Source organism: Alexandromys fortis, unplaced genomic scaffold, assembly GCF_014885135.2.
Source record: "Alexandromys fortis isolate MF-2015 unplaced genomic scaffold, M_Fortis_MF-2015_v1.1 scaffold_243, whole genome shotgun sequence".
NCBI lineage: Eukaryota > Metazoa > Chordata > Mammalia > Rodentia > Cricetidae > Alexandromys > Alexandromys fortis.
The window spans coordinates 252,151-386,298 of record NW_026068121.1 but is presented as its reverse complement, the minus strand read 5'-3'; the positions used below and the strand labels follow the sequence as shown (position 1 = coordinate 386,298).

The following is a 134,148-nucleotide window of genomic DNA, read 5'->3' as shown; positions in this document are numbered from 1 at the left end:
GTCACTGCTCTTCTCAGAGCCAGAGTCGCTCTCCATCCTGTCACTGGTGGCTGTGGTGGTCACAGCTGTCACGGTCATGACTCCCCGGGCCTCTTCATCCTTGTCGCCGTCGCTGCCACCACCCAGATCAGCTTCGGGGGCTTCACTGTCAGAGGAGCTCATGGGCTGTGATTGGGGTGACAGACATTCATCAAGGGGCCAGGTAGACTTCCTAGCCCCCTGGTAACTAGGTAGACAGCATCTAATGTAGGGAATCCAGGTTCAGGGTATGGCCACCTCACTCATGAGTTGGGGAACTGAGGCAGGAGAGCCAAGATGGAGACATCTATGGTGGACATGACAATCAGGTGGTAGGATGCAGTGTAAGTGCTTTAGCTCTGTGCCTCAGTTTCCATCTGAGAAAGGGAGATCACAGCTTTGACCCCATAAGGCTGTTGAAGGTAACACAGAGCCATCACATAAAGTCAGGGTAGTGCGTAAACCACAGCAAGAGATCATACAAATTGTAGGTTTTTGTGTGTGTGTGTGTGTGTGTGTGTGTGTGCCGCTGGGGACACAACACAGGTCTTCATGCATGCTAGGCACTATCCCATTGAGCTACAACCCTGGCACTTTTTACTTTCCATGTTTGACAGGGGACTAAGAAGCCCAGGCTGTGTCCTGGGACATACTCTGTTCATCCTGGGCTGGCCCTGACGTTACGCTGGGATGAGAGACCTGCCCAAACAGGCTTGGTTTGGCTCTCTTTCAAGCTACCCTAGTACCGTGAGAAGAAAGCCAGCCTCGGGGGCACTACTGAACTTGTCACCCTCACAATGCCTGCTCAGGCAGCAGCCACAGGCCAACTACACCACAGGCTCTGTATAGAACAATGATTGCAGCTTGGTCTCCTGTCCCACCAAGGAGCCGAGGACCTAGGGACAAGCAGACCACACAAGGCTCCTAAACAGTGACTAGGAAGACAGAAACATTGTGTAGCTGTGAGTACCAAGAAGTGAAGGATTTGCACTGGGCGCTCAGTGATATCAAGAGATAGAGCAGGATGGGCAAGATGCAGTTCACAGTGGCATGATGGAGTGAGGGTCCTCTTAGCAAAAGGAAGAGGCTGTGATGTCAGGGTACAGACAGAAGGCACCGATGGCAAAGAGATTGAGGATGAGGCTGTGGTCAGCTCGTGCATGGATTTACTGAGGTTCTGAAACCATTGGTCAGGAGGCACAAGAAGTCTCAGGGTACAGGGAGAATGTGTGAGCCCCAGTTGTGTTTAGCCCACACTCATTCATCCAATATACACTTGGGGCACTTACTATGTGCCAGAAGTCAGACTTGGTCTGGACCTCAGGGAGTTCAATCTAAGAGGAGACAACAGGTAAAAGTAGTAACAGTACTGGACCTCCCCTGGCATAGCCACTTGAGCCCATCACTGTCATTTTGTATAACTGCTGCCTAAGGGTAGGGGTGGGGGCAGTTGTTCATTTTTCTAGAACCATGTCTAGAAAAAACTCAAATTTGCATCAAGTAAGGAATGAGAAAGATGTGGTACAGCCAGAGATAGTGAGTATGGCCAGCAAGCCACTGGTGTACATCGCAGGCCTAAAATCCCAATTACATTGTAGTTCCAGGTCAGCCTGGGCTACCCAGGATGACTGTGTTGCAGTGTGGGTCTCTGTCTACAGTGGGTGAATCTGGGTGGAAAAACAAAGTGCCAAGGGCAGGGTAAGTGCCACAGCGCTGCAGAGTGGAGGGTACTGCAGTCACATGGTGGTGAAAGCCTGTTAAAGAGGAAGTTTACTTGATGCTTTAGGGGTGGCTAAATGGTGTGCCCTTGCTACCCTCGGGCGAGATTGCAGACCTGGACCTCATGGACAACCCTGACCATCCTTTTTTTTTTTTTTTTTTTTTTTTTTTTTTGAGACAGGGTTTCACTATGTAGCCTGGCTGTCTTGGAATTCACTATCTATACCAGGCTGGCCTTGAACTCTGAGAGATCCACCTGCCTTTGCTTCCAGAGTGCTTATACATCCAAGAATCTAGGGTTTAGGGTTAGGGAGAAACTCAGCTGGTAAAGGCACTTGCTATGACCTGGGTTTGAGCCTCAGGATGCATATGGTGGAAGGAGAGAACCTATTCCAAAAGTTGTCTGTCACCTGACCTTCATAAGTGTTGTAGCACTGCAGTGGGCCTGAGGAACAGGGGATGGCAGATGGAGTCTTGCAGAGGCTGAGAGAAAACGCTATGGAGAAGACTCCAGGAGCCATGATGGGCACACACAGATGAGAGCAGAAATGAGCTGCAGCTGGAGACAGGTGACCAGAATGGGAGATAAAGTAGTTCAGGTCTCCCAGGTGCTTTAGCATGAGCTCAGATGTGGAAACTCACACCATAGCATGGAAACACAGGTCAGACTCATCACTTAGTACGTGGGAGGCAAAGAAAGGCAGATCAACAGCCTAAAGTCACCTTCAGCCACAAAAGGAGTTAAAGCAAAGGAAGGAGGGAGAGGCGGTGAGGGTGGGGGGTTGCAATGGCTCTCCAGCCGTCTTCCCCAGCTGAGAGCAGAGGTTGAGTTCTCAGCACAGACCTAGCCCAGGCTAATGAGCCCAGCAAAGGAAAGCCAGGTGCTGGCCTGATCGAGCTGTTCCATGCAAAGAGCATTTACCTTCCCAGGGCCAAAGAGCTTCACATGTAGCCAAAGTGCTGTGACACAGCCCTGCCTGAACCATTTTGAACTGTGTGATGCTCAAGTAGGGTGAACCCTAACCCAAACACATGGAGAGGGAAAATGAGGGCCTGTGTGGATTGCGAGACACATCTTCCCCATGGAGGGCATGGGACTGACTCTATCTTCTCCCTTCCTCTCATTCCCAAAAATGACAATGCTGAGTGACTCTCATGGAAGGATAGGGCAGTATCATACCATGGAGAGCCTGTGGTTCATGGATGACAAGGAGTGTAGGGTGTCCTGATCTTGCAAGACAAGGGCATAGAGAGGCTGTGCATCAGTTGTACAACTCAAGGTGAGTATGAGACCTGCGGCCCAGGCCCACTGTGGCCTTGAAACCTGGGCAATGGATAGGTGCCATGGGTGGGGGAGAAAAGCGTTTCCTGTACAAGCGTGAGGACTGGAGTTCAAACCCCCAGAGCACACATGAAAGCTGGATGTGGTGTGCAGCTGTAATCAAGGCCTTCCTACTGTGATGAAGACAGGAGAATCCCTGGGAGCTGGCAGACAGCCTGGTCACTGCAGAAGAACCCCTACCTCAAGTAAGGCAGAGAGGACTGACACAGAGGCTGTCTTCTCACCTCACACTTGCACAATGGCTGCAGGTGTCACAAGACCCTGTCTCCAAAACAACAGGACACCAAAACATTGCACCTCAAAGCTGAGCATCACGGCACATAACTGTCTTCCTGGTACTCAAGAGACTGGCAGCAGAATCATGAGTTCCAGGCCAGCTTGGCCTACATAAGACCTTGTTTCAAAATTTCAAAAATAAAAATAGACGGTGTTCAGTGTTTGCCTGGATGAATTAAGAAGTGACCACAGCAGGGCAGTCCATGCCCTGGAGGATGGTGTGATAGCTAGTTTATTTTGCTTTGGTATTTTGAGACAGGATTTCTCTGTGTAACAGATCTAGCTGTTCTGGAACTCACTCTGTAGACCAGGCTGCCCTCAAAGTCACAGAGATCCACCTGCCTCCAGGTTCCTGATCTGTTTGGGTTTCTGTTTTGACTTCTTTCAAGAGGAGCAGTGATGTAAGTGTAAGCCAAATAAACCCTTCTGTCTCTAAGTTGCTTTTGGTCATGGTATCTCATCACAGCAAAAGAAACCCTAAGACAGTAGCTATGCCCAGTGTTCACTGAGTGCTGCCCTCACTGCCTGGGGGTCAGGTAGGACAGAGAGGCAAACAGCATGTAGGTGTGGTACAGAGACCCAGGGCTTGAGTGCCTCTGGAGTGGGGCTCTACATCAACTGCTCCCTTTTCAGCAGCCTGTGGGCACAGGTGCCGGTTGACAGGGAAGGAATATGCCTAGCATCAGGAGCCCGCACTGTGCACCCAGCCCACTGAGTTGCTAACTAGCTCGAGAGCCCTGGACAAGCCAGGTCTGGGGCTTCTACTCCTCATCCCATCATCGAGAGAGGCTGAGCAGAAGTCCTGATTGAATTCAGCCTGGGTTACATGGCAAAACAAAACAAAACAAAACAAAACAAAACAAAACAAAACAAAAATATTACAGGGCTGGTGATAGGGCTCAGTGTGTAAAGCTGCCTGCCACCAAGTCTAATGCTCTGAAGTTGATCGTCAGGACCCACATGGTAGAAAGAGAGAACCAACCACTACAAGTTGTCCTTTGACCTCAATGTGTGTGCGTGTTTACATAAATCATAGCCAAAACATAAACAAGAACGATGAAAAATAGGTGTGCCTAGAATGGGCCAAGCTTGTCTGTTGCTACGTAGGAGCTGGCTGCTTTGCTTTCTGAGGCAAGGTTGTGTGCGCTGGGCTGGAACTTACTGAGGTGGTGAGGTCAGCTGGTGGGAGCTCAAAGCCCCCACTGCTTGTCTCCCCAGTGCTGAGACCAAACAAGCCCTACACCTGCCTGGGAGTCAGGTCCTCTTGATTCACGACAACTACTTTACCAAATGAGCTGTCTCTCCAACTCAGTGGGACCCCTTTAAGGTAAATGGCTCACAGCCATGAATGACAATGAGTCCCATACCTGTAATCTTGTACTTGCAAGGTTGATGTAGGACAGGCACAAACTCAGGCCAGGGTGCTGCTTGGGCCTTTCTGATATACAAAGTCTACTCTACCAGAGAGTCATCTGCCCCACCTGAAAAACTGTGTCAGGGCCAGTCAAAGGGCTCAGTGGATAAAGGTGCTTGCTGCCAAGCCTGGCAACCCGAGTTTGATCACCAGAACCCTTACGTGGAAGGAGAACATAAACTATCACAAGTTGTTTCTGACCTTCAAAAGTGCCACGAGGCATACATGAGCATAACTAAAAACTAAAAGGAAGCCAGGCAGTGGTGGTGCAGGCCTTTAACCCCAACACTATGCAGATCTCTGTGAGTTCAAGGCCAGCTTAGTCTACAAGAGCTAGTTCCAGGACAGGCACCAAAGCTACTGAGAAACCTTGTCTCGGAAAAAAACAAAACCAACCAACCAACCAAACAAAAACAACAAAAAAATTCTAAAAGGAAAAGATGCGCTGTGGTTGAATAGTTTTGTTTAAGTCTGAGTGGCCTCAGAACCCAGCTGGACCCCTCTTGGTGCCCAAGCAAACTGTCTGGGTATCAAGCATAAAACAAAGGTCTCCCCACTTGAGGACCACAGCAGGGCTGAACGGCATTGTGGTCCTAAGTGTGCTGCTACCATCTGGCACCCTGGCCAGAAGAGGGGAGAGACCAAGATTAATGTTGAGGGTAAGATGGTGACACACGCCTGTCATTTCAGCCCTTAGGAGGTGGAGGCAGGAGAATCAGGAGTTCAAGGCCATCCTCTTTAGTGAGTTTGAAGTAAGGCTGGGCTACATGGTAAGATCTTATCTCAACAACAACCCCCCCCCCAAAAAAAAACCAACAAAAAACCCAAGATGGTTTGAAACAGAGGGCTCTATGGATAAAAGGTTTTCCTTTAGTAACCATGAGGACCTGTGTCCGCATAAGAAGCCACAGCTGTGAGGGTCTGTGGCTGAGACAGGTGTCTCCCAGCTCACCAAGCAGCCAACCCAGTCGAGACTGTCAGCCTCCAGTGTAGAAAGCCTCTGTCTCAGAGCAATATAGCAGAGAGTCACATAGAATGATTCCCCACCTTCTTGCCCTGGCTTCCATACGTGCATATATCACACAAACAACTACCCCAAAAGTTGGAGGCTGGGGAGATGGCTCAGAGGTTAAGAGCACTGGCTGTTCTTCCAAAGGTCCTGAGTTCAATTTCCAGCAACCACATGGTGGCTCACAACCATCTATAATAAGATCTGGTGCCATCTTCTGGCATGCAGGCATACATGGAGGCAGAATGTTGTATACATAATGAATAAATCTTAAAAAAAGAAAGAAAGCAATCTGGGGCTTAAGAAATGGTTATGAGCACTGGCTCTTGCAGAAGGCCTGGGTTCAGTCCCCAGCATCTGACCCAGTACTGTTGCCAGGGGATGGGCCACTTCCATTCTGTGCTTTCACTGGATTTGGATGGGCACTTGAGACCTCAACATACAGAACAATGCTAGTGAGTTCGTAGACCTGTACATTCCAAGGAAACGCTCCTCAAGCAAACACATCATCGGTGCCAAGGACCACACATGTATCCAGATGAATGTGGTCGAGACTGACAAGGTAACTGGAAGCTTTAACAGCCAGTTTAAAACCTATGCTATCTGCGGGGCTAATCACAGCGACGGCTGAGTCAGGTCTGTCTACTCTCTGACTGACTAAGCTGGTGGAATGTTCTCAAAGAACTTTGACCAGAAGAAATTGGGGAATATGTGTCAAAGAAAAGTGAGGGAAAAAGAAAAAAAAAAGAAAGGAAAAAAAAGAAACCTCTAGCACCCATAAGCTGTCTGTTCACTCCAGTGCCAGGGATCTGGCAGCCTTTTTTCGCCTCAAGGACCAGGCACACAGTGCACTTGTATACTTGTAGGCAAACACCCATACACATAAAATAAAAATAAAGACATCTTAAGAAGAGAAAAGAAAGCTTTGTATGATTTTCTGTGAAGTAAGAAGGCACTGCGGCAGGGCTATCTGGGAAAAAAAAAACAACACAAAGTAACCGGAGGTGAGGAGGCAGAACAGCTCCTCAGAGAACAGTGTTCTTTTTGAATGTCAAGTTTGAATTCCTGTCTAATTTAGGGAAAAGAGACAGATCAGTTTCCCATAAAATCATGCCGGGTGATGGTAGCACACACCTTTAATTCCAGCACTTGGGAGGCAGAGACAGGCAGATCTCTGTGAGTTTGAGGCCAGCCTGGTCTACAGAGCTAGTTCCAGGGCAGCTAGGGCTACACAGAGAAAGTCTGTTCAAAAACAAAACAAAACAAAAACAAAATCACGCTTCTGTTTGAAGGCTTGTATACACACTGTCATGCCAAAAGTATCTCAACAATGTCTGGAAGGGCCACTCCAAGAGTGGCTCAAGAACTCTTCCTTTCTTTTCTTTTTGTTTAATTCAAGGTATCACTGTGTATAGCCCAGGCTAACCCTGTACTCACCCTGTAACTCAAACGAACCTTAAGCTTTTGATTCTTCTGCCTCAGCATCTCTGAATGCTGGGATGACAGGCCTATAGGCACCTACATTCCACACTCATGTCCTCCTTGTGGGCACACCTGGGACACGGAACCACAGGGCAGCCAGGGGTTCTCAGAGTTCCAACTACTCTGCTTCGGGGGCATGTGAAAAACTGGACGGTCCTAGCACTTCATGTTCAAGTTTCGTTTCCTCGAGGACTGGCATCTGTCTGCACGGTGACCGCAAGTCATGGGTGTCCAATAAATATTAAATACGGTGATGATTCACCAGCAGGCAACGGGCTCAGTATGTGTAACTAGAGCACGCTCTAACCAGCGCCAGGAGAGATCATGACAGGATCGACTTCAAGATCCCCTGCCTAAGTACAGCCCAGGAGGGACACACAAAGAGCGACTCCACTCTCCATACACAAGAGAAAATGTCCCCAGCCCCTCGACAAAGCTGGTCAAGGCAGAAGTTCTTAGGAGACACCTGCAGTGGGAATCCCACAATTTTGACTACGCACTCCTTGAAGCCAGGACTCGGTCCAACTTAGTGTGTGATCCTGGTCTTGCCAGGTATCAACACAACCACGTCCAGTACTCCTTGGGGAGAATCCCTCCAGCATGAGCCAGTTAGAGAAGGAGGGGCACCCGAGCACCTCAAGATCTCAAGGTCCAACCACAACAGACTCTATGGGTTTCTACCAACAAATGCAAGGCTGGGATTGACCCTTATCAAGTCCTGCTTTGCACGCTATCAGCAAACCCAGGTGGTCCTTCTTCACCAACAAGGAGTTTTGGCTTGAGTGATCACTCCCTTTGGCCACCTCCCAAGTAGACAACCAGCCTCCTCAAGCTGACGCTACCCAGCTACTTCTCATGGAAACCTCCAGAGCAGGGGCTGAGGCAATGGCTCAGTCAGCAAAGCACCTACTGTACAAGCAAAAGCATTGGAATTCAGGTTCTCGGTATCCCCAGAGATGTTAGGCAGCCCAATTGTATGCCCAGGTGCATAGGACACAATCAGGGGATCCCTGGAACTTATTCAGCCAACTGAGTGAGCTAGGCACTCATGAGAAGCTGTGGCTCAATATGTAAGGTGGAGAGTGATCAGGAAGACACTGATGTCAACCTCTGGCCTCAGATATGCACACACGTGCATAGAAACAACATCAACAACCCAAAGCAGCAGTAACAGACAGCAGTGTGACAGACCCCAGGCAGCGCAACACCCTCTCCCCTCATCTTACTCTAGAATGCCCACATGGGCCCCCCCGCTCCAGTCTTCCACAGGGGCTTTCTATTGGTTTTAACTTCTAAGTTTCAATTTTAGAGAAATTGTATTTGTTTAGGAGGCCAGAGGGTAACAAGCAGGAACCAGCCCCCCTCCCCGCTTTGTGGGGATGGAACTCAGTCATCAGGTTGGCAGTGAGCAGCTGCTGAGTCCTGCTCTCCAGACAGACTGCCCGGAGATGCTGTCTCTGTGACTCTTGGCGCTACCTCTCCTCCCTGACCAGGAGCTCTCACATTCACAAACTACGGCTTACCTTACTCAATCCACAAAGGGAGTCCGGGGACAGAGGAGAGTGCTAGCCAAAGGAAGCACTCCACATCAGAGAAGTGTCTATTAGACCTGTAACACTCTGCTCTGAATTCCAGGCTCATCCCAAGATGGTGGTCTCCACCAAGCATGAGTCTGCACCCAGGGAACACTGGGTAGTATTTAGACACACCTGTGGTAATGACCTGGGAGCTCCTGAAGTAGAGGAAGCAGAGACCCAGGATGCTGATCCACACCCTGGAGAGCCGAGAACACCCACCCCAAAGAAAGACCCGATCCACAGCACCCACAGTGCTGCAGGGTATGAGAAAGCAGCCCGGAAGCTTCTGAGGAAGCCCACCTCCAGGAGCCCTCAAATACTCCACTGCCCACTGGCATCAGGCACTCACCGGTGGTGCGCTGTAGCTGGCGTGGGGGTTGTTCTGGATCTCCCAGAGTCCCTCATTAAAACCTTTCCTCTTGTTGGGCTTCCCGTACTTGTCCTTGCACTTGTCATAGGGGAATAGGTCCTTGGGTCCCAGGAAGGCCCTGGAGGAAGGAACCACAGGCCAGTTCCAGGTGAGCCAGGGCACTCTGGGAAAGAAGCCAGTCTGTGCAATAGACACTTACGTTTCGTGTGTTCCAAAGAAAAAGATGGGGTACTTGTTGGGTGGGGGCTTCACAGCACCGTCAGCGATGTCATCGATCTGTAGTGAGAGGCGGGTGGTTAGGGGGCTCCAGGTGAGGGCTAGTTACTTTAGGGAAAAGCACACTCTGGAGATATATAGCACCTTCCAAACGCAAGTCTGGAGGGCCCAAATCAAGTCCACTAAGCCTGCTCCTTAGCCCCTTAATTTGGCTTTTTTTTTTTTTTTTTTGAGACAGTCTCACTACGTAGCCCTTGCTGTCCTGGTACTATGGAGACCAAGCTGGCCTCGGACTTGTCTCTGCCTCCCAAGTAGAGGGCACTGGAATTAAAGGTGCATACCCACTGCTAGCCTCTCTTTCTACACCAAGATGAAAGCTGAGATCCCATACAGGTACTTAACCTGAGCCAGGCCCAGTATGGCCACTTGGAACCCCTACGGGGTGCGAATAGGCTCAGCTTCTTCCACACCCCCACGACCGACACGCCTGCACAAAGGTCAGGTTTGCTCTCGCCCCAGATGTGGAGCTGGCAGCTCCAGGGATGCTGAAGATGGGGGGGGGGGGGGGGGGGGCTGCAGCAGCCAGATCCAGAGCATCCCGGAAGTCCCACCCTCTTCATGCAAGCCATGGGCTCCGGCAGCTGCCAGTCACTTTCCCACAGGAGGCTAGCAGCCCCTTCCCTTCCAATCAGGTGCTTGGAAATGTTCTCTCTGTGCGGGAGAAGGCTGGGAAGGGGGAGGGCACAAGAGCTTCGCAAAGAGCTAAGCTAGAGAGGGCAGTGGCCACTGCAAAGTTTTGCCCCCTCCCCCAGTCTCCCCACACAGTGGGATTCCCAGGGCTGGGTGATGCTTTACCCACCCACCCATCTAACTAACACCTGGGGGACTGCTGGGTCCTCCCTCCCTGGCCAGCATCCTGTATCATCTCTCACTTCTCTGGTCCTACTAGTTCATTTTCTGGTCCCTGGTGGCTAGATGCAAGATACCGTATGCACAAGCATCCAGGCTGGCTAGGGTGCCTATCCCACTGGTCCCACACCTCAGAAAGTCAACAACAGCCCTCTGATTAGGGGGCCACCTACTGAGCTGGTTCCATTCAGCTTGATCTTGGGGCATCCCCATGGCAACTCCGATGTCCAGCCTTTCACCGCCATGAAGTCCCACCCCATGCAGACACAGCCAACACTGGCTTCTGCACTAAAAACTGAAGGCAACAAAACTCTGTCTTTACGCAACTGGACTTGTGCATCAGGGCCTGGAACACCAGCCGACATTTACACAACTCAAAATTCTTTCAGTCCTGCCACATGGACGCCAACTGCAGCCTTGGAGTGGTCCCTGCCCTAAGTTCTGGGGGCAACAGAAGCCGCTGGGTCCCTGTGTATGTGCCCTCCCTTGCCAGGGACAGAATTCTATCACCCGTGAACCCCAAACAACCTACACTCCAGGGCCCCAGCTTCCTCTAATAGGAAACCCTAAAGCCCCTGTCCCCAGCCTAAAGCTGTCTGTTCCCAGGTGAGCCATTCCACCAAATCCCTTGAAGGGCCTGGCTCCAGGTCCCCAGAGAAGACTTCTAACCTCTGCCCCCATTCCCCTCACCATGACCTAAATGGAGATGAAGTCCCCTCCTCTGGGGCTGCACCTTGCTCCCCAACCACCACACGGAGCCTCTTCAACTCCTGGGAGACAGGCTCTTCCCATCATTTGACCCTTCCATTCCAATCCCATGCACCCCCTGGACTTCGCTACACCTTCAGGCCCCACGAAGCCCGACTACACCCCGCAGGCTCCACGATCTTGGGATCCCTAAAAGCACTTTTACACCCTTGTATATTGGTCTCTCAGGTCTTGGACCCCAGACTAGGGAAACAGGTTCCTGAGGTCAAAGATAGCGGCCACAGCCGAAACGTTGCCTGCGGGACCGTGCGTCTCTGAGGCGCAGGTCACTCAGACCAAACACTGCCATACCCCAGCCCTGAGGGACCGCCCCGAAGACCCTCCAGAAAGCAGGCGCTGTGGCTCCTGACCAAGGCGGTCCTCAGCTCCCAGAGAGCCACAGTGCATCCGCCTCAACCCGCAGTCCCAACCCCTCCTCAGCCTCCCCTCCGCCTCCATTCCAGCCTCCCCGCGCGCGCCCGCCGCCCCTCTTCTCGGGGCGGCCAACTCCGTCGGGCCCGTCCACGCGCGGCCTCACCCGGGCCGGCCAGTGCGGGTAGCCCTTCATCTTGGCGAACACCAAGTCCCCGGGCTTGAAGGCGTGCGGCATGCTGACTGCGGAGGCCCAGGCCGCGGGAAGCAGCAACGGCACGGCGGCTGGAAGACGAAACCGGAGGCGGGAGTCGGACGCCTGAGGGGCGGAGGCGTCCGCACGGGTCGCCGGCCGGCGCTTACTTATTGGGTTCAGTGTGGCCGGAAGTCCCACCCTTCCTCCGCCACGGGCCGCCGATGCTGTCCCTCATTCCCACAGAGAAGCGCGGGGACCAATAAAGGGAGGGGTTGGAACAGAGTTAGCTAACGGGATTGGATAACGGAGCAGGAGCTAAGGGCGTGGCCTAAGGACCAGTGGGCGGGGTGGAGGCTGTCGGACCAGAGGCCTAAGGGGCTACAGGGCGGAGCCTAGCGAGGAATGATGAGGCGGGGCTTAGGGTGGGACGCGTTCAGCGTGTGGGGCGGGGCTTAGGGGATAATATGAATTAGGCGGAGGCGGGCGGGGCTTCGATGGGAGCGGGGGCGGGGCCTCCGGGTCACTGGGCGGGCTGGAGGTTGAAGGAAGACGGAAACCAGTATCCAGAAGCGATGGGGCGGGGCCTAGGAGGGCGGGACGTGCACAGCCGTACTGGACAGGCCATTGGAGGCCACTAGATGAAATGTATGCAGTCAGCGTAGAAGATGGATTATTGTCCTTCCAGAGTGAAGTCCATTGGCTACAGCTTGACCAATGGCTGACAAGAGAACAGGTTCAAAGGTGCGCAGCAAACTCCCGCCGATAGTTGGTGGGATAAGGGGCGGAGCGCGAGAGGGCGGGGCTGACAAAAGGGCGGGCAGATGCTAGCTTTATTTTTAAATTGTATGTTTATTTTTTGTTTATAATACGCAACATATTTCTATTTTATATTTATAGAACCTTTATACTTGGAACCTTTGTAACTTTTTTTTTTTGGGACAGAATTTCTCTGTGTAACAGCCCTTGTTCTGGAACTCACTTTGTAAACCAGGCTGGTTTCGAACTCACAGAGATCCACCTGCCTCTGCTTCCCAAGTGCTGGGATTAAAACCGTGTACCACCACTGCCCAGTTTATTTTTATTTCTTAGATTAAAAAAAACCTGTGATATGTGTGGGCAAGCAAACACATGCCGCAAAACATGTGTAGAAGTCCAAAGATAGCTGTGAGGAGCCAGCAGCCTGTCCTGGAACTCGCTATATAGACCAGGCTGACCTCAAACTCATAGGGATCCACCTGCCCTTGCCTCCTGAGTGCTGGGATTAAAGGCCTGGGCCAACACCGCCTGGTTTCTATTTTCTTTTATACTGTACCTTTTTTAAAAAAAAATTTCTTATGGTTTATTTATTTTATGTGCATTAGTATGAAGGTGTCAGATCCCCTGGAACTGGATCTTCAGACAGTTGTGAGCTACCATGTGGGTGCTGGGAATTGAACCCGGGTCCTCTGGAAGAGCAGTCAGTGCTCTTAACCGCTGAGCCATCTCTCCACCCACCTTTTTTAAATTAAAAAAAAAATCCTTTTATGTGTATGGATGTTCTGCTTGAATGTATGCACCTACATGTCTGGTGCCTGAGGAGGCCAGAAGAGGGAGCTGGATCCCCTGGAATTGGAGTCACAGACAGTTGTGAGGTGCCGTGTGCGTGGTGGGAATTGAACTCAGGTCCTCTGGAAGAGCAGCTCTTAAGCACTGTGCCATCTCTCCAGTTCTTCATACTGTATTTTAGTTTTATTCATTGTCTATTTATTTCTTTATTAAGATTTATTTATTATGTGTACAGTGTTCTTCTTGCATGTATGCTTACAGGTCAGAAGAGGGCTCCAGATCTCATTATTGATGGTTGTGAACCATCATGTGATTGCTGGTAATTGAATTCAGGACTTCTGGAAGAACAGCCAGTGTCCTTAACCTTTGAGTCATTTCTCCAGCTCTCCATTGATTTTATTTTTTGATCGGATCTTATTTAGACCAGGCTAGTTTCTGAATAGCTATCTAGCTAAGGCTGACCTTGAACTGACTCTTCTGACTCTATTCCAAGTGCTTTTGCGGTGCTGGGGATGGAACCCAGGTGTCCTGCATGTTTGGTGAGTGCTCCACCCGTTGAACCCCATCCCAGGGCTTATTTCATTTACAACGCAGTAATTGAGCACCTACTATATGTCATGCCACGAACTATGCAATACCATAATGAACAAAAACCACATTGTGCTGAGTGTCTCAGTCTCTCCAGCTGTAAAAGAGGGTCTGCAATGTAACATGTCCCTGTTAGGAATATTTCCTAATGCGAGCTCTCTGCTGTCGCAAAAATCCCATGGAGTTTGAGTGTTAGTGACTTCCCTATCCTGAACTGTTTGATCCTTGGGATTTCTGGAACTCCACGACAGAATCCTCACATCATAAAGAACTGTTTCTGTCATACAGTGGTGGCACACGCCTTTAATTCCAGTACTTGGGAGGCAGAGAGAGGCAGATCTGTATGAGTTCAACGCCAGCCTGGTCTACAAGTTAGTTCCAGGACAGCTGGAGTTGTTACACAGAGAAACCCTATCTCGGAAAACAAAAAATAAAACAAAAAAGCTGTTTCTGTTTTTGTTTATTTAGGTTCTTGTGAGGGTCGGCCATGATAATCTACGTCTGGGCAGAAAGGGAGTTTCTCCAACCATTATCTCCTGGGACTCTGGTCACCAATGAATTTAAATGGAGTCTAGAGTCTCAATCATTTACCCTGAGACAATGCCTGGCAGGCCGAGATTACCCGACCTCCTTGATTAAAATAAAGGCTCTTTGCTTTTACATATGGGACTCAGTCTCCTTTGTTGGCTTTTGTGGGGACCCACGGATTTGGGCATAACAGTTCTATGTACAATCTCAAAGGAAAACAGCCTAATAGCTGTGGGCTGTCTATGCTGCATGGACCTCTCAGGACCTAAAAAGTTGACAGAGAGCTGGGTCAGTTCTGCCTGACATCCCAGTGCTCAGGATTGCCCAGATTGTGTGAGACAGCGACCAGAGGATGGCTGTGGCTTTTTGCCAGCCAAGCGCCAGGTTCAGTGAGAGACCCTGTCTCCCAGGAATAAGCTGAAGGAAGGGTGAGGTCGCCCATCGTCCTCCTCTGGTCTCTGTACAGATAACATACATGCACACCCTCACATACCACATGTGTGCATACACTGCACACATACACACACACTTTTATCCTGTCAAGGTGACACAAAACCGTCACCTCAACCCTTGGGAGGCAGAGGCAGGAGGATCAGAGTTTCAAGGCCAGCCTAGGCTACATGAGATCCTCTGCTGGAAGCAAAGACCTGTATTTTGAGACCTATATTTTGTTTATGCCATCTTAAGTTCACAAGTTAAGTAAAATATTCACCTCTATTACCTCTGCAGGGCAAGTTCTGGAGCTAGGAAATTAACCTAGTGAGACCTGCAGGCCCCAGGCTTTAGAAGCAATTAGCATTTCCTTTGTTAAGAATCACAGACCGTCAGTATGCCCAGAGCATCCATCTTTTTTGTTCAGTGTACCCACCACTGAATACTGGAAATGTTGCAGATTAAACTCAGGCTTTTACATATGCTGGGCAAGTGCTGAGGTACCTACCTCCCCAGCAGAGTAGTCCAGGGCCAGCTCTGACCTTCCTTGTACCAATCCCTCTGTCAACTCCTTTTTTTCTGTCTTGTTCCTCCCAAAAGAGATTCCGTGCTCCCATCAGGCTTGTTTTCTCTTCAGTCCAGGCTGGCCTTGAAATCATCACTTGCAGCCTAGTTTTCACAGGGGCACTTGGAGGCCGCGCGGTGGCTGCGATGTTCTCTAGCGCTCTCTGGCAGTACGCCGGGGTCCTGAGGGAGGCGGGTCCGTCGCCCTGGCAACGGCGTCGGCAGACAGGTAGGCGGCGCCTTGCGCTAGGTGCGTGCAAGGCGATTGTCACGTGCGCGGGCGGGACTTCCGGCGCCGTGATATTTTCTTTCCGGTGCTTGGCCGCCTGCTCCTCCCTACCCGGGCCCTGCGCCCCCGCCCCGCGGCCCTCGCTGCCGGGCCGCCGCCGCCATGAAGAAGTTCTTCCAGGAGATCAAGGCTGACATCAAATTCAAGAGCGCGGGGCCCGGCCAGAAGCTCACGGATTCCGCAGGGTGCGTGACGTCGGCTGGGCGGCGGGAACAACTTAGGCAAGGGACCGTGGGGAGCCGGCGGGGTGCCCGAGACCCCTCCAAGCGGTGCACAGGGGAGCCTATGGGAGGGCGAGGTTCGGAGATGGGCGTGGCCTAGGAGCGCCGGGGCGTGGGCGTGGCCTGAGAGGGGCGGGGCGTGGTGTAGTGGGGGTGCGCCGGGCTGGTGGGCCAAGGGAGGTGGTCTGGGCCTGGAGACTCCTGGTCCTGGCTTGTGGGGAGGAGCGGTGCGACGTCAGGGGTTTGGTGGAAGGATTCCCCCATGGGGGCGGGGCTTAGGCGGGACCGAAGGGAGGTGACTGTGAGATATTGCCTCCTTTGTAGGGGGTGTGCAGTGTGGGAGGGCTTTAGTGTGCTACTCTGGGTGCTTTTGGGGAGGGAGAGGTTATTGGAGGGTCTTGGAGGAGTGTGGAGGTCAGAGAACTCCAGACTGTTGATAAGTAAGGTTGGGGTGCATGCACCTAGAAGGCCCTGGGAGGAAGGGGCGGGATGTCTTTGGGGATCCTGGCAGCTGGGGTACTCGCAGGAGCATTGGAGGTCCTGGAGAGCTGTGCGTGTTGAAGAGGGAGGTGAGGCATGGGTGCATGGCAAGTGGGCTGCTGGAGCTGCCCAGAAGGGGTGGGGTTGAGGCTGGAGACAGCTCTAGGCTACCAGAAAGAAGTCTGTAGGGCTGTGCAGGGTGGTAAAGAAGGCGGACCTTTGACAACCAGGGGCTAGTGGTCGGGAGGAGGAGGGGCCTGTAGGCCAGGGCTAGAAGGGAGGTCCAGCTACAAATAGTGGGGCAGCTCGCATGATGGAGGTTGATGATAGGGGAGGGGATGGTGACTGGAGGTCCAGTGTCTGTGATTTATGCACCTCTTTGCAAGGTGGGAGTCCCAGTACGCTCTTCGGGTCCCCATGTCTGTCCAGAGAGAAGAATCCCAAAGAAAAGTCACCACAGCTGGGCCTCCAGCAGCCCCGCCAGGGCCCCACTGATGAGGCGCAGATGGCAGCCGCTGCTGCCCTGGCCCGGCTGGAACAGAAGCAGCCTCGGGCCCGCGGGCCCACATCTCAGGACTCCATCCGGAACCAGGGTGAGAATTACAGGGGTGAGAGTGCGTTAACGGGAAGAGGTTCACAAAGGCAGCAGTGGGTTCCTCGGAGACAGGCGATACAGTGGACTTGAGGAAGACTGAGGAGACTAGGGACTAGATTTGCACTCCTTTAGCCTTGGCAGAGAGGGCTGCTAGCTCTGAGACCAGAGGGTGATGGGTATGGCTCAGCCTCTGGGTTCAGGTTGGGGTTCTCACATTTGTCCCATTACAACTCCCACTCCCTCCAACTCCCAGTGAGAAAGGAACTTCAGGCCGAAGCCACCTCCAGCAACAGCCCAGGGGCTCCCGGGACCAATGTGGTATGTCATCTGTTGGGGATTATCTGGGGCAGTGTGGAGGCAGGTACTGCCTGGGGAGGGAGAGCCTCTTGTAGAGCCTGGCATGAGCAGCCCTTGTGGCAGCGGGGCGAAGGACCCTTGGAAGGAGGTGACTGCCGTGGGTCTATATAGTCAGCTGCGAGAGCCCCCTATCCTGTCTGTCTTCAGGTACCTGAACCCAAAGAGGAAATCTCTCCCCACCTGGCAGTGCCTGGTGTGTATTTCATCTGCCCACTCACAGGCGTCACCTTAAAGAGGGACCAGCGAGATGCGCATATCAAGGAGGCTATCCTGTCGGTGAGTGGCCTGAACCCCTGGACACATGGTACCACATGGTACCCATCAAGCCTGGTGTCTTAAGAGACACAGTGGCCAAGGCCACTTTTAAAAAGGAAAGCATTTAACTGGGGCTGGCTTACAGTTCCAGAGGCTCAGTCTGTTCACAGTATGGCAGGGAGCATGGCGGCAGGCATAGTGCTTGAGAAGTAGCTGAGCACTGCACGTCCTGATATGCAAGAAGAGACAGAGACAGGGCCTGCCGTGAGCTATTTTTGTTGTTGTTTTCCAGAGTTTATCTGTGTATTCTTGGAACTCACTCTGTAGACCAGGCTGGACTCCAACTCAGAGATCTACCTGCCTCTGCCTCCTGAGTGCTGGGATTGAAGGTGTGCACCACCAGCTCTGTAAAGGGCTTTTTATGCCTCCACACTCACCCCCAGTGACATACCTCTGCATCCTTCTAATCCTTTCAGATAGCACTGCTCCCTGGTGACTAAGCCTTCAAATATACGTGCCTGTGGTGGCTGTTCTTATTCTAAGTACTGCACCTGGAGAGTGCTGTGAGGGCCAATGATCTGACCCCATGTTTTTGCCTCCACACATGAGGCATAGAGTATAGAAGACTCAGAAAATAGAGGGAAGTCAGATGTGGTGATACATTCCTGTTGTCCTATGACTCAGGAGGCTGAGGCAGGAGGATTGTGAATTTTGGGTCGCCCTGTGCAACACACACACACACACATAAACACACACGCACAATAAGTAAATAAAAAAAAAAACCTGGGAATAAGGGGACATCCACATACCTGCAACCAGCTTTGACAGTATCTGGTAGCTTCAGTGTGCATTTGTGTCCTGAACTGTTGTGTCAGGAGTCCAGCAGACTTGGCTGGGGTAAACCCAGGTTGGGAAGGCTCCAGATTTGCCTTCCCCAGCAACTAGAGGTTTCTCATCCTTAGCTTGTGGCTTTCTCTTCCTGGCAGCTGTCTGACTTCCCTCATTTCTGGGTCTTCATGATTAGCAACCCCAATACTGCCTTACCCCACAGCCCACCACAGTGTATACCTGGGTTCCACCATCATACCGGCCTCTTGGATTTGCTGGTGTTAATGGCAGGCTCGTGTCCCTCTCTGCTACCTGACATCCACTGTAGCCACCATGGTCCTGGCTTCTCAGAGTTACAGGTCCGGCATCTGGGAGTTACATGATTGGCAGCTATGGGAACTTCTACTAGGTACCATTATGGTTCACAAGACACAGCTGTATGGCCACAAGGGACATGTTGTCTCTCCTCTTCCTGCTTGGCTTTTTCATCATTGTAAAAGGCACAGTGGCCTCCACTGAAGGCATGCTCCTTGCCGTCTATCAAGCACTCACAGCTGGCCTCAGTTTACACTGCAGTGACCTGAGAACCAATGAACTGCAGTTGCTGCCCCTCTGCCCATTCCCCTGCAGTGTTGTGGGGCTCTCAGCATGTCCTCCCCTCCCCCAGCACTTCTCCACAGACCCTGTGGCTGCCTCTATCATGAAGATACATACATTTAACAGAGACCGGGACCGGGTGAAGCTGGGAGTGGATACCATTGCCAAGTGAGTCTCAGTTTTACCCACGGGGTCTGAGCATTGGGGGTGGTCCTCCCTGTGTTGTGGGTACCAGGCTCACTCAGTGTGAGGCCCAGGGGTAGAAGGAGCGTGAGGTATGACTTGTGTATACCTCTGCCCCTCACAGGTACCTGGACAACATCCATTTGCATCCAGAGGAGAAAAGGTACCAGAAAATCAAACTGCAGAACAAGGTGTTCCAGGTGCGCTATAGCCACAGGCTGTCCCAGGGTCACTGGGCTTGGGGTAGGCATCTTAGAGTTGGCAGTGTTGCTCGGTTTTGTCTGTGGTCATTTTACTTTTGTTGATTATCAGATGTCAGTATGCAGTCCAACCTAACCTACTAGGGGAAATGTTCCTGCCTCAGCTTCTAAAGTGTTAGGATACAGGCATGCAGTACACCACCATTTTTCTTCTCATACATGTATTTAATTTACGTATGGGTACATGAGTCATAGCACGAGTGTGGAGCAAAAAGAACTGCGGGAGCTGGCTCTCTCCTTCCACCACATGTGTCCTGGGATGTAGGTTCTATGATCGAGAGTCCCTGGGGTTGGGGACCTGTCTCCCTGGAGCAGCCTCTCTCAACTGAATACTTGTCCTACAAATGCACATGTGAGGCTTATAGGTGCAGCCATCCCAGCCAGTGCCCATAGCAGTGTCTTAAATGCAGCCATAAAGCCAAGAGCTACCCACCCTTCACCAGCTATGGGTGCCAATGGGAGCTGCTTGGTATCAATTACAGCGGTTCAGGGGGTCCCGGCCCTGCGGCCAGGTTGACATAAGTGCCTTGTCCCCAGGAGCGCATCAACTGCTTGGAGGGCACCCATGAGTTCTTTGAAGCCATTGGCTTCAGGAAGGTGACACTGCCGGTTCCAGATCAGGGTGAGTGGGCAGCCAGGCAGGCGGGAGGGGACAAGGGTGGTGCTCAGAACACGGGGACAGCTGTGACCCTCTGCAGAGGGCTCCGAAGAGTTCTATGTGCTGGGTGAGGCCGCACGGGCGCAGCCGGAGAGCCTGGAGCAGCATAAGCGGCAGCTGCTGAATGCGGAGCCAGTGCGTGCTACGCTGGACCGGCAGCGCCGCGTCTTCCGTCCCTCGGCCCTGGCCTCACACTTCGAGCTCCCTGCCGACTTCTTTAGCCTCACTGCCGAGGAGGTAAAGCGCGAACAGAGGCTCAGGTAGGCCCATGTCAGGAGGGGAAAAAGGGGTGCAATTCCCGAGGTGGCAGCCTGACCATGCTTGACTCCACACAGAACCGAGGCCGTGGAGCGGCTGAGCTCGCTGAGGACCAAGGCCATGCGGGAGAAAGAGGAGCAGCGGGAGCTGCGCAAATACACCTATGCTCTACTGCGCGTGCGCCTGCCGGATGGCTTCCTGCTGCAGGGTGTGTGGCCTGGGGCTGGCTCAGGGCAGGCGGCATGTTGGCAGTACTATTTAGCTCATGCTCTGTACCCTACAGGGACCTTCTACGCCAGGGAGCGGCTGCCTGTGCTCTTCCAGTTCGTGCGCGAGGCACTGCAGAACGACTGGTTGCCTTTTGAGCTGCGGGCCTCAGGAGGACACAGGCTGGTGGAAGACCAAGCCCTGGCCCTGAATGAATGTGGGCTGGTGAGCTGGGGTGTACTTCACAGGTTTTAGCATTTTGGATCACTTTCCTACTGCCAGGGCCTCTCAGTGCGGGGGAGGGTACCTCTAAAGAGCGGACTGCAGGGATCCTATGGAGAAAGTGGTGTGGGGATGGATGGGTGACATTTTGCCTGTGTGCAGGTACCGTCTGCCCTGCTGACCTTCTCCTGGGATGCTTCTGTGTTGGAGGACATGAGGGCTGCAGGAGCGGAACCCCCCACATCTGTCTTGAGGCCTGAGCTGCTCGCAGCCATGGAGCAGCTCTCCTGAATAAAAGCAGACTTGACCCAGTGTGGCTGTCTCATGCCCATGTTCCCAAACCCATTCCTTTCTGAGCCCCTGGCAATAGGAGACACTAGTGACAGTAGAGTTGGGAACAGGGTCCCACCTCAAGAGTTGAATCCCCTGGGCTGCAGGGACAGGCTTACATCTGCCTGAGGAGTGTGGAGCCCCTGGGAGCCCACCTGCTCCATACCTGGGCTGGAGACAACGGTAGGGGGCAGGTGCCTGGAGTTGTAATTCCTAAGTAATGAGCCTGAATAAACATACTATTTAAACCCAGCCTCCCTGTGTTTCATCAAAGCCACACAAGGCAATACCGTGGCAGTGGAAAACCCTGTAGCCACCCAGGTCCAGGCTAAGCAGCCTCTCAAGGCACTGGTGGAACAGGTCAGCAATAGCACTTCCCTTGGAGATGACACTGGGGCAGTCTGGGCCTAGGGGCTCCTTTTTGAGGGAGACATCCACCTTTGCAGGTGACAGGTAGGACACACACCAGTGCACATGGTAGTTGTGACAGAAGACAGACAGGCTCAGGTAGAGTGCGTTTATACATGTCCATGTTTGCTCAGGGCCTGCAGAGCAGCTTCAGCATCCCTGGCACAATTCATTAGCAAGTATTTGACCACATTAGGCACCTGTCAATCAGCTGTCAATAATGCTTAACTAAGAAGGGTAGATCAGCACACAGCCCTGGGGGCTTTACAGTTTAGAATAACTGCTCTGGCCTCCTCTAGACTCCACACCCTGGGGTGTGGGACAAAGTGCTCTTTACATGGGAGTCGGCAGGAAGCTCAAGTCCGGTGGCAGCTGCTCAGGTGCCCATCCCCATTTCCTTCAGCAGCTCTACAAGGCTGAGGGAAGTGCGGCCACCACTGCCCAGGTCATGGCTTACACTCCACTCCCTGCAGCACAGGTTGCTTTTATCCAGGAGTCCCTGGGTCTTTGAACTTGACACCCATCATTTGCAAAGCGTGGGCGCAGGCACAGGAGCCTCTGACACGTCACCCACAACACCTGGCACATCCACGATCATACAGTCTGTGTCGTCCTCCTCATCCTCTTCTGTGTCTGCCTGGAAGCCATCCATGTCCCCAGAGCCAACCTGCACAGAATAAAGCCTGTCAGCGTCTTGACCCACGCACTCCTAACACACATAGTCCTGGACAATTCTCAGTGACAGTGTCCACACGGGTCAATGGCTACAATCCCTGTGCTAAGATGAGCTACACGCCCATCTAAAAACTGCAACAGCAGCACCCCACTACAACCTGAGTGGCTTCTTTTGCTTCTTTTCAAGACAGGGCTTTTCTGTGTATCTTTGGTTATCCTGGAACTCACTGTGTAGACCAAGTCTGGCCTGCTTCTGCCTCTGCTTCCCGAGTGCTGGAATTAAAGGTGTGTGCCATTCACACCTGGACCGAGTGGCTTCTCAACTTTGGTTTCAAAGAACCAACCGAGCACCCACTTTCTTGGCATTTCTTTTTACTGGTGTCTAGAGTTGGTGGCTCCTGAAGACATGATGATCCCAGATAGATGCAGCCTGAGGTAACCCCACATGATGAGGAAATAGCTAACTGGCCTTTGACCCAGGGAAGGCAGCTGCTTCTCCACAAGTCTGAATGCCTCTTATGCAGATGTTTGCCTACATCCATGCATGGTGGCTTCAGAAGCTGACGCAGGAGGATCAAGAATTGAAGGCAGCCTGGGTTGTTTTATGGTTAAGAGCCCTGGCTGCTCTATCAAGAGACCAGAATTGGTTCCCAGCACCCATTATGGCTGCTCACACATGCTTTTTTTTTAACCCCAGCTGCTGAGAGATTCCATGGGTACCATGCTTACATGTGCACACACCCATAAAACATGAAAAATCCTTTTTTCTTTTTTTTTTTTCTTGGTTTTTCAAGACAGGGTTTCTCTGTGGCTTTGGAGCCTGTCCTGGAACTAGCTCTTGTAGACCAGGCTGGTCTCGAACTCACAGAGATCCACCTGCCTCTGCCTCCCAAGTGCTGGAATTAAAGGCGTGTGCCACCACTGCCCAGCATGAAAAACCCTTATAACAAGGAAAACCAAGTCTCAAAAGACTGGAGCATGCTGGGCTAGTGATGCAGTGTGGTCTGGTGTGGCCACAGCTCTAGCTCAAGTTTAAACTACGCTGCACTCTAGATGAATACAGAACAATCAAGAGCACAGCTGGCCCTCCCCGAGGGGGGTGGGGCACAGACACCTGGGAAGGCTGGACCTAGCCCCTGCTCCTCATAGCAGTTCTATGTCTGATGGAACACTGGGCTGCAGGGCTGCTAAGGAACACACCCAGGCTGTCTCAGGTGCTGTGTGAGCACCATCTAGGCCTGTGTCTTCTGGAGGCAGCACCTCCAGCCATGAAATCCAAAAACCTACCACTGTGAGCACATGGGGTTCCTCAGGGCTAAGGCTGACAGCAAAGTGTGCCTTTGAGCCTCGCTCCCTGCTCATGTAAGGTAAAGCAAAGATTATTAGGAGGGGACAGGAAAAGCAGCAGAGTAGTTTGACTTGCGGGAACACAATGCTCTTAGGCACATCCCCATGACACTAAACCACATCTCAGGTTGAGGGGACCTGTGCCATCAATGACAGTGACATTAGGGGCCACAGGGGAATAATCCCATCAATGACTCCAGACGCAATGTTCTCAGGGCTCCCTGCTGTGGTCTGGGGCAGGGCCATGGATACCAAGCCCTGTGTCTATCCACAGTGATGCCAGCGCCAGAACACTTAGAGCCCTCTAAAGTTGCAGAAGAGAATCTGAAATGGCAACACGTGGAAGCGAGCTGGACGCCCAGTGACAGAAAGGACATCTCAAAGAAAAAAAATGCTGACACTGCCTCAGAGGGCAGGGCTACACGGGGCTCTGATGCTGCCACACACTTGTGTCCATGCAGCCCAGTAGACAGTGCTTTGGCTGTTCATGTGCACAAAGTACCGTTTGGAGTTAGAAGGGGCTATCAAGCAAGGATGAACTAAGCAGTAGAAGGCTGAGGGATTACTTGCGGTGTGACCCTGATTATGACATTCAGGGACATGAACAAACACATGGCTGCTAGTGTAGGAGGGGGCAGGTGGGGCATGGGCTTTTGGGGAAGGAAGCAACTCCAGGTAACTGTGATGGCACTCACAAAAGCTGGGTCACTAAGAACCAGATCCTTAGCCAACAGTGGCCTCTGGGCGACATCAGCACAAGGAGTTGAGATACAGCTGTGCATACAGATGCACCCACTCGCTACTGCGATCATAACTGTTGTAGCAAGGCAGTGAGATGGCCCAGTGGGTAAAGGTGATTGCGGCACAAACCTGGCAACTTGAGTTCCACCCCAAAATCCCATGTGATGGAGGGAGGGAACCAGTGCCACAAAGCGGTCCTCTAACCTGGCACAAGCTATGTGCAGGTGCAGAGTCTGTTATAGGCACAGGTGAGCAAGGCCCATGCCCTCTGCGGCTCACCTGTCCATCATACCGCCTTTTCTTCATGAACTGCGTAATGCACATGGTGGCTGCTGGCTTCCGCTTGATTGGCATGGGTGTGCCCTGGTCAGGCCCCTCGGATGTGTTGCCAGTGTCTTCCCTAGGTGTTGAGGGCATGGCGGTGACGTAGGTCCACTGGCAGGGCACAGGCAGGCACTCCTGGCCGAAGCTCCTGAGCACCTGTGGGTGCACATACCAGCACATACGGAAGTCAGGCCGCTTCTCATAGGCCGAGTTCTCAGAGATGAGGCGCTTCAGCCTGGCCTTGGATGGCACGACCACAGCATCCTCCGAGTTGGGTACATGTGGGTGTGGAGTGGGGCTTGGGGGGCTCAGCAGACCGCGGCGGCATCGCTCTTGGAATTCGCGGATGATGACCTTGCTCCCATTCACATTGCCATGCAGCAGTGGAAGCAGCTGGGCCAGGACTGTGGGATGAGACAGGGGTTAGAGAATAAGCACCCAGAGCCCCATCCAAGGCATGCTTCAAAGAAAGCCACGCCACACTCCTGCTCCCTAGAGGCACTGAGCAATGCCATGTGCTCAGCTTGTGTGCCCTCACATTCCTCCTGAGAAGCTACTGCTCTCTGCATCATCAGTATCCCGGGGTTTAGCATAGAGGGAGTGGCACAGCACTCCGGTCCAGGTCTCAATTCTGCTGTGGGCTCTACTTTTATAATCACCAAGGAACTAGGCAGGTCTTGGCTGCAAATCCAAACTCTCAGGGGGTGGAAACAAGAACACTGTAAGCCACTTGATAACTTCATAACCTGTCTGGGTTACAACTCAAGACACTGACACAAAATTTTTAAAAGTTAAAATAGTCACGGACAACAGGACTGGGGTGTGGCTCAGTGGTGAGCACTTGGTAGGCACATGCGAATCCTGGGTTTGGTACCCAGTAGCAAAACTTAAAAAGGGCAATGAGCTGCTACATAGATGAGAAGGCCCTGCTGTACATGCAGACAACCTATCAGTCTGTCAACGTGTGACCTCCACAAGGACACTGACAAGCACCGTGGCCCGATGTACTGGCACCCCACTTACTATGCTGGTCCCTCTTCTCCCGCCTGGAGGCCTTTGGCTCTGGCTCTTCAGGGGGTGCTGCATCCAGCAGGCATGCGGTGAACTGCTGCAGCAGCTTCAAGTCAGAGCCTGCGCAGTTGGCTGCCTCAGCTGCCCACACGCATCCCACCTGTACAGGCTGCAGTACGCGGAAACGCTTGCCCTTGGCTAGGAGCTCATCCCACTCCTTGGCCTTCAGCTTCTGGCGCACTTTGTGGTTCTCGGGGTCTGCACACTCCTAGCAGGACAAGGAGCAGACCTTGTTTAATGTTCATGCTCTCTGGTGACCCAGCACTGGCACTGAGCTTTTGAGAGCAACACCAGAGGGATCAGTTCACACCCTGAGCTGTATGATGAGTCAGGATATTCCAGTGGCTTTGCTTGTCTAGCCTCACGGCTTCTATGATGTGGTAAACAGGTGACCAAATCACCACGAGAAGGCACAGCCAGCCTGACCCCAGGCACCCTGTTCAGGCTTACTAAAACCACAACCTGGTGTTCAGGGCCTAAGGACACCACTCAAACTCAACATGGCCTCTTATGGGAGGGCGTGCAGGGGCATAGGGACCTTCTGGAGCTGTGGGGCAATCTGTGCTTTCTTTGGGGAGTTTGTTAGAACTCTAGGTGAAGGTGGGAATTATAGGGTGGGCTGCATGTCAATCACTCTACAGCAGAGAAAGTTCTATGCCTGCTCACTACAGCCCAAGCCACAGCAGCTGATCACCCCAATACCCCACAGCCAGCCTGGGCAGGAGCCCTCACCTCAGTCACGCCTTCATCCTCAGACAGGTACCCATGGGGCACAAAGAAGCCGTCGTCCTCATCTTCATCTTCCCCCATGTCATCATCCTCGTCCTTGAAGAGAAAGAAGAGCTCACGCACATAAAACACAGCCTGGTCTCACATACATGTACCCATGCAGGAACTAAGGGGTTTACAGAGCCTGCCTAGGGGCCAGCCCTGGCCTTTCACAGGCCCTAGCGTATCTCTGGCACCACAATACATATGGGCAAAACTGTCAGTGTCAGAACCCTATTAAGTCACAGGAGGCTGGGCAGCCAGGAAGGGATTGGTAGGGCCCACCCAGTGTGGCTCCAATAGTTTGTCCATGTGACTGGGGAAGCTAGGCGAACAAGCACTTACTAGTCTACGCAAAACCAAAACTTCAGATCCCCCAGTCTGTCATCATCATCAGCCAACTGCACAGTGGCTCCCGCAGTTGGTGCAGAGGCCGCACATCCCCACCAGAGTTACTCACCCCCTCGCTGTGGGACAAAGACTCCCCAGGTTCCTCCTCTTCCCATTCATCATCACTGTCCACCTCATAGTCAAGAAGGTTCTGGAGGGAGAATGCACATGAGCATCATGGCACAAAAGTAGCTAGCACAGAGCCACACCCCCACCCCAACTCCAGGGATGGGCACGACAACCCCAGGGCTCACCTTGTCCTGGGCCCAGGGGTCACGGGGGCGGATGACTGTCGTCTTCTTGTTCCATGTCCCCCAGTATGCTGGCCGGTGGTTCTCTGAGAACTGCAGGAGCTTCATGCGGCCAAACTTCCTCCTTTCAGGTACACCGTCCACCTTGTTCTCCACAATGACCATGTCCCTGGGTGGTGGTCAGACTGTTCTTGGTACTGTGCTCATGGCTGGTCACCATGGGTCCTGCCTGTCCAGGAACTGCTCAGGACTGACTGCTCTTCCTGTTGCACCCAGGGCATAGGAGGTGCCATGCTGTGCCCCAGAGGCCCCTTGTAACATACTCTAGCAACCAAGAAAGACACCCAGGGAGATGGTGACTCTAGGGGACAGCAATGGGCAGCATGGAACCACTTTCCAGGTCCTGTGGCCTGGCATGCCAGGTCTCACCTGTCCATTATGTTGGTGTTGCGGCTGCAGACCTGGGTGGGTCCCGACTTCAGGGGCAACCGATCTTTCAGGTCGCTGAGGAAGGAGCTGTTTCCAGTCTGCTGCTGTAGGAGTTGGTCCAGCCGATTGCACAGGTCCTGGTCCAAGGCAGCCCGGCACCGTGGAGCCAGCACCATGTGTTCTTTGATTTCAAAGGGTGCAAACTTACCACAGGAGCCGGCCAGGGTCTGCAACAGGAGCAATCCAATGCAATGCTGGCAGGTGAGTGCACCGTGGAAAGTCTGGGTGCTCAGTACACGGCTATGGGCACTGCTGCTTGGTGGCCACAGGGCTAGAGTGGCCAAAGGGAGCTACTTGGGTGCTGGAAGACTCTGGGTCTTCAGTGATGGGGCTGGATCTCAGAAGCCCACTTGAGTTACCTCTACCCTGTGGGCACTTCAACCCCACCTGTGGAGACACACCTGGCTTCCATAATCTCTTTTATTTATTTAGGGGCTAGAGAGAGGGCTTAGTAGTTAAGACCACTGGCTGCTCTTTCAGAGGACTCAGATTCAAATCTCAGTACCAACATGGTAGCTTACAACTGTCTGAAATCCTAGTTCCAGAGGATGCTGTCCTTGTGTTCTCTGTGGGTACTGCATGCATGTGTTGCATAGGCATACATGCAGGCAAAACATCCACACACACAAAACAAAAATCCACACAAAGTCTCCAGTCATTTTGTTATGTGAGTTTCTACATGTCACGCAAGCTGCCTCCCCCAATCCTAGCTTTCAGATCTTAGTCATGGTGAGGGCCTTTTGGCCCCCAACTTCTGTCAAAAGTCACTGAGTTCTGGAAAACCAGTGTTTGCTTTATTTATTTATATTTTATTATGAGTGCTCTGCATATCAGAAGAGGGCATCAGATCCTGTAAGATGGTTGTGAACCAGGACCTCTGGAAGAGTAACTAGTGCTCTTAACTTCTGAGCCTTCTCTCCAGTCCCAAAAAACCACTTTAATGTGTGAACCTGGATGACCAGGATGAATGAATGAGACCATAGACAAGCAGTGGCTCGGGCTTGGGGGGAGAGGAGCACATGGCAGAGCTCAGAGCCACCTCCTTCTGAAAACGCTGGGGACAGGGACTGTGGGCTGGTGTCACAACGCCCCACAGTGGTGTGTTTGCCTTTAATCCCAGCACTCAGGAGGCAAAGGCAGGCGGGTCTCTGTGAGTTTAAGGCCAGCCTTGTCTACAAAGTGAGTTCCAAGACAGACAGGACTTTTACACAGGGAAACCCTGACTCACCCTCTACCCCCAGAAATACAAAAGAGTCTGACATTGAAAACACAAGAGTCAGCTGGGCAGTGGTGGCGCACACCTTTCATCCCAGCACTGGGGAGGCAGAGGCAGATGGATCTCTGTGAGTTCGAGGCCAGCCTGGTCTAGACTGAGTTCCAGGACAGCTAGGGCACTCACAGAGAAACCCTGTCTTGAAAACAAAACTAAAACACCAAAACAACAAACAAACAAAAATGAAAGCACAAGAGTCCCCAACAGGGTCCACATCCAGCCATGTGACCTGATGGCTAGACTGGTCATCCCGCCATTGCTGTGAATTCAAGTTCTCTGAACGCCACTGTCAGCCCACACCAGGGCCAGTCTGCCTAGCTGGTGGAGAGCCCTAGAATCCCTAAAAAACATGCCACCCAAGCTCGGCCTTGGGACCTTAGAGGGCAGCCAGGCCCCAGCGTGTTGTCCCAGTGGTCCCTGAGACTTCCCAAAGCCTTGGGGCAGAGAACCAACAGCCTTTCCTCTAGGGCCAGGAGCCTCATGCAGCAAAAGAAGACAGGAAACCAGTGATCCAAGTGCTCAACCAAGCTGAGGGCTGGGCCACTGGGCAGAATGCAGATCTAATATACTAAGAAGGGCTGGCAGGTTGGCTCAACAGGTTAAAAGCTCATCACCCCTGCCTGGTGACCAGAGTTTGAGACTGAGAACCTCTCCATGATGGGAGGAGGAAAACTACAGAAAATTGTCCTCTGACTTCTGTCCGTGCACACACATATACAATAATAAAGAAACCCAAGTTTAATCCCCAGGACACACACAGGGGAGAACTAATCCCTTTAAATTGTGTTCTTAGCTCCACGTGTGTGATGTGTGCGCACTCACATCTGCACCCTGGAAATCATAAACCAAGGTCAGAGGAAATGGCTCATGGGTTAAATGTGTATGTTTGCTTTACAGAGGACCTGAGTTTGGATGCCACAACACATAGCTCGAAACCACAGAACACAAGACTTTCCAAGCAAAAATCAAAACAACAGTCAGCAAAACAGGAAGGGACAAAGCATAGAGGAGATGGCAAGACACTAACACAGCGAGGGTCTTACTTTCTATCATAAAGTGAGTTTTATCACTGGCTCTAGCCACAGGCCAACAAGCTGCAGCTGAGGCAAGCCTCCCGATTTACAGGTTAACTAGCTGTGGACTTGATGTAAGGACAAAAGCAGATTCACATCTGGACACAGGATGCTCCAATGAGCTGACAAGGTCATAACATGTCTGTTACTCACAGGCTAAGGTAATAGAGCGGCTGCCATACCTGGAAGGGTGGGAGGGGGCCGCCTTCAGCCTCAGTTCCCACATGTGCTGGTCAGGGTCACCACAGCTTTCCCAATAAGCAAGGCCATTTCCAAGTAGCCTCAGGGAATTGCCACGCAACCTGCAGCACTGTGTGGTCTCATGCCGGCCAGATGACCAAGATGACACATTGCATGCAAATGTAAGACCAGGCTCAGCCCCCTGGCACGTGCTCAGTCCTACGATCCCAGCAGCCAGAGGCTGAGGATGGTGAGCTCAAGCCTAGCTCAGCCTACACAGCCAACTCTAGCATGGCCTGGGAAATGACACTCAACTAGATCTTAACATGCCAGGGCCAGGGCTTCAAACACCCAAGCCACCCAAGCCTCTGAGACGAGTGCTTGAGCAGTAGATGCCACAGTGTGTCAGGAGAGGGGACATGAGAGTGGGTAGTGAGGGGAGCTGGCTAGGTGAAAGGTCGGCATTAGGCCACCCAATTCTCCAGCACCCCGATCCTCTCTGTACTTAGGGACTTGATGCCAGCCACAGATTAGTTCCAACCAATCTAGGTAATTAGGCGACAGGTTCCAAGAGATGGTCTCAAAAAAAGCGAATGGTGACCAATTTACATAATTAGAAATAAAATAAATTTGAAAATAAAGTGGAGAACAACAGAAGAAACCAGCACCTGGCTCACACACACGCGCACACACACAGTCAGCTGTCCTTAGAGCTGAGGTGGTGCTCACCTTGGGGGCCTGCGGGGTCTTTGGCTTCTGGAAGAACCTAGTGATCTCTGCCTTCTCTGCCTTGATGCGCTGTGGTATGGAGAGAACGCGACAGCAGTTACTCCAGGGCACTCTGGAAAAGGAGTACTATGCTTCAGGTTCTCCAAACCCCAACCCATGAGACATCCGCCCAGTGAGGAACCGGTGCTGACAGCAGTCAAGAAAGCAAGTCCTCTTGGGGCCCGCTGCCCCAACACTGAGACACAGAAAGCACCCTGATGCCTCAGTGTCCAGAGGGGCAGGGGAGGCAGCCAGGCTACCTTCTCTTCTTCTCGTAACCTCTTCTCCTCCTCTTTCTTCCTCTTCTCCTCCAGTTTAGCCCTGGGAGACAGGACACACAAGCTGTGTAAGCCAGAAGTCAGCCGCCCACCTTCCTGTTGTGCTGTGACAAGCCTATGGCCCCGGTACCAACAAAGCAAAATGCACAGCATCACAAAATTCTTCCCTTTGCTTCTGAGACAGTCTTCCTAGGCAACCCTAGCTTGGCAACTGCAATCCCTCTGCCTCAGACTAGGTGCTAACATTACAGGTATCCCAAATTTCCATATAAAATTATTATTTTGAGGGGCTTATCAGATGGTTAAGAGCACTGCTTGCTCTTCCAGAGGTCCTGAGTTCAATTCCCAGCAATCACATGGTGGCTCACAACCACCTATGAGATCTGCTGTCCTCTCTGGCATGCAGGTGTACATACAGGAAGAACACTGTGTACATAAGAAATAAATCTTTTTAAGAAATTATTTTGAGATAGGGTCTCACTATAAAGATAAACCGATCTGCTGATCCCCCAGCATGAGTACAGATTAAAGGCTGCACTGCATCCTCCCATCAATATAAAATTCTTGACAGTTTGGGGGCTCAGGAGGTAGAGTGAAAGCTTGCCACGATGAGGCCCTGGGTTCCAGCCTCAACAAGTCAAAAGCCAGATGTGGTGGTGCCTGCTGACCATCCCAGCACTAGGTAGAGGCAGGAGAATCAAAACCCCAAGGTCATCCTCGGCAACATGACTCACTTGCCATTTATTAGTCTCAACCACCTAGTGAGAAATCAAAGAATGATTTCTAGTGGGCAGGCATGGAGGCCCTCATCTTTTAACCCCAGCACTCGGGAGGCAGAGACAGACCTGGTCTACAGAGTGAGTTCCAAGACAGCCAGGGCTACACAGAGAAACCCTGTCTCAAAAACACAGAACAAAACAATGCTAGCACGAAAGAAATGTCTCACAGCACAAGAGCGCCGTGAGCTTTCCGTGTCAAACCCTCATAGGATGCAGTAGTCATCAACTGAAGCAACAGCCCAGCTAGGAAACCGAGTAAGAAATCCTGATGGGACCAGAGCATCTAAAACCAAAACCCCCAGAAATCTGGGAACCATTGCCAGACAAAGCCTGCAGCCACACAGAAAGAACACAGGTCAACTGCACCCTCTCCAGTAAGGCTCCAGTGAGACAGACAGAAAGGATTCGGCATGGAATACTGTTGGGGAGAGCCTCTGGGGGCCCCCACCACTCACTCCAGAGCCTCCTGCCGCTCCTTGCGTCGTTCCTCCTTGAGCCGCTGCTTCTCTGCCTTCTCCTTCTCATCCTTCTCCCGCTTCTCCCTCCGCTCTTTCTCCTTCAGCTCCTTCTCCTCCTCCTTCCTCCTCCGAGCCTCTTCCTTGGCTCGTCGTGTCTCTTCTCTTAGCTTCTCCTTCTCCTCCCTCTGCTGTTCTCTGTCCTGTGAAGATAGTGGCAAAGATGTCCCACAGGTGACCTGTGGCAAGAACTGCCAGAGTCCAGGGTTCAGTTCAACACCAAAGACATCTGGTGGCTGCCAGATGACAGTGCTCCACATAGCCCAAGTTGATTCAGATTCCCTACATACACTCAAGCATGGCTGGATTTCAACAGGAGCCCGGTGGACGAGTATTAAACAGAGTCCTGGGTTGGACCCTAATGTCCAGCAGAGATCCTTCTGGAATTAAGCTCTAGTCCAGCAGGTCTCTCCACACTGGAGCCTGAGCTCTCAGTGTCCAACTTGGGGAAAGGGACTTTAAGCCTTCCTGTACTGAAGCCTGTGGATGGGGGCAGCTGCTGCAGCAGGTCTATGTTATGTGGGTTCGTGGTACCAGGGACTCCAGCATATTTTGCAATCGTGTGCTGAGCCATAGTCCTCAAGTTCTACTTTCTGGCCAAAAGAGGCAGTCTGGACTAGGTAGGAGTGCAGGCCTGACCGCACTGTGGGGACTGGTCTGTTCCTGGCCATTATTAAGGAGACAGAAGCCCTGGAGACTCAGTCTGGCTGTTACACCTTCATGTGTGCTGTCACAAAGGCTGAATTATACCTAGCGCTGCAGGCATGCCATCTGTCACTGGGAGACCGGGGCTAGCCTGGGTTACACAGCGAGCCTCTGAGAGATACGACAGATGGGACTGGGGTGTACCTCAGAAGCCCAGCACATTCAGCATGCAAACAGCCTGCCTTTCCCATACTAACCCTCCAATACCAAATGCCTACGGAGTACCAGCTGGCATAGCAGGGCCTAAACTTTTCCATATTAGTATCCCCTTCCCCCATGGGCCACATGATGACCCAGAAATCGAAAAGCCATAAGCAGCTGTCACCTCTGCACTGTCTGGGGCCACTTCCGTGTGAACCTAACTTACACCCTTCCAAGGAGAATGAGACTATGACAAAGGGATTTTGCTTGATTCTGTTTTTTTGATTTTTTTTGACTCAGTATATAGCCCTGGCAGCACTTGAACTCAATGCCCACTACCCACATTGCGCTAGCAGAGGCCCAAGCAAGGCCTGCACACTCAGGACACCCAGACCATCACCACTGTCAGTGCAGTGGCAGCACAGCACAAGCAGCAGAGTACAGAAGCACAAAGCTCAGAGAGCCAGGAGGGCCTTACTCTGTGCAGTTTGCTCCTGCCCTTCTCCATGGAGCCTCTGATGAGTTTCTTGTTATCCTGAAAAGAAAGACAGAACTTAGATCGTATTCCCAAGGGACTCCATCCCACCCCCTGGGAAGGGCAACAGGACTTGGAGCCTGCAGGGAACATCGTGGGTGCCGTATATAAGCCCCAGGAGAGCCAAGTGATTAGCAGTTGACTTTTTTTTGAAGCACAAGGACCTGATTAAGCACAAACACAGAAAGAGCCAGGTGCAATGACAGACACTTTTAACCCTTGCACCAGGGACCAAAAGACATGAGGATCCCTACCTCAATTAACTGGCCCAGGCCCAAGTGGTAGACATAGAATGAAAAGGGGACAAGATATTCAGTGTGGTGGCCATGCCTTTAGTGTCAGCACTGGAGAGGCAGAAGCAGCCAGCCAGCGTGGTGTATATGGCAAGACCCAGGCCAGCCAGGGAGACAAAGTGAGACCCCGTGCCCTGCTCCCTACAAAGGATGAATAGTGCCTGATGATCAATGATGAAGGTTGTCTTCTGGCCTCCACTCTCACACAGGAACCAACCCACAAAGGCTGTTTGCCAAGGATGATATAGTTCATAGGTACAATCACCCAGAAAAGCTGAGAGTGTAGTCAGAGGTGGAGCCCCCACTGAATCCTCCAGTGAGGAGTTGGGGGCGTGGCTCAGGGGTGGAATGCCCCCATTCTGTATTATTGAGACACAGCAGAAACAGAAATACTATTGAAGACAGGGCAGTGGTGGTACATGCCTTTAATCCCAGCACTCAGGAGGCAGGAAGATCTCTGTGAGTTCAAGGCCAGTCTGGTCCACAGAGCTAGTTCCAGAACAGGCTCCAAAGCTAGAGTAACCCTGTTTCGAAAAACCAAACCAAACCAAAAACCCAAAAATCAACCCCCCCCCCCAAATGTCTTTTCTAGCAACAGTAGTAAAGGTTACAACAGGACCAGCATACAAAGGCCTTATTCAGATAAGTCGGACACAGGTAAGATGTCAGTGAACAGAGAGAAGCCAGCAGTGGGCAGCACTAAGCAGGAAGCCAACTGCTCCCAATCCCACCCCACCCCACTGTGTTCACTGGAGCTGGCCTGGAATCCAGTCTTTCCTACAAGGTCAGGCTCATTGGGACCTTGTAGCTACAGGGAAACATTACCAGCAAGGGGCCTGGTTTCCATGGTGCTGGGGATGGAACCCACCAGGGCTTTCTGCTCTGGGTGAGCTCTGAAGCACTTGTGTGAGGTAAAATCACCTGTGCTTCCATACTGGGCTCGAGTCCTGGATTCAAAAGATCCTCCATCCTTCTGCCTCAGTATCTCAGCACCAGTGCAAGTGCAGCAGAGCAACCCTGCTTCCCTGAACACACAGCTCAGCAGCTCTACACAGCACCTGGCGTGCCCTCCTGCAGACACATTCCATGATGGGCACCACTTCCTGCTCTGGGCAGAATGACAAGGGAAGCTGCTTGGACATGTTCACAGCCAACATGTGATGCTTCCAGATCCAAGTTTTCTTCTGGAATTTTCCCTGCCCAGACCTTGGTCTCACAGCATAGAAACCTGACCTCTGCCAGTGGAGAAACTATGCTAAGAACCTTCCCTGATGCAGAAGATGCCAGATGGTCTAATCGTGCCTTGTCAGGATGAGTAGAAATCCCAGCACCTGGGCCAGAGAAGCAGGAGGATCTCTGTGAGTTCAAGGAAGGCTGGGGTTATACAGTGAGAGCCAGTCTTAAAACAAAATAAAGGCCAAGGAGTCAGCTCAGCATGTCAAAGTGCTTGTGAGCAAGCCTAACATCAGAGTTCGTTCAAGGTAACTCCCTGATGTCACCCTGACGTGCGCGCTCTCTCTCTCTCTCTCTCTCTCTCTCTCTCTCTCTCTCTCTCTCTCTCTCTCTCTCCCACACACACACAAAATTAAAAAGTGTTACATAGGAAACAGTGAGCAGGCCTCTTGAGAAGGAGGGTAAAAGACGCAGCACGTGGCTGAGGTGTTCTCACCCACCTGGGGCCTCTAACATTTGCTATTCTGCCTTGCTGTGTGTGATCCAGCTGCACCCTGGGTTAGGATACCAGAAGGAAATGCAATCAGCTTAGCTCTTCATTAACTGCTGAATGGATCATGAAAATGCAGTTCATTGACATAATGAAGTATTATTCAGCTGTTAAGAAAAATGAAACTATGATGTTGGGCACTAGTAGCATCATAATTTCTCAGTACTCAGAGACAGGTAGATCTCTGTGAGTTCCAGGCCAGCCTGGGAAAACTGAAAAAGAAAAAAAAAATATGAAGTTATGCAATTTGCAGGAAATTCATCCTGGGTGAGAAACCAGACCCAGAAAGACAAATGCCACCACAGTCTCCCATCTGTGAATGCCATTCCTGGTAGGCCCACACTGGAACACTCACAGAAGGCAGGAAAGGAAGGGATACGGACCAAGAGGAGGGTTAAATGGGGTGTGGTAAATAACACTCATGGCCTTTGACTACGTGATACAGAAGCATCCTAGCCCTTGCAAACACGGGATTTAAATGGAGCTGCCCTAATTGGCTGTGGTAATTAATTCCCCTCAGGTTCTTCTTTTAAAGACAAGTTTATACTTGAAAGTTTTGTCTTCATGTGTCTGTCACCATGTATGTGCCTTGTATCCTCTGAAGGAGCAAGTAGTCTCCAGGCCTGAGCCTTCAGTGTGCTGTGTCCTTATCTTTACACCCACAAACAAGTCAGCTCTCACCCCAGAGGCTTCTTTTTTGAGATACCGCCAGATAGCCTCACAACCTCTACATGCAAGACAGAGAGGCACTCAGCTCCACGTGGGATGGTTATATCACCTCCTGCCATCAAGGCGCAGGGATCTCAGGGAAGACACCTGCAGTGAAACACTGTCGTGCACGTGAACGCACAGCAGCTGTGACTGCAAGCACAAGACCCACACAGATCAAGCCACACAAAATTCCAGCACAGATGGGGAACAGTCATGAATCTCCACCTGTAGTTTAGGAGTTACTGAGAAAGGGTGGCTGCCGGGAAGGGGAAGATCAACCTTCTAAGGGATGTGGTCCGAGAGGTCACTTAAGGCCAGTAGATGGTCCCTGTGGTGCACGTACAGGAGCACTAACTGGACTCAGTAGATTTAAAAAACAAAAGCAGGCAACCTTTTGCCACCTGAAACCCCACAGACCTAGTTCCAAACCCCTAGATGCCAAGTCTTTCTGTGTATAAGCCTTCTTTCCTGGATAGCCACCTCTCCTCAAAGATGCCAATTCTCACAGCAACCACAACTGGGCACAACACAGACATCAGATCACGGGGATCCCAGCCTGGGATAATCTACAACGCAGCCCCTGCATCTATGGCTCAGGGAACACAGCAGGAGAGTGGGCGGAAAGACGGTAAGAGGCAGAGGATCAGATAGTCGCTGTGACGGTGTCTCCTAGAAAAAGCTGCATAAACAAGACCCGTACAACAGCAGCACCAATGGACAGGCTAACACAGAACGTGGAAAATCTCAAGGGGGCTCTACCCCTAGACAAACAGCTACAGGCAAATAGTGACAGCCGAGAGAAAGAGAATTAGCCTCTCCCAGAAATGAGCCCTCTTATTGTTGTCCAGTGCAGAGTGGTCAGACCTGAGATCATCCACACAAACAACAAAAATCCACAGGACGTATTCATACATATCTTTGTGCATATGCACCTCTCTCTCTCTCTCTCTCTCTCTCTCTCTCACACACACACACACACACACACACACACACACACACAAATAAAGAGGCTACCAATTTGAGAATGTAAGACATGGCAGGGATTAGAGGGAGAAGTGATACAATCCCATTTTAATTAAAAATATATTTTTTAAAAATAAAAGCTCATAAGGCTGGGAATGGTGATGCATGCCTTTAATCCCAACACAAAGGCAGGTGGATTTCTGTGAGTTTGAGGCCAACCTGGTCTACAGAGTAAGTTCCAAGATAGCCAGGACTACACAGAGAAACCCTGTCTCAAATCCTCCCCTCCAAAAAAAACCAAAAACAAAAAACTCATGAATTTGAGGGGGAGAGAAGAATTTGTTTGGAGGGAAATGGAAAGAAATTTATTTGATCTAAACACGTCCTAAGTATGTATAGAATTCTCAAACACAAAACAGACAAGGTACCAGCACTTGGGAAGCACAGGCAGGTGGATCTTTGTGAGTTCGAGGTCAGCCTGATTTACACAGCAAGTTCTAGGACAGCCAGGGTTACAAGGAGACCCTCAAAAAACAAAATGAACAAAGACAAGAACTGTCTTAAAAGCTGAGAAAATGGCTATCCCCTATCAGGAGAGGGCAGGCTGGCTGTGAAAGCAGAGGATCCTACAGTGACTTCCAAAGCACTGAGACATTCAGGCATTAGGGACCAAGTAGGGATTAAGAAGTTACAGGGGCAGGAGCCACACCTAGCTGATCAGCTGTATTGACCATCACCTGGCTTCCAGTCAGTCTGGTCTATACAGCAAGACCCCATGTCAAAACCAGTCTTGAGTTCTAGATTTACTGGGATCAGGAATCAAGTCAAACTTCACAAGGTAGAGCTATGATTCAGCTGGGGCAGAAAAAACAAGATTAATGGACACGGCAAACACCTCGATGCATCACGGGATAAGGAGATTCTACAAACTGAAGATGAAGCTGGACTCAGGAGGTGGGATGCACAGACAGGATGGCCAATGAGGCTGGAGGAGCAGACAGCAGCTCCAAGTTGTTTGTCAAGCCAGCAGGTCACCACATCTCTTAGGATGACTGTGCTCTCAGTAAATGAAGTAATTCCACACATCAAAAGTCACAAAGGCAGCAGGCCACCCAAACTGGTGATAGAACAGACCTTACAGAAGGGATGAACAAACCACCCACGCCAAGCGTCCACACCAAACCAAGATCTAATGGGAACAAACGGAAAGTACCACACGACCACAGTATCTTGGGATTCTGACTGTTAAAGGCTTCTTGTCCAACTATACACTCCAGATGGCCTCACTCATGACAATCCTCTTGCCTTACCCCAAACGCTGGGATTATAGGCATGTGCTATCATGTCTGGTTTGGATGAATTTTTATACAGTTTTATCTGAGATCTTAAGGACAGCTGAGAATTGATACATCTGTCACTGTGCAGATTTAAAGCCAACAAAGTGAGACACCCATGACATTTGAAATGCCAAGTCCTCCCAAACACAAGACCCCCTGAACACCAAGACACGATCACCAGTACAAAATCCCATACCCGACCTCACTCTCCTGACAGCTGCCACCAATACCCCAGAGTTGACTTCGGCTCTGTCTGAGGGTACACAAACAGCTGAATGAAGGAGGCTTATCAGGTTTAAAAGGAGGTTCATAGCCGGGTGTGGTGGCACATGCCTTTAAACCCAGCACTAGGGAGGTAGAGGTAGGTGGATCTCTGTGTTTGTGGCCAGCCTGGTCTACAGAGCAAGTTCCAGGCCAGCCAAGGCTACATAGAGAAACCGTCTTGAAAACAAAACAAAAAACCCTGACACACAAGCACACGACAATCAAAACCCATTATATATAATCAGAATGTTTGGGAGGCTGAGGCAAGACGATTTTGCATTCAGGGCCAGCCAGGACCAGATATGAAGACAGCTGGGGATATAGCTCAGTGGTAAAGTGCTTGCCTAGCATGTGTGAGGGTCCCAAGTTTCTTTGTGTAAGGCAGGTAGCCCGGCTCTAAGTTACTGCCAGGTTCTCGTGGTCCATCTGGGCTCCATCAGGGAAGGTACCCCTGGACAGACGACTACTCTCTAATAATGAACAAAGCAGGAAGGTGGCAGGTGTGGGAAGGCTCAGCTTCAAAGACAAGGGCAATGGTGAGCCTGGTCACAACATGCTTCAGCACTCCTTGTCCCAAATGCTCAGGAGCATCTGTTGCGAATGTTTGTCATCTGAGATGCAGAGGGGCCCCAAAACCAAATAATCAATTTCCATTCTGTGAACCATTTTTTTTTTCTAGACAGGTTCTCACTATGCAGCCCCGGCTGTCCTAGAGCTCACTATGTGGACTTCAACTGAGAAGGTCCACCTGCCTCTGCCTCCCGAGTTGCTGGGATTAAGGTGTGCATGTCACCAGTCAGCCAAATAACGGTTTTATGATTAGCCTGAGAGAGACTCTCATGTATTCATGTAGCCTAGGTTGGCCTCAAATTCACTATTTAGCTGAGGCTGACCCTGACCTCCTGTCTCTACCTCCCCAGTGCTGAGATAATAAGTTTCTGAGGTGCCAAGCATGCAGGACCAGTGCTCTATCCACTGCAAGGCCCTGTCAATACCCTGGGATTATGTGAGGTGGATACTCACTCTGCAGATGGGTGTGGAGGGGGGGCTGGTCCTACTAAGCTGTGCTGGGGGTTCAGATGGTCCCTCAGGAGAGCTGGTTGGAGAAGAGCTGGTTGAGGAGTGGCTCAGTGTGGAGTCATCCTCAGGGCAGGACTCCAGCACCTCACTCTCTGAAGTGACACTCCTGTCCAGGGACATCGTGGGAAGAGAGGTGTGGAGAGGCTTAGTGGCCAGAATGTCCTCAAGCACCACCATGGGCACCTTTTCTATAAAAAGGAGACCCCCTGCCTTGCTCCAGCCTGATGGCTCCTTTATGGGGGATGTCCTGGAACCCGTGGTCAGCTCAGGACAGCTCTGTAATAAGCCAGCCTGACAGTCACCCGTCCTCTCTGGGCCTCCTGGGCTCCCAGGCTCCTCCTCCACAAGGCAAGGAATGTCTGCAGGGGTCTCTGGGAGACACTGCTCCACTGTGGAGGGTCCCTGCTGCTTGTCGGCTCCTTCTGCTGGGGCATCAGGGTTGTCTGGAATGTCACTGGAGTTCTCAGTCAGGTCGATGATGACCACACTTGGCCCTGGCTTTATTGTGGCCCTCAAGAAGCTATCAATGGGGCCTCGGCCACTGACCAGCTTCGGACTCAAGCCTACATGAGAACCTGTGTGACAGCGGTTTTCCAAAGTGTCCAAGGACAATTGTAGATCCGGAACTTTATCTTCCACAGACACTTTCGGTGATGTGTCCTCGGCTTTCTCCTTGGGAACAAGGTTCAGGGGTTTGAAGGGCAGGCGGGCTGAAATGAAGAAAAACAACATCTTTAGTGACAGCAGAGGGAGACCATAAACCCGTGTTCAAAACCTGAGTGCCTGGGCATTAATGGCCAGGAAGTCTGTGGTGAAAATTTCAAGCCTAAACATGGAGCTGTTGTGGGTTGGAGAGACAGCTTCGGCTATAAAGAACAATGACTGCTCTTACAGAGGACCTGAGATCAATTCCCAACACCCACGTGGTGGCTCACAACCACCTGTTCCAGGGATGTGACACCTCCTTCTGACCTCGAAGGCCAGACATGCACATGATGCACCAACATACATGCAGGCAAAACACCCATACTCAGAAAATTTTAAAAGGGGTAGGCACAGCTGGAGGCTGGAGATCAAATGGCAGCCGGCACTTTTACCTGACCTCCAGGGCTCACTCCCCACTCTATACATTTGAATGTCAAGTATCACCGGTTAATTCTACATAAGCAAAAACCCAAACCAACCTTTTCCCTACGTTTGGTCGGCTCATGAAACACAGCTGCCCTGAGGTTTCAGGCTCTGCAATTCCTCCCACCTGGGACACATCTCGCCAAAGTTAGTCTGCTAGGGAGTCCTAAGGGAAGAGGGAACTGCTAGGGGCCAACCAGATGGACAGTTGGGCTCTTCAATGGGAGCCTTGATCCTAGACACAATCCCACTGTCACTGGGGCCAAGGGCAAGGGCATGGCTTGTGAAGGTAGGGAATAAAAGACACTCGTGCTGCCCAGCAGCTTTGGAGGCAGCTGTTGGCACTTACTGGGAAGGGGCCAGCGTGTCAGAGACAGCTAGCAGAGCACGCCTCCCCAGTACAGAGACCACCAAAGCATCAGAAAGATGGTTCAGTGAATAAAGAAGGCATTTGCTGCCAAGCCTGATGCAAAGACCCACATGAGGAGGAGGAAAGACTTGCACAAGCAGTCTTCTGGTTGCCACATGCACACCTCAGAACACACACATCCAACACACGCACAGATGAATCACTATTTGATTTATTTGTACACAAATCAAATGGTAACCCTGCCCCGGGGTGCAGCTCTGCCTCCCGGTCCAGTCTGGACTTTGTAGCTGTAGGTAAGCTGGGCTAAAGAGTAGGACCCCATCTCAAAACCAAAGCCCAGCAGCTTGAGAAGTGGCTCAAGGCTTGAGAGCACTTCCTACTCTTGTAAAGCTGGGTCTCCCAGCACACGAGGTGGCTCACAGCTGCCCATAAATCCTGTTCCCTGGAATCTGACTACCCATGGCCTCTGCAAGCAAGTGGTGCACACATCACCCACAGATATACACCTAATTAAAGAAAATTTGATGGATCTTGTACCCATTTGGTGGCTCACAACCATCTGTAGCAAGGACCTTCCACCTGCAGTGGGCACTGCATACAGACGGCACATTAAAATACAGGGCCAAACATTCAGAGAGACAGATAAAAATAAATCAATAAAAAAATTAAAACTGGAAGCTGGGCATGGTGGCATATACCTTTAATTCCAGCATAGAAAGGCAGATGGCTCTCTTGGAGTTCTAGACCAGCCTGGGCTACATAGTGAGACCTTGTCTCATAATAAATAAACAAGCAACAAATTTTCTCTTAAATGAAAACACAATTACCTTCAGCTCATGTACATACAATATCCATGGAACGAATTCAATTCTAAACTCACAGTGAGCCCCACGCACACCTAGGCTCACCATATATACACATATCCCAAAGACAAGTCTGGGGTGGGTGCAGCCCAGTGGTGCAGAGTTTGGCTGTTATATGAGGCCCTGGGTTGGGTTCCAGCATCAAAACTCAAGAGGTAAGATGTAAGAACCCCCCGAGACCTCCAAAGGTTAGTGAGCACCTGCTGCCCTCCTCTCAGCTCCTTAATAGGCTACTTAGGACCCCACTGCAGCCAAAGGAGAAAAGTCAGGAATCAGATTTACCTTGTATCAACCTCTTCAATGGGAACCCCGGTCTGTCTTTGCAATCCATAGCTGTGGGTAAAAGAAGAGCAGCAGTTACTAAGGGTGAGGGTCACTGGCCAGCGAATGACCACAGCAGTCACACACAAGCAGCCCCCATTGAGGTTCCCATGCCCCTGCCTGTTTCATTTGACCTGTCTCTTCTTGAGACAGGATCTCACAGCAAGCCTCCCAAGTGCTGGAATCCCAGGCACAAAGTACCACAGCCTACTTTTACAGACTTAAAAAAAAAAATTGTTTGCTTTCCATCTAGGGTCTCAGTATGTAGTCATGGATGGCCTGCCCCTGCCTCTCAAACGCTGGTAATGAAGGCTACACCACACCCAGTTGCCATTTACCTTTCTTATTTATGTATGCACATGTATCTGTGCATGGGCGTCTGAGCTCAGAGGAGTTACAGGCATTTGTGAGGTACTGGATTTAAGTGCTGGGACTTGATCTGAACTCTGGTCCCCTGTAACTGCTGAGCATCTCTCCTCCCTTGCCACACAGTGTGTCAGAGCACACCTCGCGGGGGCCAGTCTACCTGTGGGTGGTCGTGACAGCACCCAATGGTCAAATTTGGCAGTAGGTACTCTGACCCTTAAGCCCTAGCATTATTAGCCCATGGAGACAGTTTTTATGGTTGGGGTAAGATTTTGGGGGTGCTGCTCACTTCTAGCTGATACACAGGCACTCCCCTTAAACAGCCTGCAATGAATAGGCCAGCCCCACAACAAAGACTTACTAGGTTCAAAATGTTAACACTGACCAATTCTACCCTAGACTCGGTCCCTTGCTTTTGAGTTTCTCTGTGGGCCTTGCTCAGAAACTGTTGTGTTATATCCCCTACTGGATGCCAGACCTGATCAACACTGTACCCAGACTGCCCTCCTCAACACTTGAATATACTGGGAACTGATGAACAGTGAGCAAAAAGCAAGGGCATGAGAGAACAGATAAGGAAGAGCCAGCCATGGAGTGATGCTTGCCACCCCAGGACTAAGGAGGTAGAGGTAGGAAGATTGCCTCAACTTCAAAGCCACCCTGGTCTACACAGAATTCTAAGTCAGTTATGGCTAAACTGCCCAAGGCTATCTCAAAAAACTAGTGAGAGCTGGTGAGACGGTTCAGTGGGTTAGGGCGTTTTCCAAGTCTAGGTAGCGGTTAAGAGCACCAACTGTTCTTCTAAAGGACCCAGATTCAAGTCTCAGCACCTACATGGCAGCTCACAACTGTCTGTAACTCCAAGATCTGACACCCTCACACAGACATACATGCAGGCAAAACACCAATGCACATAAAATTAAAAATAAATTATTAAAAAAACCCTCAGAAATATCTAAACACATCAAAATCCATGCATGTTGGACAATAAATAGAACCTGTTTTTTGTTTGTTATGAGACAATGGTTTTCTATGTAGCCCTGGCTGTCCTGGAACTCGATATGTAGACGAGGCTGGCCTAGAGCTCACAGAGATCCACCTGCCTCTGCTTCCCAAGGGCTGGGAATAAAGGCGTGCACCACCTCGCCTAGCTTAGAACTTGTCCTTGGGTAAATACCTTTAAACAGATAGTTCAGGTGTAGAAACGCACACCTGCTAGGCAGTATGTTTTAAGTGGACAAAAAAAAATCTCCTCCAGTAATTTGGGGAGCATTATCATACATTTTACTAATGCTACATGGAATTCAGACTCCGCTCTGGACAACCTCAGCTGTCCCAAGTGGAGACAGCCTGTTCATCCCAGCTTAGAGACTTGGACCCTACCCAGAACATCATGTTTCTTTTTTTCTATTTGAATGGAAGAAAACCAACATTGCTCTGTTTTCTATTAGCAAAAAATATAGATTTCCCCCCTTAAAACTTAAAAACTTTTATTATTTTGATTAGTTTGTTGCGAGGGAGGCTTGTGGAATTGATTCTCTCATATCTACGATAGAATTCAGTTGGTGAGAAACCAGGTCAATCTGGAACTCATCTCCTGCCTCAGCTTCTAGGATGCTGGAACTGCAGATACAAACTACCATACCCAAATTGTCTTTATTACCAACAGCGCTGGTTTTAAATGTTCTGCCTTGGTTAAATAAAAGCAATGATCTATATGATAGTCCAGGTAGTTTTATGAATATTAATTGTTTTCATAAAATTCCAAGCCAATCAGGGCAACAGTTCTAGCCCTCCTGGGATCCCCGGCTGGGGAGAGGGGACGGTGCACATCTTTGGTGGTCAGAACCGTAGAGGGAGCCAGCATTATCCCAGAAGAGGAAAGAGATCGAGGATACTGCTCTCCATCCCCGAAACTGCCCACCCACCCCCACACACATCCAAACTGGCAGACTGGTCCTAGAAGGGACCGTCCTAAAATGTCCAAGTGGTGCTCAGCTGGTGAAATCTTAGTCCATCAGGACGGCCCCCATCCCTTCCAGTCCTCGAGTCCTTCAACCCACACAGGGTGGGATTCAGTGCCAACCGCTGGAAGTACAATTCAGAGTCAGGCAGCGAGACTGGACACCCCACATTCAGCGAAGCCTGCCGCATGCTACAAAGACTCCTAACACGTACCCTGTAGGGCCATACCACACTCACAAAAGAGAGCTTCCTGGTCACGCTTGCCACCCAAAGCCTCCACCATCCTGGGCTTGCCCTGCCCCGCACAGCTGCGGGATTCTCTGGTGTCCAGAGCTCAAGGGACAACAGGCCTGTTTCCCCATCCACTGCAAAGGTCCGACTCACTCGAGAATTCACAAATGCATTTAATAACTTGCTCAACTGACTCAACTCCGTCCTTGGCCTCAATTTCCCCACCCGCTACTAGAGGACACAGATGCATTCAGGACTCATCAAAGACGACCAGGGCCTGTTTCCTCGTCTGCTACTAGGACCTAGATATTTGGGCGACACAGAGCCTTCGGGAACTTGCAAAGATGACTCTTCCCCTCCCTGGGGCCTCAGTTTCCCCTTTGGGAGCCCTCCCGTCTCCGCCTCTCGGCCCCCCAGACCACCCGGGAGCGGACCCGGTCCTTCAGGCCCAGCTTCACTCACCAGTGGCTCGCGGCGTCGCGACGTCCGGCTCCTCCAGCATCGCGGCGGCGGCGGCTCAGGCTTCACTTAGGCGGCCCCGCTGTGCTCTCCGCCTCCCGCAGATGCCGCCACTGCTGCCGTCGGTGCCGCCGCGCTCGTATTTGGCGGGAACCGCGGCAACCTCCGCGGCCCGCGCGCCGATTGGACAAGAACACGTCACGTGACAGCCCTGCCTCAGGAAAAGAGGTGCGCTCGGCGTGTCCTCGCGAGAACTGTGACTTGTTTGCCCGAAAATCCCGCGGGAGGTGGAAGGAGGAGGGCTCCTTTCCGGCGGTTCTTGAGTGGCTGGGGAGAGCCGTGTTTCTACTGATCCTAAGAAATGTCAATCTAAGACTCCTCCCTTTTATTGGGTAATATTCTTGGAAAAAGGCGGGACAGTACGTCACGATCGGTGCCAGTGACAACTTGAAATTACGGATTAAAGCAGGAACATGAAGTGAGTGTATCCTAATTAGTGATTGGTTGAAAGTAGCTACTGCGATTAAAATTGGAGATTACTTTCTTTCATTGTTAACTTATAAATTACTTCCCTTTCAACTATAAACTACTTTTTTAAAATTGTGAGTTGCTTTTCTGAAATGATGAGCCGCTTTTGAAAAAAATTACGATTTGCTTTATTTTTAAGTAGAATCTTCCGTTGTAAAATTATAAATTATTTTTTAAAACAGTGAGTTACTTTTTAGTGTGAGTTACTTTGAAGATATATTAATTGAAAAAAATTATTCATTGAGTATGGTGGTGGGAGCTTTTAATCCTTGTACTTGGGAGGCAGAGGCAGGTGGATCTCTGTGAGTTCAAAGACATCCAAGTCTGCGTAGCCAGTTCCAGACCAGCCAGTGACTGCATCAAAAAATTATTAATTGCCTTTTTTATTTATTTTATTTTATTTTATTTTGAGACAGGCTATCACAATGCAGCCTTGCTGGCTTGGTACACACCAACAGTTTCTAAAATATTTAAGCGAAGGAAGAAACCTTTCACTCCTTTACCAGGAAAGAGCTCAGAACCCACACCAGTTCTTTTCTTGATGTTGTGGCTAGTAAGTGGGTTATTTGGCTAATAAACTAATTGTATGAACTGCTTGGACCTCATCACATCTTTGGCTGCAGTAGATCCTTTGGAGCCGATCCTACTGTTGTATACCTATCAACCCTGCACTTGGGAGGTGAAGACAGGAAGACGCAGAATATAGGCCAAAGTAGGCTGAAGTTTGAGGCTAGCCTGGGCTCCGTGATACCCCATCTCACAACCCATATAAAATAAAGAGCATCCTTGTGTGGATCTGTGGGTTGCTGGCATGCTAGGAATCTGGATGCAGTCTCCAGTCCCGAAATCAGGCATGCTGTCATAGGCCTGTCATTGCAGCACCAGGGAGGTGAGACAAGATGATCAGGAGTTCAAGACCAACTTGTGCTATATGGGACCCTGTCTCAAAAAAAACAAAACGACTCATAATCCGAACTATCTATAAAGGCTCGTTTGATCATGCCCAATAAGGATGACACATACGTGTTCTTTTGCTCTGCTGCACTGCATTCTGTTGAGTCATTTGGAACCTTCCAGAACTCCTTGGCTTCACCCTGAACATCTTCCTGTTCCTGCTTAGGATCTATTTACTCGTCACCCCCATTTACTATTAATCTACAAGCTACTAGACAGGTGTGTAACTGGTTATGTAACCCAGCCGGCCTCAGACTCACTCAAAGACCCATGCGTCCTGCTTTCAAGTGCTGGGATTAAAGGTGCCACACCTGGCATATTCTGTATACGTTTTGAAATCTATAGTGCAGTTGATATGAGGGAGGTGCGTGTGTCAGTCTGGGGAAGTTTCATCAAGGAGGTGACATTCCAGCCGCAGACACCCTTCCTTGTTTCGGTCGCTTTTGACCAAGCATTTTGATTTTGTTTTTGTTGTCAGAGCATTTAATCTCAGTCACAGAAAGACAAATGAGGACGCCTTCTAAACTGGAGACTCTCTAGGTTGAGTTTTTAATGTTATTTTATTTTTATCTTTAAAACATGATTTTATGTTCTTTCTTTGTTATTTTTTTCGAGACAGGGGTTCTCTTTGGAGCCTGTCCTGGAACCAGCTCTAGTAGACCAGCCTTTTAAGTTACGGGGATACCTGTGATCCTCGCGGCCAGGAGAGGGCGGACCTGGAGCTGGAGTTACAGGCGATTGTGATGTGGGTGCTGGAAACCGAACTCCGGTTGTCGGCCAGGACAGCAAGCCATGGATCCCTCTAGCCCCTAAGAGATTTGTTTCCATTTTATTCTCTATTTTATTTATTATGAGTTCCCGCGGGCCAGGATAGCCGTGAACTTTGACAGAATCTTTCCTTAGGAGCTCCGCGAGATGGCAGCGGAGCTTGGAGACATGAGTTCGATCCCGGCGATTTACATGGTGGAAGGCGAGACCCGACTACTGACTGCAGCGGTCCTCTGACCTCCACACGGGCTCCACGGCACGCAAACTGACTTTGACTTTATAGCCATCTCCTCGGCTGCAGAGGTAGCCAGCCGCCTCTGGCCTCTCTAGGCTCCCCCTCTTTCGCTGGTGTGGGCGGGTTTTCGCCTACCTTCCAGCCGCAATGCGTTCTCCAGCCTGCAGGGGGCACGCGCGCTCACAGAGAGGCCGAGCGCGCTCGCGCGGATTTCGGGGGTAGGGGGTGAGACGAGGTGGGGGCGGCACCGGAAGTATGTGGTTGCCATGTAATATTCCGGCCGCGCGTGCGCGCTAGCGGGCTGAGGCGTCTTCGGGGCGGGCGCGTAGAGCTGGCGAAGTGCTTTGGCGGAGGCAACGCGGAGGAAGGAGGTCGGTTCGGCGGCACCGGCGGAAACCTGAGTCCGGGCGGGACGACCGACGGAGGGAGGCGGCATGTCGGTGGCGGGGCTAAAGAAACAGTTCTACAAGGCGAGCCAGGTGAGGCGCGGCCGGGCGATCGGGGCTTGGGCCTGGCTCGGGGGACCGCGGGCGAGCCGAGCTGGCTCCCCCAGGGCTGGCGGGGAAGAGGAGACCCGTTTTCCGACTGTGCAGGGGCACGGGGTGTGCGCATCTAGGCGGCTCTGAAAAAGCCCTGGAGGGCCGGCTAGTGGACTTCACCGCGAGGGGCTTGCCAAGCCTCATGACGTGAGTTCGATTCCTGGGACCCCAGGGAGGAAGGAGGGAACCCCGGTTTCCAGGCTGTGTACATCCGGACTCTCACTACATAACTTCATGCCATAGAAAATGTGTGTCTAGGTTTTTTTTTTTTTTTAAATCTTGATACATTTACCAAGTCCACACAAGGCTTAGAAAATCTGTCCCACCTCTTTTCTTCAGTATCTCTAAGATGGGTTGCAAAAACAAACGAAAAACTTCCAAAAACACTCGCCAGGTGGTACACATCTTTAGTCTCAGCGCTCTGGAGGCAGAGGCAGGCAAGGGGATCTCAGAGTTTGAGGCCAGCCAGGGTTACATAAGGAGACCCTGTCTCAAAAATGAAATAAAAAAGAAAAATCTGTTGGTAGACATTGTACCGAATTATAACGTACAGTGAAAAGTAATTTTCCAGGCTTCTGTTACAAAATGTCATAGGCTTTGTGTCCCCATTCCGAAACACATGTATTTCTTTGAAAGTTACATTGATATGGCTGTACCAGACTGTGGACTCCTGGGTACTTGATCGTTCAGGTTCAGTGCTTCTTGGAGCTTGAATCTGAACTGAAATTCTGCATTCTGTCTGCTGTGTTGACATTCAGGAGTTAGCTCTCCAGGTGGGCATCTGTTGCCTCACTGAACAATGGGAGCCTCACCCCCTGGGAGGAGCTCTGATCATCTTGACAACAGATGTCTTCTGACAACCTGTAACTAACAGCCCTCTGGAACTTTTTTGTTTGCTTTTTGAGACAAGGTTTTGCTTGGTAGTCCAGGCTGGCCCAGAATTTCCTCCTGCCTCTGCCTCCGGGGTGCTGGGATGACAGAATGCCACAGTTCAAACTTGCCTTCATGTATTGAAGGTCTTAGATTGCCTTGAACTCCTGGGCACTGTGAGCCTGCTTCCTCAGCCTCTGGGTGCTGGGGTTTGGTCATATGTCTCAGGCTGGAGTGGCCTCTTGTTCATTACTCCCCTGTCTCCGCATCCTGGTGCTGGGTTACAAACAGTTGTACCAAGCCTCACTAATGAGGTTAGTTTTGTAAGATAAATTCTCTACAAGTGGATTGCCAAGTTCATAGCTGAGTTTTCTGTTGTCTGTTTTGGGTTTCTTCTCTTCTGTCTTTCCTCCCGTCAGGTCGGTTGGTCGGTGTCTCTCTTACTCTCACTGTCTATCTCTATCTGTGTGTGTGTGTATGCACACACACACATGCTGGGGAGAGAACCCAGGACCTTGTCCACAGTAGCAAATGCTCTACCTTGAGCTATGGCCCCTGCTTGATGATGTATTTTATGTGGGACAGATCTCAGACTGGGGGTTACCTAGGTGGCTGAAGCAGGAAAATCAAAAGTTCATGGCCAAGTGGGTTCCAGAAACTTAAGGAGATCTATTTCCAAATGAAACACTCGGCTGCCCTGCCTGTCACCCGAGGTCCCCAGGGTCAGGACTGGCGTGGCTGTTTAAGCCTGTCTTCACTGTGCATCCCCTCCGGCGCCACTCTCAGCTCAGAGGCCTGTCCCAGTCAAGGATGTTGGAGCAGCCACGCTCCCCTTCTAGGACTCCCAAGTAGTTCTCAAAATGCAGAGAACAGAACAGGGCCTGGCCTTGTTGCCTTAGTGTGGCCCCCCTGTCTGATAGGTTGTGGCAGGATTTTAGCTCTGAGTTTAGCTGTAAGCCGGGCTACAGAGTAATAACTTGTCTGTATCTCAAAACAGCAGCAGATGGTCTAGGTGTGTAGCTCAGTTGGTAGGGTGCTTGCCTACCATGCAGGAAGCCCTGGTTTGTTAGAGTAGAAGGTCTACAAAGGGAGTTTCAGGGGTATGTAATGAAACTCCACTCAGAGGCCTGCAAGCCGTGGGTCAGTGCAGGGAGCCCTGTGAACATGCAGTTCATTGCCTGGTTTCTGCTCCAAGAAGCCCCAGATGTGCTAATCCTGTGGCCGTGCAGTGCAGCCTGAGACTTCTGGGTGTGGTACTGGCGCAAGGAGATTCCACAGAGAGATGAGCAACAGTGTGAGGAATTGCTTGGCTGTGCCTGCAAGAAGGGCTCTCCCCATGGTCTGGAGAGGCCCAGCCAGAGGGAGCAGGCTGCTGGTGCTCGCTCTCACCCCAGGGGCCAAAAGGAATGGATAAAGACATCTGGGCTCTATCTGTGGGTCTTGGAGGGAGACTGGGGGGTGGGGGGCGAATTAAAGAAGGAAGTGCAGGAATGTTGAGTGTTGCAGTGCATGCCCTCAGATGGAGGTGAGTGGGTTTGCACCCGTGCAGGAAGTACAGTAGGCAAGCTCTGTGCCTGAGATCCTTGGAATGGGATGCCAGCCTGGGCCTGAGGCTGTCCTCCTGTTTGAATCCCTGTGGCTCCAGGTCCCTCAGCTGGAGAAGTCTCTGGAGGCCCCTCCCCTGCTGATTCCCAGCAGGCACTGACAGAGGGACCCATTGGGGCAACCACCAGACTTTGCCTCTTGGTGGGCCACCATCCAGCCTGCCTACAAACCTGGAAAGTCCAGCTCAGCTGAGGATCAGTTTACTGTTTTGACATTCCAGGGCCCTGTCCCAAAGAATGACTGCTGTGCCCAGGAGTCTGAGCCAGCTCTAAAGAGCTGCATACAGATGGCTCGCAGCCCAGCCTCCTGTAGGATAGAAGTTTCCCCAGTTCCTCAACATCCCACTGTTTCAGCTGGGTCTCTCTCCTGTGTTTCTTTTTTCTGCTAAATAACACCTCCGGGGTCTGAGTTCCCGGAATATCGTTTCTTATTAGAGAAGCTACAGGCTAGGTGTGGCAGGGCCTGCCTGCAATCCCTGTGGGTTCCAAGCCAGCCTGGGCTACATAGTGAGAGCCAGCAGGACAAAAGACTGAGCTCAGCGTGTAGAGCACTCACCTAGCTTGTAAGGAAGCCCTGGGCTCCATCCCCAACTCCACCCCCCCCAGTATAGGCGCCCACTCCTGTCATCTAGAGGTGGAGGTAGGGTGATCAGTTCAACTACATAGTATGTTTGAGGCCAGCTTGGGTTACATGAGACCCTGTCGCAGAAAAGATAAAAGAATCCTCAGCCCACGCTGGCAAGAATCAGAAATGACTGGTTATAGATAGAGTTTCGGGATGTCGAGGCAAGGTATGGATGGAGCTGGAAGGCAGGATAGGTAGCATAGGCAACTTCTGGCAGGTAAGATTGCGGCTCTGGTCCCATTGACAAAAGTCACAGGTCCCTAGCTCATCTCCCAGCTGAGCCTGCAGGTAAATGTGAATGTGTAAAATGAGCTTGGGGTGTTGAGGGAAGTTGGGAGTTTCACTTCCTACAGGTGAGGCAGTGGAGGGATGGTGGCTCCCTCTGTCTCCTCACCCTGGTGTGAGTGTGGAGGACTGAGGGTTCTGAGGAAGTCTGGGTGCAGATGAAAGTGGCCTGTGAGTGGCTCAGAAGTTTGTTTGGGTATCTTCACTATGAGCTGACTGGTTTCCTGGTCACTCTATGATGGCTGGAGGTGAAGTATAACTAATATGGTGCTTGTGCCACCTGGAATGCGGACTTCTCCCCCCCCCCCCGCCCCCAGCTCGCTTTTTGCCTGAGAGAAAGGGAAAGTTTGTAAAGAAGGATTGGTTGGTCTGATTTAGGAAGAAAATTGGCATCTGTGTGGCTGTGGGGTACCAGGCAAGTGCTTGGTGAGCCTCCGCCCTCACCCATAAGACCTGAAGGCTAGGAGGGGCTGCAGACTTGGGACTCTGTGGGTTTGGAGTTGTTATGTTCCTCTCTCTCTCTCTCTCTCTCTCTCTCTCTCTCTCTCTCTCTCTCTCTTTTTCTGTGTCTAGTGTGGGCTCTCCCCCAATTCTCTCTCTCTCTCTCTCTCTCTCTCTCTCTCTCTCTCTCTCTCTCTCTCTCTCCCCTCATTGGAGGCGGAATACAAGGCCTCTTGCGGATGGGCTTTCAGTGACACCCTGGCCCTCACTTTGAGGCCACGTTTAATCTATGAGCTGAAAGTCCACCTGAGTCAGAGCCCTGGGCTCCCAATGCAGCGCCCCAGCTATCGTTCACCTGGGTGTGGTAGGCCACCCCCACCATGCTTAGATAGCCCGGGCAGCTCCAGCCCAGAGCATCACAGCAGCCACTGTGTCCCATCCCCATCATCCTGTTAGGGACATGGTGTCTGAGCGTCCCTGTTAGTGTGCCACTTCACCTTTTAGTGCCCACTCCCCTCCTCCCTGTTCTTCAGCCTGGGCCCTTCTAGAGAGGCCCCTGCTCTGTGTATATGCATGCAATGCACATACATATATCTCTGTGTGTGCATATGTGTCCATTCCCCCTACCAGGCACAGCCTTCATTGGTCGGGGTCCTGGGACACAGCTGCACCCTCTCTGCTCCTCCACATCCCACTTCCCTGGTAGGATTTGAGAGGCCAAAGCAGGCAGCTGTGTGGGGAGGGGAACCAGGCCCAGGTTTGGCTCTCTGCTTGGCACCCCCAGCTCCAGCCCAGGGCTTTTTTTCTTTTTCTTGTGGGGGAGGGCAGGGGTCAACCTGAGGTACCATCCACTATTAGAACCTAGGACTCACCTAAGACTAGCGTGGCTGGCCAGGGTCCCCATGTCCAGCAGCACTGGAACTGCCAGTCTTCATCACAGCCAGCTCTTCATACGGGAGCTGAGATCACAGTGGCGGGCACTGTACCAGCTGAGCCATCTCATCCCCTGTTTACTTACTTTATTCCTCGGAGCTTTTGTTTGTGAGATGGGGTCTCAGTCTATCACCTAGGCTAACAACACACTCACACCCTGTCCTGGGGTCATGGCTGGGTCTCTGCTGTCTGGTCCTCTCTTGAGCTCTCCCTGGAAAGCTAGAGAGAGAACTGCAGCTTCTGGCAGCTGCCCTGCTCAGCCTCTCCCTGACAGGGTCACCCCAGCTGCCTGGGTGGGTGCCCTCTGCTCCCTCTTCCTGCCCTCTGCAGGTCCGCAGGATGCCTCATCTTCCTTTTCCGTTCAGCTCCTAGAAAACCTGCTGATTTGAGCCCCTTGGGGTCATGGGACAGCTTCCCAAGCACCGAAGGAATACAGCTGTGGCTTCCTCCATGGCCCTGACTCAGCACCTGCCAGCTGACCTCTCTGAAGGACTCCCATAGGCGGGTTCCTTCCTTTCTGGTTGATCCCCAGTGTTAGCCCCCTGGGATATGTGGGGGGTGGCTGACTCCTGAGTACCAGCATGTTTACTCAGCATTTCAGGGTGACACAGGTGACAGGTGCCCTACTGCGTTGGCCTGGGTCACCAAGTCTGTGAGTGGAGACTGTACCCACGTTGAGCTGGGTCCCTGGCCTGCATGGGGACTGTGCCCAGAACTGTGTAACTATGTAACAGCTCAAGGGCCAAAAAGGACTTCTGGGGTCCAGTCTGTGTTGTCCCCTAGCATTCTCTGGCAGGCGGGTGTCCTGTGTGCCATCGGACCAGTCTGCACAGCTCTGCCCACACCCCGCCAAGCTGAACTGTGCATTGTGCCTCGTGCACCTCGCCCTGCCTGGTCTTCTACCCTCCGCCCATCCCGTCACAGACATGGCTGGCTGCTGGCGTCTCAGTGCTTAGTGGGGCAGCCCTAGCACTCTGGTGCCACTCTCATGTCATCAGATACGCTCTGCTGTTGCGTGGCATGCTCCTACAGGCAGGCCAAGCCAAGCCCGTGTCCTGCTGTGTGGTGCCAGCTGACAGGCTGATCACAGGCAACACCAAGTTGGCCTCCTGCTCAAAGCTAAGAATGGGGCTTCCTCTCTGTGGCCTCCCACAGTGTCCCTAGCCTGACTTGTTGGACACTTAAGGGAACTGGGTCATTTGAAACTTGGCCAGGAGCAGGTCTGACTGGTCTTTCAGAGGAATTAGCCTGGCTCTAGCCTTCTGGCCTTAGGATGCACCTCCAGCACTTGGGAGAGGCTGCACTAGGCCGAGCTTTGGAACTGTGGGGTGGCAGGAGCTGATGGAGCAGGCTGAGGACAGCCAGGCCTGGAGGGGCCAGGTCACCCGGCTGGGAAACACCAGTCTCCATACACCTCAGTTCCGGCCTCAGTCCACTGCCGGGGACACCGACAGGGCCGCACTCCACAGCCCAACTCCTTCCTTCACAGACATTCTTACTTTCACCCAGCCTGTCCCAGTTTCCCAAGTCCAGCTGCAAACTCCGTTTTTTTTTCTTTTCTTTTTCTTTTTTTCTTTTTTTTTTTTTTTTTTGTTTTTTTTTTTTTTTTGTTTTTCGAGAGAGGGTTTCTCTGTGGCTTTGGAGCCTGTCCTGGCACTAGCTCTGTAGACCAGGCTGGTCTCGAACTCACAGAGATCCGGCTGTCTCTGCCTCCCGAGTGCTGGGATTAAAGGCGTGCGCCACCACCGCCCGGCTTGCAAACTCCGTTTTAAGCCCACCTTTAGTAGGCTCTTCCAGGCTGTGACATTTTGGCAGAATCCTCATCTAGAATCTCCCAGTGAGGGGCTTGGGGAGTGGCTGGGGAGGAGCCCCACCTACCCCCTATCTGGGCAGGGGCTCTGGCTCCACGGCAGGAGGGGAGTCTTGATGTTTTTGCTTGATGCAAGTAGATAGCTATAGTTCCAGATACACAGGGAGAGAGTGGCGGAGCAAATTCTCTGCTCCACAGTGGATGCCCAGGTCTGTGGCAGGTTTGGGAGCTCTGCAAAGCTCAGTCATGCCAGAAGTTTCTCTTGGCCCTAGGTATCTGTAAAAGAATCATCATGGGAAGGAATATTGTTGTCACCACATACCTCCTCTGGGAGTCAGTCACCTTCCCTTGTCAGCCTCATCCTAACTTCCCGGTGTCCAACCCCACCCTGCACCCATGATCTCAGGGAAATTGGGATCTAGCAGGTTTAGGTCTGTGTCAGAAGACAAGTGGTAGCCACTGGAGGACTTGGGGGCAGCAAGGTTGCAGGGGCCAGGAGGGCGGGTTGGTAGTCAGTGGCTTCTCTTAGCGACTGTCTTACTAAGTGTTCAGACATCACCATGGCCAACAATGTCAGTAGCCAAGCGCAGTCCAGCCCCGCTGACTCTCAGCAGGACAGTATGTGATATCATTGTTGTCAGGGCTCAGCCCAGCAGTGAGTAGAGAGGCTCTCTGAGGTCCTTTCTACCCTCACCAGCGGTGCTTGCGATGCCTATACCAATGCACAATACCAGCTGGTAGCAGAGCCTGGTGAGGTGGCAAGCTGCACTGTCCCTTGGCTGTGCACCCCAGACCTGTGGGACACGGGTCATCTCCCTTCCTCAGTGTAAGACACAGATGTTTCTAATGAGATCTAGAATGGGTTCTGTTGGGTGGGTACAGCAAGATGGCATGGGGCGCTGTCAACGGGACATGGCAGATCATGATCCAATGTCTGCTAAGCAGTGGTTGGAAAACTGGTTTGTGTGACCTGTCCATGAGCCACCATTGTCCTGGCTGGCCTTTGTCCTAGCGAAGGTGGAAGACATGTGAGTCTCACTGATTTTTGTTTTTGTTTGGTTTTGTTTTTTGGTTGTTTTTTTTTTTTTTTTCATTTTTTCAAGACAGGATTTCTCTGTAGCTTTGGAACTAGGCTGGTCTTGAACTCATAGATACAGAGATCCACCTGCCTCTGCCTCCCGAGTCCTGGGATTAAAGGTGCAGCGAGTCTCGCTGTTTTTACAGTGGGGCAGCATGTGGTTGTTATGTGGCTGACCCCTTGCACAGGTGCCCTGACTTTCTATGGGAGCCCTGCCTGCTTGCTGTGACTGTATCTGTGTCTGTCTGTGATCCTGGCCTGGGAAATCACCAAGTCATTCCGTTGGTGTGACCCTATCCAAGCCTAGAGCCACGGGTACCGTGTGTTTAAGCCCTTGTGGAGGGTGATATTTTAGCCACCCTGCCATGTCGTCCATGCCTGGGAGCTGCAGACAGCTCAGGAGGCTCCCAGGCACACAGTTGGCCCTGTGCTCTGAGAATTAGGACTGCCAGCCAGAACATGGGGTCCTAGTGCTCAGGAGGCCGAGGCAGGAGGATCACCATAAATTGAAGACAGAGACCCATTGGACTCCTGTGCTTGGCCATGCCCATCACTTTGAGCCCCTGGCACCCAGCCTCTGCATTCCCAGCACAGCTGCCTAGTGCAGTTCTCCTGCATCCCCAGGATTGGCACACACACAGGACTGGGGTCTGAGCTGGCACCTGTGCCTGTGTTCCTAGTGGGACCAGAGACTGCCATGCTATCTTGTCCCAGCTCCCAAAGCCTTCCACCAAAGGACACTGCAGCCTCCACACTGTGGGCTCCAGTCGGTGTATGTGCTTTTTAGGTGGCTTCCTTAGCGCAGTGCTCTGCATTATCGGGTCCCTAGGGTGAGGAAGTGGGTAAGCCTTGCAGACCAGAGAAACTTAGTTTGCCGTGCTGGTCTTGTGCCATGGATTAGGGTGAAGGACTGTAGTGTCCTCCCAAACCAAGGGCCCTGTGCTGATGGCTAGGGGAATGTGTTGAGTGGGGTCTGAGAGCCATGGTCACCCTGCTTTAGTCACTGAACTACATGCCTGAGAGAGGCTTGTCCTGGCTCAGTCGGGAGATCCAGTCCCTGCCCATTGGCCTTTTGTGTCCCCAACAAGGGCACACTCATTGCTCTGAAGACCAGGTCCAGTACCTAGACCTTTAGAATGGTCAGTTCCTTGTGAGAGAAGACAGCCAGTGTCCTGAATCTTTGTCCCCATTACTAACCGAAGGCAATGGGGGTCCCTCAGGGTCCCTGTTCATCCTATGCTCTGCAGAACCGACCTTCAGCTCTGCATACTTTACCCCTGCCCACTTGAAAAGAAGCCATTGGTCACAGGCACCACTGCCTGGTTCTTTGGGGAGCTGGTGGTGTTCAGGTTTGTCTAGAAAACCCAGCTTGCCAGGTTAGTCCAGAGAGTGTCCCGTACCCCATAACCCTCAACAGCACTTGCCTGCAGCGACAGGGGCTGTGGAAGGGTGAGCACTTCTGAGCCTGGTGCCCTGTACAGAATGGGACTGACTGGGCTCCTCCCCTTGGTGTCCCTCTTCTCTGCCTGCCTCCACACACCTGCCCACTCCTTGCCCTCAGCCGGACATAGTGCTGCCCATGGCCTGCTGAAGGGGCGTGCTTCTCCCTCCTGAACCTCACAGAGAAAAATAATAGTTGTTGGCCAGATGGTGGTAGCACACGCCTTTGATCCTAGCCCTTGGAGGCAAGAGGCAGAGGCAGGTAGATCTCTGTGAAATTGAGTCCAACCTGGTCTACAGAGCAAGTTACAGGACAGCCAGGGCTACACAGAGAAATGTCTCAAAAAACCTTAAAAAAAAAATAGTTATGTGAGCAGAAGCACCTAGACAGGGCAGACCTAGGGGTCAGCATGCGAGCATCCCCAATGTGTGCAGTGCTGTCTGACTGATAGGGCCAGTGATGGGCGGCCCCGGTAGGAAGGCTGAGTGACTCACGGAACACATGGCCTACTAGAATTCAGATGTGGGAAGAAGAGGGCACCAAGCACAGATGCCACCCAAGCGTTACCATGCTGTGTACTTGTCCCCACGCACAGCTGGTCCCTTCCTGCAGCTGGACCGAGGGCAGGAAGGCTTGGTACTGCTGTCATCCTGGGCTGAGGCTGGGCAGTGTGACACAGTAGGGAAGCGGTCGGGAGACTCGGGGTGTGGGCGTTTTCTCCATAAACTCAAAATGAAGAGTCCAGTGACTGCTGGAGTAGGCTCAAGGGCCATCAGCTGTGGCCCAGAGTCTGCTCAGGGTCCTGAGGGTGGCCATGTCCTCACCTGAGGTGGGGACATAACTACCCAGACAGAGCAGGGAAAGGTAGGGTCTTTAGAAGGGTGTGGTCACCAGGCTGACTGCACAGGGGTTAAGGGGCGGTGAGCCACGCAGGGATGAGTTGGCCGCTGTGGGGACATGTGGGGTTCCCAGCCTCCCTCACTCTATCCCTGTTGTCATGCAGCCATCAATGATGCAATTGATAGGGCACAGTCCCCTCCCTACCCTGAGGAGCTTGGGTAGGTGTCACTGGTACCCAGGGCTGGGTGCAGCTGAGGCGGGGGGGGGGGGGCTTACCCCTCTTCATTGTTTTGTCTAGTGTGGCTAAGGGCTGGGTGCCTGTAGAGCATCACCGTGCCCATGCTTGAGTTCTCTTTCGCTTGCTGTTGGTGGTCAGACACAACCTTGGCCAGGCCAGGCAGTTGCTCTGCCACTGAGCTGTGTCCCAAGTTCTGTCTTGTTTGTTATTTTTTTTTTTAAGATAGGATTTCTGTGTGCCCCTGGCTGTCCTGGTACTCGCTCTGTAGACCAGGCTGGCCTCAAACTCACTGTGTAGGGGAAGATGACCTTGAACTCCTGGTCCTCCTAGCTCCCATCATGCCCCTGCTTAGAGAAGGGTCTCTCTGCCACCTCCCCTCCCTCCCCCCGTGGGGCAGTGGCTGCTCAGGTGCTGCTCCACCCACGTTACAGCTGAGGGAGCTGAAGCAGGAGGACTGGGTCTGGGATTTCGTCTTTGTTTGGGGTACTGAAGATGGAACCCCAGGGCCTCTGCGATACCAGGAGAGTGCTGTCCTTACCGGCTCAGGACTTTCATCCCAGCTCTGAGGGACAGGCTCCCAAGCAGAGTCTTCTCCCTATCGTGTGTCACCAGACCTTGTGGGCACACCTATGGTGACTTAGCCTTGCCACACTGAGGGTTTATTATCTCAGTAAATATAATCTCAACAAATATGCAGTGCCCATGGTCTGCTGGTCTGGCATCTAACTCAGCATCTGCAGCCAGGTCAGCAGACCCCCAGCAGTGGGGGTGCCAGTCCCCGCCTCACCCGCCCAGCTCGCCGCAAGTCACTGTGGACTGCAGAGCCTAGGCTCTCGACCTGCCCATGTGTCTGCCCCTTGTTACCCAGGTCTGCTGTGATTGGTGCAAATTGTAGTCTCGGGAGGCTGAGCAAGGCTTGAGCCATCCCTCTTGTTTTTTCAAAGAAACCTGTCATTTCTTCCTTTGTGTCCTGTGACACAGCCACACCTCACCCCCACCATCCAGGTCCCTAGGGTGCAGAGCAAGAGTCTCCTGGTTTTCTCAGACTTTCTAGAACCTTCTGCCATGGTGCGGGAGGTTGCTGTGGGAACTGGACAGCAGCCCTTACTCCTGTTACTTCCAAGGCCACCAGTGTGCAGCAAGAGAGGGCTGAACACATGCAGGGTGGATTCTAGCAGACAAGACAGCCAGGGCTGGGACTTCAAGAGCTGCAGAAACCCTGGCATGGCCCACAGAAGGCTGTTCAGACAGAAAATAATAGGGGAGGGGGCAGAGCCCCTCCAGCTGAGGGAAGCCAGTGATAAGCAGCCTGGAGCCTGAGGCTGTGACTCCTCAGAGCTGGAGGGGTGGGTGGGGTAGGGGTTCGGGGTCCTTAGATCTGTCTCCCCCATTTTTCCTACATGAGGGAACTTAAGACTTCTATTGGGACTCACACCTGAGAGCTAGCCTATGCTCCCAGGGCTATGCAGTGGCCTCGGGCACTGCCTTCCAGGTGGCAGGTGGGCCTTGTTGTTAAGCCCTGCATCCATGAACCCCTCCCTCATCCCCAGCTTGTGTGGAGCCAGGCTGACCGTCCCTCAGATCAGCAGCAGCAGCTCAACCTCAGCCTCAGGTGACTGCTGCCTCATTTGTTTGTGGTTTGGCTTTTCTTTCTTTTTCTTAGTTTTCGTCTGAAGTTGATTTTCCCAGCCCTCCTGCCTCACCGGACAGATGAAAAGCTAAATCGACCAGGCCAAGTAGTGGTAGTGGGTCCCAGGGCAGTTACATCAGGCATCACTTCCTCTCAGCCTCTGCCAAGGCCAAGTGCACACAGGGCCAGCCAGTACCATTCCTGCTATGGGACAGAGGGTTAGGAGCTCCGCCCAGCTCAGAAGAGTAAGGGGTGCAGGATTCCTGAGACCACCCCTACTTTCTACCTTTTGACCATTTACTGCCTGGGGTGAGCCTGCCCACCCACCACCTCCTCCTCTGGCCTAAGGCTCCGTGGTGTCAGCTACCTCTGCTGATCTTGGGTCCTTGCCCTCAACTCTCGGGGCAGCAAGGGAAGGGGCTATGGGGTGCAGTCATCATCCACTCTGCCCATGAAGAGCAGAGCCTGTCGGTGTCCTTGTATGCTAGGCCTGGGGCAGTGAGGGACACCTGCCAGGCCACTAAGATGGTGACTACCGTGTGCTGAGCTCTTTCCCATGAATGTACTCTGGAAAGACTTGGGAGACAAACAGGAAGTGACAGACAGTGGACCAGGCTGTGTGGGGCCTTGTGCAGATTCCTACTGTCCCAGCCAACACTGAGACCCCAGACTGTCTTAGGAAGGCAGTGGGGACTGTCTAGGGCCCAGAGCAGGGCCTCAGGTGTCTTTTGGCCATGTCAGGAAAGAGGCCCTTGGCAAAGTCAGGCCTGACCTGACCCCAGCTGCCAGACTCCCACAGGTGGCTTGTCCCAGAGTCTGCAGCATCATGGGATGCCTGGAGCATTCTGATGCAGCCCTTGTCCTGGTGATCTCTACCTGAGAGCCCACAGTCTATGGCTTCCAAAGCTCAGTTCCCACATGAGCCTTAGCCCACCACAAAGGGCTGCCTCCTCCCTGTATGCCCCTGGGAGCCTGCTCAGGTCATTGGGATACCTGTTTAGGGTTCCCACCAGGAGATCTGAGTGATTGCAGGCCCCACTTCCACTCATGCTAACTGAGGCAGTCTGTGGAATCACCACACCCCGGCGGCACAAGGTGTGGGACTTCCTGGTAGGCCAGAGGAAGTTCCTTCATGCCTGCTGTCACAAAAGGAGGCAGTGGCTTGCACAACCAGCAAATTCCAAATATTTATGAGAGCCTGTGATGTGTGATAAGGGTCTATGATGCCTTCCTGGACACAGCAGTGGCTCCTGTTGACACCCTGCTCTCTCCACATCCTGGTATTGCTGTTTTGAGCAATGGAGACCTGTGTCTGACCCTGGGGTGTGCTATTAGCTCCAGGGACCAGGAGCCTCCATGGGGCAGTCACCTTCCTGCATGTCCCCTCCCATTTTATTTTATTTTTTAAAATATTTTTCTTTTGTAATTTTTTATTTTATGTAGACTGGTGTTTTGCCTTCATGTATGTCTGTGTGCGGTGTCAGATCTTGGAGTTACAGACAATTATGAGCTTCCATGTATGTGCTGGAAATTAAATCCAGGTCCTTTGGAAGAGCAGTCAGTGCTCTTAACCACTGAGTCATCTCTCCAGCCTGTCCCTTCCCATGTTAGCATGTAGGCAGGGGACTCGAGCAGCTTATAGATGAACCTTACCCAAAAGTCTGCATTCTGGCCTTCACTCTGTGCCTCTGGGGAACTGGAGGCACCTGACTGGGGAGGACACTTGAGTTGGGTCTCTGTCAACAATACCCCCTTTCTGGAGAGTTCAAGTGGGCCTGCTCTATCCTTGATTGCTCCCCACCTAGAGCCAGGCATAGGCATGGGGTAGGTCAGGCTTGGGTGTGTGGGGCTCCATGGCTCCGCTCAGCAGGAAGGTATGGGGTGGAAACTGAGAAAGAGGGGTGGCTGTGACTCCCTAGGCTCAGGCTACTCCTGCCCTGAGGTCCCCATGTGGGGACACAGAGGCTGCGTATAGCAGGACAGAAGGCTCTCTATAAACTGGTGACCACTAGGGGCCTGGCATGGTACCCATGCACCTCCCTGCCCTCATAGCCTCTCTACCCTATGTCCTGTCCATGTCGCCACACCCCGCCCCCCGCGCCTGTGCTCTCGGGGCCAACACGGGCTCCCAGTGTCCTGCGGATGGTCGCAGTATCCTGTGAATGCCGTGCCTGCCGTGATGCTGCCACTGCTAAACTGAAGCGGGTGAGCCTCTGCCTACACCGTTGGGTCCTTCAGTGTCCTCGTGCCCTACAGGACGGCCCTCACCTATGTCAGCCTGCCCCATACTCTCGCTTGTGGGCCAGGTCCCTTCAGGAACAGGCAGTGAGCTGCTGTGCATGAGGCTTGGGTCCACCAGACAGCATGGCCATCCATAGACATTTCTCATGCACTGTGGTATTGGACATTAGGCCCCAGTTTGACCCACTGGGTCACTGTGACGAAATGCAGCGTGGAGCCACCCTTTGCCCACCCCACCCCCTTTAGCGTCACTATCTTTGTTGCTCAGACTGAATCTCCCATGGCCACTAATCACCTTTCCTTACTATGATAAAGGTCCATGACCGTCCAAGGGTGGTGGCCAGGCAGGGCAGGGTGTCAGCTCCCATGTTTCTTGCAGAATCCTCACTCTGCCTAGCTTCTCTGTCCCCTCCCTCATGGCTCCTCTGCACTGGGCAGCCACAGCATTCCCCCTGCCATATTTAGTCTGGCCACGCTGGAGCAGATCTGGGGGTCTCATGCTCGGGGCATATCTCTAACCCATTGGCGGCACCTCAGTCTCTGATCCCGTTGGGAGACCCATCTCTGTTTTGCGTACCCCCACCCCAGATGCCTGGTTTACAGGTGACATTGTGAACAGAGGCTGTGCCAGGCAGACCCAGCAGGTGTGGCCGACCCACCAGCTCCTGTCCTCTAAGAGGGGACAAATCTGTGGAAACAGGCTGGCCAGAGGATTGGGCAGTCTTGGGGCATGTTGCCTTGAGCTAAGGTTCCTGGTGGTGTTGGGCTTAGCTGACCACTACCCAGTTTGCCCCCCATGATGCCTGCAGCAAGGCAACTCTTAGCAGGAATGTGGCCTCCCACAGAGCTGGCACTCTCTGCTGAGAACCTAGATGTTTGCATTGCCACCATGCAACCCCTGCTGTGCTGTGGGCAGCTGCGATGGTCCCTTCAGATTTGTAAATGGACCTGCACCCTGTCTGTTCTCCCGCTTTCCCTCCATGCCCAGGAGCTGTGGAGGGTACTGTTGGTCCTTCTACAAAGGAGCCCAGAGTGTGAGGGTGCAGCTTGCTTGTGACGTGTATGGTGGCAGGGATGGGGGCCCCGGTGGAGCTCTTGGGCCTTGGGGAGACTGGATTCCCAAATCACAGGTATGCTCCAGGCTCCCCTCTTCCTGCCTCATTGCTCTACCTGAGACTCAGGGTCCCCAGGCCCAGGTGCTGTCCCCTGGAAGCTGTGGTCCTGCCTCACTTCTCTGCTTTTACCAGAAGAGCCAGGCCTTGTGGTGGGCGACATCCTGCCTCTGCTCAGCCTGGAGAAGCAAAACCGGCCTGTAAAAGCCAATGGGGCTCCCTGGGAATACCCAAAGGAGGTAGCCTGTAGGGCCTGCTCAGGGAGAACTATAGCTACAGGGGCTGTGGGGGCCCCTGCTCTCTTCCTGTCTTTCACTACCCCAAGCCCTGTCCTCTCTGAGAGAGGCTCTGGGGAACCCCAGAAGCAGCCCTGTTCGATGGGCAGACCAGAGAGCCTGAAGGCCTTCTTCAGAGCACGGTGGGTGGCTACTCACAGGCACAGGGCTGGGAGGTCACTTCCTGATGTCTTTGGTCACTTCCTCCCAGGGCATTCTACACAGTCCTCCTTACTGCCCCTGCCTGTGGTATGAGGCACCACATGGCCTTTGCAAAACCCTTGCCCATATCAGGGTCAGAGTCGGGGGCACCAAGGCCATGGCCCATGAAAGCCTCACTGGCATCCTTCTCTGGGGAGGCCAGTCTGCTGTTCTACATATGGGGTGTGCATACCCCATGTGGGGTGACCAGGCAATGCTGCCCTGCTTGTCCCAGAGGTTGGGTATGATGAGTGAGGATGGCTGTGGTGGACAGGCTGGGGGAACATGAGGTCTTGTGCCCCAGAGGGGCAATAGACACTGTTCCACATTCAGATAACGGTCCCCTCCTGTGCCCTCACATGCCTCCTTCCTTCTACCCAACAGCTGGTCAGCGAGAAGGTTGGCGGGGCTGAGGGCACCAAGCTGGACGATGACTTCAAAGAGATGGAAAAGGTAGGGGTCCCAGGCACAGGCCACACTTCTGGAGGACAAAGGGGCCTGCACCATTCTGCCTCAGTGTCCGATGTTCCAACACTGGCTCTCTTCGCAGAAGGTGGATGTTACCAGCAAGGCCGTGGCAGAGGTGCTGGTCAGAACCATCGAGTACCTGCAGCCCAACCCAGGTAGGTCACCCAGAAGTGGTGACCATGGCCCTCCTGATCTCTCTTCTCCTTGCCACCACATACAAGGGTCCCTTCTGCTGACTTGCTGGGCCGGTGTGCAATGGGGCCAGATCTTCCCAGGGGCACAGGTTGGAGATGGGAGGAGGTGGAGTCCAGGGCCATGGAGCAGACCGCAGTACCATGACCATGGCCTCTAGTCTCCACAACACTTCTTGAGGAGGCCTTAGGGAAGGGACATGTGGGATTGGTCCCTTCTTCATTGAGTTGCCAAACCCCTGGGAGGGCATGAGAAGACATTCCTGTCACTTGGCCCACTGGCCAGCGCAGGATATGTGGTCCTGGTCCAGGGGAGAGGAGCCTGTGGGTGTCCCACCTGGGCCGTCTTCCCTTGCAGCCTCACGGGCTAAGCTGACGATGCTGAACACTGTATCGAAGATCCGGGGTCAAGTGAAGAACCCTGGCTACCCACAGTCAGAGGGGCTGCTGGGTGAATGCATGGTCCGCCACGGCAAGGAGCTGGGTGGAGAGTCCAATTTTGGTGAGGGGCAACTGAGGGGTTGGGTAGGGAGGAGGGAGGGCAGCCAAGTCCAATATTCTGCCCTGCCTTGGCATGTGGGGAACTCCTTCCATGACCTCCTCCCCTCCCTGCAGGTGATGCCCTGCTGGATGCAGGCGAGTCCATGAAGCGCCTGGCTGAGGTGAAGGACTCACTGGACATCGAAGTCAAACAGAATTTCATCGACCCGCTACAGAATCTGTGTGACAAGGACCTGAAGGAGATCCAGGTGCCGCCCCATGCCTGGGTCCATGGGTAGGCGGGGAGGATGCCCCATGCAGCTGTGCTGCTCCATCACGTGTCTGCACCCACAGCACCACCTGAAGAAACTGGAGGGCCGCCGCCTGGACTTTGACTACAAGAAGAAACGACAGGGCAAGATCCCTGATGAGGAGCTGCGGCAGGCCCTGGAGAAGTTTGAGGAGTCCAAGGAGGTGGCAGAGACCAGCATGCACAACCTCCTGGAGACTGATGTGCGTGTTGGGCAGGCCAAGGACCCAGGACACCATTCCACAAGGATGAGGGGGCTGCCCTCCTAGGCTAGGGTGCTCGTCCTCCAGGGCGGGTGCATGGCCATGTCATCTGGCCCCTTCCTGTCCACAGATTGAGCAAGTGAGTCAGCTCTCAGCCCTGGTGGATGCCCAGCTGGACTACCATCGGCAGGCAGTGCAGATCCTGGAGGAGCTGGCAGACAAGCTGAAGCGTCGGTGAGTAGTGGCTTCCCTCCAGCCCCCAGCAGTTCCTGTGACTACTGTGCGCCCTCTGCTGGTGAGCATGGGCTGTGCACCCAACCTGCCAGGCCAGGCACAGGCTTCAGTTGTGCCCTGCCTGATGCTGGGTTGTATCAGTGAAGGGTCCTTAGAGCAGTAGGTCCCAGAAGGGAGATGGCAGTGGTAGCGGGAGCCAGAGAATGAGAAGACGAGGGAGTTAGCTGGGTCAGCTGCCCAAGTTCACATTCTTGACCTGCTTTGTCAGGTGGCAATTCCCTGGGTGGCCAGGGATGTCCCTGTGTATCCTCACTAAACAGGGTGGCTTTGAGGGCAGAGGCGGTTGAGTCTCCGCGATGCTCATGCTTGGGCCGGGCTTAGGTTAGGGCCAGCTCTTGCCCTGAGGCGGCAGCAGAAACAATAGGGTGGAAGAAGAGGGGTGTGGGAACTCTGGGCTTTCCATTCCTGCAGGGTGCAGGAAGCCTCCTCACGCCCCAGGCGGGAGTTCAAGCCCCGGCTGCGGGAGCCCTTCGACCTTGGAGAGCCAGAGCAGCCCAATGGGGGATTCCCCTCCGCCCCAGCACCCAAGATCACAGGTAACAAAGCCCCACAGCAGGTTCCCCAGGCTGGAGATGGCTGTCCAGCCACTCACACCTACCCTCCTCCACAAACAGCTTCCTCGTCATTCAGATCAGCAGACAAGCCCGCCAGGACCCCCAGCAGGAGTATGCGTGAGTGTCCCGGGGTGGAAGTGTCTTTGGGGGTGAGAGAGGGAGAGAGGGGACTGCATTCCCCCACCACCACTACCACAGCTGCTGCAGGTTGCTTATTTGGGGTCACCAAAGTATCAAAGCAGGGCCAACCTCCACCTGCTTTGGCCTACCTGCTGTCCTATCCTGACACCCCTACCCTGATCCCAGCACCCCTGGATCAGCCAAGCTGCAAGGCACTATATGACTTTGAACCTGAGAATGACGGTGAGCTGGGCTTCCGCGAGGGCGACCTCATCACACTCACCAACCAGATCGATGAGAACTGGTACGAGGGAATGCTGCATGGCCAATCGGGCTTCTTCCCGCTCAGCTATGTGCAGGTGCTGGTGCCCCTGCCTCAGTGACCATGCCTGCACCGACTCCTTGCACATTGTGGCAGCAGTCTAACGCCAAGGTGCTCTAGAAACACTAACGTTCCTCCAGGGGACCCTCCTCACTCTCCCAGCCCTGGGCCCCCCATCCTAAGACTTGGGAAGGCCCACCCTGAGGTCCTATTGCCTTCCTGATGGTGGCAGCTCCCACCTGTTTCAAACCCTCCCAGCCCGTTGCTGGCGATGGGCCCTGGCCCCTTCTCCAGGCTTCCCAGAAGCAGGCGGGCCCTTGGAGTCCCCATCCTGTAAGCTGAGGCTGGCCAGTACCCCAACTTGACACACAGAAATGCTTAGCACCAGCTATACATGCAGAAGTACACACAGCACACATGTGCACACCTCCCACGGGACCACAGAACCAGCCTCAGCCCTGCCAAAGGCCAAGCACAAAGGCCCCGAAGAGAGGACATTCCCAGGTCCCTGGCACTTTCCTTGGAGACAGCTCCATTGGTACCTGTCCATGTGACCCTGCACCTGTAGACTACCACAGGCAGCTGGCAGGTCCCTTCTCCGACCAGCAGACCTGCTGCAGCCCCAGCTCTGCATCATACCCTGCCAGGTGCCAGCAAGTGAGGCCTCCAGCCTGGGCTCAGTCACATTCCTCTCTACAGTGTTCCCACAACCTATGGCTCAACCCTGGCATGTGGGGCCACACTCCACATCTCCAGTGGGCAACAATGTCCCGCTCCAGCCCGGGCTGAAGTGAACTCTACTCCTGATTTTTTAAAAAGTATTAAATGTCTCTTTCTACAGCCATTGCCCCATCTTAACTCAGTGTGAACCTGTTCCCTTGCAAGGGCCCACACAGCCCTACCACCCCACCCCAGCCCAAGGACCCCACAGAGCCTAACTTCCCCCCCAGCCACAGGCTCATGCTGTGGGTTCTTAGTCTTTATTATCCAGCCCAAGGGTCCGCCTGCCGTCCTACCCCAGCCACAGGTCCGTGCGTGGGTACTTTATTGCCCAGTCTGGTCCAGGACAGCAGGGCCTGCATGGCCTCAGCGCTCCTGCTTGAGCATGCTGCAGACCTGCTCCAGCACATGGCACATGCCCTGATCCTTTGGGGTCCTGCTGGCCAAGGACATCTGCAACAGCAGGAGTGGGGTCAGGCTCTGCCCTGGACAGGTATCCCCTACCCCCTAGTAAGGCCCAGGGTGAATGGGTACAGCACCCGATAGGCCTGGGCTACCAAGACTTTGGTTCTGTAAGAAATTTCTTTGGTTAGGATTTGGAAGCAGGGTCTTGACTCTGTAGCCCAGGCCAACCTAGAAAAAGACACCCCCCCCCCACACACACACACATGTACATGCCTTTGGGTGCTGGTTGACAGTGTGTGCCCCACTGAGCCTCACAATCTGAGCGACATACAGTGCAGAGCACCTTCCTGGGTGAACTCCACACAAAAGGGGGGGGACCTCAGGCCACATGCAGGAGTCAGTAGTTGGCAAGAGGGTTTACCTGGCCACCCAGATCCTGTGACCTCCCTTCCCCTAGTCTCTGGGGAAGTCTTGTTGAGACTCTGGGAAGTGGTTTGTGCTCCCGACAGGACCCAGGCTGCAGGGTTGCACAGTCTCACCTTGAGCTTGTCCAGGTAGGTATGCTCTGGGCTCCAGGCCTCTTGGAACCTCACGAGGTCAGGAGCGCCCTTGTAGAACTCCGCCAGCAGCACCTACAGGGCAAGGGCAACACATCTGGCCTGTCCATTCTTGGCTATGCAGCTCCCTCAGTTGCCAGGAGGGGCTAGGTTCCATGTCACCACAGTGCAGGCTCCTCCCAAGAAGTCACATCCATGATCCCTCAGGGATGACAAAGTCGTTAAAAAATAAGCCACACGCAGGTGTGCTGCAGGCACACCTGTCATCTCAGCACTGAGAAAGCTGAAAGAATGATCGTAAGCTTGGGCTACATAGGAAGGCCATATCTCAAGTAAAACAAGTGGCCCACAGCCACAGAAAGATGGCTCACCATCTCTTGAAGGACATCACTGGTCAGGAAGCTGTCCTGGACATACGCCATCTCTACGTCCATAGGGATGCCATAATCACTGGGCCTTTGCTGCTAGGAGGAGTGGGACCAGTCAGAGAGGCCTTGCCTGTGCCAGGGGCGTCTAGGGTCTGAAGTTAAGGGATGTGGGAAGCCAGGGCGTTACCCAGAAGGGCGTAAGAGTAGCCACTGAAATACTACTGAAGCATAGCTGCTCAATACAGCCCCGAACTGGATTCCCTGCCTAAGACACAGCACATTCTCCAGCCCCCAAACATCTGCCCAGATTCGACCCTGCTGTACCCACTCACATCCACACCCCTCAATTTGTCGTCTTCCAGCTTACCCACCTCTGGGGGAGGCATCACCCAGAAAGGGCAGATCTTGGACTCAGGGCCTGGGTTGCCAGAATAGTAGGGGGCTGTGGGGACAAAGACAGGTTGAGGCTGGGGACCCAGTGGTCCTGGCAGGGTGAATCCCCCAACCTGGTGCCCAGCTGGGGCCTCACAGCACAGCAGGGCCAGGCAAGGCTGGAAGCCATTACTGGAGCCTTGCAGTCTCAGCTGGTACTCCATCTGTGCGTCGATGTCCTGCAGGGAGGGCACTGCGGGGCTGTGTGGGTGACTGTGGTACCAACCCACCAGGGACAGGCCTCGAAGGAACAGCACCTGGTGGATCTGGAGGCAGAGAAGCTAGGGTTGGGGGTGGGGACCACCCCGAGTCTCACACAAAGGCAGTTAAGTGCCCTCCCCCCCCAGGAGAGACAGCTCAGTGAGTAAGAGTGGTGGCTGCATTTGCAGGGGACCACAGTTCAATTCCCAGCACAGGCTGCTCACAAACCCTGTAACTCTGGTTCCAAGAATCAGATGCCCTCTTCTGGCCTCACTACATACACACACTTTTTTTTTCTTGGTTTTTCCAGACATGGTCTCTCTGTAGCTTTGGAGCCTGTCCTGAAACTAGCTCTTGTAGACCAGGTTGGCCTCGAACTCACAGAGATCCTCCTGCCTCTGCCTCCCGGGTGCTGAGATTAAAGGCGTGTGCCACCACCACCCGGCTTTTGTTTTTTTCTAATTTAAATAGTGCATCTAGCTGGCTGGGTGGTGGTGATTGCACACCTTTAATCCCAGCACTCACTCGGGAGGCAGAAGCAAGCTAATCTCTGAGTTCGAGGCCAGCCTATTCTACAGAGCAAATTGCAGGACAGCCTGTGCTGGGAATTGAACCTTGTCTCAAAAACAAGAAAAAAAAATTCCATTTAAACATAGCAACAGACCTATCCTCCCAGTACTCAAAAGGTACAGCAGGAGGATGCCTCAGTCTAGACCAGCCTGGGCTACACAGCAAAAGCCCTTGTCATGTAAAGCACCAAGCCAGCATTTCCACCTCATACGTGGGCACCCACACTCCCATATTTGCAGAGCATGGCCACTGTCCTTGGCCACCAGACAACTAGCCCCCTCCCAACAAGCCCTCACCTCCTCTTCAACAGTGGCCGCCGTATCAGTGTCCCCCAGCCGACTCCTGCAGGGGAAGGCTCTCAGCACGGTCAGCACTGTGGGGTACCGAACAAGAAGCCGTCAGTCCTGCCCCAGGCGTGCCCTCATCCGCCCCGTCCGAGTACGCACTCTGATTGTTGATGTCCCAGCGACCACCAAGGTAGCCCACGACCTCACTCCGAGTCAGGTGACAGTGGAAGTCCTGGGGAAGAAGGGGGAGAACAGACTGCACTTCCTGTGTCAGTGTAAGAGCCAGCTCAGCTCTTAGCGAGCACCTACCACTATGCTAGGGAAGTCACTGCCTGATGAGCGTGCAGTGCCTGCACCTAGCGTGTGAAAGGCACTGGTGTCCGTTCCCAGCACCAAAGGGAAAAGAAGCTCCGATCACTTTCTAATAGCAAGTACTGAAGGAGTACCTGTTGTATATCATATCCCCGACTCCTCCCGTGCCCCCACCCAGGCCGGCGAGGTCCTTCTCCCCTGACATGGAGGATGACCAGGCAAAGTGACTTTGGTCACTTACCAAGAGGAACAGCACGTTACTGGAAACGGCCACGTTGAATGGCTGGAACTTGTTGATGGCAGCAAAGGATGTGACTTCTACCAGAGTGTGGGGGTTCCTGGAGTGGTGGAAAGGGTGCCAGGGCTTCAAGAACTCAGGCTCTTCCCAACCCTATCGCCTCCTGAGGCCCTGCTAGATCCTTGCCTCTGTGACCAAACCAACCAAAGGCACCAGGGAAGCCAGGACCAGGGCAGCGGGGGCAACTGACCTGGCAGAGTCACGACTGCCCAGCATGCAGTAACGCACTGGCACCTGGACCTTGTCCACACGCTTGCCCAGGGTTGTGGCCTCTGGGGAGAGGGATGAGAGAGAAGTCAGTGTGAACACCCTTCCCCCCCCCCCCCCCCCCCCCCCCCCCCCCCCCCGCTTCTGTTCTCTTTGCAAAGAAGCAAGGATACCCAAGAAATAAGAGGAAGTGGGGCCAGCAAGATGGCTCAGTGGGTCTTACAACCAGGCCTGATGACCTAGGTTTGATCACCAGAACCCACATGGTAGAAGGGACCCAAGTCCTGAAAGGTGTCCTCTAACACATACCCTTGACCCCAGCTCTCAGGAAGCAGACATCTCTGTGAGTTCCAGGCCAGCCAAGCAGAGTGAAACCAGGCCTAAGAAACATCAAAGCCAGCTTCCGGCATCACAGTCCGCGCCTCTCTGGCCCCTCACCTGGCTCAGAAACCTTCCCAGGCGGTCTGCGGCCTTTGTCCTCTGCTGAGACCCCCGCCAGCACATCTTCTTCGTCCTCCTCCAGTAGCAGCTCCTCCTCCTCCCCTTCACTGGTGGGACTCTGGTGGAGTGGAGGTAGAGCGGCAGTAAGATAGGGGAGCGCCTCATCATACTCTCTGGAGCCCAGGCCTGAGCGCGAGATGTCATTGCCTTGAGTGACCACCAGAGGGTGATGGTGAGCAGATGTGCCCAAGGCGCAGCTCCCTCTGCCCGTAGCACTTCATGGCTCCCACCCCCTTTAGGGTCAAAGTTGAAGTCCTTCCTCCAGCTGAGGAGGCCCTGCTGGCCCTGTCTGTCCTTCCCTGCCTCCCTCCTTCCTTGCGCTTTCTGCTTCAGCCTCTCAAGCCACCTTTCTGCAACACGCAAGGCCTACCTCAGGGCCTTTGCACACCTCCTCCCGCAATGCACCACAGGTAAAGGCTTGTAGTCACCTCATCAGCAGCAGCTACTGGCATATGCAGCTGGTGTCGGCGGAGCCAGGTAGCCTTGTACTTGTCAAGTTTCTGGCCCTTGTACTTGACCGACGCCCAGCCACAGCCGGACTTCTTGGCCGGGTTGACGAGCTTCTTACAGTGTGTCGCCCAGGCGCTGGGTGAGTTGAAGACTTGTCCAGTTTCCTGCCACAGGATCCTGCCATCCGGCTGCAGGTCCCCAATGAACTTCCTGCCCTGCAGGGACAGAGAAGGCTGGGACACGCCCACTCCCAGAGATTCCTGACTCTATGCTCCCTGAGGCTTGGCGTCCATGTTCTTCTAGGGCTCACAAGAGGCATTTTCCTAGAAACGCCATCTGTCACACCAGTACCGCATCCCGGCACTCAACACCCAGCTTTGAACTTAAACAGCAGCCAGACCTGACATAGCAAGGCACGACTGTCAGCCCAGATACTGGGGAGGCTGAAAGACCACAAGTACAAAGCCTTCCAGGAACACTTTATAATACACTTCTACTCAGAAGTAGAACCCCTACCTAGAATCCCCTAATGATGGACTAGGGGCGTGGTCAGAGGGTGGAGCTCCCACCTAGAATCCCTGAGTGAAGGGCGGGGGGCGTGGCTCAGGTTTCATTTTTGGCACCACAAAGAAAGTTTTTAGCGTGATCGTTTTAAACAGTACTCATAGAGGGCCTGGGAAGGAAGACCTCATTTTACTGATGGGGAAGCTGCTATCACACAATTGGTTATTCACACACCCAGATGGCTGTGGTTACGGTTACGGCATTGTTAGAATCAGGCTCTGGGCTTCAGTTTCCCCTTACGCATGAGCAGTGGAGGACATGAACGGTCTCTGAGGGTCGCTCACCAGGTAGTAGATAGATAGCACCCCTTCGCCGGGCTCCAGCAGTTCGTCTTTGAGCAGCACCCGCAGTGTGACCGCGCGCCTCGTAAGCGCGCCCCCCAGGCTCAGCCCAGGCCCAACCGTGCTGCCTCCAATGCCACTGAGGCTGCCGCTGCGCGCTCCGCTCCCCGCCCCGCGCTCGGGGTCCTCGGCCTCCGCGTCGTCCTCATCCTCTTCCGGCGCTTCATCGGCCACGGCCACAGGGGACAGAGGCTCGGGAGCTGCAACGAGACAGCGACGGGCTGCAGAGATCGCACCCCTCTGACCTGTCCCCGCCCGCACAGAGCGTCCTACCTGCCATGGCTGCCCTGTCTCGGCACAACCTCCTCCGGGTAACCGGGCTCCGCCCCGCGCGGAGACGCCGCAGCCCATTGGTCACCGGGGGCGGAGAGGTTTGGCCCACTGAGGGGTGGAGGAGACACCAAGCCCCTGGTTTGTGCTCCGGTTGGAGCTGGAGGGCTCCGGGGCTGTTGGAAAAACTGAGGCGGGAGGTTGTGGGAGATCTGGACGAGGGACTCAGACCCAGGACACTGCCTTCAGGGGCTAAAGAGGCCACCAACTACCAGGTTGCAACCTTGAGCCCTGGGCGCAGTAGCGGTTCAGTTTACTAGAAAGAAATGGGAATCTGAGGTCTCCAGCCTGCCCTCGCGCAGGAGAGGAAATGCGGGGAAACTGAGACCCGATGGTGCTGGTGACCTGGCGAAAAAACTGACACTCAGGACCCCCACATTTAGGGGACTACATGCCCCACCTGAGGCCGCCGCCTGCTGGGTTGCATCTCGGGGCTAGGGCGCACCCGCCTCTACGCAGCGATGAGGGAAACTGAGACCCGCGGCCAGCGCGCTAGATAGGCTCGGCGCCCTTGGTGATTGGGAGCTGGGGAGAATCAGCTTTGTAAGAAATGTAGGGCCGCGATGAGAAGGCTCGCTGCAGGTGGATCGAAAGTCCTGGGTCAGGCTCTGCTTCAGCATCTATAGTGTTAACTCAGCAATTTACAGCCGTCACGTCATCCAATCACCAGGTGGCCCCAGCATCCAATTAACTACAAGGAATGGTTTCCATCCAGCCAATCGGCGCCTAGGTGGAGTCAGGGGCGGGAAGGGGCGGGTTCTGCTGACCTCGCGCGCGAGACCCAAAGCCTTTGTTCCCCTCCGGTCAGAAACCTTTGCCCCCAACCCCGGGAGGTCTGAAAATCTGGGAAGGGGACCAAGCAGAGTGGCAGGTGGGATTGTTGTCCCACTGGGGAAAGAGAGCACAGGACGCTCTGGAAGGATCTAAGGAAAGAGAATCCTTCTTTCCCCTAGCCGGATCACCAGACTCCAGCTCCGCAGAGACCAGGCTAGCCTCGGTTCACCTCCCCCTCACTGTGCTCAATAAGCAGGTCTAAGCACCTCCTGGCAGGCAAAGACTTGAGTGAGGGAGGGTCCATGTCTGGACATTGGCCGTCTTCATGGGACACCATGCACTTCATCCTCATTCCGTGTATCGTCTACCCAGCCTGGTCCTGGAGGGATCTTTCTATACCGGAACTACATCCTCACCACAACAGCCCATGGCTCCCTAGTCATTTTTCTTTTCCTTCCTCTATTCTTTCAAGTTCTGAGATAGGATCTCATAACTGGCCTCGAACTCAGTATGTAGCCCAGGTTAGCCTCACACTTGCAGCAATCCTCCTGCCTCAGCCTCCCTTGTGCTGAAATCACAGGTTTGCATTGCCACACCCGGCTCCCCTGTGGCCTTAGACAATTTGAAGCAACCACTGTGTCTTGACAATGTACGAAAAAGTCCTCTAAAGATAACAGTGGACAGTTGGACAGATAAAGGAACGCCACGCTGCCCATAGCAACTATCTATGGTCCTCATCGCTACCCTTTATTACCCGTGTAAAGTCCAGGTGCTAGGGCCAAGGACTGCGGGAAATGAATGCATAAACTGTTCTGGTTTTCTTTTTTGAAAACATCATAAGCTACTTACAGAACTGGACTCAAGTTACTATGTAACTAAGACTGCCCTTAAACAGGTGATGCTCTGGCCTTTATCTCCCAACTTTTGGGAAGATGGCAGTGTGCCACCATGCCTGGATGGCTGAATTTATAATTATATACTGATTGAGTGCACAGGAATGGATCTTAGAGCCTTGTATTTGAAGGAGTCAGGTAGTAGAGCCCCTGCCTGGAATCCCCCAGTGAGGGATTGGGGGCGTGGCCAGGGTGGAGCCCAACTCAGAGTCCCCAGTGAAGGGCTGGGGGCGTGGTCAGGGTGGAGCATTGCACAGGGAAGGCCTGGGGGCGATTCCGTGGTACAGTGTTCACCTAGCAGGCCCAAAGGTCCTGGTTTGCATCTGCAGCAAAAGGAAGAAAACAGTGAGAGAACAGCAGGGGAGAAATGATTGGCTTGTTATAATCCTATAAACAGCAGTGAGAGTCAGGCCTGGTGTCCACATCCGTCATTATAGCACTTGAGAGGCTGAGACAGAAAGAGCTGGAGCTAAATGTCAGCTAAGGGGCCTGGAGAGATGGCTCAGCAGTTAGCAGCCCTTCCAAAGGTCCTGAGTTCAATTCCCAGCAACCACATGGTAGCTCACAACTGTATGGAATGGGACCAGATTCCATCTTCTGTTGTACGTGAAAGAAGACAGAGATCTCAAACATAAAACAACTAAGTAAATAAGTCTTTTTTTTTTTTTAAGTCATCTTGAGGCTGGGCAGTGGTGGTGCACGCCTTTAATCCCAGCCCTAGGGAGGCAGAGGCAGGCGGATCTCTGTGAGTTGGAGGCCAGCTTGGTCTACAGAGTGAGTTCCAGGACAGGCTTCAAAGCTACAGAGACACCTGTCTTGAAAAACCAAAAAAATAAAAAGTCAGTTTGGGCTGTGTATCTAGACAACAAACAACCAAACCAGAAAAACTCAGAACATGGATACTAGTCACGCATCTAGGAAGTAGAGTAAGGAGGCTTAGTTCCGTAGTTGGGGCCAGCCTGGGCTATGTGACATCGGCTCAAACAAAGCAAATGAGAGAAAACTGAAACCAATAACTAACGTGCTTAGCTGTAAGTCTGATGAAGGTAATCAGAATGCACGGGCTGGGAATGATTGCAGTTGGCGACCTGTCTCAGTGAGGAAGGGAGCGTGCCACCAAGCCTGATGACCTGCATTTAGTCCGCAGGACCCACGTGATGGGAGGAGAAAATCCGCTCCTTCGAGCTCTGACCTACACACACACACACACACACACATACACACACACACAGTGAATGTAAGAACATGGGCGCTACACTCAGCGACTTCCCGAGCATTCCAGATCTTGCTGTGATGTGCCTGCCCTACGCTTCTGTTTTCCCTGTGATCATGTCCCAGCCACCTTCCTCAACACAGTCCCTTCGCTACCTCGGGACAGGAGCCCAGAGCTGCCGGGATTTCCCCAGGATCCAGCCCCCGCCCAGCCCTGCCAGGGAGGGAGGTGACGGCTGACTGAGTTGAGGAAACTCCCCAGGAACCTGTTTATTCACTTCCTGGCCGGGCTGGGGTTCCTACTGGAAGGACAGGGACCTGGGCTGGACATGGCCTCAGCCCTGAGCCCACCCAAGGGCCCCAAGCCCAAAGGCGTGCCACCTACACACTACTATGAGAGCTTCCTAGAGAAAAAGGGACCCTGTGACCAGGTATGGAGGGTGGGAAGCCTGCCCTGCAGTGCTGAGCTGCCCCGGGAATCCACACCGCCTGACTGAGGGCCTGGCAGGGGGTGGTTGTTGGTGAGAGGAGCCTGTGGAGCAAGGCACAAGCTACTGGCTGTGGAAAGCTCTGACTATCTGTCTGTCTCTGTGTCTCTTTTCACATTCTGTCCTTTGATTACATGTCTCTCTGCCTGCCTGCCTGCCTGTCCATCTGTCTGTCTACCTTCCTGCCTGGCTGCCCTACTGCCTAGCTGTTGGTCTCTTGATCTGTTAAGCCACTGTTTCAATCTTTCTGCCTGTCTCTCCTTCCATTCTCTGCATAGAAACAAGACTAGAGACTTCCTCCAGGAAATAAGGAATCCTTTGATTCCTGGGTCTCCTCCCCCTCCCAGCTCAGAAGTAACCCCGTGAACTTGAGGTTCTGGGCTAAGGTCACAGCAGGTGGCATGTGAACTGGTGGCTGGTCAACTGTCAAATCAAAGCAACCAAGAGGGTTGTTCTGAGGCAGGTTTTCAGGATTGTGACCCCAAAAGGCTTGAAACCTGAAGAAATCCTCCTGCCTCAGCTTTTCAAGTGTTGGGATGACGGTGTGCTCTGCCACTATGCCCAGCCCATATGTATTTCTGCTGGATGTACCCCTCTGTTTTCCCTGAATACTGCTCAGACTACGTCTCTTGGTTCCTCTTGTCCACATCCCATATGTATCCAGATAAACCACAACCAGCAAGTTCTTTACATCATGCACTCAAATGATGGACAGATGGGTGGGTGGGTGGGTGGGTGGATGGATGGGTGAGTGGGTGGGTAGATGGATGGGCGGGTGAGTGGGTGGATGAATGGGTAGATGGGTGGATGGATGGGTGGGTGAGTGGGTGGGTGGGTGGGTGGATGGATGGGTGNNNNTGGATGGGTGGATGAATGGGTGAGTAGATGGATGGGTGGATGGATGGATGGATGGATGGATGGGTGGGTGGATGGGTGGGTGGGTGGGTGGATGGATGGGTGAGTGGGTGGGTGGATGAATGGGTGGGTGGGTGGATGGATGGGTAGATGGGTGGGTGGGTGGGTGGGTGGGTGAGTGGGTGGGTGGGTGGGTAGATGGATGGGTGCCTGGATAGGTGAGTTGATAGATGGATATGTGAGTAGATAGAGGTGTGTATACATAGAAAACCATTAATCCAGTTAAGTCAGCTTACTCCACAGCACACATCTCTTCACATTGTGGGGTGCCTTGTCTCTCTATCCCATAGGAATCCCCTTGTTTTCATCTTTATTAAATGCTGTTGATGGAGCCCAGACTCACTCCCATGCGAGACAAATGCCACTAGCTGTACCACAGACCATAGTCTTGGATGACAAGAGATGCCTAGGCTGGACAATGGGCAGGGAAGAACTCAGTGAAAATGTACTTTTACGTGCTGGGACTCAGTGCATTCTCTGCTCACCCAGGGTAATGGAGTCCTAGGTTCCACCCCCAGTATGACAGAATCTGGCTTTGGGGTACATGCCCCTGACTCCAGCTCAGAAGGTGGAGACAGGAGGACCAAGAGTTCAAGGTCATCCTAGGCTAGATAAAACTAGGTAGCTAAGTTACTTAATTAAATGACTAAATGAATGAATGAAATAAAACCTTTACTGAAAACAGGAGCTTTGTAGTGAGAAGGATCCACAGGCACAGGAACAGCCACTTCAAACCTGCAGCAGGAGGGAGTATATTGGGCACACACAACTTTGCCCCCTGGGTCCTTTCTCCTTTCCTTTCTGTCCCCAGGATTACAGGAAGTTCTGGGCAGGCCTCCAGGGTTTAGCCATCTGCTTCTACAACAGTAACCGGGACTTTCAGGTGAGGGCAGGGTGTGGGCTCAGGGCCTGATGAATGAATGAATACCTAGGTGGGTGGACATCTGAGATCACACCACGGGGGAGGGCATCATCCCAGGGACGGAGAGAGCCATAGGCCTGGTGCTCACACACTCGTGTTCCTCCGGGCCAGGCCCTGGAGAAGCTGGACCTGAGGCTGTTTTCAAAGATCAAAGATGAGTCTCCATGGGGAAGCTCAAGGGATACCAGCCCTCACTTCAGCCTGGTACTCCGGGACCAGGAGGTCAAATTCAAGGTATGTCAGGAGAAAGGAGAGACCCCTCCAGTGAGTCCAGCATTCAGAATAAAAATACAGAGTCAGCTGGGTAGTGGTGGTGCACACCTTAATCCCAGCACTTGGGAGGCAGAGACAGGCAAATCTCTGTGAGTTCGAGGCCAGCCTGGTCTACAGAGTTAGTTCCAGCACAGGCTCCAAAACTACAGAAAAACCCTGTCTTAAAAAACAAACAAACAAACAAACAAAAAAGGGTGCTGGAGAGATGGCTCAGCAGTTAAGAGCACTGGCTGCTCTTCCAGAGGTCCTGAGTTTAATTCCCAGCAACCACATGATGGTTCACAACCATCTGTAATGAGATCTGGTGCCCTCTTCTGGACTGCAGGCAGATATGTGGACAGAACACTATATACATAATAAATATATAAATCTTAAAAAAAAAAAAGAAACCAAACCAAAACAAAACAAAAAACAAAGGAGTCACACGAAGTGTCTTACTCTGAGTTCCTCACATTCTACAAGTCCCTGGACCTTCCGTGGTTTGAGATGCCTTTGAAAGAGGCTGGTCAGCATGGGATACAGCTGTGCAAAGCCCCCCCCCCCCCCTCTTTGGGTACTCTTCTGGGGCAGAAGGGGCCCTTAACCCTCTTTCCCAAGGAACACATCCTCCTCCTCCTCCCTCCTCCTCCTCCTCCTTCCTTCTCCTCCTCCTCCTCCTCCTCCTCCTTCTCTGGTTTTTTGAGACAGGGTGTCCTGGCACTAGCTCTTGTAGACCAGGCTGGCCTCGAACTCACAGAGATCCGCCTGCCTCTGCCTCCCGGGTGCTGGAATTAAAGGCATGCACCACCACTGCCCGGCCACATCCATCTTCTTTAACATAACTTTTTTCCTCCCTCTTTAGGTAGAGAGCCTGGAGTCTCGTGAGATGTGGAAAGGATTTATCTTGACTGTGGTGGAGGTGAGTGACTCTACTTCTCTGTTAGCTATTGTTGTTGTTTTTGCTTTCTCAGACAGGGTTTCTCTGGGTAACCCCCGCTGACCTGGAACTCACTCTGTAGACCAGGCTGAACTCCAACTCAGTGATCCGCCTGCCTCTGCCTCCCGAGTGCTGGGATCAGAGGCGTGCGCCACCACTGCCCAGCTAGTTTTATTTTTTTTAATTATTTTATTTTTAGATACTTTGTCTGTGCGAGTGTGTGTGTGTGTGTGTGTGTGTGTGTGTGTGCAGTGCCCATGGAGGCCAGAAGAGGGTCTCGGATCCCTAGAACAGGAGTTACAGGAATTTGCGAGCTAACCAAGCAGTGGGTCTTGGGACGGAGCTCCATTTATATTTTTGAAACAGGGTCTCGTGTAGCCCAAGTTGGCCTGCAACTCTTTCTGTAGCCAAGAATGACCTTGAACTCCTGTCTTCCCACCTCTGCCTCTCTCCTGAGTTCTGGGTCGGGAGACCGACAGAGGTACATTACCGCAGAGTTTAAAACCACATTTTTCTCTTTGGCTCCTGGTTAGGCCTAAGAGTTGCCCAGCACTCAGCACCTTCCGAGTCCGCCTTAGCGTCTGTTTGGGGGTGGGGAGTGTCCTGCATTTGTATGCTGTGGGGTGCCGGGTAGCGATGGGCCCAGAGAGACTCCTTCCTGGCTCCACTAGCTGGCCTGACTTTACCTTTTCTTTTCGGTACCCACCTATGTGTTCTCGGCCTGGATCATCCTTCAGCTCCATGTCCCGTCTAACTTGACCCTGCTGCCCGGACACCTGTATATGATGGCCGAGGTTCTGGACAAAGAGAAGGCGAGGCGAGCAGCTGAGGTGCCCTGGTGAGTCCTGATCGCCCATAGGGTACACAAGTACCAGGCTCCAGGGAGGAGGCAGGACCTGGGCGGGGCCTGTATCTCTGGGGGCGGGGCTGTGGTCTAGGAGGGGCCGTACTCAAGAGTGGCGGGGCAGTGCCTCACTTTGGAAGGGGAGGTGCCTGGGTCTAGTTGAGGAGGCTGGGCCTCTGGGATGGCGGGGTCTGTGTCTCGGGGCGGGGCCTGGGCGGAGCAGCAGGTCCCCTGAGGTCGAAGCTTGCTTGCGGGACTCTTAGCGTCTCTCTCGTGTCTGCTCGCTCAGGTGTTTCCTGCAGGTGAGCCGGCTGGAGGCGCAGCTGCTCCTGGAGCGCTACCCCGAGTGCGGAAACCTGCTGCTGCGGCCTGGAGGGGACGGCAAAGACGGTGTGTCTGTCACTACCCGGCAGATACTCAACGGGTGCGCATGTGGGGCTCTGAGCCCAGGGTGGGCAGAGTCACCTGGGTGCGGGGGGCCAGAGCTGGGGGCTTGGTAGCCAGAGGATGCTGGGAAAGTGGAGTCAGGCCGGGGCTGGGACACTCTCTGGGGAAGGGTGTGAGGCTATGACTAGGGGGCGGGGTCATGCCTAGGGACGGGGTCTCCTGAAGTGTGGTCATAACTGGGCAGGCTTAGGATCGGGACAACGACTAAAGGCGCGATCCTGGCGTGGGTCTCATAGGCGCATGGTCGCCTGGGGTGGGAAATGTGGCATCCCAGCTAGCCAGTTGCGACTCTGCAGGTCTCCAGTGGTCAAGCACTACAAGGTGAAGCGGGAGGGTCCCATGTATGTGATCGACGTGGAAGACCCGGTGAGCTTTGGGGTGTCCTGGGTTCTGGGATCCTTCCCCTTTCCCTGCCTGACCGCCGTCTCTTGCCCCAGTTTTCCTGCCCCTCACTGGATGCTGTGGTCAACTATTTCGTGACATACACGAAGAGGGCATTGGTACCCTTCCTGATGGAGGAGGACTATGAGAAGGTTCTAGGTGTGCGATGTGGGGCAGCCAGGCTTGGACAGGGGCACGCTATGGAGCGCTAGCTCCGGGCCTCCACGCTGCCTCCAGACTGCCCACTCTCTCCGTTCCAGGCTTCGTGGACTCAGATCGGGAGAACGGCGAGAGTGTATGGGCTGTGTCCTCCTCCCGGGATTCAGGTAACTCCCCTTCCCCATGATCCCTGCAGCCCAAAGGTTCTCTTTCTTCGTTTTGTTTTTTGAGACTTGGTTTCTTTGTATAGCCCTGGGTATCCTGGAACTCGTTCTGTAGAACCTGCTTCTTCTTCCCCAGTGCTGTGGCTGATTGTTGAGATAGGGTCTCACTCTATAGATGGAGCTAACCTTGAACTCAAGAGCCATCTGCCTCTGCCTCCTGGGTGCTGGAACTAATGGCCCAGCTCCAAAGGATTTTATTAATAGAGATGGGTAAAGTGGAGGATCAGCCATCTCGGAGAGACCTGGGGAAGGATCTGGGCAGGGAGTGGATGTGGGTCTCCTTTACCAAGTGAGAGGAAGAGGCAGCATGCTTTGCAGAGGTCTGAGGGGAATGTAGCATGGTCCTCGAGCCCAGCCCTGAGCCACATGTACACACACACTGCTCCCTGCTGAGTGCGTGCACATCAAAGGCTCATACATGCCTCTGTATACATATGTACACACATGCATGCATCTGTGTGCCTGTCTGAAGCCACAATCCCACATGCATCCCAATTTGCAGACACATTGTGATTGACAGATGAGCACACGGGGATACTTATCTCTGCAGTATACCCTAGGAGTTTGTACCACAGGGGCCCTGACAGTGACTGTTTCCCATCAGGCCCTGCCCCCCTTGCTAATGTCTCGAAGCCACTCCCACCTGTGCCTGTGTCTGTGTCCAGTCAGGAGGACAGGCTACCTCTACTACCTCCCCTGCCTCAGCTACCGGACCAGGATGAGAACTATGTGACCCCCATTGAAGATTCCCTGGCAGTTGAGTACGTGAATCAAGACGGTAAGCCAGGCGGCAGACACCGGAGCTGGGAGGAACGGTTGTTGGTGACACCCTGTGACATCTCTCTCTGGCAGTGTCTTCCTCTAGTCATCCAGTCCCCTCAAAGCTCAAGAAGCCAGCGAAGCTCCCAGCAAAACCCCCAAAGCCACCGATCATGCCCAAACCAGGTAGGGCTCCGATCCCCCGATTTCTCCTTTCCTTGGTGATAGGTGGCCTTAGACCTCATCTTCATCTTTCTCCAGATCTCAAAGCCATCACCAGTGTCTGGGCCAGGAAGCCAGTGTCACCCCAGGATCCCTTCCTTCTGACAAGTAAGGAGACTCTGGGGGCCTGGAAGCATGGTGGGGAGCACAGTCCAGGGTGCTCTAGCTGAACTCTGGGTTCCCACCCACCAGAGCTGGGGGACGTCACAGCCGAGCTGGAAGAGAAACTGCAGAAGAGGAGAGCACTGGAACACTCATCTAGGCCCCCCGGGACCAGCGGGCTGTCTCAGGACACAACAGTCCTCCACCAGCTCTGCCCTCACTGAGGGGACTGGACATGCCCAGCATGGTGAAGAATCCTGTCCTCCAAACAGTGAAGCAGGGAAGAGCCCTGGGAGACCTGAGGCTAGCCTGAGCCCTAAAGTGATTTCCACGGCAGCCTTGGCTAGAGTGAGGCCTTGTTTAATAAAGCAAAAAACAACAAGAACTCCATGAGACTGCAAGGTTTGTGTCTAGCATGGCCTCTAAGATTGGTCCCAAGCCGGCACGCCTGACACCAATCTACAAGGAAAGCCTGTTTCACAGCTAAGAAATGCAAGGTACCCTGTCTTTAAGAACCAGCACAGTAGGCGGGCAGTGGTGGCCCACACCTTTAATCCCAGCACTCGGGAGGCAGAGGCAGGTGGATCTCTGTGAGTTCGAGGCCAGCCTGTTCTACAAGAGCTAGTTCCAGGACAGGCCCCAAAGCTACAGAGAAACCCTGTCTCGAAAAACCAAAAATGAACCAGCACAGTAGTGTGGCTAGTGTTTTATCTTTATTATGAAGTGAGGTGGTGAGGGGACCCTGACCCCCCATTCCAGAGTTAAGGCTCCAAGCAGCAGGTAGGTGGAGATGCCGGCTGAAGTGCCCCAGCTGCCAGGTGGCCCCGGCCTAGGTGAGGCTGGTGTTGGAACTGCTGGTGGCACTACCCCGCTTCTGTAGGCAGCGCACAGCGCTGGGAACCTGCAGGCCTGTGGTCACCTGGAAGCTTCCACACCACACCTGGGGAGAGTGAGAAACAGGGAGGCTCAGCCAGGAGACAGCACTCAGAGACAGGCCCAGCATCCTCCACCTGGGCCCCCCTCCTACCTACCCCTTCACATCCCCTTCCCCTCAGCCCACCCCCTCCCCCCGCAGCCAGTGGCTCACAGTGAAAGCTGGAAGCAGGGGCTGTGTGAACTTGGCTTTGAAGGTGTGCAGGAGCTGTTTGGTGCGGGCATTGTAGAAAGACAGGAGGCCTGGGGTGAGGGGGCAGGGGGACAGGTGTCAGGACAGGGGTGAGGCCCGGGGAGGAGCTGGGGTGTTAGGGCAGAGGAAGGGAAAGTGGTGGCACCTTGGTGGAAGTCGCAGTGTACGCCCAGGCAATCGGGCACAGGGCTGTCCAGCACTTTGATCTTGTTGGCGTGCTTGGCCGTGAAGCTGGCCTGCAGCCAGTTGTTGGCATGCAGACACCAGGACGCGGCTGTCTTGCCCAGCTGCTCAAAGCGGCCCAGGCTGCGGTAGGCTACACCCAGGCCAAAGGCCTTGCTGTCCGGTTCAAAGCGCACCTCCCAGTAGTGCTCCCCACTGTCAATCAGCGTGTCCCCTGAGGCACAGGGAGGGGGTAGGATGGAGCCAAGGCTGCGCACCTTCTATGCCCACATCCCCCAGGCGATCTGTGCTCCTGCTCACATTCTGCCGCCAGCTCCCCAGGTCCCTTCACCTCCCATCCTTACCCAGCACCGTGTAAGACTCAGCTGTGAAGCGGTCCCGTCCCCCACGACCTGAAGACATCCTCTTGGGAGATGGAGTCCCTCTGTGGACAGCAGGGAAGCTCAGCTCAGGTTTCACCTTTCCCTGGTCTGTGCCAGCCCTTGTAAATGTGCCCGCCATTCTTCCCAGCTGGAAGATGCCTTACCAACTGAGCTAACTGGGCAGATGCTGCAAAAAACCCTCCTATTCCTCTACCAGAACCCTTGCTATCATTCACTCTTCTACAAGGAAGCTGTCATACCCCCAGGCTCCTCCCTCCACCCCAGTCCTGATAAAACTGGCCAGGGTGAGGTGAGACTCAGGGACCAGGGGACATGGCCTACCTGGCTGGGGAATTGACAGGGGACGCTGTCCGGCCCTTGCCCTCTTTCTCTCGAGCCTTGATATCTTGGACCTTCCCGCCCATGGCGTCCCACTCGACGGAGAGGTCCTCTACTCGCAGGTTCTGGTGAGATGTGGACCCGTCCAGGCGGAACATGAATGCTGGGGCCAGGGAGACGAGTGGGGGGGTCACAGAGATGGGAAACCCAGATAGACACAGAGACAAGACAGACAGCTTAGGGAGACTGACAGGAGGGGCAGTACAGGGAAACACAGGACAGGAAGGTTGGGGGAGCTGACCAAGAGCCCGAGGAACCAGATGAAAGGGCTGTAGTCTAACTGTCTCTGGGGTCGAGAGCTGTTTTCAAGCTGATCTCTCTGCCTGTGCTTCCACTTGAGGGTAGACCCCAGAGAAAGAACATGGCTAGAGGAGCTTCTGAAGACGATATACAGGAGTCACTGTGGGAGACTACAGATTCAGTTTTATGACTATGTTCTGTCCCCGACTCTACAGAGGACAGGAGGGAGGGACAGAGAGTCAGGAAGACTACCTCATTCATCCACACTTGCAGTCCCAGCTCCTAGGAGGCCGAGGCTGGGGGACTGTGACTTCCAGCCCAGCCCGGGCTATTCGTGAGACCCTGATTCCCACGCGGTACCTTGAGACTCTAACCCCAGCTCTCTACCTGCTTTCCCTGCCCTCCATGGGCACTGCCCAGCTGTACTGCACTGATATACATGCAGAAAAATTCACAAAATAGCCACTTAAAAGATTTTAACTGGCTGGGTGGTGCTGGTGCGTCTAATCCCAACACTGGGGAGGCAGAGGCCGGCCTGGTCTACAGAGCAAGTTCTAGGACAGGCTCCAAAGCTACAGAGAAGCCCTGTCTTAAAACAAAAACAAAAATTAACTGAAGGCAGGTGGGCCCTAAGGTGAGCTGCCACAAGGCTCCCTGGGTCCTAATTCCTAGAGTCCATGTTAAAAACAAGGCATATGGGCTGGAGAGATGGCTCAGGGTTAAGAGCATTGCCTGCTCTTCCAAAGGTCCTGAGTTTAATTCCCAGCAACCACATGGTGGCTCACAACCATCTGTAATAAGGTCTGATACCTTCTTCTGGCCTGCAGGCATACACACAGATAGACTATTGTATACATAACAAATAAATAAATAAATATATATATATATAAAAAAAAAAAACAAGGCATACACGTTGGTGACATCTGTAACCCAGCACAGGGCAGGCAGAGACAGGGGATCCTTAGGGCTCGGGCCAGCCAGGTAGACATGCCTGAGAAATGATCCTGATGATGGTTTGTACAAGCACAAACCCCTACGTGTGCACACACACATAAATACATGTAAAATAAACTGAAGCCACAGATCACCCTTATAAATAGAAATAAAGAAGTCCAGAAGAGTCCAGGATATTTGAGCAAAGACAGGAGACAGCCACTGCATACTAAGGGTAAGCTCCCTGGCAGCCAGAGCAACAAGGGTCACATCACCCCACTCCAAGACCCAGGGTTCCCAGGATAACAGGATGGGCGGGAGATACCGAGTCAGGAAGGGGTGGAAGTCAGTCACCTGGCGTCTCTAAGGTCACCGGTTCAGAGAATTCACCAGCCACCGCCTTGTTACAAGCCTTCACACGGAAGTTCATGTATTTCATGTCAAACTTGAGACCTGGGAGGGAAGAGAGGATGTAAGATTGCAAGGCCCTACCCCCAGTCTGCCAGTCTATCTGTGTCTCGTCTATTTAATTTTATGCATATGGGTGTTTTGCCCACCTGTATGTCTGTGCACCACCTGTGTGCAGTGCCTATGGAGGCAAGAAAGGGGCATCTGGTCCCCTGGAGCTGGAGTTACAGGCGGTCATGAGCCATCGTGTGGGTACTGGGAACCAAATCCGGATCCTCTGCAAGAGCAGCCGGTGTTCTAACCACTGAAATACCTCTCAGGCTCCTTGGTTACCAGTGCTGATATGGGCCTGCCTGTTCCACCCTCATTTCCTGTCCATGGCCTCTCTGCTTGTCCATCCGGGTAATGCCTTCTTCCACTCAGGGTACCAAGCCCCATGCTCAGCCTGGTCTTATGTGTCTATCAGCCTCCTATTGGTTCCCCGGTTGCTACGGCAAACTAGCCACCACCTATTCTAGCACCACAGCCCTGTGCACCAGAACCTTCCATTGCTCACTGAGAGCTCAGGTCTGGAACACAAGCCCCATCTGATTTGTTTGGTTTTGAAACAGGGTATCACTGTACAGCTCTGGCTGGCCTCAAACTCAGAGATCCTCCTACCTCAGCCTCCCTAGTGCTGGGATTAAAGACGTTCATAACCACCTCCCCATTTCTGTTTTTTTTTCTTTTTTATTCTGTTTTTTAAACTTACTTATTTATTATGTATATAGTATTCTGTCTGCATGACAGAAGAGGGAACCTGATCGAATTACAGATGGTTGTGAGCCACCATACGGTTGCTGGGAATTATAAACTCAGGTCCTCTGGAAGAGCAGCCAGTGCTCCTAACCTCTGAGCCATCTCTCCAACCCCGTTTCCTTTTTATATGGCAGGTCTCATGTAGTCCAGGCTGACCTTGAACTCCCGATCCTCCTGCCTTCACCTCCCCAGTGCTGAGAAGAGGGGTGTGCACCAACTGGGGGTAGAACCCATGGCTTCCTCCCTGCTGAATGAGCACTGGGGCACCCGAGCCAGGCCTCCCCTTCACTTCTTTGGTTTAGAGTTGAATTGTAGCTATTCCACAAGCTGCCGCCAGTGGGGAGACAGGAGCCCTCACTGTGCCTGTGTGTCTGTGATTATCCCCAGATAAAAGGCACAATGAAGCTAGTAAGAGGAAGAGAGGCCTGGGATATGAATACCGGGACCTATGAGAAAAAGGGTAGGTTTGTTTTGATTTCTGTAGAGAGGAAATTCGATTTCTGTACCAGGTTCTGGGGCTCTGGCGCTGGCTGGCATGGCCATCCCCCTGCAATTAGCATGTTCATTATTAACCATGAATGCTAATTACAGATAACTAGCAGGCTGGTGATTATAGACCAAGAACTGAGAGTTAGGGAGGAAAATCAGGGGTTCCCAGCTCTTTGTGAGCTCATTAGAGCCCTGACGACTGATTCTGCCTCCTGAGCCGCCTCCTCCCCACCACGCGGATGCCTACATGGTCTGACTTCTAATTACCCAGAAACTCCCTGAATATCTGAGGGGTCCCCCTGAATGTCAGGACCAGGGGTTCACTGCTCGCTAGTGAGCGAAGGGCTGAGAAAACGTTTGCTGGGTAAAGTGGTAAGAATGTGAGGACCGAATCCAGTCACCCAGGAAAGGGCCAGGCATCACGCATGCAGACTGCAACCCTGAGGAGGAGACAGGATTCCCGGGTCTTGACAGTCAGACAGCCTAGCTAATTGTGAGCTCTGGGTGGGGAGACACTGAGGGCGATGGCCAACACTGACCTCTGACCTCCACATTGGCACACACAGCTAGAATGAAGGACCGGCAGCTGGACAGTAGAGCTATGGAGAAGATAAGGGGAACATTCCTCCCGTGCCTCAGTTTCCTCTGTTTTCAAACGGCTTTGAGAAACCAGTGCTTCATACAGGACAAACCTATCCACCATGCCTTCTGTTCTGCTGACAGCCCTGATGGGCTAGCTCCACCAGCCGATCTCAGACTCCAAGAGTTGCAGAAAGCTGGGAGTAGCAATACCCCTTGGGTTGCCGGGGCAATGGAGCCAGGAAGGGGGTGGGCAGTTGGGAGATGGACAGCTAAGCTGAGCTGGGACAGCTCCTCAAATGCAAGTGCTCCCTTTCTTGCCTCGGTGTGGTCCCTCTACCTACAGGTGAGAGTGCTCCTTCACCTGTCAGGGACCACTTCCTCACCGGCCTATCCATGCTCACTCACTGAGGGGTGCTCCCCCACCTGTCAAGGTGTGCTCAGTGTGCCGTAGGCCCTCGACAACCATCCAGGGGTGATCCTCCTTGAGGCGGGGTGGACCCTCGAAATTGGTCTTGCGGTACTCCAGCACGTAGTGGTCAATCTTGCTGTCCTCGTCGGGCATGCGCCACACCAGTGTCACGCAGTTATCGGCCACCAGGGACTCCGCCAGGTCAATGATGGGGGCACTTGGCACTGCGGGGCCCAGGAAGAAGGTCAGTGTCTGAGTCCCTAGAGGAACTGGGGCCTCCTGGGGTCAGGGTAGAGCTCTCTCTGTTCCTTCCAGGTTATTATCATTTGATGCTTTTCCAGAATTTCCTACCAACTGGGGGTGTGGCTTTTTTTGGGACTCCACCCCACAGTAGCCCACCATAAACTTCCCGGTCCCTAAGAGGTGAGGTCTCCTGGGATCTCCAGGGCAGGGCTTTCCCAGGCCACCAGGAGCCAAACTACAGACACAGGTATCTACAGACCCAATGTACGCATGGGCGGGACTTGACTAGGCCCCAACCTCTGCGTGTGTCTTCCTGTTTCCACACCAGTCCCATATATGAGTGTGGGGGGGGTGGGGGGAGGTTGGGGGTTGTGTGACTTCCATGCTGTGTGTGTATGGCCCATTCTCTGTCCCTCCCGGAGTCTTGGACCCCCAGACAGGTCCCCATCTCACCCGGCAGGAACTTAAGGGTCTGCAGCATTTGCCGTTCCTGTGCAAAGTCCACCATGAGGTGACTCATATTGTCGCTGACCTTGGCTTTGAGCGACAGTCGGAAGGCAGGGGCCATGGTCACACTGCAGGGAGGGAGGTAGGAGCGATCCAATGGCAGCTTTGTAGCAGAGGGGCCAGGCTGGGACGTCTGGGGACCCCGGTTCTGTTTTCCTGTGCAGTGCTCAGGGCCTGGCCTCCCCCAGTGGGTGTCCCCATACAGGCAGGACTCTGGGACAGGGACCTGACTCAGCATCTTACCCATCTTTGATTTGCTTGGCGGCCTAGAAAAGGACAAAGCAGAAGTCAAGGTCTGTGCCACTCTATAGCAGGGAGACTGAGGCATGGCAGCTAAGATCTCTGCTAGAGGGGGCTGGAGAGATGGCTCAGTGGTTAAGAGCATTGCCTGCTCTTCCAAAGGTCCTGAGTTCAATTCCCAGCAACCACATGGTGGCTCACAACCATCTGTAATGAGGTCTGGTGCCCTCTTCTGGCCTGCAGATATACACACAGACAGAATATTGTATACATAATAAATAAATAAATGTTTAAAAAAAAAAAAGATCTCTGCTAGAAGGCAGAAGCCGAACTGCTTCCTTCCAGGCTGTGTGTCAAAGGGGCAGTGAGCCTAAGTCCCCTCTCTGTGCCCAGCCTACACAGCAGGCACGCTTACTTATTTCTAGTTTTTTTTTTTTTTTTGGTTTTTCGAGACAGGGTTTCTCTGTGGTTTTGGAGCCTGTCCTGGAACTAGCTCTTGTAGACCAGGTCTCGAACTCACAGAGGTCCGCCTGCCTCTGCCTCCTGAGTGCTGGGATTAAAGGCGTGCGCCACCACCGCCAGGCTTTATTTCTAGTTTTAAAATGACATTTATTCCATGTGTGCACACGTGTATGGAGGTCAAAGGACCACCTTCAGGAGTTGGTTCTCTCCTTCCACCATGTGGGGTCGGGGATTGAACTCAGGCTGTCAGGCTTGGCTGCAAGCTCCTTTACCCCCAGAGCCACCTCGCCGGCTTGAGTCAGCACATTTAAGAAACCAAAATATAGACTGCCCGGCTTAAGAGAAATCTGAGAAAAAGATAACAGATGTTCCACAAAGCAAAAGCTCATGCTGAGAAAGACTGACACACTCGCCTTTGGCCTCTGGGTGGAATGAAATCACACTGTTTACTCTCTGAGTCAAATTGTTTTGCTCTAGCCGGGCGATGGTGGCGCACGCCTTTAATCCCAGCACTTGGGAGACAGAGGCAGGCGGATCTCTGTGAGTTCGAGACCAGCCTGGTCTACAGAGCTAGTTCCAGGACAGGCTCCAAAGCCACAGAGAAACCCTGTCTCGAAAAACAAAAACAAAAAAAAATTGTTTTGCTCTTTGTGACAGGGTTTCATTGAGCCCAGGCTGGCCTGGAACTCACTGCACAGCTGAGGCTGACTTGGACCGTCCTCCCAATCACTAGGGTGACAGGTACGCACCACCACACTTGGCCTATATGGTGTGGGGGGATGGGACCCAGGGCCTGGTGCATGCTGGGTAAGCATTCTACCCACAATGCCACAGCTGCTCCCTGAGAAGTCTCAGAGACACATTTTCGTTGTGTGCCTCATGGCACTAAGTAAATAAAGTGACCTGTAAGCCAGCAAGAGGCTCGGCGAGTAAAGACGCTTGCTGACAGACCTGATTTGCGTGTGAGGAGGGTGGGATTGCTGTGGCTCCATACACTCCTCCCACACACAAATAAATACGTGTGATAAAAACAAACAAAACTAACTGGACAGTGGTGGCACACCCCTTTTATCCCAGCACTCAGCAGGAAGAGGCTGGTGGATCTCTGTGAGTTCAAGGCCAGCCTGGTCTACAGAGTGAGTTCCAGGACAGCCAGGCCTACACAGAGAAACCCTGTCTCAAAAAAACCAAACCAAAACAAACCAAAACCAAACAAAACTGTACACAGAGCATTTGATCCAGGGACCCGATGGGTCTTCTCATGGACACCCACCTGAGGGAAATCCTCGCTGTCTGCGGCCTGCAAGGTCTGGTTGGCTGTCTCCAGGAGCTCCTCTGAACTCTCCAGGGCCCGAGTGCAGGCGGCTAGCTGGTTCTGTGGGTAGCGAGCAATGGGGACAGATTCCTCAACCACCACAAACCCACCCAGAGCTCTGCTTCCTGCAGGACATGCAGCCTAACAAGGCTCCAGGTGGGAAGAGGAGACTGAAGCCTTGAGTGTTGGCCAAGCCAGACGGGGCTGGATTCAAACCTGAGTCCCCCAGGCCCCTTGGTAATTACAGGTGGGAAGGTGGGATCCTGAGAAGTGAGGGTGAAGTTGGGTTTGATATGAGAGACGCCAGCCTGGAGCTGCAGAGTCCAGGGGAGTCATGGGAGGTGTCTGAGTGGGAGTGTTACCATGGTTCTGGGGTGACCAGTGGAAAGAAGTGGGCAATCACAGGAGGTGGTAGTGCTGGAAGGGTCAGGAGGGAATCAGGGGCCCTGGAGGGAGGGAGGGAGTGGGTACACGCTCACACCTGCAGCTCGTAGGTGCGGCTGGCCCTGTCCTGCTTGATCTTCATCAACATGGATTCCTTCAGCTCTTCCAGCACTGATGTGAGGGACTGGAACTCAGCTTCCAGGTCCTCCTGCACCTTGGCTGAGTTTGCCTGCATGGGAAGAGGCCACCATTAGCCGGGTGCAGTGATACATGCCTTTAATCCCAGCACTCAGAAGGCAGAGGCAGGTGGATCTCTGAGAGTTCGAGGCCAACCTGGTCTACAGAGTGAGTTCCAGGACAGCCGGAGCTACACAGAGCAACTCTGTCTCAAGGGGAAAAAGCGAGGGCCATGTAGATGGGAGACTGAACTGAAGCGTGGGAGATGCCTCCCGGCCTCTCCCTGCACCCCTCCACCCGAGCCTGCAGAACTGATTGCTCCGCTCACCTCTACATTCAGCAGCATCTGCTTCAGGGAGTAGATGAAGGTCTGCGTCTCCTCATTCTTCACGGCCAGGGTGGTGATGATTTTTCTCAGTGCTTCCTGAGGAACAGAGGAACATGGCAGTGGGCTGGCTGAGCACGGCCCTCCAGGAGTGCAGGCCTGGGGTGAGGCTGTAGCATTCCCATCTCAGAGAAGGACACTCAGGGATGGACCCTTGTTACGTGGTCTGAGCACTGAGCTGATGCGGGCTTGGTTTGACGGTGTGTGCACTTGTGTGTGTGCATGCACACATGTGTGGACACCAGGTGTCAATGCCAGTTATCTTCCTCTCTTGTTCTCCACCTATTATCTGAGGGATGGTCTCTCACTGAGCCTGGGCTAGACTAGCTGCCATCAAATCCCCAGGGATCCTCTGTGTCCCCGTCCCCAGGGATGGGGTTACAGTGCATGCAGCTGCACTAACTTCTTACGTGGACACTGGGGACTTGAACTCAGGTCCGTATGCTTGCACAGCACTTTACTTACTGATCCACTTCCCAGGGTCTCACTGTGTAGCCCAGGCTAACCTGGAACTCACATCAACCTCTTGCCTCTGCCTCCCGAGGCTGGGATAACAGGCGTGTACCACCAACACCCCAGACCAATATCTGCATCTTGAAAGTTGAAGGTGAGCTGCAATGAGAGGGTAGCCTGGGCAAAATAAGTCCCAGAGTCCAACTGGGCTAGCCTGGGGTAAAGGACTATATGGAGAAACAAATTTCTCCTGGGTGAGGTGCGATAGGCATGGGTCAGGATAGCGTGAGAAGTGGATGGAGTTCACCTGAGCAGCCCGAAGGTCTCACTTGTGAAGGGTGGGGCTTGGAGAGGGGGTCCCCAGAGCATGTGGAGGACGAGGGCTCCTGCTCCCGGCTCCCACCCAGGGTGGGGGGCTGGGCACTGCAGGCTGGGGGCAGTGACCTGTGGAGTGGGGACCCAGCTAAGCCCAGGCTAGGATGATGAGAAGCCGAATTGGGGGGTGGGGTAGTTGGGGGTTGCATGTTAACCCGAGCCGCTGTGCGGGCGGCCCGTGAGGGGGAGGGGCGCTGCGGCATCACCTGGTCCCTTCCCCGTGCCCGCTCCGCGCATCCCTCCCGGTCCTACCCTCTGGTCCTCCATAGCTGCAGCCCTGAGTCGCCCCGACCCCGCCTCAGGGTCCCCCTCAGCTGGTTCTCCAAACACTCTAGCCTCCGTGGCCGCAGCCAGCAACCAATTAGCCCTCCGCGCCCTCGCCGCCTCCGCCGCCGCGCCCCTGGTCAGCGCTCCATCACTGAATGCATTACGCATGCTCCCGCGACGGGAGCTGCTGGGAAATGTAGTTCGGAGCTGGGACTCGCTCTCCTACAGAGTCTGGGTGTCAGAGCGTGTGATACCAGGAGGGATGAGAGAGCGACCAGGCAGAAGTCAGGTTATCTGGCTTTGACCTCAGGCCCTCGGGACCACCCCTTATTCACTCCCACACCGTCCGCATTTGCTACTCAAATTGGTACCCAAACTGCTCTGAGAACTGTCATTGCTTGCTTGCACAACCAACCAGCGTTCAGCATTATGGTCACACAGTGAACAAGCTCCTATACTTTCCACAAAGCCCCAGATTTTAACTAACCCCCTCCCCCCACCCGAAACCTCTCTACCAGCCCTTGACTTCGGGGCTAGACATGTTTGTTATGTTCACCTCGCCCCGCTGTCAACTGGGGCTTTGGACACCCTAGGGTCTTTTAAACACAACCTTTCTGCGCAGGGCAGCGCCCTCCTTGCGGTTCAGAACAACTCCAGGAAGCACCCAGTGAGATAGTAGGTCATCCAGTGGTTTGGTCTGAGACTCTGAACTCTACCGCACTGACCACTGACCCCAGAGGGGCCCTGAGGCTGGGGACTGATGGCTAAGACCTTTGGTCCCCGACTTTGCCTAGGCCTTGGAGGGGTACCAGGAACTGTAAGAGACAGAACTGGCCTCAACAGGCTGAGCCAGCTTCGTTTGCCCACACAGGGGTCCCAACCTACCACGGGGTTAGTTGACAGTAGATGGATGGGCTTGGGTCCACCAGGAAGTCACCAATGTCCTGTGGTTGGACTGAGAACAGGGGTCTGGTTTTTGCTAGTAGAGCAGGTCTCTCTCTCTCTCTCTCTCTCTCTCTCTCTCTCTCTCTCTCTCTCTTTCTTTCTCTCTGTAGCCCAGATCTGGGCCTCAAATTCACAGAGATTCCCCCTGCCTCTGCCTCCGGGGATTAAAGGTGTGCATCACCACACCTGCCACCCAATGCCTGTGATAAACCAAAGTCACTTGCCCAGCCGTGGTGGCGCATGCCTTTAATCCCAGCACTCGGGAGGCAGAGGCAGGCGGATCTCTGTGAGTTCGACACCAGCCTGGTCTACAGAGCGAGTTCCAGGACAGGCTCCAAAACCACAGAGAAACCCTGTCTTGAAAAAAAAACAAAACACAAAACAAAGTTATCACAGAAATCCTCAAACAGGGCCTGTGCCTGAGCCTGTGTGAGGCCTGGGCCTCATGCTCAGCCCTGCAACAAGGGAAGGACTTAGGGACCCAGGAGCCGAGGCAGAGGGATCTTACTGTATTGACTGATTTTTGAGAAGTGTCACATTGCCCAGTCTGGTCTCGTGCTCCTTGTGTAGCCAAGGTTGCCCTTGAACTCTTGATTCTCCTGCCTCCACCTCTCCCTCTCTGGTTTGTCCAGGCCTTGCGCATGGGCGAGTGCATGGCTCACTGAGCCCGGGGGCCCTCCTCATCCAGCCCTTCTTCCTCACTGTCCCTCTCTGCTATGCTCCTCTGTCCTCTGTAATGTCTTCCAGAGAGATCTGCACTCTCAGGAACGCAGTCTCTCCACCCACAGAAGGATGTGTATTCCCTTTCTGATGGAGAATGCTTTGGGGGAAACTGGACCCCCTTTCCCCTTCAGCCTGAAGCACAGGATGTCTGCCTGCCCTCTTTGTTTCCCCACCCCCAATGTCACCGCAGCAGGGGTGGGTGGACTCTGTGGCAGGAAGAGTGTGTGTGGGGGCTGGGTGACCAGGGCGAGCCTGGGGCCTGATGGTTCAGGGATGGAGTCTCCGGGCTGGGCATTCATCCTGCTGCAGTTCTGCTGTGAGTACTTGGGGGTCCCCACCTGTGCACTCCCTCTTTCTGTCCAGCCCACTTCAGTTGCCTGGTCCCCCATCAGAACCACCCTGAACTGGATGCTTGGGCCCTTACGGTCTCTTCAGAGGAACCCAAACCACGACCCAATCACCAACCTGCAAGGCCTGGAACCCTGGCCCCCATACTCTTTTGTTCCTTTGAGACAGGATCTTGCCATGGGGGGGGGGTGTCAGGTTCCCACTATGTAGCCCAGGCTGGCCTGGAACTCAGAGACATGCCTGCTTATGCCTCTGGAGAGTTGGGATTAAAGGTGTGCATTACCATGTTCCACAGGGATTAAAAAAAAAAGTATAAATCTGGTGTGTGTGTGTGTGTGTGTGTGTGTGTGTGTGTGTGTGTGTGTGCAGGGGTCCCCAGAGGCCAGAGGTGTGGGATCTCCTGAAGCCACCTCCAGCACCCTCTCCTTCCCTTTACCATGTGGCTATGGGGTATAGAACTTACATCCTAGGGTTTGTCAGCAAGTGCCTTTACCTGATGAGTCAGCACATCGGCCCCTATGTTGGTTATGTGTGTATATGTGTGTGTTCATGTCTATGTGCATGTCTGTATGTATATGTATGTATGCATGTCCATGTGTATGTATGTATAACTGTGAGAGTATGTATGTGAATTTGTGAGTGTATGTATCTGTGACTGTGCATATGTGTGTGTGAGTGACTGTGTGTCTGTATCTGAGTGTGTATGTATGTGTCTGTGCTTGTGTGTGTATACATGTCTATGTGTGTATATATATTTGTGAGTATGTATGTGTGTCTCTGTGTATGTGTATGTATGTGTGCACAGAGGCCCAGTGTTCTCCCCCAGACTCTTCCTCTATCTCCATTGATTTTTCTGAAATTCGGTCTCTCTCTTTCTCTCTCTCTTTTTTTTTTTGTGTTTTTGTTTTTGTTTTTTCAAGACAGGGTTTCTCTGTGGTTTTGGTTCCTGTCCTGGAACTAGCTCTTGTAGATCAGGCTTACCTTGACTCACAGAGATCTGCCTGCCTCTGCCTCCCGAGTGCTGGGATTAAAGGCGTGTGCCACCACCGCTTGGCTGAGATTCGGGCTCTTGTGGCTTGCTTGTGGGAGTAGCTGACAGAGAACTCATGGGTCCTCCAGGCTCTGCCTCCCCAGTGCAGGGTGACACCACCATGCTCCGTCTTCTCCAGGGGTTCTAGGGACTCGAACTCAGGCCCTCACGGGGCTTGCTAGATTTGGTTAAGACTCATATCCTTTCCAGGCCTGCAGGAAGCTGTCAGCCTGAGCGTGGAGCAGTGGCCCCATTCGGTGAGGGTGACACAAGGCGATGAGGTGTGGCTGTCCTGTGGCGTGAATCAGAGTCAGGCCTGGGAGAGGCTGCGTGTGGAGTGGATCCGGGACAAGGTCGTTCTCTGCCACTTGCTCATCTCGAATGGCAACCTCAGCACTGTGGACTGTGGGGCTCGGGGGCAGCTGTCCTGGCAGTCACTTACAAACTTTAGCCTGCGACTGGACCACCTGAGCCTCAACGACAGCGGGGACTACGTGTGCCGGGCCACCCTGGAGATCCCCAAGTTGCAAAAGGCCGAGAGCAATGGGATCAAGGTCCTGGTAGAGGCAGGTATAACCGGGGATGAAGAGGCATGTGAGTGGGGAAGGCTCTAGAATCCACGGACTCCTGAATCTCGGGTCCTGTCTGAGTGTAAAATGGCTCACAGCACACTTGCAACACTAGCACGTGGAAAACTGAGGCAGGAGAATAACAGAATCAAAGCTAGTTTGGATTCCATAGCAGCTTATTGAGGCAGGAGGGTTCAAGGCCAGCCTGGACTATGTGAGATCCCGTCTCAAAAAGCTGTGTGAGAGGCTGGGGAGGCAGCTCAGTGGTTAGAGCACCGGCTGCTCTTGCTGAGGATTAGGGTTCTGTTCCTAGCACACATGGTGGCTCACAACCACTGTCGCTCCAGCTCCAGAGGACTCTACGGCCCCCCTTCTGGCCACTGTTGGTACTGCATGCACACGTAAAAATAGGCATTTAAAAAAGGTGGCATATATATTAGAAGAGCCAGGTGTAAAGGCACTCTCCTGTCTTCCCAATTCAGGAGGGCGAGCTTCAGTGGGATGTGGTGACGCCTGTCTGTTATCCTCCTGCCCACGGGAAACTGAGGCAGAAAGACGGCCAAGAGCTCAGCACCAGCCTGGCCTTCACTGTCTCACACAGAACAAAGGAAACCCCAGTAGCCTTGGGCTGGTACCCACTCAGTGGCTCCTGCCAGTCTGTGTTGTTCTAGATCCCGTTTGCCGGGATGGAGTGCCTGGTGTGTTTTCCTCAGCTAGAAGGGACATGTCGCCATTGCAGGGGCTCATCACCACCAGCCTGAGGAGTGGCCAATTAACACGCTGCAGGGGTGGGGAGCAGCTGCACCCAGCTGGCTTCTCTACCACCAACAGCCCCCCGGGACCCCTGCTCACGTCAACACCTGCACGAGGAGAGTTTGGAGTTTGGGGATGATGCACCTTCCCTAAGTCATAATCTCCACTTCTGATTGCGGTTCTATAGTTATGTAGACCTGGCCTCCCGCCCTGTATGTTCATACACCGGCTACATGGCTTGGGGCTTGAGTTCCGTCTCTGTCACCGGTCCTGCCATGTACTGTCCTGGGCTCTCCTGTCTTGGCAGGGTGAATTGAGAGTGTTGGTGTATAGCTTGCTTTGTCCTAAGATTTGGGATTTGGATGAGAGGTAGAGTGAGGAGTTGGGGACAAGTCATTTGGAGGAGGCAGAATCTCAGGAATAATTCGGAGGGGACCCCTAGTTCTCAGTTACATCGTTATGCTTACGCGCTTGTTCTCAGACGAGGATCCTGAGGTTCTGCCTAAATCGCAGAGCAGAACCGGCAGCTTCAATATTCTGAAGCAGGTGTCTGGGCGCCACAGTGGTCATCCTCCTGAGACAGGTACCTCTTCCCTGCAGGTGACCTCCAACTGAAGGAGACCTCTTCAGGTGAGCCCATCCCCTCCCCCCCCGCCCCACCCTGCGTGCCCCTCCCCCACAGACAATCCTCTCTGTCTCCCCACCCAGGGCTCCTGTTGATGCTTCTGGTGGCTGGGGGTGTGGTGGCAGCCTTGGTGGTACTGGGTGCTGTGTTGTGGGGTCTCAGCAGGTGTCGCCGTGTGGACTCAGGTGAGAGCACCTGCCCAGGTGAGTCTCACCTCACGGGAGCTGAAGGCATCTCGGTACATGGTGCTACCGCTGCCACGTGGCAGATGTCGGAACTGCAGCACCCTGCCAAGAGAGCTGGGGGTGGCGATGGGGGTGGAGAGGAGGCTACATAGGAGGGAAGGTTGGTCCCTTGCCCGTGCCAAGACAGCTATGGCCACTCTTAATTTACTGTCGCTTTTTGATTTATGTTCTCGGCCCCCAGGAAATTCTTTCTACAGCAACGTCCTCTACCGGCCCCGGGAGATCCCACACAGGCCTCGGGCCCGGCCTAAGAAGAAGGATGCAGGCAGTGAACAGAGAGCCCAGGTTATATATTCCACCGCCTTTCCCAAACCTGCTCCGCGCCAGCAACTTCCGGTCTCCAAACCCAGCCCCAGGCCTGGCTACCCCATCTCAGTCCACTGTGCATCTTCTGCAAGCCGTAGGAAGTAGGGAAAGGCCACATGCCGAGAGGAATCCTCGAAGTCAAAGAGGCATTGGAGACCCTTGAGAACACAAGATGGACCTGGACAAGAGCTATTTGAGGGTGTCACTGTTTTTATAAAGGGAGGGAGCGTCCAACAGCTAGAGGCTGAGATCAATGATGTAACCCAGGAGCTGCCAATAAAGGATTCTTTAAGTAGTGTGCACGGAACACAGGGCCTCAACCATGCTAAACAAGTGCTTTATTCGTGAACCACAGCCCCATCCTCACTGGGAGATCCTAGGCGGGGCTCCAACCTGACCACGCCCCCACTCCCTCTCTGGGGGAGTCTAGGCGGGGCTCCACTATGACCACGCCCCCTGCCCCTCTCCGGGGGAGTCTAGCCAGGTCTCTACTGATTCTCACCCCTAGTTCTGATTTTCCTCTTTACTTTGAGATAAATTCCCTTTGCCTCAACCTCACGAGGGACAAGCCTGCACCGCCAAGCTCAGTTTTAACAAGACTTGTCAAAGACGCAATGCTAAAGCCTGTGACTCTGTTGGTTGGGGTGCTACCAATAATGAGGAGTCATTTGTGGGTTCCAGGATCCCCGGAGATGGCCTGGCATCACACCTTGGCCAGGAAGCGTCTACTCCACTTCTGATTTTTCCTTGTTTTCAAGACAGGGTTTCTCTGTGTAACAGCTCTGGCTGTCCTGGAACCAGCTCTGTAAACCTGACTGGTCTCGAACTCTCAGAGATCCGCTTGCCTCTGTCTCCCGAGAGAGAGCCTGGTGAACCTGATGGACTGCCTTGTATTTTTATAATGTGCCTAGAGCAATGGCTCACAGGTTAAGAGTACACAATACCCTTCTTGAGAACGATTCCCAGCAGTCACTTCCGGTGGCTCAAAACTCCAGGCACCTGCACACACGTGCACACACCCAAACACACATTTCTATTATAATTACGTATTTCCCCACCTTCCCTTGCTTTTATGTCCAGTGAGCAGGGAGTCCACACTCAGCCCTGAGTGGCCCCTTCCTCCTCAATGGGCCACCAGAGAGCTTCTTGTGGACCGAAAAAAGGAAGAGTTGAGGGTCAGGGCTGCTAACATGTACCACGGTCCTGCCCTGTCCAGCTGCCACCTTGAAGTGACCTGGCTGCGGCTGCCTCCCCTCCCCCACTCCTGTGGCTTTCCCAGGGAACAGATGTTTGCTCTGCCTGGGAGGTCAGAGGCCCCAGCTGCGGGCTGGGATGAGGTGAAGCTGTCCCCGTCTCTGGGGACATCTAGCTTCTAAACCCAGCTGGGCCCCTGTGACAAAGGCTTTGCTGTTCACTGCTCAGTACCCACAGGCACCTGGGCTTGCCATGGCTTTGGGAACGCTCCAAGGTCTAAGCGGTCGCCTGGCCTCTCTCCGCAGCTCCGAAAGAATAGCAAGGAATGGCAAGGTTTTAAAATTCGTTTTTATTACATTTATTTGTTAATTTATGGTGTGTGCCTTGTGTGTAAATCAGGACAACTTGCGGGTGTCCGCTTTCTACTGCCACCGTGTGGGCCGTGTGTGCTCCTGGGACTGAACCAGTCAGGCTGGCAGCAAGCGCCTCTCTCTCTCTCTCCCCCCTTTTTTTCTTTTCTTTTCTTTTCTTTTCTTTTCTTTTCTTTTCTTTTCTTTTCTTTTCTCTTCTCTTCTCTTCTCTTCTCTTCTCTTCTCTCCTTTTCTTTTTTCTTTTTCTTTTTCTTTTCTTTCTTTTTTTTTTTTTTTACAGGCAAAGCCCGCTCACAGAGAGGGGGTCCTGGAACCTCCCGGAGGGCAGTAGATTTGGCTTGGGGGGAGTCTGTGTCATGGGTGCCCCGTCCCCTCACTGGCCTGGAGCCAGTGTGCAGGGTCCCTCAGGGGCTCTGGCTGCCGGTGACAGGGTAGAGCAGCGCCAGATGCTCTGCGCCCTGCACAGGCAGCGGGCGGGCACTGTAATGCAGGACCAGCTCGGGCACGCTGGGGAAGGGCCCGCTGTGCTGGCCCAGCACTACCTGGTTCTCCCGGGTCCGCGCGAACTTCAGGTGCATGGAACCCTGACTGCTCCTGTGGGACAAGGTAGAACATCATTTCTCCAGACCCACTCAACTGTCGATCTCTCCACGGCCGCCTCCCACGGGTGCATTACTCTGGGCCTCCAGGGACACCTCTGGCAGCCCCACCCAGTGCCTCTCTGCCGGACTGACAGTCACGAGCGACTTCCTGACCTCCATGGCTCCGTAGGGTAGCTTTCCCTTTGAAGTCCCGTTTTGGACCAATTAGAGAGACCAGAGGGTAAAGATGCTTGCAGCTCACGCTTGATGACTTGAGTTTAATTCCCCAAGACCCACAAAGTGCAAGGAAAGAGCTGAACCTCAAAAGTTGTCCTCTGACCGCTACACCCACGCATGTACAAAAGTAAAAGAAACGTTGCAGCACTTGGGAGGCAGAGGCTGGCAGATCGCTACAAATTCAGGACTAACTTGGTCTACTTGGTGAGTTCTGGGCCAGGCAAGACTACATAGTGAGACCTCTCCTTACAATAAATAAATAAGTTAAATAAAGTATTATTTAATCCCAGTACTTGGGAGGCAGAGGCAGGCAGATCTCTGTGAGCTGTTCCAGGCCAGCCCAGGCTCTGCAGTAAGACCCCTTCCCACCCTGCTCACCCCGGCCCTGATGGCTCCCAGCTCAGCCCGAGTACCACTTTTGTATACACCCTCCCTCAGCCGCTCATCTTCCACAGTTCCATTTTGGAACCTGAGTTCATCCGTACCAGGGCCCCAACTCATAGTGGGGACCCTGGAATACAGGCAGGCATTTTTTAAATGTACACAGTGTTCGGCCTGCATGTACGCCTGCACACCAGAAGGGAGCTCCAGTTTTCACTACAGATGGGTGCTGGGAATTGAACTCAGGACCTCTGGAAGAGCAGCAAATGCTCTTGACCTCTGAGCCATCTGTCCAGTCCCTGATAGGGGTTCTAATAATGTTTAGTCAATGAAGAGACTGACTCTACTCGTATGCACCCTTTTAAAAATATTTTTTCACATTTATTATTTATTTATATGTATACTGGGAGCACACATGTGAAGCATGTGGAGGTCAGAGGACACCCTGTGGAGGTCAGTTCGTTATTTCCACCATATTGGTCCTCAGAACTCAAGTTCTTTTTTTTTAATTCTTTTTAATATTTATTTATTTGTTATGTATACAATATTCTGTCTGTGTGTAGAAGAGGGCACCAGACCCCATTACAGATGGTTGTGAGCCACCATGTGGTTCCTGGGACCTTTGGAAGAGCAGGCAATGCTCTTAACCTCTGAGCCATCTCTCCAGCCCAGAACTCAAGTTCTTTCTTTCTTTCCTTCTTTCTTTTTTCTTTTTCTTTTTGTTTTTCAAGACAGGATTTCTCTGTGTAACAGCTCTGGTTGTCCTGGAACTTGCTTTGTAAACCAGGCTGGCTTCGAACTCATAGAGATCCACCTGCCTCTGCCTCCCCAGTGCTGGGATTAAAGGTGTGTGCCACCACCACCACCAGCCAAATTCGTTGTTTAGGCTTGGTGGCAAGTACCTTTATCCACTGAGCCATCTCGCCATCCCAGTAATTTATTTTGGGTTTTTGAGATGGGTTTCTCTACATAACTTTGGAGCCCGTTCTGGAAACATACTCTGTAGACCAGGCTGGTTGGACTCACAGAAATCCGCCTGCCTCTGCCTCCCAAGTGTTGGGATTAGGGGCATGAGTCACCATGATCGGCTATATTTTACTTTTAATGTGCATGCGTGTGCACCCATAGTGGCCAGAAGACGGCATCATATTCCCTGGAGCTGGAATTATAGGCAGTTGTGGGCCACTAGATGTAGGGGCTGAACCCAGGTCCTCCCAAAGAACAGCGAGTGCCCTTAACCACTGAACTGCCTCTCCAGTCCCTCCCTTGCTTTTATTAAGGCAACCTCATGTAGCCCAGGATATCCTCAAATTGGATGAGTAGCCGGGGCTGAACTTGAACTCGTGGTCCCCCTGCCCTCTCCAGTGCTGGTACCACAGGCCGTGCTACACTGGGCTCACACTTTAGGGATCTTAAGGAACCAGAGTTTCAAACTCAAGTGCTCTCTAGAACATCCTGAGAATTTGCTTCACACTCAAGGCTGCCTTTCAAGTTTTGGACAGGGCCATTCAAACGAACCTTCAAACCTGGTTCCCGTTCCAAGCTCGCTCCGAGTGGGACCCATTTAGCCACTGACCCGGGAGCCCCACCCAGTCGCCCGAATGCCCGCCCACTATCCAGAAATCCCCACCCACTGGCCGCCCTGAGGCTGGGTCTCACCTGAGGGACAGGATGCAGTCCTGAGCCCTGGTCTCACTGAGCCGCACTAGGTAGCTGCCTTCCTTGCAGAGGGACAAAAGGTTCTCGGCCTCTGCACGACTCAGGGGGCCATGAAACCACCTGGGCGTGGGGACAGATATCTCCAGCTGACTTCACACACCTAGAGACCGAGGAAAGGACCCCAGGGCACAGCCAGACAATTCCCTTGGACATGGTGAGTGGGGCCAACCTGGGCTACATGAGACCCTTGCCAAGAAAATGAATGAATGACAGAGTGAATGAAAGAGACCCCAACTCTCTTGCAGTTCCTGGGTCCCCGGGGTCACCCCTCCTTCAGCATTAGCACTCACGGCTGCTTCTCCAGGGCCAAAGCCGCATCCACTCGCTCCGCAGGCTGCGGTCTTCGGCCGTCCTTGGTCGAGCCTGGGGTCCGCTCCCAGTCAGGACCATCAAACTGTACTGGGAGAGGAAGGTGAGAGGTTGTTAAGTCCCGCCCACCTAGAGGGCAGGACAGGAGCCAGTCAAAGCAGTTTGGGGCTCGCTATCAGAACCCAGGAGGTGGCGGTGGAGTCGAAGGTTAAGACAGGATTGACACAAGAACTGATTGGTTGTTGGAAATAAGGGGGGCGTGGCCACCCGGAAATTACACACTATGGAAGGAGCGGGGCATTGCCTTGACTGACGAATGAGAGCAGAGGGTGTGGTCAACAGGGATGGGTTGGAAGTTTGTAGTCAGCAGGCAGCTTGTGGGTAAGCAGGACTACCCACATGGTGGAAGGCAAGCGCTGCTTCAAGTCACGGTCTTTACGTTGATCCTGTAACCTTTTCACTCTATTTAACTAGGACCTTTCTGGCTCCAAGTCTACCACGTGACAGCTCCTAAAAACCTCACGCTATCTTTCTCCAGCTCCCACACAACTGAGTGTGACTTAGCGTTTCATCTACACCGTCCTGTTGGGTTGGTTCTACAATGACCACAAATCCAGTGTGATGTCACAGCCACGTCTCTTCCCAAGACTACACAGGCTCGGGGTGGGGATAAAAAGGCATTTTCTCTGGGGGAAACTGAGGCAGTGGAGAGAGGAGGGCTTTGAAGGGCCTGGCCTTGCGCACACCTGCGAAGGCCCGGGAGATATGATCTTTCTTCCACTCCCAAGGCTGGTCGTATTCATCCGCTGGCCTCTCATCCTCCAGGGGCAGCCGACTCTGGCCAGAAGTCGCTCCGTCTTCCGGCTCTGCATCTTGCTCCTCATATGGAGTATCGTAAAGCTGGACAGCTCTGCTTGGCCGTTCTGGGTGGAGGAGACACTGGTCACCCTCCCATACCATGCAGGACCATGCCCTTGTACCCGGCCCTGTGCACTCACCACTCGAGCCGGTCTGGGAATCATCCAGAGCTGGCAGCTGAGGCTGGGCGTCAAAAGGATCCTTGTACTCAGCGTCTGCTTCGGGCTGTTGGGAGAGGCTCGGGCTCGCTCTGACGTCCTGTCGTGTTAGACTGTGCTCCTGCCTGCCCCTGCTGGGCCTTTTCACATTTCCCAGAGCTAGGCTGGGCAGGGAGTCCCCAGGATCCTCCTGTGCCTGGCTCCCCAGTGCAGAGGCCACCACATTCAGCTCTTCAAGTGGGTTCTGAGAATTCAAACCCAGTTCCCAGAACCCTCTGGTGTTGTTCTAATACCCTAAACCCTTAGTAAAGAGAGAAGCCTGTTTCATAGGCAAAGAAACAACAGCAGAGGTCAGTGACCTGGGGAGGGTCACACAGCTGGGGAGAACGAGGCAGAGATTAATCCAGTTTGTCCTGTCTCACTGAGTCCCTTCCTCCTCTCAGGTTCCCCTCTTCCAGAGGCTTTGGGGGCAGAAGGATGGCAAGTTTTAGGCCAGCTTGGGCTGCACCTGTCTCAAAACCAAACCAAACCAATGGAGCAGTGGTTCTCAACCTTCCTAATGCTGTGTGACCTTGTAACACAGTTCCTCAAGTTGTGGTTATCCCCCCCAAATAGAATTCTTTTAATTGCTTCTTCATAACTGTAATTTTGCTACTGTTACGAATCGCGGTAACTATCTGTGTTTTTTTTTAATTTAATTTTATTATTTCTTAAGGTTATTTATTTATTTATTATGTATTCAGTGTTCTGCCTGCATGTATGCCTGCAGGCCATTACAGATGGTTGTGAGTCACCATGTGGTTGCTGGGAATTGAACTCAGGGACCTTTGGAAGAGCAGGCAAAGCTCTTAACCACTGAGCCATCTCTCCAGCCCCCTATCTGTGTTTTCTGATGGTCTTAGGTGACCCCTGTGAAAGGGTCGTTGAACCCAAATGGAGTCACCACCAGCGGGCTGAGAAACACTGCCCCAGAACTAAGCAGGGCTGGGGCTCTGTGGGCAGAGAGATCTTGCCCAGCATGCACCAGATCCAGTTTCGATTGTGACACACACACTTAGGAAGTACAGGCGGGAGTCTCAGGTATTCAAGATCATTGCCAGCTAAGTAGTGAGTTTGAGGCTAGTCTGAGCTACCTTGCACGGAGCCTCACACAAAACAAAAACAGCGCCCACCCTTGGTTTTTCCGAATGGAGAAAGGCTCGAGGGGGACTCTGGCTAACCCAGACACTCTTAGACTCCCCGGGGGCGGGGGAGCATGAGGTTGGGACCCTGGGATGATGGGGACAGAGCACCAGTGCCCGTCCGCCACGCACCTCCTCCCCAGGGCTGCCCACGAGGGCCTTGGCTCTGGCCATGTCTACAGCCTCCACTTTGATCAGCCGGTGCCTGGGAGAGTCGTACTTGGAGTCCACCGGCCCTGCGGGCTCCGACTCGGGGCGACCATCGGCGTCCTCGTAGGGATCCTCGAAGTCCAGGTCCTTCTGCTCCCGGTAAGCCCGAAGGATATCGCTCTCTGTGTAGTCGGGAGTGGGCGGCTGCGGCGGAGGCTTCCGGCCGCCAAAGCTCAGATAGTCCCGGAGCCACTTGGCCATGGGTGTCCCCGGAATTGGCTGGTGTCAGACCGGGGCTTCCATGCGAGCTCCTCAGCTCGTCCTGGGGAGCGGGGGTGGGGGGAGGAAAGAGGGGAGACACAAAAGGGGCAGGAAGAAGGGAGAGGAGAGAGAAGGGGAAAGAGAAGGGGGAGGTGGTCAGGAGTCCTAGGCTGGGCTCGGAGCGGAGGGGGCAGCAGGTGGTGACCCCAAGGTTGCAGGAGTCGTGCACTTCGGGTTACAGGCAACACAGTATGGTGTCAGCGTTGTTGTCCCCCAGAGCTCCACGCACAAAGTTGCCAGAGGCTGGACCACCCAGAGGGTCGTACTCCCTGTGGACTGTTGTCCGATCCCAAGGGTTCAGTCGGTCTGATTCCTTAAATCCACATCCATTCCCTTAACCTCCTTATACCTTACCCGCCTCCATCCCTTACCCTTTATTCCTTAATCCCCATTTTTACCCTCCATATCCCTTACTCCCCCATCTCTTAACCTCCAGATCCCTTAAAAACCCCCCCCTACCCCTTAACCTCCGGATCCCTTATCCCCCCCCCCCCATCTCATAACCTCCCTTTTCCTTAACCCTCGGATCCCTTACCCCCTCCCCGTACATCTTAACTGCCGGATCCCTCACCCCCACATCTCTTAACCTCCAGATCCCTTACCGCCTCTATCTCTTAACCTCCCCAATCCCTTTACTCCCGGGTCCTCCCCCCCCTCCCCCCACCCGCTGCAACCTTTTAACCTCCCAATTCCTTAACCGCCTACGGCCGCAGCCACTGCACAAAGGGACATAAACCCCTGGGTCCCGGCCCGGGCTCTCGGGGGGCCGAGGGAGGGGCGAGGACACCCGCGTCCCACCGGGTCCCGCCCCCGCCCCGCGACAGACCTACAGACCTCAGACCTTCAGCCGCTCCGGGGCGGACACGGCCCCAGAGGACGAGGACACCGGCGCGGGGACCGAGTCGCCCTTGGGACCGGGACCGGGAGGGGATTGGGCGAGAGACCTGAGCATCGCGCAGGGTCGCGGCTGGCTGTGGCGCGGGGCGGGAGGCGCCGTCCGTCACCGCCGCGTCCGTCGCTTTGTGGCGGGCGAGGGGGAGGGGCAGGAGGCGGCCGCAGCTGCGGGTCCGCGAGGGGAGGGACGGGAGCGGGTTGGGACCCCAAGGGTTGGAGAGGGAGCTGGGAAGTGGGACCCTAAGGAGGGGAATTGCAGGGCAGGAGTCAGCCAGAGTCAACCCAGCCATGGCCACCAGTCTATGTTCCTTAGGCTCCCCAAATGGTAAACGGTGCAGAAAGCATTGACAGAAGAGTTACTGCTGAGGGGCTCATGTTGCCCAAGCTGTCCTCCAACTCATTTGCAACAAAGGATGACCTGGTCCTCCTTCCTCAGTCTCCCAAGTGCTAGGGATGACACTTGGGGCTTCATGCATGCTAAACAAGCGCCCTACCCACTGAGATGTTCAGGTTGTAGAAAGAGAGGCTATGGGTATGGGGTGTTACTCAGGCCACCCAGCCGTCAGTTTATGTTTGGGCGTCTCGAGGGTGGCACTGGTCCCTCACAGGATGAGCGTTCATCCTCTCATCCGATATGAGCTCTGCTTTCCATTGGGGAAACTGAGGCTTAGAGCCAGCACAGCATCCAGGGTCCGCAGTGTCTCCTGACCACCGGCAGCTCCTATCTCAGCCCCAAAGTCCCCAGAGCGCGGGCAATCGTCCTGTTTGCACGGGCGGCTGCAGCAGCGCATCACACATGAGCTTCGTCCGCCACACGGAGGGCAGTTAACTGCGCCGCCGTGGCAGGAATGGCAATCAGGAGCCCCGAGGCAGAACCAAATGGCGCTTGACTTCCCCTCGCCTCGGAGTCTCCGGAGGGGAGCGGGCGGGTGTGTGGTGGTGGTGGGGGAAACAGAGAACAGACTTGACTTTCTGATGAAGAAATGGGGTCATGGCAGCCATCCTGATACATCCTGCTGGATGACTTGTAAAATGGGCATGGACAGTACCCGAGTGTGTCCCATTGGTCTGACTGTAATTCACATGCCCTACCGCTGCCCCTTTTAGAAGTACAACCCAAGGGGGGTTGGAGAGATGGCTCAGTGGTTAAGAACATTGCCTGCTCTTCCCAAGGTCCTGAGTTCAATTCCCGGCAACCACATGGTGGCTCACAACCATCTGTAATGAGGTCTGATGCCCTCTTCTGGCCAGCAGACATACACACAGATAGGATATTGTATACATAATAAATAAATATTAAAAAAAAAGTACAACCCAAGGGCTAGGAGGTAGCGGCTAATGGGGGGCGCTGGCCCAACACTTGGGGGGGCTTGTCTCACATCAAGCACCTTAAACTCAAAAACAGAAATGAAAATACGACGACGCATGAGTGGGTTGAACAGTGTATCAGAAAAGCCATAGAACCTGCTGTATTCTGGTTCTAGAATATTCCACCCCTATGTCCCTGCCAGTTTCCATGAATCCATCCTGTCTCTGCATCAGCTTGTTCTGGAGTCTCACAGTGGACTTCGCGGTCTGGTCCTCTATTTCCACATGCCAGCAGTTGGTGACATGCGATGGAGCTGTGTGACTGCCCATCATGTGGCAGGCACACAACAGTGCTTGAAGTGGGGCCTCCCCGACTGTACCTCAAATCTGGGAAGAAGTGTGCCAAGGCACGGGACAGAAGGGGAGGTCCACAGTGAGTCTGGTGGCCAATGCCTTTAGTCTACAGAGACCCAAGGAGCCATGAATGTGTTTGTACGGGACCTTGCGGAGGCGGGTCTTGCCTCGTGCAGTCTGACAGCAGATGCAGAACTTGCCCTGAGTAGCCTCCCATCTGGAGGTGCTGTCTGGAGGGGCATGCACACAGCCTGAGGCAGGTGAGGCTCCGCTTTCAGTGGTCCCCAGTCAGGTGAAGTAAAGTGCTTCCCTGGGCCATAGCCTGAGGAAGATGCAAGTCACTGACTCTCAAGGTTCCCAGTCTGGGGGAGGTCCAGCTGCTCCCCAGTGCTCCAGTCTGCTGTAGGAACAATGGTGTCTGGGGCAAAAAGGCCTCACAGATCAGACTGTAGTGTGTCTTAACCCCCTAGCATGCAGTCCATGTGTCCCAGCACAGGGGCCACGTTGGTGAGGGCCACGAGTGGGCTGGTCCAGCTAGTGTCTAAGCTGCAAGGCCAGGTGGTGGGGCCAGCACTATCCTTGTGGCTCCTGTTGCCAGGGACCCCCAGGGAGTTGATGGAGGACATGATGACAGCTGCAGAGCTGGGGAACCCAGGGTGGGGGTGGAGTGGGAGGGTTCCAACCAGACCCCAGGGTGCCACTGATGTGTCTCTGCTCTTGGGGCGGGGGCTGAGGGCATGGGGGTGAGAAGGAAGAACGGCAGGGAAAAGCAGACTCAACACGAACATTTCAGGCTTAAGATCAACTTGGTTCACATCTCTCATCCCAGCCTGGGGAGGTGAAGGCAAGCCTGGGCTACACACGCCTGTCTCTCCACTGCCACCCCATCCAGGCTCACTGTGTTCTAAATGACAGACTCAGGCTCAGCAGTTTTCCTACAGAACACAGACTCATGTACCGCCAAATTCTGAATGACAGACACGGGCTTGGTCCAGGCCCAGGCTGGCTGTGGCCGAAATCCCAGGTGAGTGTTAGTTCTGGTTAGCCGGTCGGGCAGGGTCTCTCGCTGGTCCACATGGTTGTCAATTGATTTTCTTTAACACACAGTATTGTGTTGCAAGTAGAGTCCCAGGCCTTATTGGGAGTCCCCAGGGACCCTGCCACCTATCCCCTGTCAGATAGTGTTCAGATCTGTGGTAGGAAGGGATGGGGCAAACAGGCTCCCTATAACTCAAGGACTGACAGAGTGGGCCAGGCTGTTTGTCCTGGCACACTTGGTACTAAGGGACATTGCCTCTTCACACCCTGCTGGGATCCATGGCAGACACGGTCACGAGGAACTTGCTGAGGGTGCCTTCCTTGATCCCATCTCCTCCTCTGGTTTCTTGGGTCTGTGATGTTGCTGTAGGGGCTCAGCTGTCACTGTCCTCGCTGTCCCCATATGCACCCAGCTGGCTTAGAGAGGAGGCCCCGGGTGTCTGGGGTGCAAGGTTGGCTGTCTTCCTGTTCTTGGGAGCACCTATGAGGAGGACAGATCAGTCCAGTGATGCAGGGCAGGGGAGTGTGCCCAGGTTAGAGGACCTGTCATCCCAATCCTACACTGGGCCAGAGAGCAGTTGAGTGTCCACATGACACAGGGTCAGTGGCCTCCAACACCTGACCTGCTGTGTGGCTTCAGGCAGTGGGTGACCCTCTCTGAGCTTTAGGATCTGGCAGTGACAACTGTGTCAAAGACATGCCAACCCCAAGCAGGGCGCTCTCTATATACGGTGAATTATCCAAACCACAGAAAGGATCTGAAGCTGCAGATTACGAGGGCAGCACTCCGTCTACAGCTACCTGGTGTCCCTTGACACTTAACCAGCCATGTGGAGAATTTAGCTACCATGTGACTTTGATTCCAGGCCTTTGCTCCTTTTATCTTTTTTGTTTGAGACAGGGTTTCTCTGTGTTGCCCTGGGTGTCCTGGAGCTCGCTTTGTAGTGAGGCTGGCCTCAGACTCAGAGCTCTGCCCATCGCTGCTTCCTGAGTATTAGGATTAAAGGCGCGGCCAGCACCACCTTACTCCTTCTTCTTTTTTGAGACGGGGTCTCATATAGCCCAGACTGGCCTTAAATTCGCTATGTAGTTGAGGTTGACCCTGAACCCCTGATCCTCTGCCCATCTGTCCTCGGGTCACTGGCCTCACCTCACCCACCCTATGAAGCTTCTAGACAGTGCCAGGCACACTGCTGCCAGCCAGGGCTGGTGATGGAGACTTACCCATGGCAGGCATCTGGACCTGCTCTGAGCCCCCGTTGGCTTCCGCCTTCATCTTCTTTGGCACCACCAATCCGGCCAGCTGTGCCCTGCTGCCCACTGCTTCTGCCTTCCTCTTGGCCTTTGGTGCCTGTGGGGACCGTGCACATCTGTCGCCCCTGACCTCCCCGACCTGGCTCTCTGGAGCCAGTGTGCACATCGAGTCTGTTGCAGCTCTAAATTCCTCTCTGGCTCCCAAGGTCCAGGGAGGCATCTGAGGACTTCTCACCTGCTGGTCATTCTCATCTTATGAACGCCTACCCACCCCTATGCAAGGTTCACAGTTTTTGACCACTATCCCCTAGTGCCACCAATAACTCCTGGCACATAGTAGGTGCTCAACCTGCAGTCCAAGCTGGCCTTGGCTTCCCCATGTGCTGCCATGACGTGGTGTGTGCCACTGCTCCAGGGCTCTGGGGGTGTGAGGACATGAGGGACCACATGCAGGCAGGCCCATGGTGGCTGAAGCAGGAAGACTGTGGATTTGAGGTCAGGATGGGCTGTGGAGTGTGACCCCGCTTCAAAGAAAAACAAAACAGAACCAGAGCAAGTCTGGATTCCACATGGGAAGAGGGCCCAGTTAGCACGCCTGCCTGAAGAATGAAGACCCGAGTTCAAGTCTCCAGTACCACCAAGAGCTAGGCAGAGCAGCACATGTCTGTAACTGAGACAAGAGAATCCTGGGAGTCAGCGGCCCAGTATACACAGCTGTCACAAAGGGTGAGAGGGAGGCTATCTGTGGACCTAAAAGCTGAGTGTGTGCACTAGCACTCACATCTGGATGCAGCTGCAAGAGGCTAGAAGGCTCTAGAACCTTCAACAGCTAAGGCTGCAGCTGCTGCAAAGTTCAGAATGTTCCCAGGACCTGGATGGGAAGTAGGGACACCCCTTCTTCCTTCAGTGGGCCGAATCTTGGTTCTGTGGGCTTTTTTTTTGTTGTTGTTGTTTTTTTGAGACAGGGTTTCTCTATGGTTTTGGAGCCTGTCCTGGAACTAGCTCTTGTAGACCAGGCTGGTCTCGAACTCACAGAGATCCGCCTGCCTCTGGGTTCTGTGGGCTTTTGTGCTGTTCACTGTGCGCCCACATGTGGGAGCCAGAGGCCGACACCTGTCTTCATCAGTTGATCCCCACCATGGTTTCTGAGGCAGGGTCTCTCAGTGACTTGGCAGATCCCAAGTGGTATAACCTAGGACTTCCTGCCTCCGCCTCCTGGTGCCAGATCCCAGGCCTGAAGGCCTACATCTGGCTTTACATTTTGAAACAGGCTCTTGCTATATAGCCAGGCTAACCTCAGACATGAGAGAGCCACCTGCCTCTGCTCCCAAGTGCTGGGATTAAAAGTGTGTTCACCACGACCGGAGCACCTGGCTTTCAGCATGGTCCTGTGCTGTGGGGCAGGCACTCGACTCTCCCTGCCTTAGTGGACTGTTTCCTCAGGCTCAGCAGCAAGACACAGAGCACTGGAACCACGCTGTGGGCTGTCTGTCCTGTTAGGAACAGCACTGCTGCCCATGGCTTCTCTGTGGCTGCTTAGCCTGGGCACCCACCCCCCACACTCTGGTCCTGCTCACCTCGTCCAGGATGGCTGTGGGGTTGGGTTTTGCTGCTGCCCGTGGTCGGGAAGGCAGAGCTTCGTCTTCTGAGTCGGAATCCTCCAGAAGCCTGCGGTGGCGAGCCTCCTCCAGCAAGGCCCTATAGGATGAACACAGTGAGAACATGCTGCAGGGACTGCCCCCAGGGGTCTCTGCTGCCTCGTCCTGCTCTCAGAGGGTAAGGAATGGGAGCAGGGGTGATGCTAACAATTTTGAGGACAGTGGCCCAGGGCTGAGGGCTTGACTGGCACATGGGAAGCTCGAGGTCCATACCCAGCACTACAAAATAAGTAAGTATATAAAAGCTGGGCGAAGAGGCACACGCCTACCACCCCGGCTCTGGGGAGTGGACTATGGAGGATCAGAAGTTCAAGGCCATCCTTGGCTACTTAGTAATTTTGGGGCCAGTCTGGACTACATAAGACCCTGTCTCAAACAACAAACCTACAGCCATGGGACCGACACAAAAAGCCAGTGATGGTCATGCAACACTGGATCCTGAGGGTCTGAGGGGACTGGGCAGGAGGGGGCTCTGGGCTGAGGGGAGAGAAAGGGCAGTCATAGAAGGATCCAGAAGGGCCTTGGCCGCTCACGCAGTTTCACGCTCATCTTCCTCCTCCTGCTGCTGTCGCCACTGTTCCTGCGACAGGCGGTGCTGCAGCAGCATGGCCTCAAAGTCCACATGTGCCTGCCGCTGGTTCAGGTCCTTCAGCTCCTGCAGGTTTTCTAGCACCTCCATCTCCAGCTTCGAGTCTTTGGTGCGGTTCTCTAGGACCTGGGGGCACACGGGCAGGTGAGGGATTATGAGGAAGGGGGAGGGATGTAATGGGGGGAGGGGTAGAGGAAGGGGAAAGCAGGGAAGGGGTGTAAGAGGGGCAGGGTGGGGCACAGGGTGGAGGCCTGCAGCCTGGACTCACCTTCATGGGGTTGTTCAGCTCCTCATCCTCGCGCTCCTTCTGCACACGCTTTTCCTCCTCCTCCAGGAGCTTCTCGGCCTGGAAGTTGCGTGTGGCACCATGCTCCATGGTGTAGTCTGTGTTCTCAGGGTCTGTCTGTAAGGTGGGGGGAGGGGACAAAATCGCCAATGGCTGCAGGTGGTGCCTGCCTTCCTGTGTGTGTTTCTCCCTCTGCCAGCTTCTTCGCTTACTCCTTTGGTGCGTGTGTCCTTCCCACTAAAGCCCAGACCCTCCGGGATACTCGTGACCATAACACAGATCACCTGACTGCAGGGGTGGGCTTCCATCCCCTCAGGTCCCAGTTACTTTGCCCCCTCCATCTGTGCTCTCTGCACCTTCAGGCCTCCTGGCTGTGCACACATCTGGCTTTATCTTCCTGCTTATGAACTACACGGACAAGCTAATGTGTGCACCCTTCTGGGGGGGTGGATGCAGGGAGCTACGATGTGAATGAGGTTAGCCTGGGCAGTTGAGGACTTCACTCAAAAAACAAGGGTATGACGGGATGGCTCAAGGGTTAGAGCACTGGTTGCTCCTGCAGAGGACCCGGGTTCAGTTCCCAGCATCCACATGGTGGCCCATCATCACCTGTAACCCCAGTCCCAGGGCACCCGATGCCCCTTCTGGCCTTTAAGGTCACCAGGCACATAGACATTCCAGACATAAACATGTGTGAAATAAAAATGTAACTTATTCAAGCTTATTTTGTTCACTTTGATTAAATCTCTTTTTTTTTTTTTTGAACTCACAGGAAAAAGCTTACAGTGAAAAAAAAAAAAAAACCAACACTAACCAAACAAACCCATGGCCTCTAATGGTGTAGACCAGAGAAGAAATTTCCCTTCTTCTGCCTTTGCCTGAATTCCCAGGTTTTTGCTGAGTGCCTGTGAAGCCCTGGCTTCCATTCCAAAAAACAAAGGAAAATCATGATTTTTAGACAGATGTGGCAGCACACGCCTGTCATCCTGGCACCAGAGGTGGAGGCAGGAGGACCACGGTCACTCTGACTACAGGAGACTAAACAAACGAAGTCCAGCACAGTGTGACTCCACAGTCCTCACCTGTGCACCCGACCCCACAGTCCTCACCTGTGCACCTGACCCCACATCCGCAGTGTGACTCCACAGTCCTCACCTGTGCACCTGACCCCACAGCCATCACCTGTGCACCCGACCCCACATCTGCACAGTGTGACTCCACAGTCCTCACCTGTGCACCTGACCCCACAGTCCTCACCTGTGCACCTGACCCCACATCTGCAGTGTGATTCCACAGTCCTCACCTGTGCACCTGACCCTACATCCGCAGTGTGACTCCACAGTTCTCACAGTGTGACTCCACAGTCCTCACCTGTGCACCTGACCCTACATCCGCAGTGTGACTCCACAGTTCTCACAGTGTGACTCCACAGTCCTCACCTGTGCACCTGACCCCACATCTGCAGTGTGACTCCACAGTCCTCACCTGTGCACCTGACCCCACATCCGCAGTGTGACTCCACAGTCCTCACCTGTGCACCTGACCCTACATCCGCAGTGTGACTCCACAGTTCTCACAGTGTGACTCCACAGTCCTCATCTGTGCACCCGACCCCACATCCGCACAGGTGACTCCACAGTCCTCACCTGTGCACCCGACCCCACATCTGCACAGGTGACTCCACAGTCCTCACCTGTGCACCTGACCCCACAGCCATCACCTGTGCACCCGACCCCACATCTGCACAGTGTGACTCCACAGTCCTCACCTGTGCACCTGACCCCACAGTCCTCACCTGTGCACCTGACCCCACATCCGCAGTGTGACTCCACAGTCCTCACCTGTGCACCTGACCCTACATCCGCAGTGTGACTCCACAGTTCTCACAGTGTGACTCCACAGTCCTCATCTGTGCACCCGACCCCACATCCGCACAGGTGACTCCACAGTCCTCACCTGTGCACCCGACCCCACATCTGCACAGGTGACTCCACAGTCCTCACCTGTGCACCTGACCCCACAGCCATCACCTGTGCACCCGACCCCACATCTGCACAGTGTGACTCCACAGTCCTCACCTGTGCACCCGACCCCACATCCGCACACGCAGGCGGGCAGGGTTGTCTGTGTGTGGTCCTGCTGCAAGCACCTTTCATCTGCACCTATGTGGGGAGTCCTCAGAGAAAAAGGTGCACGAGTGAGCCCCTACCTTGAAGGTGATCTCGGCCAAGCAGCGTGTGCACTTGATATAGAAGCGGAAGATAGGCAGGCCCAGGTAGGCCTCGTTCTGGACGGTCTCCTTGCGTGCATTGAACTTCTTCCCCTTGTAGATGTATTCTCCACATGTCTTACACCTGCAGCCAGAGCAGGTGCGTGAGCATCTCTGCACTCTGCTCCAGCACCTGACCGCAGCACATGCACCTCCACGGGCAGGGAGAACTGCAGTGTCTGGGTGTGTGGGGCTTCTGAGACTCTGAACAAAGAGGGAACAGCAGGATTCTGTGCTCTGACCTTCTTTTCTTCCTGCTGTGCTGACAAACACCTCTGGCTTGGTCCTACCAGGGCCTTTGTTGGGCAGATCCCACGGACTGAGATTCTAACAACCCCTGACTGTCCAGCAGGCAGGCCACCTGCCCTGCCTCATGTGTCCTTGTGTGGCTACCAGAGGACGGGCATCATTTCCACTCCCCACTAGCCTGTGAACATCATGAGGCTGGGCACGTCCTGATCAATAGCAGGTGCCTGACAACTGCTTGCTGGAGCCATGTGGTGGTTTGAATGTCTACTATAGAGTCACACATTGGAAGGCTTAGTCACCAGGGAGTGGCACTACTTGGAAGGATTGGAAGGATCAGAAGGATTAGGAGGTGTGGCCTTGTTGGGGGAAGTATGTCACTGGGGTTGGGATGTGAGGTTTCAAAAGTCCATGGCAGGCCCGGTGCTTCTCTCTGCCTGTGGATTAGGATGTGGCTTCCAACTACTTCTCCAGCACATCCTGCCAGGCCTGCCACCAAGCTCCCCACGATGATGGACTAAGCCTCTGAAACTGTGAGTGCCAATTAAACGCTTTCTTTTCTAAGAGTTCATGTGTTTGCTGGGTGGTGCTGGTGGTGGCAGCGCAGGCTTTTAATCCCAGCACTTGGGAGGCAGAGGCAGGAGGATCTCTGTGAGTTTGAGGCCAGCCTGGTTTACAGAGAAAGTTCCAAGACAGGTTTCAAAGCGACACAGAGAAACCCTGTCTCCAAAAATGAAACAAAACAAAAAACCAAAACCACACAAACCAACGAGTCCTCACGTTCAAGGTAACTAGAACAGGCGGAGATGAAGGAGAGAGGATGATCTATGATCAGCCAGCTAACGTGGCAGCCGTTCTGTCCTCAGTGACCGTGAGGGTGTGACTACCGGGAGTATGGGTCTCACAAAAGTCAAGTTTGAACGTTGTTTGACTCCGAGCTGGAAGAACCAGGAAAGCAGGGGAAGGTTGGCAGCCTGTCTGGGATGAGATGGGAAGCAGGCTCTATGAGGAGGACAGGAGCCATTGACATGAGAACTGCAGAGACCATGGCAGCTCAAAGACCCTGGGGCAGGAAGAGGTCACTGGAGGGGCCAGGTGTCACTGACTGTCCAGTGAGGCCTTCTGATGGGGGGGGATGGGGACCCCATGAGGATGTTTGCTGTTTCTCCACAGACTCCAGCCCTGGCTTCACACCCCCGGGGATTTACCTCATGTTGAAGGGGGCCATCAGTCGAACCACGTACTGCCGGTCCTTGGGTAGCTTGAGTTTCGGGATCTTTGACGGGTCGAAGTCAGGTGGGTAGTATTTCTGCAGGGGAAGGGAGTGATGGGGTTTTCCAGTACTCAGGGCCCATGTGGACGGAAAGGGGGTCTGGGAGCCATGTCAGGGGACCCACCATATCCCAGTTTTAGGGATCTGCCCAGGATTCATTTTGCTTGTGCCTTCCCAGATATGGGTCATTTGAAGAACAGCCACGAGGAGAGAGGAACGTATAAGCTTCCAGAACCTTCTTTTCAGACAAATCACAGGGTGTGTGCATGTTGCTCTCCAGAGCTGTGACATGCCTTGCAGGGAAGGTTCTAGAGGCTCATGATTTGCAGTGGGGGTGGACCCCTTCTGCCCAGCACATAGGACTCTAGATGCTCATGAGATAACGGGGACCCAATATAAATCAGGCATTGCCGATGATGGTCTAGTTTGGACTAGGGAACCACACCGGCTCTCGGACACCATCTCGGTAAAACCTGATCAGTGAATTCTTCTCTGTGTACTTGGGAGGCTGGGGTGAGACACACAGGCACAGCCACTCTGAGTTATCAAGAGCATGCTAATGCCCACACCTGCCATCCCAGCACCTGCCAGTGGGAGACGGGGGTGGAGAATGACAAACTCCCCTGTAAAAAAGAGGCCGGGCGGCGGTGGTGGCGCACGCCTTTAATTCCAGCACTCAGGAGGCAGAGGCAGGTGGGTTTGAGGCCAGCCAGGTCTACAGAGTAGAGTTCCAGGTCAGCTAGGGCTGTTGCACAGAGAAACTCTGTCTCAAAAAACCAAAAGTCCAAAACTGTGTGAACCACCAGCAAGGAGGCACTCTGCTTTGGACACCAGACCTGCTGGCAGCCAGGCCCATGGGGGAGGGAGTTGTCTCCCTTGCTTGAAGGGAGCTTTGCCAAGAGTTCAGGAGGACTCGGGCCTGGTGGTAGTGTTTGCCAGTCATCCCTCATCCCAGGCCAGTCAGGCTAGGCGCTGCACGCACGCCCGTAGTGCACACACAGACATGTAGGCAAAAAATAAAATAAAAATACATCTTTTAAAAATTAATATAGCCCAGCGTAGGGGTACACGCCTCTAACCCCAGCAATCGGAAGGCTCAGGCAGGTGGGTTGAACCGGAGGCCACTCTGGGCTACAGAGTGAGGCCCTGACTCAAACACAAAACAAATTCCAGGAAATGGAAAGTAAAGGTTTTGAAGAGAGAAAACTTGAGTCCTTGTGTCTCAGCCACTGAAACTAGAGTAGAAAACGGGGCCAAGGGCTGTCTGATATTCGCTTAACAGAGACTGGGACGAACTGAGGCCACCAAGAGCACCAACCCTAACGGTCCGGAAAAAGCGACTGGATACTTTCCCGTGGAAAACCCATCGGATGAAGTGACCCAGGCTCCGCTCGCCTGGGGATGATTGACGTTTTCTAAACCGGAAGGGAAACATACGCTAACACCGCCCCTGAGAAATGCGATTGGCAAAGCTTGGGAGGCTCCGCCCCACGAAAAGCCGTTGGGGGGGGAATTCCTAAAGGAACTAGCCGGAAGGAAGTGAGCCTCTCCCTCAGTCCTCGGACGTCCCACTGGCGGCAGAGACATCTAGACTCCGAGCACTTACGTTTAGCACTTTCCGTTCCGACATATTCGCTTCCTGTTCGTCGAGCAAGCGAAGGAGCAGTGTTCTTCGGTCCCCTCGGAGTTTATTCGGCCAGGCGCCGCCGTTCTCTCGACGTCACTTCCTCGGCTGGCTTACTGACGTAGGTCATAGGTTTTAGCGTTCTCATTGGCTGTGGTACCTGTCGATCAAGGTTCCGTGTGCGCTTTTGTTCCTTTCCTGAGTGACTGTAGGTGAGGCAGTAAATAAAAGTTCCGGGAGCATCTGGCTCGCGTGTGTGCGTGTGCACCACGCTGGAAATAGTCAATAAAGTTTTGTTCCGCATCTCTGCTCTATTGATGATGTTTGTATTTGATTCTGGGTCTCACCGTGTAGCCCAGGCTGGTCAGGAACTCACAAGAGATTCCTGCCTCTGCCTCCCGAGTGCTGGGATTAAAGGCTGTGCTACCTCCCCACTCTTTTATTTCTTCCTTCCTTCCCTCCTTTCTTCTTTCCTTCCTCCCTCACTCCTTCCCTCCCTTCCTCTTTGCACAAGCCAGGCAGTCACTCTACCACTGAGTCACTTACTACCCAGCCTCTCCCTAAAATGTCCAGAGGGCCTTAAGTTTGCAACAGTCTTCCTGAAAGTCTCTTGAGTAGCTGGAAATCAGTGGCCTGCTTGATTTTTATTTATTTTTTTGCTGTTGTTGGTCTCTCTCTCTCTCTCTCTCTCTCTCTCTCTCTCTCTCTCTCTCTCTCTTTCTTTTGTGAGACAGACACTCACCAGGCTGTACTTGAAATCTCAGTATTCCAGCTGCCTCTGCCTACCGAGTGCTAGGGTTAAAGGCGTGATGGAGCATGCAGGATTAGACTGGCTTTTCCATTTGCTTAGTTATTATTTGTGCATACAAACGACGGCAAGCCCCCGCCATTGTGCCCGCCCCCAGCCCCTCACCTGGGGATCCTAGGCAGGGGCAGCCCCCTGAATCACGCCCCCAGCCCTTCTCCTTTTCCTCCTTAATCTTGGGCAGAGTCTCCAGGCTGACCTTTAGCTCCCCACCATTCTTTCCCTCTGTCCTCATTTCGACAAGGCCGGGCTGCCTCCTGTTTGGCTCTCAGTTGGGAAAACAAGTGCTATGGTGTGTTTGTCCTTTTTCAGCGCCGATGATAGGCCTTACACCTTGCTTTATCCGCTCCCTTTCTCTCACCTGCATGCTCCCCGACCCTTCCACCTTTACACATTGTACCACGTGGAATTTCTTCTGGGAACTAGCACAGTACTGTGTCCTCCAAGGCTCCTGAACCTTGAGCCACATCAGCTTCTTTTCGTCATGAAGCCCTTGTTTTGGGGTTGTAGACAAACGCAGACATTCACATTGCTCACTCAGAGGACAAGATGGACAAGCTGCTGGAGAGGAGGCTCAGTGCTCTGGCGCCCTCTTCTGACCGCCATAGGCACTGCCGTACTCCCCACATGCACATATTTAGAAATGAAATTAAAATACTTAAATTTTTAAAATGGACAATTTTAATAATTCTTGTCAGGCGGTTGTGGCGTACGTCTTTAACCTCAGCCCTCGGGAGGCTACACGAAGAAGTCCTGTCTTGAACTCCTCCATTCCTAATAATAATAATAATAATAATAATAATAATAATAATTTTGTTTCGTTTTGGGGTTTTTCGAGACAGGGTTTCTCTGTGTAGCCCTGGCTGTCCGGAACTTGCTCTATAGACCAGATTGGCCTCGAACTCATATTGATCCACCTGCCTCTGCCTTCCAAGTGCTTGGATTAAAGGCGTGCGCCACTATTGCCAGGCTAATAATTCTTATTTAATCAAAATATCTAATCAAATCACATTTACAGTTTACAAAGTACAGAACTGATGGAAGGAGGAATAACATTCCCACAGATTTGGAAATTGATGTCCGGAGAGGTCAAGTCAACGCGCCGAGGATCTCGGCACGTGCAAAGTCAGTACTTGAACCCAGACACTTTGAAGTAGACGACATTAGGGTCTGCTATCAAAGACCTAGTCCCTCTTCAAGGACTCTCTGCTTGCCCAGGGAGGCTCCAGTCACTTGGTTTCCCATAGTCCGTGAGATCCTGGGCTGACACCTGGACACAGTACTTGGCGTGGGACTTCGCGGCCCTGAAGGTGAAGGTCGTGGCTTCAATGGGTCCCACCTGCGGGGAGAGAGGACTAGGCGGTGGGTAGGACCGCGCTGTACTGGGAGCTGGGGTAAACCTGGGTAAAGTGCTGGCGGTGAGTTCGAAACCCCAGAACTCATGTAAACCAGCTGCAGAGTCACGTGATCTCAGCGCTCCAGGCGGGAGGTGGAGACCGGAGGATGTCCAGGGGAACCCTGTCTCACCCTCTCCCAAACCCCCTCTCACCTGGCGGAAGTGAGAGGCGCCGTGGCGCCGGTAGCGGATGCGGTACTTGAGAGAGAAGATGTTCGGGAAGGGCCAGGAGGCAGGGGGATGCCAGAGCACCTGCAGCAGCTGCCCCGCTTGGCGCAGACGCACGCCTTCCGGGGGGTCGGGCTTAACTGCGGGGAGCAGGGGGGCGGGGTCAGAAGCGGCTCCACTGGTTTCCTCCTTCATTCATTCACACGCTGATTCGCTCCTTTAGAGTCCATTCATCCCATCAGTTCGTTCCTTCACTTGTTCATTCAGACCTTCACTAATTCCTTAGCTTGCTTAGCCACCTGCTCACTCACACTCACTTATTGCTTGGTTCACGTGCAGATGTATTCATTGATTCATTAACTCGTCCACTGTCATTCATTCACTGAATCCATTAGTTTCTTCACTTATCCATTTGTACATCCATTCATGCTTTGATTAGACCATTAGGTCATTCAGGTATTCGTTTCCTCACTCTTTAAGTCCTTCCCTCATTCACTGCATCATTCACGCGTTCATTCATTCCCTCATTCATTAAGTCATCTGTTCACTAGTCATGCATTCATTCACCCATCTTCGCAAGGAGCAAGCATTTGTTGAATCACCATTGCCCCTGCTGACAGAAGTCATGACAGACAGAGAGTTTCAGAGTGTAAGTCCTAAGTGGGCTGAAGGGCTTTCCCCGAGACAACGTTCTCACAGGACTGAGCTGGAGGACATCGGAGAGTGTTACCATTTCTCTGCCTGCCTCCCGAACGCTGCTTCATGCCAACACAAGCTCTACACCCATAAGCCATCTCCCTACAGCACCCACAGCTATTCTGTCTCTGGATCCCCCTGTTCCGGAGCCCACGCTGTGTGGTTTGTGTCTGGGTTGCTCACTGAGCCCTCAAGGTCCCTCCTCACTGTAGTTGGCGCCAGAGCCTCATTCTCCAGGGCTGAGTGGTGTTCCTTTGTGTAGATGGATATTGTGTGTCTGTCTATCTATCCATCCATCCATCCATCCATCCATCCATCCATCCATCCATTTATAGGAGGACACGTGGCATGGGCTGCCCCCTTCTGGATGTCGTGCATAAGGTTGTCAAGGATTTGTAGGGGTGAACATTTTTATTTTTGTTGAACAGATATCTGGGAGTAGAGACTCCATGTTTAATCCTTTGAGGGCAGAGTAGCCTTTCACCGACCTACACCGAAACAGACAGGGTTTCTCAGTAGCTATGGAGCCAGTCCTGGAACTCACTCTGTAGACTGGGTTGGTCTCCAACTCATAGAGATCCGCCTGTCTCTGCCTCTTGAGTGCTGGAATTTAAGGCATGGCCACCACTGCCCAGCCTGCCTGCCTGCCTGCCTGCCTGCCTGCCTGCCTGCCTTCCTTCCTTCCTTCCTTCCTTCCTCCCTCCCTCCCTCCCTCCCTCCCTCCCTCCCTCCCTCCCTCCTTCCTTCCTTCCTTCCTTCCTTCCTTNTACCAGCTATGAATGAGGAAGGGTTCCATAGTTCTGTCTGTTGATGATAGATCTAGGATGGTTTTTTTTTTTTTTTTTTTTTGTTAGTATCAGGGTCTTGGGTTCTTGACTCCAATTTACCCTGTACTCTCAGAGATCGGCCTACCTCTGGGATTAAAGCCCTGTATACCACATCGGCTTTCGTCTTCTCTTAACTGCAATTGTCACTTATGTTTAGTAATATACTTTTGGGGGGCCTCACCGAGAAGCTGACACCCAAGCAGTGACCTAAGAAGGCCAAGCAACGAAGCTATGCAAACGCTTCGGATAGGAGAGTTTGGGGTGTTGGGGAGGCAACAGAGAGTCAGTGAGGCTGGAGTAGAGAAGGAAGAAGGCTGCAGGTACCTGGCAGGACGTGGGGGCGGCGGCGGGGGTGGCGGGTGGCGCATGGTGGAGGGCGGGGACTGAGAGAGGCGGGAAGGACAGACACTCACTGATCCGCTCAGCCACGAAGGCCAGAAGGCTGCTGCTGGCACCGCTGGGATGAAGCGCAGTGACATTTAACACGTAGGGCACCGTGGAGAACAGGTGCACGTGGGGGATGGTGCAGCACGTAGCCTCGGGGGTGGACTGTAGGCAGGGCTGGCTTTGCTGCTGGGTGGCCACACCGAGCCTGCGTGGGAAGCACCGTGGGGAGTCGCAAAGGGCATTTAGGTGTCCGCGGGGTCCCAGTCCACGTACAGCAGACCGTGGGACCCAGACACGGTCAGGGGGACACCGAGTTCTGAAGAACTCCCCAGATTACCCACATCCCACACTTGTTCTGTTGTTTTGGAGACAGGTTCCCATGGGTCCCAGGCTGCCTCCAACCCCGAGTGGAGTGGAATATTGGAATCTGTTCCCCTTCGTCGTCCTGGCCCCTCTCCATTCTCTGACCTGTAAGTGGCGATGAAGGACGTGGGTCTGGTGGAGTTGGGAGCCCGCAACGGCGTCCAGGAACAGTCCACGGCCACAGGGTACCGAGAGGCGTGGCATCGCACCATGGGCTGGCTCAGAGCAGCTAGGGCGGAAGAGACAGGAACGTGAGCTTCCAGGAGCCTCGCAGGTCCAGGAGCTCGCATGTGTGAAAGCAGGAGCTCCCACATCTACTACAAACCCCCAGGGCCTCAACAGAGCCCATTTTCTAGATGAGAAAACTGAGTTTCCTCCTCCCCTCCCTCCCTCTCTGTCTCTGTTTTCCTTCCTTCCTTTCTTCCTTTTTTTTTTTTTTTTTTAAAGGCGGGTCTCGTGCAGCTTTAGGCTGGCCTCGAACTCACTAGTAACTGCAAATGACCTTGAACTCGGCTGCTTCCCGCCTCAGCCTCGTGAGTGCCCTGCGCCAGGTGTGTACTATCGTGCCCAGCATCTCTGAGAGTTTCAGACCCACACTTGAGTCACAAAGGTGAAACTTGAGGGTTGCTGAGAGTTAATGATCTCCCCAAACCTCTAAGCTCAAGGGTACCTCTGCCTGGGTAAACAAGGCTTTGCCTTTCTGAGCCTCAGTTTCCCCATCCCTATAGCGGAATGGGAACAGGTCCCACTGGATAGGTAGGTGTGAGTTCCTACACGATTCCAGATGTAACCTAAGACTGAAAGCGACCAGGTGCCCTAGTCCCCAGTGTGACCACCTACCTGTCCCTGCACTGCCAGGGGAGCAGCTAGCCCAGAGGGCAAGTGACAGGAGGAGCCGCCGGGACATGCCTGTGTGGTTCTATTCTCCAGAGTCGCCGGGGAAGGGACAAAGGATCGTTCCTGTCCTGGAAGCCTTGTCCTGGTGAGGATCTGCCCAGCGCAGCTCAGTCGCCCAGTGTGTGGAGCGGAGCAGGACACTGCGGTGATGGTGACAGTCCAGATTCTGTCACCAACTGCCCCAAGTGTGAGTGTGAAAGGCCTTGAGGTGGGGGCAGGGAGAGGGCCCCAAAAGGGAGAAGTCACTGGGTGGCCTTACTTCCTGCTGATGGGGAAGCCCGGGGAAGGTGGGTGAGGGAGAGGGCAGATGCGTATGTGCTGGTAGCGGAGGGGAGCGGGAGAAACACAGAGAAACAGAGACTAAGAGGCAAGGAGAGAGGCAGAGAAAGAGGGACCGAAAGAGACAGGGGACACTGGCCCAGAGATTGGTCCCAGTGCAGGGTGGTGGCCCTCTTACCAGCTACATCTTCCCAAAACTGTGTCAGGTCCCAGACAATAGGGAGCAGCTGCTACCCCCAGGTAGTCCCTAGCCCCAGGAACATTCTGAAGTGTTCAGGACACCCAAGGAAACCCCCAGGACAAGCTGGTGTCCCCGGGAATTCCAGGCCACACCCCCATCTTCAGCACCAAGAGAACCCAGAGTCTCTGGGGGATTCAGGGGATTTGCCCAGAAATGGGGAGAAACAGGAGCAGGGGCCTTGCTGGAAAGTGATGAAGAAAAATGGAAATTAAGGCATGACTGTTGCCACCCATCATTCCCAGCTCGTGGGGAGCTGAGACAGGGGGATATCTGTGATTTTAACTCTAGCCTAAGGTACACAGGGAGACCTCCACCTTAAAATGAAAAAAGATTAGGGCATAGGGTTCTGAATTCAATTCACACAGATACAGACACACACACCACCACCACCACTACCTCAACAACAAAACAAAGCAAAACAAAATAAAATTAAAACCCACCAAGATGAACAAAGTACTGAAAAGATGGAGAACAGGAGAATCCAGCCTGGGCTTTCTTATTCACTATTTATTTATTTATTTATTTATTTATTTATTTATTTTGAGACAGTTTGAGACACTGTAGCTTTGGAGCCTGGCTTTTTGGCTTTTTAAATTCTTTCTTTCTTTCTTTCTTTCTTTCTTTCTTTCTTTCTTTCTTTCTTTCTTTCTTTCTTTCTTTCTTTCTTGACAAGGTTTCTCTGTAGCTTTGGAGCCTGTCCTGGAACTCACTCTGTAGTGGTCTTGAATAGTGTAGTGGCTGGCCTTGAATTCACAGAGATCCACCTGCCTTTTCGCTTCCTGAGGCGTGGGCCACCACCGCTCAGCCCAAGTTATTTATGTTTTTAATGTGAGATCTTGGGGATGAATCAGATAGGAAAGGTTGTAGCTTAATAGTGATGTATTTGTGTCAAGTTGACAGGGGGTCAGTTGAACTGGATGGCTTTGTATGTCAACTTGACACAAGCTAAAGTCATCATAGAGGAAGGTGCTTCAGTTGAGGAAATGCCTCCTTGAGATCCAGCTGTAAGACATTTTCTCAATTAGTGATCAATGGGGGAGGGTCCAATCCACTGAATGATGCCATCCTTGGGCTGTCTGTAAGAAAGCAGGTTGAGGAGCTGGAGAGATGGCTCAGTGGTTAAGAGCATTGTCGTCTCTTCCAAAGGTCCTGAGTTCAATTCCCAGCAACCACATGGTGGCTCACAACCATCTGTAATTAGGTCTGGTGCCCTCTTCTGGCCTGAAGGAATACACACAGACAGAATATTGCATACATAATAAATAAATAAAAAGAAGAGTGGTTCTCTAAGGAACACATTCCTGTTTAAAAAATATATATAAAAAGCAGGTTGAGCAAACCATGGGAGTAAGCAGCACCCTCCATGGCCTCTGCATTAGCTCTTGCCTCCAGGTTCCTGCCCTGTGTGAGTTCCTGGTTCCTGTGTAATGATCTGTCCTGTCCCTTTAAGAGACAAGCCCCTCTCCCCTCCATCAGCCAAGGCAAGGCAAGCTTATCTTCAGCTTCCAGACTGAGTCCCTTCCTTTTCTGTCTCTCCCCCATTTCCCCTACATTCTTCTCATTTCTCCCCTTGCCCCCTCTGTCTTTCTGTCTCTCTCTGTCTCTGTCTCTGTCTCTCTCTGTTTCTTTGCCCTCTCTCTGCTCTTCTCCCTTTTCCCTTTCCCTTTCTTTCCATAACCCATTAAGTAAATATCCATCCTCACTCTGCATGGCATGCTAATCCATGTCTTTGTCTCTCGTCCACCCCGTGGCTCCTGCTGGGGCCAGCCACCTTTGGAGACCTGTGGTGTGGTCTCATGCATGCCCGTCTGTCTCTCCTCATGAGACTGGCTGCCCCATTGAGGTTTTTCACCCACCATGTGGCCTCCTGCCTGGGACTTGTGGCCCACTGCAGCCACTTGGGGAACTATGCCATCCCTGCCTGGGACTGGCTGCTCTTGGGACCAGCTGTTCGCTGCCTGCCTCCACCAGGGATCTGCAGCATTTTTGTTTAATCCATTACATCCTGTCCACTGATGGAAAATGATCTGGAAGTGTAAGTTAAATAAACCCTTTTCTCCCCAAGTTGCTTTTTGGTTGGTGTTTTGTTGCAGCAATAGAAACCTTGATTAAGACAGTAAAGTCCCAAGCTGGGCCCCTAGTTCATTACCCTGGAACCTGGGGAAGGTTGTCCCAGGGGCATCAGCTTGCAGAAGTGAGGGATGGAGATTGAATTGCTGAGCAGTGTCCTCAGCAACCCTGAGCTGCATCTGCGGGATCTGACTGAGAATGTCATGTGTGTCCTTGTTCCTGCAGTGAGTTGGTAGGGGACACAGGCAGAGTTGAGAGAACCAGAGAAGAAAGAGAAGTGAGGAGGGAGGAAGAGAGGGACACGCCCATGGCCAGCCAGCCACTGAGGAAGCAGTGAAAGTGGGACATACAGGATGAAAGAAGGGTAAAAAGTCCTGACAAGTTAAATTAATTATAAGAGCTAGTAGGACAAACATAATATAAGGCCGAGCATTCAGAACTAATAATAAGTCTCTATGTTATGATTTGGGAGCTGGTTGGTGGTTCAAAAGAAAGCCTGCTACACCTCTGTGCCCCCAACATCCAGTCGTTCTATAATCAGCATTTTCCAAGTTCAGGTTCAAATGAGTAGTCCTGGGAAAATAGATCATGTGATCTAGAAATCATATCGTACGCCAGACTGAACATGCCATTCAAGTGTTAGTGTGGAGAAACTTCAGTGGGCTGGGTGGTGGTGGCACACACCTTTAATCCTAGCACTCTAGAGGCAGAGGCAGGTGGATCTCTGAGTTGGAGTCCAGCCTGGTCTACAGAGTGAGTTCCAGGACAGCCGGGACTACACAGAGAAACCCTGTCTTGAAAAACCAAACCAAACCCAAACCCCCCAAAAAAAACAACAACAAAAATCTTCAGTGGAAGACCTGAAAGCAGGACATAGGATACAACTCTTCCACAAAAGCAATGTTCCATTTTCATATATTTTTGTTTGTTGAGGTTGGAGGTGTGCCTTTTGGGAGTCAGTTCAATCCAAGGCCTTTTCTGAGGCCCCTGATAAAAGTGCCCAAGAGAACACTAGTTCTGTATGTTGGCCAAAGTCTGTTCTGGTATTTGAGCCACTGTCTGGAAGGGATTGAGGGGACCAGACTCTAGCCTGAGGGGCTGTGGTTGTAGTCTCAAGACTACCATGTGTTCAGCCTGAGGTAAGCTGTGGTCTTCTTGCCAGCATTGCTGAATTAGTTTCTGCTGACTCTGGTTGATTCCCTACTGCAGAAAGTGTACCAGAATTGTATTTAATAAACTTGCTTGGCATGAGCCATCAGCTTACGCAGTATCTACCACTCCATAACTTTCTATCTTTATCTTCTTATCACAGGTCGTCACTCTGGACATCTCCCCTTTGGGGTCCCTAATTTGTGTTTTAGGTTATAGACCAAGCTGACTTAACCTTTCCATGTCCTGTCTCCACCTCCCAAATGCCAGCATGATGGGCCAGTGCCACCACAGAAAACTGGGAAATTGTGTTTTAGATAGCAGTGTGCAGCCGAGAGAGGTGTGAGTCCCCAACTTAATAAGCACTCCTAGGTGTGCATTATTAAAATTGCTGGTGCCCGGTGAACATCAATAAGGTGGTTTGTATTTGACCTGGGTGGACTGGAAGCTCTTTTAGCTGTGAGGCAGGGGGATCGCTCCACAGCACACTGTTTAGTGATCTTCATATGCTAGAGACCCTGTGCACAGATAGAGAATTGCCTACTGAGTGCAGGAAACGTTTAGGGACGACTATGCTGTTCAGGTGCAAGTTCTGATACAATGCCAGTTCTCTGCCGGCCTGGGACAGTTGGGAACGACAGTGAGGCGTCTCTTCACGGCACGCTGTCGCTAAGGGAGATCCTTGTCACTCAGGAATGACGGCCTCTAGATGGACTGCAAATCAGAATGGGGGCGAGTACTTCCGGTCCGCCATGCTTTAGGCTTCGGCGGTTCCAGTGGCTCCAGGGCTGAGGGTGATTCTAGTGTTCCGTATGTTGCGCTGTGACTCGGCCATGGTGAGTAAAAGGCGCCGCCCCCACGCGGGGAGAATCTGTGGGAACCGGTGTGGTGTCCTCCCAGAGCTGTAGGAAACGGCCGCCAAACACAGTGAGGTCACACTCGGGCTATGCCACTTCCGGGAGCTAGGCGGGGAATCAGCGGACACCCTAATCACGTGGCTTCCTGGGATGCGCCTGCGCAGAGCATGGGAAGCACGAACCCTTCCGCCTTGCTCGCGGTTTGTTGCAGGGCGCAGGCATGTGCTGTTTTTACTGTCACCAGGGAAGGCAAATTTGTTCTCATAGCCCTGCTTCCTCTAGCGTCTTCTAGAAGTTCTGCACTTGGCACTGAACATTCAGGTGTAGGATCCGTCTGCAGTTAGTTCTGTGCAGGGCGTAAAGTCTGTGTCACGAACACATTTGCGTGGAGAGGCCAGGGTGGACTAGTCACCTGTGTTAGTAAGGCCTCATGTGTCAAATTGTGTTCCCATTTCTAACTTTGCTTTCATGTTCTGTTCATCTCTTTATTATTTTCCAGTCAGTACAATCTTTATTGCAGTTGTATGCTAAGTTTTGAAGTCAGATGGTGTCACCGTGTGTGCTGTATAATCAGTGAGACAGTTTGGACTGTCCTGGAACTCACTCTGTAGACCAGGCTGCCAGTGACCTCACAGAGGTTCATCTACCTGTGCCTCTACCTGTGCCGAGTGCAGCGATCACAGGTGTGCTCCACCACTGCCCGGCAAGCAGCGCACACTTCTAAAACTACCCACTGGAGTCACAGAGTTGGCTGTCCATTGGACTAATAGGAAAAGGGTTCGTGTGGAACACAGCTTCTCCACTGAGACCAACATAGAAGGAATAGTTTATTGTGTACACCACAGGGGAAAATAGGCTAGGCCATAGCTAGACTGGAGGTTGCTTAAGTCAATGAGCTGCAGGTGTCTCTGTTATAAAGCAGGATCTGATTGTGCAGGGGAGTGTCTTTCTGTTTACTTTACCAGTTCGTTACTTCATGGAAAACCAAATCTGTGGGTGCACAATTTGGGGAGGTTACCTTGAGCCACCTTCATTTCTGATTGGGCAACTCCCTCATGTTGGTCCGTAGAGACCTGGTTGTCTCAGTTTAGTCAGGTGACAGGATTGAGACACCGAGCATTCGGCTGTGGCGTGTGTGCGAGCCTGCAGGACTCAGCAGCTAACATTTTACACAGGGTCATACAGTCTCTTACACACGTGGACGTGAGTTCTGTGCAGGATGATGAGGATAGATCTATTTGTATTCTTCTACATTCACACATCCATTTTGACCAGCACCATTTGTTGAAGATGCTGTTTTTTTCTCCAGTGTGTATTTTTGGCTTCTTTATAATAATCCAGATGTTCATAGGAGTGTGGATTCATGTCTGGGGTCTTCAGTTTGATTGCATTGACCGATGTGTGTTGTTACGTGGATACCGTGTGGTTTTATAACCATGCATTTGTAGCACACATGCAGTCTGGAACTCCAGCAGGTTCTTTTATTCGTCAGGATTGCTTTAGCTATATGGGTATTTTATTTTTCTATTTGAAGTTGAGGATTGTCCTTTTGAGGTCTGTAAAGAACTGTGTTGGGATTTTGATGGGAATTGCATTGAAAGTGTAGGTTGCTTTTGGTAGGATTGCCATTTTTACTATGTTAGTCCTATGAATCTATGAGCTTGGGAGAGCTGTCTTCAGTTTCTTCAAAGACTTGAAGTTTTGTCAAAAAAGTTTTTCGCTTGGTTGGTTAAAGTTACCCCAAAATATTTTATATAATCTGAGCAATTTTGAAAGGTGTTATTTCCCTGTTTTTTTTTTTTTCTTTTCTCGCAGTTCTTTTGTGGTTTGTACTGAGGAGAACTGTTTTGGCAGCTGAAGTGGTACCAGTGGCGGGAAGGAAAGTTACACCGTAGACAGAACTCACGTGGGAGGTTTATTGGCGGGGGAGGGGAAGGGAGATGGTCAATACGGGAGCTCACATGTGACTCGGTTTCCATCTGGAGTCAGTTCTGAATATTGGCATATTTATCTATACATACTAAGGCATATTTAGTTTCAAAATTTCAAAAAGACATTTATAAAATTGAAAGATAATACTTTTTCTGTTACCCAAAAACATTTTGCCTTAGGAGAGATATAACCTGCTGCAAAAGGAATCCCGCAGAGTTAGATTTGGGGCAGGGTATTGCTTTGATCTTTCCAGGAGAGTAAAAACATCCAACTAAGGAAACCAGTTACCACTAGACAAGTGAAACATCTGGAGAAAAGATGTCCAAGTGTCATTGCCTGCCTCCACGTGACCAGCCTAAAATCTGGGCCTGGAGCCCCAGACTAGCACTGGCACCCATGCCATCATCTTGCCTGAGTGGCTGCTCCTCTCCACAAGACAACGACCCAATATGGACTGGGTGTGGTGCAACCTGGGTGGGCCCATTCTTCCTGATGTGAGGCTGGCTCACCTATGGTAGGTTCCCAAATGGTTGTCTATGCTGCCCTCTGCAGACATATGTTTGAAATGGTCTTTATGTGGTCCCACTTCTATTAAAAATTAAAGCTGGCTTTGGAGTGTGGCTCTCTCCTCTAAACCCATGCATTCTTCTTAAAGGAAAACCCCAAATCTCTGTCTCTTGTCAAAAGAGCTACCTGGTGTGGTAAGAAGACAAACCAAACTTAAGAAACCATACTGTTGCCTCTAATCTCATAATCTTTTGGTGTTCACTCGACTCTCTAGACTTTTTCTTAAGTTCTAAATATTATCCCAAGATCTCTAAGATTGTTATTTATATATACACTTTCTGTTGTGAAACTAGTAGAGCCGCAGAGGTACTAACTCATTCTAGAAGTAAGCTCATCTAGTTTCCTGTATGTCTTTTTAGGTTTGAGTCTGAAGCAGGTAACTAGGAACTAAGTTTGTGTACCTTGGATGTACTTAATTGACTGTGGTCCTCAAACCTTTCAGAGAGCTGCTGAATATGGCATTTGAGATGTTTTAAGTTCATTAAAAAAAATTTTTTTTTTTTGGTTTTTTCGAGACAGGGTTTCTCTGTGGCTTTGGAGCCTGTCTTGGAACTAGCTCTTGTAGACCAGGCTGGTCTCGAACTCACAGAGTGCTGGGATTAAAGGCGGGTGCCATCACCGCCCGGCCAAAGCTACATGTTTTTTTTTTTTGGTTTTTCGAGACAGGGTTTCTCTGTGGCTTTGGAGCCTGTCCTGGAACTAGCTCTTGTAGACCAGGCTGGTCTCGAACTCACAGAGATCCGCCTGCCTCTGCCTCCCGAGTGCTGGGATTAAAGGCGTGCGCCACCACCGCCCGGCCTAAGTTCATTAAAATTAACCATGATCATCCCTAACAGTAATTTTTGAGGTCTTCAAGAAGATGATGGGGTCCTGCCGGGATGAATTCACCTGGATTGTGGTAACATTAACCACTGGGCAAACTGTCCCATCCATCTTCTGCTATGAAGTTCTGCACAAAGAGTGGACACCTTTGGGTTGAACTCTACTTTGGTGTTCTAGCTAGCTAAGATTGCCACTAAGATGGCAGCTGTTCAGGACATTCAAATTGCTGAGTTTATATGAGATTGGCATGAACATTTTATAGAACTTTGTACTCAAAAATACTTAATCATAAGACTGCCAAATACAACAAAGCTGGACATTGTTGAAAGCTTGGCAGATTTGGAGTCCAGACCAACACAACTCTCAGGCCTGGGGGCTGGGATAGTGTAGGCATCGTAATAACCAGGCTAGCTTAATATGAAACAGCAAATTTTAATGAGGGGATAGCTTACAACACCAGGGATCCAGCGGTGAGCAGGAGATACAAAACAAGAGAGTAGCGGGCTCATGCTCACCAGATTTATATGTAAACATTAGCCCGAGGCAAACACGCCCCCTAAGGGGGCTGGGCTATCCCTATGTCTCCCCCTTTTGTCTAAATAAGACAGAACTAAACCAAATACAACTATATACAATAATAACAAATAAATATAACAAACAATATT

At 53.0% G+C, this 134,148-nt stretch overlaps 11 protein-coding genes and 1 long non-coding RNA gene across 32 annotated transcripts in view; 4 read left to right on the top strand and 8 right to left on the bottom strand.

Moving 5' to 3' along the window:
* Hdgfl2 (HDGF like 2) overlaps positions 1-11,802 on the bottom strand; it is an 18,046-nt gene extending 6,244 nt beyond the window's left edge. For 4 of the 6 annotated variants that reach the window (XM_050125179.1, XM_050125181.1, XM_050125183.1 and 1 more), the window contains exons 1-4: positions 11,618-11,802; positions 9,407-9,483; positions 9,187-9,325; positions 1-165 (exon numbers count right to left, since the gene is read on the bottom strand). The exon at positions 1-165 is cut by the window's left edge. In XM_050125179.1, the coding sequence (XP_049981136.1) occupies positions 1-165; positions 9,187-9,325; positions 9,407-9,483; positions 11,618-11,689 (453 nt within the window). In that variant the 5' untranslated portion in view covers positions 11,690-11,802. The remainder of the gene's footprint in view (positions 166-9,186; positions 9,326-9,406; positions 9,484-11,617) is intronic. The other 2 variants (XM_050125180.1, XM_050125182.1) reach the window with 1 other exon arrangement.
* A 3,792-nt stretch (positions 11,803-15,594) lies between these two features.
* On the top strand, positions 15,595-21,296 carry Ubxn6 (UBX domain protein 6). 3 transcript variants are annotated; one of them, XM_050125262.1, is made up of 11 exons: positions 15,595-15,778; positions 16,724-16,887; positions 17,143-17,207; positions 17,394-17,522; positions 18,997-19,094; positions 19,234-19,309; positions 19,907-19,991; positions 20,068-20,287; positions 20,363-20,493; positions 20,569-20,717; positions 20,877-21,296. In XM_050125262.1, the coding sequence occupies exons 1-11, from the start codon at positions 15,696-15,698 to the stop codon at positions 21,003-21,005; spliced, it is 1,329 nt and encodes a 442-aa protein (XP_049981219.1). In that variant the 5' UTR covers positions 15,595-15,695; the 3' UTR covers positions 21,006-21,296. The 3 variants fall into 3 exon arrangements, with proteins under 3 accessions (XP_049981219.1, XP_049981220.1, XP_049981218.1); XM_050125263.1 differs by having other exon boundaries at positions 15,642-15,778; positions 16,681-16,887; XM_050125261.1 differs by lacking the exon at positions 15,595-15,778 and having other exon boundaries at positions 16,706-16,887; positions 20,080-20,287.
* Positions 21,297-21,435: 139 nt separating this feature from the next.
* Positions 21,436-46,012, bottom strand: Chaf1a (chromatin assembly factor 1 subunit A). Its single transcript, XM_050125259.1, has 14 exons — positions 45,833-46,012; positions 42,770-42,820; positions 40,070-40,836; positions 33,699-33,755; positions 32,315-32,517; positions 31,063-31,123; positions 30,764-30,832; positions 27,449-27,675; positions 27,023-27,188; positions 26,839-26,919; positions 26,343-26,435; positions 25,563-25,818; positions 24,495-24,943; positions 21,436-22,119 (listed from the first exon to the last, which is right to left on the bottom strand). The coding sequence occupies exons 1-14, from the start codon at positions 45,870-45,872 to the stop codon at positions 21,976-21,978; spliced, it is 2,664 nt and encodes an 887-aa protein (XP_049981216.1). The 5' UTR covers positions 45,873-46,012; the 3' UTR covers positions 21,436-21,975.
* Positions 46,013-48,609: 2,597 nt separating this feature from the next.
* On the top strand, positions 48,610-68,259 carry Sh3gl1 (SH3 domain containing GRB2 like 1, endophilin A2). 2 transcript variants are annotated; one of them, XM_050125216.1, is made up of 11 exons: positions 48,627-48,793; positions 62,781-62,853; positions 64,862-64,930; positions 65,028-65,100; positions 65,495-65,638; positions 65,752-65,885; positions 65,971-66,129; positions 66,260-66,363; positions 66,835-66,959; positions 67,038-67,094; positions 67,284-68,259. In XM_050125216.1, exons 2-11 carry the CDS (start codon positions 62,791-62,793, stop codon positions 67,478-67,480), a joined length of 1,125 nt encoding a protein of 374 aa, XP_049981173.1. In that variant the 5' UTR covers positions 48,627-48,793; positions 62,781-62,790; the 3' UTR covers positions 67,481-68,259. The 2 variants fall into 2 exon arrangements, with proteins under 2 accessions (XP_049981174.1, XP_049981173.1); XM_050125217.1 differs by lacking the exon at positions 62,781-62,853 and having other exon boundaries at positions 48,610-48,793.
* A 111-nt stretch (positions 68,260-68,370) lies between these two features.
* Mpnd (MPN domain containing) lies at positions 68,371-74,557 on the bottom strand. Of its 5 annotated transcripts, none has more exons than XM_050125212.1 (13): positions 73,906-74,557; positions 73,576-73,853; positions 72,706-72,942; positions 72,215-72,335; positions 71,760-71,841; positions 71,513-71,609; positions 71,119-71,191; positions 70,969-71,045; positions 70,035-70,167; positions 69,841-69,911; positions 69,473-69,565; positions 69,084-69,176; positions 68,371-68,592 (listed from the first exon to the last, which is right to left on the bottom strand). In XM_050125212.1, the coding sequence occupies exons 1-13, from the start codon at positions 73,910-73,912 to the stop codon at positions 68,506-68,508; spliced, it is 1,449 nt and encodes a 482-aa protein (XP_049981169.1). In that variant the 5' UTR covers positions 73,913-74,557; the 3' UTR covers positions 68,371-68,505. The 5 variants fall into 5 exon arrangements, with proteins under 5 accessions (XP_049981169.1, XP_049981168.1, XP_049981171.1 ...); XM_050125211.1 differs by having other exon boundaries at positions 69,999-70,167; positions 73,576-73,832; positions 73,906-74,551; XM_050125214.1 differs by having other exon boundaries at positions 69,999-70,167; positions 73,906-74,167.
* Positions 74,558-77,085: 2,528 nt separating this feature from the next.
* Positions 77,086-83,878, top strand: Stap2 (signal transducing adaptor family member 2). The gene is made up of 13 exons (XM_050125215.1): positions 77,086-77,272; positions 79,056-79,127; positions 79,278-79,400; positions 80,281-80,337; positions 81,093-81,193; positions 81,489-81,623; positions 81,943-82,012; positions 82,084-82,186; positions 82,288-82,353; positions 83,015-83,188; positions 83,263-83,355; positions 83,431-83,499; positions 83,584-83,878. The coding sequence occupies exons 1-13, from the start codon at positions 77,171-77,173 to the stop codon at positions 83,715-83,717; spliced, it is 1,299 nt and encodes a 432-aa protein (XP_049981172.1). The 5' UTR covers positions 77,086-77,170; the 3' UTR covers positions 83,718-83,878.
* Positions 83,879-84,208: 330 nt separating this feature from the next.
* Fsd1 (fibronectin type III and SPRY domain containing 1) lies at positions 84,209-94,346 on the bottom strand. Of its 2 annotated transcripts, XM_050125270.1 has the most exons (13): positions 94,216-94,346; positions 93,079-93,174; positions 92,671-92,802; positions 92,148-92,249; positions 90,416-90,438; positions 90,119-90,240; positions 89,437-89,646; positions 87,091-87,189; positions 85,507-85,666; positions 85,147-85,226; positions 84,765-85,016; positions 84,581-84,669; positions 84,209-84,433 (listed from the first exon to the last, which is right to left on the bottom strand). In XM_050125270.1, the coding sequence occupies exons 1-13, from the start codon at positions 94,228-94,230 to the stop codon at positions 84,323-84,325; spliced, it is 1,491 nt and encodes a 496-aa protein (XP_049981227.1). In that variant the 5' UTR covers positions 94,231-94,346; the 3' UTR covers positions 84,209-84,322. The 2 variants fall into 2 exon arrangements, with proteins under 2 accessions (XP_049981227.1, XP_049981228.1); XM_050125271.1 differs by lacking the exon at positions 84,581-84,669 and having other exon boundaries at positions 84,217-84,433.
* Positions 94,347-96,139: 1,793 nt separating this feature from the next.
* On the top strand, positions 96,140-100,066 carry Tmigd2 (transmembrane and immunoglobulin domain containing 2). The gene is made up of 5 exons (XM_050125297.1): positions 96,140-96,214; positions 97,487-97,846; positions 99,199-99,228; positions 99,307-99,408; positions 99,650-100,066. Exons 1-5 carry the CDS (start codon positions 96,172-96,174, stop codon positions 99,877-99,879), a joined length of 765 nt encoding a protein of 254 aa, XP_049981254.1. The 5' UTR covers positions 96,140-96,171; the 3' UTR covers positions 99,880-100,066.
* Positions 100,067-101,402: 1,336 nt separating this feature from the next.
* On the bottom strand, positions 101,403-107,289 carry Shd (Src homology 2 domain containing transforming protein D). 2 transcript variants are annotated; one of them, XM_050125280.1, is made up of 6 exons: positions 106,896-107,289; positions 105,565-105,649; positions 105,313-105,489; positions 104,548-104,656; positions 104,198-104,317; positions 101,403-101,933 (listed from the first exon to the last, which is right to left on the bottom strand). In XM_050125280.1, the coding sequence occupies exons 1-6, from the start codon at positions 107,172-107,174 to the stop codon at positions 101,744-101,746; spliced, it is 960 nt and encodes a 319-aa protein (XP_049981237.1). In that variant the 5' UTR covers positions 107,175-107,289; the 3' UTR covers positions 101,403-101,743. The 2 variants fall into 2 exon arrangements, with proteins under 2 accessions (XP_049981237.1, XP_049981238.1); XM_050125281.1 differs by lacking the exon at positions 104,198-104,317.
* Positions 107,290-109,596: 2,307 nt separating this feature from the next.
* Yju2 (YJU2 splicing factor homolog) lies at positions 109,597-121,362 on the bottom strand. 6 transcript variants are annotated; one of them, XM_050125290.1, is made up of 8 exons: positions 119,722-119,853; positions 118,339-118,439; positions 116,825-116,969; positions 114,598-114,732; positions 114,274-114,455; positions 113,660-113,780; positions 112,053-112,179; positions 109,597-111,309 (listed from the first exon to the last, which is right to left on the bottom strand). In XM_050125290.1, the coding sequence occupies exons 1-8, from the start codon at positions 119,836-119,838 to the stop codon at positions 111,203-111,205; spliced, it is 1,035 nt and encodes a 344-aa protein (XP_049981247.1). In that variant the 5' UTR covers positions 119,839-119,853; the 3' UTR covers positions 109,597-111,202. The 6 variants fall into 6 exon arrangements, with proteins under 6 accessions (XP_049981247.1, XP_049981251.1, XP_049981248.1 ...); XM_050125294.1 differs by lacking the exon at positions 119,722-119,853 and adding an exon at positions 120,010-120,258 and having other exon boundaries at positions 109,602-111,309; XM_050125291.1 differs by lacking the exons at positions 109,597-111,309; positions 112,053-112,179; positions 119,722-119,853 and adding exons at positions 112,186-112,640; positions 120,010-120,233; positions 121,194-121,362.
* Positions 116,008-116,520, bottom strand: LOC126490380 (uncharacterized). Its single transcript, XR_007589177.1, has 3 exons — positions 116,503-116,520; positions 116,317-116,383; positions 116,008-116,062 (listed from the first exon to the last, which is right to left on the bottom strand). It is a non-coding gene; the product is annotated as an uncharacterized lncRNA (long non-coding RNA).
* A 191-nt stretch (positions 121,363-121,553) lies between the features above and the next one.
* Ebi3 (Epstein-Barr virus induced 3) lies at positions 121,554-126,537 on the bottom strand. 2 transcript variants are annotated; one of them, XM_050125162.1, is made up of 5 exons: positions 125,510-126,534; positions 124,775-124,898; positions 124,333-124,511; positions 122,382-122,536; positions 121,554-122,171 (listed from the first exon to the last, which is right to left on the bottom strand). In XM_050125162.1, the coding sequence occupies exons 1-5, from the start codon at positions 125,574-125,576 to the stop codon at positions 122,028-122,030; spliced, it is 669 nt and encodes a 222-aa protein (XP_049981119.1). In that variant the 5' UTR covers positions 125,577-126,534; the 3' UTR covers positions 121,554-122,027. The 2 variants fall into 2 exon arrangements, with proteins under 2 accessions (XP_049981119.1, XP_049981120.1); XM_050125163.1 differs by having other exon boundaries at positions 122,022-122,187; positions 125,510-126,537.
* Positions 126,538-134,148: the final 7,611 nt, after the last annotated feature.

Coding starts and splice junctions, on each gene's coding strand:
- Ubxn6 (XM_050125262.1), top strand. CDS start 15,696: ATGAAGAAGTTCTTCCAGGAGATCAAGGCTGACATCAAATTCAAGAGC. Junction 16,888..17,142: donor GGACTCCATCCGGAACCAGG/GTGAGAATTACA, acceptor TCCAACTCCCAG/TGAGAAAGGAACTTCAGGCC. Junction 20,494..20,568: donor GGATGGCTTCCTGCTGCAGG/GTGTGTGGCCTG, acceptor TGTACCCTACAG/GGACCTTCTACGCCAGGGAG.
- Chaf1a (XM_050125259.1), bottom strand. CDS start 45,872: ATGCTGGAGGAGCCGGACGTCGCGACGCCGCGAGCCACTG. Junction 31,124..32,314: donor GAGCGGCAGGAGGCTCTGGA/GTGAGTGGTGGG, acceptor CCTGTCTCCCAG/GGCTAAACTGGAGGAGAAGA. Junction 22,120..24,494: donor AAAGGCGGTATGATGGACAG/GTGAGCCGCAGA, acceptor TATTCTGTGCAG/GTTGGCTCTGGGGACATGGA.
- Sh3gl1 (XM_050125216.1), top strand. CDS start 62,791: ATGGTCGCAGTATCCTGTGAATGCCGTGCCTGCCGTGATGCTGCCACT. Junction 65,886..65,970: donor AGGACCTGAAGGAGATCCAG/GTGCCGCCCCAT, acceptor CTGCACCCACAG/CACCACCTGAAGAAACTGGA. Junction 67,095..67,283: donor GACCCCCAGCAGGAGTATGC/GTGAGTGTCCCG, acceptor CCCTGATCCCAG/CACCCCTGGATCAGCCAAGC.
- Mpnd (XM_050125214.1), bottom strand. Junction 71,610..71,759: donor GGCAGTCGTGACTCTGCCAG/GTCAGTTGCCCC, acceptor CCACCACTCCAG/GAACCCCCACACTCTGGTAG. Junction 71,192..71,512: donor GTAACGTGCTGTTCCTCTTG/GTAAGTGACCAA, acceptor CTTCTTCCCCAG/GACTTCCACTGTCACCTGAC.
- Stap2 (XM_050125215.1), top strand. CDS start 77,171: ATGGCCTCAGCCCTGAGCCCACCCAAGGGCCCCAAGCCCAAAGGCGTG. Junction 79,401..80,280: donor ACCAGGAGGTCAAATTCAAG/GTATGTCAGGAG, acceptor CTCCCTCTTTAG/GTAGAGAGCCTGGAGTCTCG. Junction 82,187..82,287: donor GGACTATGAGAAGGTTCTAG/GTGTGCGATGTG, acceptor TCTCCGTTCCAG/GCTTCGTGGACTCAGATCGG.
- Fsd1 (XM_050125270.1), bottom strand. Junction 85,667..87,090: donor GGTGACCTTAGAGACGCCAG/GTGACTGACTTC, acceptor CCCTGGCCCCAG/CATTCATGTTCCGCCTGGAC. Junction 85,017..85,146: donor TGAGTCTTACACGGTGCTGG/GTAAGGATGGGA, acceptor CCTGTGCCTCAG/GGGACACGCTGATTGACAGT.
- Tmigd2 (XM_050125297.1), top strand. CDS start 96,172: ATGGAGTCTCCGGGCTGGGCATTCATCCTGCTGCAGTTCTGCT. Junction 97,847..99,198: donor CAAGGTCCTGGTAGAGGCAG/GTATAACCGGGG, acceptor TCTTCCCTGCAG/GTGACCTCCAACTGAAGGAG. Junction 99,229..99,306: donor ACTGAAGGAGACCTCTTCAG/GTGAGCCCATCC, acceptor CTCCCCACCCAG/GGCTCCTGTTGATGCTTCTG.
- Shd (XM_050125280.1), bottom strand. CDS start 107,174: ATGGCCAAGTGGCTCCGGGACTATCTGAGCTTTGGCGGCCGGAAGCCT. Junction 105,650..106,895: donor TGGGCAGCCCTGGGGAGGAG/GTGCGTGGCGGA, acceptor CTCTCCCAACAG/CCCGAAGCAGACGCTGAGTA. Junction 105,490..105,564: donor TTCCCAGACCGGCTCGAGTG/GTGAGTGCACAG, acceptor TCCTCCACCCAG/AACGGCCAAGCAGAGCTGTC.
- Yju2 (XM_050125289.1), bottom strand. CDS start 119,838: ATGTTTCCCTTCCGGTTTAGAAAACGTCAATCATCCCCAGGCGAGCGG. Junction 116,970..118,338: donor ATGGCCCCCTTCAACATGAG/GTAAATCCCCGG, acceptor CTCTGGCTGCAG/GTGTAAGACATGTGGAGAAT. Junction 114,456..114,597: donor AGCTGAACAACCCCATGAAG/GTGAGTCCAGGC, acceptor GTGTGCCCCCAG/GTCCTAGAGAACCGCACCAA.
- Ebi3 (XM_050125162.1), bottom strand. CDS start 125,576: ATGTCCCGGCGGCTCCTCCTGTCACTTGCCCTCTGGGCTAGCTGCTCC. Junction 122,537..124,332: donor CTTCGTGGCTGAGCGGATCA/GTGAGTGTCTGT, acceptor TGCTCCCCGCAG/TTAAGCCCGACCCCCCGGAA. Junction 122,172..122,381: donor GCGCCTCTCACTTCCGCCAG/GTGAGAGGGGGT, acceptor CTCTCCCCGCAG/GTGGGACCCATTGAAGCCAC.